Here is a 144,179-nt window from a genome sequence, read left to right on the forward strand (position 1 = left end):
GTATACTTCCACAAACGAAAACAAAATAAAAATTGTAATACGTTATTTTAGTGTCTTAAAAGTAGACTGAGGTATGAAGGGTTAACGTTACATCTTATGATAATTTGTTGTCATTTATTTCTGTATACATACTAACATATAAGGGTATACTTAGTGTGGTTACTCCATGTTTACTAGCTATAACATTAACGTTACATCACTCTTTTTCACTTCTTACTCAGTCAGCCAGAGTGCAGATATCACCATTAGATTCACAAACCTGAAACATCATCTATTTCTTCACTGCTGGTGATGACATTGTTGTCAGCTGCTGATACTGCTGCTGCTGCTGCTGCTGCTGCTGCTGCTGCTGCAGCTGCTGCTGCTGCAGCTTGTGGCGCCTGCTTCGATGAAAATAACTTTCTAATATCCATAACTTTATAGGCTATTAGCTTAAAACTCGTCAGGCACTAGGAAGGATAACTTCTTCTTCAGGGCAGGGAAGGCTACGCAGTACGCAGGCTACTGTCCCGCAGCGGCTGCCTCTCTGGTGGACTCCGGTACTGCACATTACTCCCGAGACGTTTAAAAAAAAAAAAAAATGTAATTTTTTTTTTTTTTAAGTGAAACATCCGGGGCTTTTCAGAAAACATCCGGGGCTTGAGCCCAAGTAGCCACCCCCTAGCGCCGCCACTGAGCTGCATGTTTTTATGCAGGACAAAGTGGAAAACATGCTGACTCGTGCAATTGCCAGATCTCCAAATATAAAGACGTTTTTAATCCTTCTAGTTATTATATTCCATGAAATGTCTTAATTACAATTTGTTTTAGTATTCTATATCATGCTACTTACTATAATTTTACGCAACTACTTTTCAGTCATATATGTAAAGCGTCTTTGAGCATTAGGAAAAGCGCTATACAAATCCCATGTATTATATATCTATAATTATAAAACGGACAAGTCAAATCAAGCAATCTGATTGGTTCTTAGCCGTGATATACTCAGCGTATACCACGGGTAGAATAAGTTACTTTTCACAACAAGTCATGCAGTATCCCTCCGCGCCTGATAAAAACAGTATACAGTTGGGCTGAAAAGCAAGTTTGCTTTTCAAACTGGAACAAGAAAGCAGCGGAGAAGTAACGGGGCAGAAACCCTCCTTTTTACTCAGCGGTCCAGACATAGACATCAAATGGCAAAACATATTCAGTGTGCAGTTCCTTTGGCATTAGGGCAGGGATATCTAAATACTTTACAAGGTTTGACATAATGAATTGTGCTACTTTTAAAGCAAGCAACGATGTTTTCAAATCTGTAATCAAAGAGGTCCGCAAAAACGCTATCGACCAATCAGATTGCTTGATTTGAGTTTTATAAATATATTTACATTTCTTCCGTTACGAAACAAACTTACAAAGCATAAAATGGAAACATTTAAGATTAACTTCGACCTCCGGGGGGGGGGGTCTTACTATGGAGAAGTGGATTGAGGAGTGCCTATCTCCAGAAAGCACCTAAACGACGACATACAGAGCTACGTGAAGAGCAGGTAGACCAACTGGAAAACAAGGTACCACCATTCAAAAGCTTTCTGATGCGGGTCTTGAAACAAAGCAGAGAAATTATGACCGTTAGTGGCCACAGGTGCGAAAGCTCTCTCCAGAGCTACTGGAAGCCGAATCTCGGGGACCGGAGAAAGTGGAGCAATATTCTCGCCACGCCAAGCAACAGCCGAGTACAACCTCAACCTGTACAAGTAACCACGTAAGCCATTCTACTGATGCTGGAGAGTTTTTCAGTGGGTGCACAATAAACGGCAACATACAAATGAATGTAAATAAATAGCCAAATAATGGATCAACTCTCTCTGTCTAATATGTTCGCTAGCTGTTAGTGTTGTTGCATATAGCAACCACCTCGCACTATGTTTCGTGCAGAAGGCAGAGGGACTATTTTATTTTGAACATCATTATTTACTAATAAAAACTAATTAAATTAGAGTGTGTATTTTTATTTCATATTGCCACATTTGGTAACCGTTTTATAAAAGCAATAGCTCACTTCAGGCCGTGATATATGCTCATTATATCACAGCTAAGGGGGTTGTCCACGCCCCTTAGCTGTGATATAATGAGCATATACCACGGCCTGTCGTGAGCTATTGCTTAATTATAAAGGTATTATTTGGGGGTATTTAGGTCTTACACGGTACATTGAAGACACATTTGGCTCCATGAAGTTGTAGTTTTAAGACACATTTAGGCTGCGGCCACACAAGGACGAAAACGGCTAAACGCATAGGATTAACGCAAACGCAATCGTAAACAAGCTTCCGTCCACACGCAATAGTTATCCGGATAGTGTCTGCCCACACGAGACCGCTCCGTTTAGCTCCAACCGCTGGAGAAGCTGCAGTACATATGCAGGAGCCTGTACGTGGCGCTGTAACTTCCTCCACAAAAGCAGCGAAGAAGCATGGTTATCATGGTTGATTGGTTGCCCTTCTGTTTATTCTCCGCGGTGGGGGCCGAGGGAACCGGGCAGAGTTTTTCGCCAGTCAACGTGTATTAAAGTTTAAATCTCCAGGACAAAATTATAAAAGTGCCGGTCAAAGGTCTTCTTTGTTATTTATTGAGCTTTAAAACAAATGAATAACGACTCTATATAATATAATAATAAAATACACGGAGCCTAGCTCTCTTTTTCCTCCCTCTCTTCGGACAGCGTCAGTGTCTGTCTCATGCAGCAGCTCATCCAGTAATGAGTGACCTGGCCGACAGTAAAAATAAACATATTTATAACTAGTTTAGGGAGTTTGAGAGGTAATTAAAATAGCTAAGGGTGATGATCTGACTTGAAGTGTGTGTTTTGCTGCAGCGGGAGGAGCTGCAGGTGAGCAGAGCTGCGTGTCTCCGTCCTGTCAGATTATACTTCACTCCCGTTTAGGTCCATATCGAGAGAAAGATAAATAATCTGAATTCAGGGTGCAGTCTACTTTGACGCGGGGGTGAGCAGCAGAGGTGGGGAGAGGCGGGGCTATTGCCTCATCATTATTGCTGTAGATGTTGCACAAACAACTGTAGCATGGTCAATAGCGTCCGGAGCACGATAGCAACTCTGCGATCCGCCATTGTTGTTGTTGTTGTTGGTGGCGAAACACTTCAGCAATGGCGCGGGGTAAGCGGAGGTGAGCAGAAGAGGTGGGGAGAGGCGGGGCTATTGCGCAATCGCTATCAGTGATCTGAAAATGTTCGGATAGGGCGTACACACGGAGCTGTTTGACCCCCCAGAGAGTTGCGTATGCCTTTCTATCCACCTTGGGACCCGTTATCGTTTCCTCAGTCGTTTAGTGCCGTATTCGGTCGTCCTCGTGTGGCCGAACGGTCTATATGACACTAAACAGTAACGCAAACGACCAAATTCGTCCTCATTCATTTTAAAAATGTCCACTACAGGAAAGGGAAGACCCAAAACGGCCCCTTTAAGGGTCCGCTCTCTGGTGAGCACCAGACCACAGTTTGTTACATTGTTTCATTTTTCAGAAGGTTCGGTTTGCGTTCACACGGGCAAAACTCAAACGGACTATTAACTTTAGGGTGCATTCACACCTAATAGTCCGCTCTCTGGTGCGCACCAGACGACAGTTTGTTACATTGTTTCATTTTTCAGAAGGTTCGGTTTGCATTCACACGGGCAAAACTCAAACGGACTATAAACTTTAAACACAAGTCATGTGCTCGGAAATGCTGTTCAACCATTGGTCAGACATTAAGGGGGTACAAACGCAAATCCCGGCAATTTCTAGCGGAGCCTCCGCCATGGAGCATCGGCACTTTCGGCAAGTTATTCTCATGCTGCTGTTATTCTGGAGATCAACAGACATATGATTATATAATCAGACAACGTCCGTTAAAAAACATTATTACATGGCTTTGTTGAATACTCGATTCTGATTGGTCAATTCAAAACACGTGACACGTTTTTAATCCAGAACAGACAGACCGCTGTCAAGGATTTATTGACCATTGTTAAGGACGCTCACATCTGCACAAAGAAGTCCGTTCGATTTAACTGTATACAGTTTGGCTGGAACTAACTGACAAGACAAGAGCGACAAGAAAACAGCGGAGAAGTAACGGGAAGAAACCCTCCTTTTTACGCAGCGGTCCAGGCAGGGGCGCCGTAAGGGGGTGAAAAGTTAGGACGATTCTAAGGGCCCATGACTGACAGGGGCCCCAAAATGTTCAGAACATTAAGGAAAAAAATGTAAGTAACCTTTAATCAATAATTAACATTAATAGAACGTTATATTGATAAATTACTCACTAAACTTACGATTCATTTAACTTATTTTCTTCCAAAAGTTAATTACCCAAAGCCTTTACAGCCTTTACACCCCCTTCTATTTACATGTAATGGTTTGGTCCTGCCTCCAAACGCGGTGCGGCACCGGCACTTGCAGAGAGTGAAAGCATGTGAGGAGGGATGCTAGTACTTAGCCTACGTACGTGTGTTGTACCATGTTTCAAAGACCAACAAAGTCAGGCTCTAAGAAAAGAAGAGAAAGGAGATAAAGACAATATGGGACTAAAGGGTGACAGTATGTCATCCAGTTTTTTACAAGAAAAGGTGGGTGTGGTCCATGAGTGGTGGAAATTAGTCTGTTAGCTAATGTTTTTTTGTTTACTAAGCTGACATTAAGTACTGTTAATATCTTTACAGAAAATGCACTGCTCTTCACTGCTCTTTTAGCTGACATTTAAAGGTATGGTAGGTAATTCACTTCAGAAACACTTTTTGTTATATTCCATGGAATGCTCTTAACATCCCGATAGCAATGAATATATTAAATGCTTTGACAATAAATACATACAAAAATGTCATCTGTGGAAGCCGTGGCGCTGTCAAAAGCACGACCAATCATCTGAGCCGGCCCGGCAAAAATGACTGGATGGCCTACCTGCCTGTCAGCCTTCCATCTGTGCACAAACTTATCTCGTGCCCTCATTGGTCATGTGCGCGTTCGTGTGTGTTGGAAGAGGGGCTCTGTAAGGAACTCTGAAGGAAGGAGCAGATTTTTTTCGGTTGTGTATTTTCAAATGCTAGCGCACTCAGGCTGGTTTCTCCATTCTTACCTACCTACCTTTAATAAATGCACGCACATTTTTAGCGCCTATTCATACTAAATCAGTTGTCCCTCCCCCTGGTGCCAAGACCAACAGATCCATCTCTAAACTCAGCAGCCCTGTCCCCCCATAAGGCTGAACCTGAACCAGCTTTTCTCCCAACTGAAGGAGGTGAGCAGCATTGTGTTGAATGACATGCCACTTAACATATCTGAAGGGAGACTGGAATACTATATATATATATATATATATAACAAAAAGCTAACATCTAATTTAAATTATACATTTCAAACACAGTATTTTCCCACATAGCTAATGATCTATATAAAACAAAAAACTGCTTTTAGTCTATTTAGGATGATGGACAGTTTGAAGCATTGAGTGATCAGTCTGTAAACAAAATGTTAATCAGACATTTTGGTTATGATATTAATACTAATGTTATTATATTAAAGCAGGGGTGGGAAACCTCCGGCCCCCGGGCCGTATACGGACCGCTAGACCATTTGGTACGGCCCTCGAGGTAATTTATAAACAAAGTGGCCTGTGCCTGGTGGTGGGGCCCAATGTGATATATTTTCCTGGGGCCCAAAATCCCTGGCGGCGCCCCTGGGTCCAGGTCAGACGGCGACACATATTCAGTTGCCAGTTACTTTGGCATTAGGGCAGGGATATCTAGATACTTCCCAAGGTTTGACATAATGAATTGTGCTACTTTTAAAGCAAGCAACGATTTTTTTCAAATCTGTAATCAAAAAGCTCCTCAAAAACGCTATCGAAGCAGTTCCTGCCGTTGCTACGTTAGTTCAGACAGTAACAACAGACTATTTTTCTTAGCGGATGCATGTCAATTTAAATACATACAACTATTTCAAATCAATAAAATCATTTTCTAAATCCACAAAAGCATTTCAATTAATAGGGGGGAGTCATGTCGTTACTTTGTTGAGAATGTGACCATGTAATAGCAAAAAAGTGTTTTATCTTTGTGCTGACTCCTTTCAAGCACAGTTCAGGCAGATCCACACCAGATTCTCCTTCTCAGGGTGTTTCTGTTTCAAAGGATGAGTCCTGCAGCTGAAGTGACGGGCTCGGGACCTCTTGTCCCACAGAGAAGCTCCTCTTCATCTTACTGCTTGTTGCGTATCACAGGAATGAAATGACCATCCAGCCAAACTACACATATTTGAAGCTTTGGCTTTGCAGCCAGGTGTTTTTATTTACTTCAAGGAGTATATGTATGGCTGTGTATGTCTGTTTGCTAAAGAGACATTATCAAAGGACTTTGAAGTTCCAAACAATTCAAAACATCGAGGTCAAGCTGGGTCAAGATCATACATCTGTTTACCTCAAAGACACATGAAACAGCACAAATGAAAAACAAAACTTCATGAGAGCACACTTACTCCTGTCTCATTCTCACACACAATCACTCACACAAGGTATAAGGAGGTTTAATATGTAAGAGTGTGTATGAGTTTGGGAATGAGGGAGTGAGAGAAAAAGAGAGAGAGAAAGAAAGATATGAGGCGAAAACTGCGACTTGCTGTTAACCAAATCTACTGTATATTGTTGTCTCTGTGCACCACACACTGTACACACACACACACACACACACACACACACACACACACACACACACACACACTTCTCAGCTGATACCACTCTTCCACATCCATATCAACACACCTACATCATATTAGTTGCATACATGGCTGTCAGGGCCCCATTATACAACAGATACAAATTATCTTTGAAATGAGGCCCAAAAACCAAGAAATGACAAGTATGTAATTCAATGGTAAAATGTCACAGGTCATATAAAGTAAAAAGGACAAATTGAACTATTTTCCTCCAATATAAAACCCTGACGATACAAAATGCATGATTTTATACCGGTATGGCCGAGAGATCAAAAGATGTGGTTATAATGGGAGTGGATGGGACATTTGTGTCCGCGAGTGGCTAATGTGAGTTTTTTTGTTTAATCTGATTCTGTGCAAAAACTAATTATCCACCAAAATCAAGGTTGTTGCTAATCTTTGACATATCCAAGACTGTGATAATAAAAAGCCCACCCCTCCAACATGTAAAATAACTGCCTTTTTGTGCATGTTTTTCATAGAAAATGCAAATTCATGTTTTCAAACTGGCAGTTCAAGGGTTAAAATCCTGAACATAATTTAACATTTGGTATTTTTGATCAGGACTGAAGTTGATTGAAAGATTTAACCCCAAAAAGTTTTAAAAAATATTAATCTGTTGTCATTTTAGAGCAGTTTTTGGAAGTGGACATTTTCGTCCCGAATGACTAATTTGTGACTTTTGTTCAATCTGATTTTGTGCAAAAACTAATAATGCAAAAAAATAAATGTTGATGCTAATTTTTGACATATCCAAGACTGTTATAAAAAAAAAAGAGCCAGTCCCCAGATATGTATTTTTTGGAAAATAACTAATTTTCATCATGAAAAAAACCCAGCGGTTTGATGTATTCAAAATGGCATTTAAAGGGTTAAAATCCGGAAAATGATTACATTTTTGATATTTTCCATTAGGGCGGAAGTTGCTTTAAAGATTGAACCCAATTAACTTGTGAAAAAAACCTTTTAATATAATGTTTTTATCAAAGTCTTTTGCAGTGGACATTTGTTTCAAATGACTAATTTGCATAGTCCAATCGAATGATACCGGAGGGTTAAGTAAATATAAATATACCTTTTCCATCAAAAGGTCATTAGTCATGCAGGTATTTGGTATGAAGCAAAGAATGTATGTAATTGACATAAAACACTTTAAGCACACAGTTGGATCAAATCATGTTTATTAATGTGTTCAGGAAATCCCCACAGAAACAGTTTACAGGGGAACGTACAGATTTACAATCAGTCTCGACAGAAGTGCCAGCTTAACCCCCGTGGTGCGACACTGAGAACGCCTGCTGAATCTCACGGCCAGATAACTGCACACCCATTGCCCTTTAACAGGTCTACCACCAAGTCCTTCAGCTCACTGGCGAGCCTCTCGTTGAGTATGTTGGTTTTTTTCAGTCATGAAAATGCAGCGCTTTAATATGTAGTAGCCTGTCAAAAGCTCAGTAATTAAACTAGGTTTCCTCTCTTTACGTCTGAACCATTCACAGTTAAAGAGCCTTCATATTTGGTGCCAATCCTTCATCCCAACCAGAAAAATTACGCAGCTGGATGCCTTCAGATTTTACAACTGCCAACCGTTGGTGAGAAAAAAAAATAAACCTCTTCAGGCCCTCAAGGATACACTACTTTCATATACAGGATTTGTCATACTGCTCAAATGCATTTGGTTCAGCAGTCAAAGAACAAATAGAAATGCTAAAACTAGACAGAAAAAACCCACATGTAACATCTCTTAAAGGAATAACATGTGAAGCGTGTGAATGTCTCAGTCAACCGGCTGAATTTTGTGAAATGCCCAACGCCTTGATTTTTACCTACATGAAGTAGAAACACTGTCAGAATGATCAATTGTACTGAAAGTCATCTTCAAAGTCCAATTAAATCCAGGAATTAACTGCTAGCTACCCGATACATTTGACTATAATTGCATACATTTGATATCTTTATTTCAAGGTACACTTTAATTTGTTAAAATCGTTGGCTTGCTTTGTGCTTCACGGTCTCGCTCGGTGGGGGGGGGGGGGTGGGGGGGAGAAAGGTAGTGTTCATTGGAGAACCATTGCTAAGAATAATCTGTAATATTCCAATATAATAATAATAATAATAATAAAACAAAAACGGCATGATTTTCAAATGACACCAGAATGATCGAGGATGGGCGTTTCTTCTTCTATTTTTAGACTTGCTTCGACCTGATACAGGTTAAGATGCAATTTACTGAATCTCTTACTGGTGGGTTTGAGGTTTCAAAATCAGAGGTTAAAATGAACATTTAGCATTCAGTCTACATCAGGTGAACATTTCTAGTTAACATAGATATATATACTACAGGGGAGGGGGGAGGAGAGCTTGCACCCTTGCTCTTTCTTTGCCGTATGAAAACCATGCTTCCTCTGGAGAGTAAGGGTGGGGAGAAGGGGGCCGTGCAAGACTTGGAGTGGGGGTAGGCTGAGTGGGGCAGAGGCTGAGTTTGGTGGATGGAGATAGGGGGCTTGAAAACCAGACTGCTGATTCCACAGGAGGTGTGTAAAAGGCACGCCAGGGTTACTCCCAATCCCAGCCAACATACACAGAGACGCCTTCACACCCACGAACACACACACGCGCACTCACTCGCTGAACACACAAGGTACACACGCACGCCCACACACAAGCAGCACAGGCTAGAGCCCCAAGAGTACTGACGAGGGCGGAAAACGGGGAGGGAGGGAATGAAGGAAGTTCTTGAAAGAAAGAGCTGAGGTTTGAAGAGTGGGTTAAATGGGAGCGAAGGGGGGCCTGGATCCGGTGCTGCCGCTGTGTTGAAACAGAAAAAATAAACAACAAACAAAAAAATCAAAACTGGTGGAATGGATCATTTCTGGTTCTTCAGCTGGTTGGAGAGCCAGTCCAGGCCCTCGTACAGGCCGTCCCCGCTGGTGGCGCAGGTGGCCTGGATGTACCAGCTGCGCTGACGCAGGGCGTGCAGTCCCAACTTGTCTGTGATCTCTGCGGCGTTCATAGCGTTGGGGAGATCCTGGAGGAGGAGAAACGGACTGTCATTATGCAGGGTACAAAAGCAGATACCTCAACATGTAACGGGGAAGAAAAGGGGCTTTTAGGTAAGGTTAAATATTTTAAGAATTAGCACGAGCCTCCAGTTTTAGACAATTTGAGACTCTCAATCGCAGGTTAATGGTGAAATATAGAAGATACACAGAAACGTGACCTCACCTGTTTATTTGCGAAAACGAGCAGCACAGCGTCTCTGAGCTCGTCCTCAGCGAGCATTCTGGACAACTCCTCCCTCGCCTCGTTCACTCTCTCCCTGTCATTGCTGTCCACCACAAAGATAAGCCCTGCAAACAAGAACCAAAATCAACTGTTAAGACCAGTAAAAACATGTATCCATATAAAAAGGTTGTAATGCTCTTATTTATCTTCTGGTTCTAAGGCTTCTTCTTCTTACAGGTCAAAATAATGTGACTTTTGTTCACTTGATTCATTCGGTACAAATTGTTCCAGCTGCTCAACAAGCCTTAAAAATAGCTAACATTGAAAATGTTGTGCATTTCCAAACAGTGTGGTTCGAAAACGATGCATCAATGTAGGCATCAAGTTGCCTACATTGTAGAAAGAAAAGAAATCAACTTGAAATGTATCACTTAGTAACTGCAAGTCTGTTGAGTGTGACCATTTTATCAAGCAGAAAACATGAATCATGGTATCTGACAACTTCACTTACGCCTACAAATATTGTGAATGCAGCATTTAAAAAAAAAAGGGTTTTAAATGTAAGGAGACTCCCAGTTATAGTATAAAATCAAACCATGAAATGCGTTTTTGACCATTTCTTAAAAAAAAGGAAATTCATAGTTGGAGATTAATTAAAATAGTTGAATAAAAATCAATACATTTTTGCAGCTCTAAAGCCATTGAGGATCTAGTAAGTTTCGTTTACACACATCTCCTGATCTGTGTGCCAACATGTTTGCAAAATGTTTCATCATCTTGTAGATTGCTCAAGGCAAATAAGTTATTAATATAGATCAGTCGTCACTTCGACAACACTAACCATCTGAACACAGCAACACTTTATTACATTTGAGAATATGTTAAAGATATCAGTAAACAAAATAACCAATACTCCCTGAATGTAAGCAGTCTAGGAGCCAAGGAGTTTTTCCCTTCGGTTTTTGAAACGGAACAAACTGACACTTATTGTTTGATGGTTTTTAACGGCTTCCCTCAGCCATTTAGAGTCCGATCTTTTTTGGTAAAAGCATTAAGACATTTGTTTCCCACTTGTGCCCTCTTTCTTGGCTGGTGTCAACAAAGTGTCTTCTTGTGAAAACACATCAAGGATTATTATGGGCGTTATTATGGAGATGAATTAGCAGTCCCACCAAATGTGGCACTCAGATTATTTGAATATGTTTAAGAAGGTCCGAAGTGGTAATGTATTTCCTTGGACATGTTATTTAGGTCAGAGAAATACCAACGATCCTTTTCTTAGCACTTTAATCATATTGTGTTGGCTGAGATTTATTTTGGCATTTCCATGCTGGAAAATCCTTAAAGTAAAGGCTGGGATATTTTCCAGTCAGCAGGTCAAATAGCCTTCATATTTATTCTGGAAGATCAATTCAGCATCTTTATGTTCTCGAGAAAACACTAAAATACTCAGGAAGTAAGGCATGTCGTTTTTTGGATTATACTTGGGACTGTTTTTGATTAATGATGCTGTATTTAACTGTCATTACCACCGGGATTCACACGTTCAATTTCACACTCCGATGGTCAGTATGCGGATGGTGCCGTTTGTTGCAGCTGGATTTTGGTTTGGTGCATTCAAGGAAAATGGGGAAAAGCTAAAGCATCCCTAGCTGAAATCATAAAATATTTCTGAAAGAAAACCACAAATCTATAACAAACTACCAGTCCAGTTGAGAATATACATGCATGTTGCATCATTAGTAGGAGACAACAACAGTGTCTCCACAGTGTCTTTGCATATTCTGATTAATTAAATTCCAGGAAATAGTAGAGGAGTCACACGATAAGCCCTTTGTGATTGGACAATAGCGTATGAATCACTGGTTGAATAATTGTTAAGATCATCTTTTTTATGCACCAATGAGGCCACCTATAGGCAGTTATGTTCCCTGACAGTACTGCATGCTAATATAAAGTCCCCCTCACCTTGAGTGTTCTGGAAGTAGTGGCGCCACAGCGGCCTGATTTTGTCCTGACCGCCCACATCCCACACTGTGAAGCTGATGTTCTTGTATTCTACAGTTTCAACATTAAAACCTGGACAGAAAAGGAGAAACATGGATGAGTCACATGTAAATGATCGAAACATTTGTGTACATTTCAGCTTTCAATGCTAATAGTCGTCATGTCTGATATTAAAAAGCAAAACAATTAGTTCAGGTTTGGAAAGCTGGCATCAAATGTCTTTCAAGTCTTTTTACAATACAGTTTGTGATTATTCTAATGTTTACTATTCCATTTGGGAATCTTTCTAGTAAAACAGATTGTGTTAAGAATTTTTTTTTGTTAAATGTAAAAAAACTGGGCAAAGAGTGAAAGTGAAAAGGTATCAGTCCACAACTTGTATTGACACAAGTATGAATAATATAAAAAGGAAATACACAGAACTATACACCACAACATTTGAAAATAAACTCACAAAAAAATACATTTTAAATGTGAGCAACATTGATTAATACGATTGAAAATATCCATACCAATGGTGGGAATGGTGGTGACTATCTCTCCAAGCTTCAGCTTATAAAGGATGGTTGTTTTTCCAGCAGCATCAAGCCCAACCATAAGAATCCTCATTTCTTTTTTGCCAAACAGGCCTTTGAATAAGCTTGTAAATACATTCCCCATGGTGACGAAGCTGTCAAAGTAGAGAAGGAAACAGGGTTAGGAGAGAAACACTTCCAGTGTTTTAGTTTCAGTGTAGTATATGCCAAAAGGAAAGGAGGAACCAAAAGTGTACCAAGAAGATAATTGAGACTGTATACTGGTGGTAAACTGGTGGTATTGTTTGACAGTTTACAATTTAAAAAAAATGAGATTTCAAAAGTGATTAAAATCCAGCTAATTCATAATTCCCAAATAAGCCATTCTGCATAATGAATGTTTGGTACATAATGTTTATTTTTCAAATCGGTGCTTTTGAGCTTTTACTTTTGAATCCACTTCTGAGTATTTTTACACTTTTGTTTAGTCACTTTTTCTAGTAAAATATCCAGTTCCAGCACTGCAGAACGATGGCAGCAGTATATTTGGCCAAGTAAAAATGTCAATTGTCGCCGACCCTGAAGGTGGCAAAATAAATATAACACGGTGGGAACTAAAGTGAAATGTTTGCTTAAGCTAATGGTTAAACGTTAATGTATGGTTGACGTTAGCAGCCAGCTCAAGCCGTCAACATCAAACAATATTTGACGTGTCTGCATTATGTTCACGACGTCGTGTGATTTATACAGCAATCTTGATCATAATACGATTAAAAAAAACATCGCAAAAACAGCTAGATTGTTATCCCGGATAAATTGAATGACTAGCTGATCACCAGATAAGAGAGGCCTGTTCCAGCTGGTCACCTCTATCCCTCCCTATGTGCACTCGCAGCAGGGATAATGTTACTGTATGTGAAAGCCGTCACAAGACGCTAGCTGGCTAACAACACCTCGACCTAAAGGCCTACGATCCAACTACGTTCGTGTCAATGCGGATGAAATGTGCGAGTTATGGTGTGGGGTCTCTTTTAATATCTTAGATATGTTAACAAGCGGAGTTGGATGGCATAATCTGGTTTCTAAAACTCGAACAAGTTGACCGTTATCATTACTAAGGGCGGATGCTTCAGCTTGTTAGCTTGCTAGCTTGTGTTAGCTTGGTGCTAGCGGGAGCGACACAATTTTTCGGACGGGAACGGTCGAAAGAGCTCCACCGTTTAAATAATTCGGTGACGGATTGTAAACATATTTAACTTCGACATGCTTTGAAAAATCGGCCGGTGAAATTTAGGTCAAGTATTGTTGTTAAACTGACAGTGACAGCTCTCTGATCCGACGGTTAACGTTACAGGAACTGCCTTTAGCAAGAAGGCTAACGTTAGCTACAGTTAGCTAAATGCCGCGTCACAGTAAAGAGAGAAAACCATGACGTCGTGTTTAACGCGGGAGAAAAATAGTCTTCCGTACAGAGAAACGTTTAGTTCACACAATGTATAATTTTAAAGCACAAAATCAGCGCGTAAGTGTGGGTTATTACCTTCAGAAAGACAGCTTCTCGATCTTTCCGTTATCTTCACTGTCACTTCAAAATGGCGTCTTGCGCAACCAGAGAGACACCGGCGTACAGGCACTTCCCAGTATAAAACCTGCTCCAATCACAGTGCAAGTGGTGTAACTAATAACCCGCCCTCTGTTGTCCTTTTGGCCAATCACAGCGTCGACAGATTCCTGTGTGCACATTGCACAAAATGTCGAGGAAGTGAACCGCACACAAGTTTATTCAAGTTTCAGACAAAGTGAATAACAAGGATAAGGATTTACTTTATTGTCCCACATTGTAGGACATTTGGCATGGGTTTAACTCATGCTACATCCATAAAAAAACATTCTACAAGGGGATTCATGCAGCTACAGGAAACAAGAAACAAATTCAGGAATATAAAACATGTACTGATGCTTTATAGGTTAAATCCTCTAAAATGTGCTGCTAATTGACAATTGTCACCATTAATAATTAACAATGAGCTACTGTATGTTGGTTTCCATCTAGAATACATCCTTATTACCTTTTCCAAGGATGTTTTCATGAATCTTGCGTAAATGGAGTAGCAGGAAGAACTAATTAAACAACATTTACAATTTAATACTCTCAGAGTGCCCTTTGTTTTTCTGATCGTCAGCAGGATTAGGCAAACACTACTGTCCTGATTTTTGTGAAACTTGGTGGAAGGGTGTAGCATCGTCCAATAAGTAACCCAGTACATTCTTGTTTTGGTCCAAATCAAAGGGAGCATAGGCTACAAGCATTATTATTACCTGCCATTGACGCTGGTATTCTTTTCACCTTTTGAGTCTGTGTGTATGTCCTGGGATCGTTTTTTGACACACTAACAGCATTGCAAGCATGCAAGAGACAGACACGAAGCTTTAGTGATATGTAAGTTGAAATCATAATGCAGGTCAAGTTTTAAGATAAGAGTTAACCAAGAAAGGATGGCAAAGGGGCTGTTTGCCCCCACTTTACCAACCCTGGTCTCAATTGCCTTCACAAACTAAATACACCAATAATCTTCCATTTAGTCTGCATTGGCTGGGCTAGTTTTGTGTTCAATAGCACAGAGAGGTAACCAAGCTGTATTGACAGATCTAGTTAGAGCTGTCAAAGAGTGCAGGCTTGATAAACCTTTCATCAACTCCGTTAACTTGTTGTATTTTCACAAGAGACCCTCAACGTGCATGTTTATCAACCAAACTGAATGACTGACTTGACTGTGTGTGGGTTTTCTTGCATGTGCTCAAAAATCCAGTTTGTCAAAATGGTATTCTGGATTATTTCTCATAGACTATCATGGCTTGGACCTGGGCCGTGGTTCAATAATACAATAGACAATGGTGTGTTTCCAACTGTGTGGCAAGAGACTGTGTTTGCCTCTTTCCTGGAATATCTGAAGTGCTTTGACAAAAAATCCATACAAAAATGTCATCTGTGGAAGCCGTAGTACTGTAAAAAGCACGACCAATCATTTTAGCCGGCCCGGCTAAAATAACTGGATGGCCTACCTGCCTGTCAGCCTTCCATCTGTGCACAAACTTATCTCATGCCCTCATTGGTCATGTGCGCGTTCGTGTGTGTTGGAGGAGGGGCTCTGTAAGGAAGTGGCAGATTTTCTCCAAAATTACCTACCCCACCTTTAAGTAACTTTCCGAATTACAATTACAATTTGTTATCCCCTCTCTCTCCATTGAAAACCATGTATCTCCTATCTGTATGTGTTGTTTATATTTTTATGGTAACCTGAAAGATGAAATGTTTCTTTATGTCTTGTGTTATGTTCGGTTAGCTGGAAAATGCATGGGTAAAAAGCTTAAAACAGGGCTGTTCGTCTGAGCTTGGGAAAGTTTACTCAGGACAGCGACAAACATATAATGATTTTATGCAATATAATGCATTTTTTTACATTTGACTCGCCACAACCCTCATAACACAAATATTAAAAAACACACTCACATTAATACAGCAGTAATATTAATAAAAAAAATTGAATATAAGTGTGAAACACTGACAGGGAACATTTTACTGCACATCAATACTTTTTTTACTTCAAGTACACTTTCTTCATAAACTTATGTTTATTGAGGAAAAGTAATGTTTGAATATGAAGATTTTTACTCGAACTGGAGTATTTACACTGTTGGGAGTTAGTACATTCACATTAATTACATCATCCCAGAGAACAGGATCCTTCAGGTTCTCTTACTCAGGTTTCTTCCCTTCTTTCCTGTTGTTTTTTCCCCTTATCCAAATCTAGTTTTCAAGGACAGAAGGTGTGGTAAACTGTACAGACTGAAGGACTGTTTGTGGTTTAAACTAGAAAAAAAAAAAATAGACCTGACTTTACTTAAATGTGACATTTATTTTGTACATGTTTAATGCACTTTCCTCTTCCTTTGTTCAAGCAGCAGTTTCAAGGCAGAACCAGTCTTCTATTAACCTTTGTGTTGACATGTGTAATTTCTGAGCTACTGGACACCTGCTGAAAGTCAACAAAGATCCCTTTCTATTCTAACCAGGTGGCCTCAAGCCCCGGAGCACGATTAGTTTATTCAGGCCAGAAGGAACAGCCATTCTTATCCTCACATGAAGTATCCTGCTGGAAAGATAAATGTTATTTGTTAGGCCAAAAAGAAGGAAATAAGAGTAACACTTTTCAGTAAGGCCTGTCAAAAGGTGGTAGGCCATGTTTAAATATGTACTATAGGAGGAGCTGCTTCAGTGACCCTGTTAGCTCTACATTCCTCAAACATCGTACCTTATTTGACAGGAAATCAACCAGAATTGTAACAAATATTGGCGAAATCCCCCACCACAACACATTTTGTGGCAGACACCAACAATTACAATTCTTAATTTGGAAAATGATTTTTGAATCATAGGTATTTTATCTACCATGTAAATAATAATGCATTTCCAAAATTACAATTCTTAATTTGGTTGAAATACCAATCTACATGTATGTATAGACAGTTTGAGAGACCAAAATATAGAAGAAACTAAATATATGTAGTTTAACAAAATAAGGAAATCGGCTATAAAATATCCACCAAAATGTTTTAATTGTAAAAAAAACACCGTTTCCTAAAAAGGTAACAAAATTCCCATACATGACCTCGGTGACATCACTTGCTGGAGCATTGTTATAAATCCTATTTTGTGTAGTTTGTATTGAGAGGAAAAGTCTTGAGGCCAAGTCATGTGATCTGATCACGTGTGAAACTCTGTTTTACATGTGATGCAGTCACATCAACTTTCTTTGTGCAAGTTGTTTTAATAGTGTTGTACATATCCCTTCAAACCTCCTTCAGACTATCGCTCCTGATATTCTACCATTTCTCACCCATTTCATCAACACTTCTCTAACTTGGTCACTTTCCAAACAGTCTCAAGGAGGCAAGAGTAAACCCTCTCTTAAAGAAACCCACTCTCAACCCGTCTGATGTTATAAACTACAGGCCTGTCTCTCTCCTCTCGTTCCTGTCTAAAACACTTGAACGCGCTGTCTTTAAACAACTCGCCTGTTATCTCCATCAGAACAACCTTCTGGATCCGCACCAGTCTGGTTTCAAGGCAGGTCACTCAACAGAAACTGCCCTCCTTGCTGTCACTGAGGAACTGCACACTGCCAAAGCAGCATCCCTCTCCTCTGTCATCATCCTTCTGGACCTGTCTGCTGCATTCGACACGGTGAACCATCAGATCCTCCTTCGCACTCTCCAAGAACTTGGCGTTTCAGGCTTTGCACTTTCCCTCATCACCTCATACCTCAAAGACCGCACCTACAGGGTTACTTGGAGAGGGTCGGAGTCCGACCCTTGTCAATTAACTACAGGGGTCCCTCAGGGCTCTGTTCTTGGTCCCCTCCTCTTCTCCTTGTACACAAACTCGCTCGGATCAGTCATTAGCCCGCATGGTTTTTTATACCACTGCTACGCTGACGACACCCAATTAATTCTGTCCTTTCCCCGCTCAGAGACCCAGGTCGTCGCACGCATCTCTGCTTGTCTAGCTGACATCTCTCAGTGGATGTCTGCTCATCACCTCAAGCTCAACCTTGACAAGACTGAACTGCTTTTCCTTCCGGGAAAAGATTGTCCCACTCTTGACCTAACAATCAACATCGGCACCTCTGTTGTTTCCCCGACTCAGACTGCAAGGAATCTGGGTGTGATCCTAGATAACAAACTGTCCTTCACTGCAAACATCGCTGCTACAACCCGCTGCTGCAGATATACGCTTTACAACATCAGGAGGATACGTCCCCAGCTGACCCAGAAAGCGACGCAGGTTCTGGTCCAGACTCTTGTCATCTCACGCCTAGACTACTGCAACTCCCTCCTGGCTGGTCTACCTGCATGTGCCATCCGAACTCTGCAGTTCTTCCAGAATGCAGCTGCTCGTCTGGTCTTCAACCTTCCTAAATTCTCCCACACCACGCCGCTCCTCCGCTCCCTTCACTGGCTTCCGGTAACTGCTAGAATCCACTTCAAGACAATGGTACTTGCGTACCATGCTGCGAATGGATCTGGCCCTTCCTACATCCAGGACATGGTTAAACCGTACACCCCAGCACGTGCACTCCGCTCTGCATCAGCCAAACAGCTCGCTGCACCCTCACTGCGAAGGGGACCCAAGTTCCCATCAGCAAAAACACGTGGGTTTGCTATCCTGGCTCCAAAATGGTGGAATGAGCTCCCCATTGACATCAGGACAGCAGAAAGCTTACACACCTTCCGGCGCAGACTGAAAACTCATCTCTTTCGACTCCACTTCGAGCGATAGAACTATTAACAAAGCACTTATATACTAATAAAGGACTGGCTTACCTAAAGCCAGTTGAGTAGCACTTGGAATGTTTTTGCTATATGAAACCTGATGTACTTATATGATTCTGTTTTCTTCAAGTTTGTATTTTGTTGGTCGAACGCACTTATTGTAAGTCGCTTTGGATAAAGGCGTCAGCTAAATGCAATGTAATGTAATGTAATGTTCTATAGGCTACAGCTCCGGTCTAAGTCTATGGTCGCAAGAGAGCATTCCAGCAGCGAGTGTGTGTTGAGTGTATCCCTTCTTCTACTGAAGCTGCATTGACCACATTATGAATGAAAGGAAACATAACTTTAAAACAAGCAGAAGACAGAACTTCTTTGCCTTTGATGTCATCTTTTATTAATATATAAAGTGTCAGTAACCTTGAAGGATTAATGTATTGAGAGCTTATATTGTAATATGAAGGTAATCATTGTTTTAAGCATCTTTACTCCTAAACGACAGTTAAGAAGCACCAACAAACATGACATACTCTAGTTTCCAGATCAGAGATGACGCTAAGAAGCATACTTAAATATTGATCTCTTTTGCCAGCAAATAAAAGTAAGGCAATTTAAGAATATAAAAAAAGAACATCTTTAAAAATAGAAAGGCATCTTTAAAGTCACATCTTATTGATGAAATTCATATAATTCCTACAAAAAATACGCACAGGCTATTTCATCCAGGAAATTCAGTCATAACAGTAGCACAACTTCTTTAGTACATATGTTTACATCCTGACGTCTTTAGAACAATCTATTCATAAAGTAGTGTAAATGACAACAAGGAAATAACTAAAATCTCATTCTCGAAGTTCCAGCTTCCCGTATCTGACCCTCCACCTCCAGCGCTGACACCTGTCAGGAGCAGGAACGCAGCGCAGCCACAGACAGGACTCTCTGATCTCCTGTTCAAAGGACACCGTCTTCCTGTCCAGGGTCTCCAGTGTGAAGGCTTTCCCTGAGATCTGGTAATGATAGATGAGATCACTCATGTGGATTTCAGTAGGGTGGGTATCAAACTTCAACTGTCAACTTGCCCATCATTTAATGGTTTCAGCCAACATTTAACATCTGAAGACTTTTGCTTTTTTGAAGTTTGTTCAATTATAATGTTAATATAACTACAATTTTGAGGTTCTTATGCTCTGAGTACCCTATATTTCAATGGTTAATATTGTCCTTTTTTACTCCAATTTCTATGACTGCTGTAGTTACTTATTCAGATTTTCTGTTTAGTCATTTTAGTTTATAATGAAGTCCCCAATAACATTACACAAATGTCACAGGAAACCTGGCCAGTTTCCATGGAATCCATCCAAAGAGGAAATATTATGCTCAGTTTCACGTTCATATTTGTATTTTGTTCCTCTGCTGTGACGTGTTTACAAGCTTTAATGTTTATTTTGCCTGTGCTGCAGCACATCTTTTCACCCTCTGTCTCAAACCAGAGCACAGTCTTCTCTGATTGGTTAGCTGGCTGGCTCTGTGGTGATTGTTCACTCGGAAAACCGTGATTTTATCCTTTGCAGACCATTTACATGCACAAAAACCTATATAACACACTACAGGAAATGGAAGACCCCACAAAGTATAATAGGGCCCCTTTAAAACACTATATCTTACCTGATCGCTTATTCCTATAGCAACATGTCCCACTTTGACCTGCCGACGCTCACGGATCCGCAGACACTCGCCCTGGACGTTCTCAATCCAGATGTCAACACCTGGAGCGTCAGAGAAGAGAATATCAATGAAAAAAAAATGAAAAAATCAACCAGCATTAAAGTTATTACAAACCATCTTACCCTCGAAGCAGCAGGAGGAGGGCTGATTGTCTGAGGCCAACCACTCCAAATGTCCGTCTGTCTGACTGTTGCAGGAGGAAAAGACTCCAGAGCTCAGATCATCAGACGAATGGTCAGAGTCCTTAATACAAAGGGAACTTTTTTTTACAACAGCAATCATACATGAACATACACATCTGTGTGCTTTCAACCAAAGACACACACCTTCTCTGAGGCATCCATCGGTGATGTGTCCGAGCAGCTGAAACAGGAAGGTGGGTCATCTCGAGGTTCAGGGGATGGGGTCTGGATTGTTGTGCCGATAGCTACATCTAGTCATAGATAACATATCAGCAGTTTCTGTTAACAGCTTGACTTCCTTCGAACTAAAGGACAACAGCAGTGTTTTGTTCTCAGATTCAAGTGCTTTAACAAGAAATCAGGATATTAAATATTGCCTTAATTAACTCTCAGAATGTCTGGCTCAGTAACTCAAGGTGTGTGTTTGCAAGAAGCATTTTCAGAAAATAATTTGGATGGACACCTTCTGTGTAACTCCTTACAAAATAAACTCAATTTAAATGAGCTTTTACACCTGATGTAACTTAAATAATGGCTTGATAGTTTGGACTGGAGTAACAAATACAACAACAAAATACTCATTCAGCATTAATATGGCATTTGACTAATGTATTGCAAAAGTACTTCGCATTGGACTAATCTGCAGGCTTAAAAAAAGGAAAGAAAACTTTTAAAAAGGGCTAAACCAGAGATATCATTCTTTTGTACAAGCATAATTTTTCCTTGTGTAAACCTTGTGCCTGCATTACACACAATGCAATTTCATCACGCTAGGAGCAGCTAATGTAGCCTGGAGCAGGTATGAGCAGCAGGCAATACAGACCTGAGCATGCTAATAGCACACCTCCAGATTTTTTACATTTGCAAACTTGTCAGACCCCACAAACGACTCATGTGACATCCCTTGAGATAATTTTCTAATGTTTCACACAGCTCTCTCTGGTGCAACTGAGTCTTTTTCAACATTTGATTTATTGCAACAGCTTTTCTGATGATTCAAGTTGGTAGACTTCCTCTTTAAGACAGCCTGGGAAAAAAAACTCTGTGTTCCTTTAAATATGCAACAGAGAGGAAAATCTCTGTAATCACTGTGAGATGCAGAATTCTAACAAAAATGCAGAGTGTATTACTACCCCTCTTAGGCTGTCCTCATGACACAGAGTTTTTCTGACTCACCGTCTCGGAGGTATTCCAGCTCTGGCTCTGATCCCCATGAATTGTCATTTGTCTGTTGGCCTTTTTGCAGCAAAGGGAAAATGCCCCGAAGAGCACGGCGATACTCTGACTTGGAAGATTCCCACTCTTCTTCGTCCTCGTCCTCATCCTTCTCCTCCTCTTCATCTCCTTCCTCTTCCCAATCCCCCTCATAGTCCCTGTCACTTCTCAGCCACTTCTCCTGAACATATTCCTCCTCTGCCATGTATATATCGACCTCTGAGTCAGAAAAGCTGTCCCAGTCTCCTACATCTGTGGTGTAATCATCTTCAAGTGATTTTGGCCGGGATTCCCACTGCCTAATTAAGGAATATGTCTCCGCTTCAGAGTCTTGATCTGAGACACCATCTCTCCAGTCATTGCTGTCCTCATCCACTGCTGTAGTCCTCCAGGGGCTCACCCAGTACATGGTACCTGATGCTTTAGTTGGGTTGACATCAGGTGACAAAGAACAGGGGGTGTCTTCATTCTGGCTCTTGCTATGATGAAGCTTCTCACAGGCAATTTTGACAGACCAGGGACTCAAACCCCCAACTGTTGAACACATTCAGAGTGATCAGTGACACAGATCCTTTCACAACAATAATAAGGTACTGAAGATGATCAAATTTGAGGGTTGACACATTGTTTTCCTATTTAATAAATACAATTATCTGTGTTTTTCTGACAATCCCATCAACAACACTATGTCTGAGGTGCCTCAAGGCTCCATCCTGGGTCCTATTTAATTTCCCTATACTTGCTCCCTCCTGAGGATATTATTCCCTGCCATGGGTTCTCCTTTCATTTTAATGCTGACGACGCGCGGCTATACTTGTTTAACAAATCATTCAGACTTGTATATGTTTATATGCAGTATATTTCTGACCGTGTTTAAAAGATTCTAAATTTAGCAATATTTTAATCACCATGTTACTATGCTTGTGCAGTCCGTCTTTTCACTTTGTTTATGTTAAAACATCTTCCATGCATTTATTTTGTATGTGCTTTTATTAATGCCCTTTTTACCTTTACTTATATAATTTACCACTAAGGTTTAAAGCATAGAGTGGTGCAGGGATGACGTATTTTTGTAGGCCGACCCGGAAATAAACTGCGCATGGGTTCCCTCGACAAAAAAGCAATGGGATTTCTCCATAGGATTTTGGAAAATAGCTCAAAATAAGGTCTGTGGAAAATGAACCTGTTTGATAAATGCACGTTTTGTTCAGCCGAATAATCTCCACATGTCTACCCTACTTTTATAATTTTCGAATCATAAATCTAATCTAAAGTTATGCTATAAATGAACTAGAGCCGAGTACAGCAGGGTCGCACGACTTCAACGTGGAATTTTCGATATTCAAAAATACAGATTCAAAATTGTACAAGTTGAAGCGTTTGTTTTAACAGTTTGCAAGAGCGCAGGCAGGCCCGCCCCTCCCTACACGCAGATCACGCAGACTGCGTGGGGCCTCGTGGAGGGGACCTCATCTTGCCGAGGGTGCCTCATCTTGTGGAGGGAGCCTCATCCAAAGCGCGTGCTCCACTAGCCCCAACTTTATGCGCTTATGCAGCGCAATTACTGTAAGCGCACCACAGTTTCGCCGCTGCGAGGCTTCAGCGCGTGCTCCACTAGCCCCTCGTCGACGACGCTCGCGACAGAGGGCCTCATCACATAACTTTGCGTGGGGCCACAAGTTGGCCAGGGGCGGCCCTGAGCGCAGGTACTTGCTTTCAAGCAGAACAGGGGCAAACAAACTCAGCGGGAGTGTTTACGTGTTCGGCGTTATGACGTACAACGTCCTCGACAACTTATGTAGTCCTATTCAGCCACTTGTTAACAACTATCGTTTTCCAGACACGTAAACTCTTCAGAAATCACCAGTGGAGTCACTGCTGATGTATTTAATGTCGTAGAACAAAACGTGATCCGTCTCTTAAATTTGTGTCAACCACAGACCTTATTTCGAGCTATTTTCCAAAATCCTATGGAGAAATCCCATTGATTCTGAGACGACGGTACCCCCGTATTGGTAAAATGCTAACTGTATTTTTGTTTTTTTTATTGTTGCCATGTTTGGTTTACACTAAACTGTTTCGTAAACGGTTTTCTGATCTAGTTTTATGTTTTTGATTCCTTTGTATTGCTTGATATTGTTTTGATAATGTAGAGCACTTAATCTTTAATTAAAAAATCTGTTCTATAGACAATGTTTCATTATATAAAATATAACAATGATTCTGGAATATGTATCACATTGACCTGCTCTAAGGGCCTTGGTGGTTTTCCTCCGGAGTTCTTTGGCAGATGTTCGTCTGTCGGATTCTTTCTGGAGTCCAGCCCTGAACACTTTGGCCGTGAAGTTGTTGCAGTTGGACGGCACCTCCCATAGAGGCGGTGGCTCATTGACAATCTGACAAAAACACAACAGGAAATCTTCATGCATGTCTTTTAGCTTGAGAATGTAAACCTCACCCTTTCTAATTAATACAAAATGAGACTCTCACCTGCAGACACAGAGGATGGGAGTAGTAACGTATCCAAGGGTGGCATCCATTGAGCATGTGCAGCAGCATACAACAACTGCTCCATACGTCGGCCTTGGCACACAGTTGATCCCCTCGTGCCACCTCTGGGGCCATGTGGGTCTCTGTGCCGGGGAAGGCCGCTCCTACATCCACAAACAACAAATTCATTTTTATCTCTCCATATTTTTAACTCTGAATGACCTCGTCTTCAGGATTGTGCTGCTGTTGTTGACACATTTTGGCCTACTTCTTTCTGAGGCTGTAGGCAGACAGCTTTATTTAATGTTATGTTTTTCTTTCTGTGTTTATAATTTATATGGAAGCCCTGAGAGGCAAGTGAGAAAAAAAAACAATTTTGGTGATCGAAGTCTGATCTACAGTAAATTGATCTAAACAGAAAAAAAGGGTATTGACTGAATAACCTTTTAAGGTTCATTTTTCTTTTTAAATTACTTTCTTAATTTCCTTTATTGTTTTTTACATTATTCAGAAAAAATTGTAAGCATTTGTAAGCACTGGCAGCGAAACAGATTATTGTTCAATACACTCAGCTATGTTGGTGCTACAGCCAGCCTAACTCGGTCTAGTATGAACACAAGCTTATGGGGTAGATTAACAACCTAAAGGGAAATGTTGCTGGATAACTAACATTAACATGGGCCTGTTTGATAACTTTGTGACTTTATACTTGCAGACTTTAAATTATGAAATAATTATTAATCTTTAACTTTCTGTTATTTTCGTGGACTTGCTAAAGAACATAACACAACACACCAGTCAGACTGACCTTTAGGTGTAAATACAGGAAGCAAACATAATGTTGTTCATGGATTAACAGCCATTTGAATAACAGCCGCTTATTTCTTTCAGTCAAAAAGTGAATTTTTATCAATTGTAATTGTTAAAGTAAACTTCATCCCTAATCTATCCAAGTGTAATTTGTTCAACCAAATGCAATAACGTGGTCATGATAAGGTGCATGATATGGTTTTTATAATGTACAATTTGCCACAATGTATGCTGACTTTTTAGACCTTACTCACCCCTGAATGTGTTGGTGCTCCATCCATTGTCATCCAAAGTCTCTGAGAGACCAAAGTCACAGAGGAATGTGTCCCTGCAGTCTGCAGACAGCAGCACATTGTCAACTGAAATAAAATCAACACACAGGATTTAGTGTGACAGCTTGCTTTCATTTGGTGCTCATAAATAAACAGATGAATGAGAAATCAGGAGTGATGGGTTCACGGGGGTCAAAGCTGTGATGAGCAGGTTGGGAACATATGTTTTCGGTTACTATTACTAATTGCCTTGTTATCAGTGACCTAAGTGTCACATCATTAAAGTGCTTAAATCTGATCACTTTATGTTTTTTAATACATCGAGTCTTGGTGAAAGGCTGGATCGACCTAAAGGCTGAGTGTACTTCCAATTTAAGGCCTTTTATTCAGGCTAATTGTATTTGAATTATATGAAATCCTTTGGTTTAACTTTAAAATGTTTGCAACTAAGTACACAATATAACTAACATGTCAAATAATATACTTGATTTATATATTTACATCCTACCTATAATAATAAGTTTAATTCTTTAGCTCTGAATATAAAACGTCCTATTTTCCATTTGTATTTGAGTAAATAATTGTTTTGACAGCCACAACAACAAAGAAAAATGTAACATATCTTGCAGGGAGCAGAGAAGAACAACTTTAGTTGTTAGTTTCATGCAAGTTACAACATTAACATTTTTGAAAGTAGCATTCTACTGCATGCAAACAATATTCTCTGTCAGTGAAGTAAAGTTAAGTGCAGTAAGTTCAATTATGCAGCATTACTTTACACAATGACATCGAAAGGCAAAACAGTCATGTTAGTAACTCAAGTCAGTGTGACGGCTGTGACTGAATGCTGTCTGTGAGTGCTTTATAGTCCGGCCCATAGCTAAAGAAAGCCAGTGTGAGGGAGGCGGCTCGGTGAATGTGGTAATGTGATCGTCCGGTTAGTGACGACCACTGAGGACCAACAATGGAAGTACACGTCACGTCAAATGTACTACAGTTTACAACAATGTGTCTGCATGTGCATTTTTTTTTTATTAACAACACTGAACAAAAATATAAATGCAACACTTTTGTTTTTGCTCCCATTTTTCATGAGATGAACTCAAAGATCTAAAACATTATCTATATACACAAAATAACCATTTCTCTCAAATATTGTTCGCAAATCTGAAAAAATCTGTGATATATATAAGAGATAATCCATCCCACCTCACAGGTGTGGCATATCAAGATGCTGATTAGACAGCATGATTATTGCACAGGTGTGCCTTAGGCTGGCCACAATAAAAGGCCACTCTGAAACGTGCAGTTTTGCTTTATTGGGGGGGTCTGGGAGGGTCCGAAAACCAGTCAGTATCTGGTGTGACCACCATTTGCCTCACGCAGTGCAACACATCTCCTTCGCATAGAGTTGATCAGGTTGTTGATTGTGGCCTGTGGAATGTTGGTCCACTCCTCTTCAATGGCTGTGCGAAGTTGCTGGATATTGGCAGGAACTGGAACACGCTGTCATATACGCCGATCCAGAGCATCCCACACATGCTCAATGGGTGACATGTCCGGTGAGTATGCTGGCCATGCAAGAACTGGGATGTTTTCAGCCTCCAGGAATTGTGTACAGATCCTTGCAACATGGGGCCGTGCATTATCATGCTGCAACATGAGGTGATGGTCGTGGATGAATGGCACAACAATGGGCCTCAGGATCTCGTCACGGTATCTCTGTGCATTCACAATGCCATCAATAAAATGCACCTGTGTTCGTCGTCCATAACATACGCCTGCCCATACCATAACCCCACCACCACCATGGGCCACTCGATTCACAACATTGACATCAGAAAACCGCTCACCCACACGACGCCACACACGCTGTCTGCCATCTGCCCTGAACAGTGAAAACCGGGATTCATCCGTGAAGAGAACACCTCTCCAACGTGCCAGACGCCATCGAATGTGAGCATTTGCCCACTCAAGTCAGTTACGACGACGAACCGGAGTCAGGTCGAGACCCCGATGAGGACGACGAGCATGCAGATGAGCTTCCCTGAGACGGTTTCTGACAATTTGTGCAGAGATTCTTTGGTTATGCAAACCGATTGTTGCAGCAGATGTCCGAGTGGCTGGTCTCAGACGATCTTGGAGATGAACATGCTGGATGTGGAGGTGTGGTTACACGTGGTCTGCGGTTGTGAGGCCGGTTGGATGTACTGCCAAATTCTCTGAAACGCCTTTGGAGACGGCTTATGGTAGAGAAATGAACATTCAATTCACGGGCAACAGCTCCGGTGGACATTCCTGCTGTCAGCATGCCAATTGCACGCTCCCTCAAAACTTGCGACATCTGTGGCATTGTGCTGCGTGATGAAACTGAACATTTCAGAGTGGCCTTTTATTGTGGCCAGCCTAAGGCACACCTGTGCAATAATCATGCTGTCTAATCAGCATCTTGATATGCCACACCTGTGAGGTGGGATGGATTATCTCGGCAAAGGAGAAGTGCTCACTATCACAGATTTTTTCTGATTTGTGAACAATATTTGAGAGAAATGGTTATTTTGTGTATATAGAAAATGTTTTAGATCTTTGAGTTCATCTCATGAAAAATGGGAGCAAAAACAAAAGTGTTGCATTTATATTTTTGTTCAGTGTAATTAATCATGTATAATTCATACTATCTACATTGGGTTCCACCCCAATCATGGTCTGGAGCTAGCGTAAAGTCATATTTTAAATAATAAAGCACATTATATTGCTACTCCAATTGAAGATCTTATATGTTGAGAACTGTTGTTGGTTGCAGTGAACGCAAAGGGGCCTCATTCTGAGTGAGCCCCCTCCTCTTCAATCCTCTCAGTGAGGATTACTGAGGGCTTAGGTGTCAGTTGAGGATTAGGTACCAACACTGGGGATGCCACCTGACTGTAGAACCAGCAGCTACAGGCTTACTGGGCTCCCCCCATCCCTGTAAGAACTGCTGATAATGCCACATCTACTATCATGGCTATTTCAAGCTAACGCTAAATGCAAAAGGAACCATCAAAATAATGTAAAAAGTGATGGAAGATCAGATCCTTTAAAAGTAAATGTAAAGGTAAAAGCAAAAGTACACAAAACAAAAGTTGAGTATCAATTCATCAATTCTTTTTATTTTGTTGTATTTAAATTGTCATATACTCTAATGTTTGTATTATATAATCAACCAGTGTTTCTGAAATGGGGATAATAGAACCCCAAGGTGTATTAGTTTTTAATATCGTAGTTTGTAAAGTCACATAGAAATAAATGTAATGGTATAACATCATACTAAACACATTTTTACCACTAAGGGTCAGCTAAATAATATGTACACAACACTGACATATTTTTACCAAACAAAATGTTTATGTGAGCAAACAGTTGCTCGCACAGTAGACATGGAACACCGGTGTCATTCATTTGGAGTCATGTTTCTGGTAACCAAATATGTGTCTCTTTAGCTGCTTATGTTCCTCTTGTTCACCAGCGAGTTTCTAATTGAGTCCGTCTGCTTTGTTAATGAGTTTTTCTTTTCAAATAAAAGCTGCTTTAAACCAATCACTAGTAATCGTTGGCCTTAAATCACAAACAAAATGGTAATATTCCCCTAACAGTTGAGAAGATTTGAAGAGTCTTGAATTGTTTTCTGTGTGTTCGTCACTATGAGTGTCGCCTTTCACATTAAACATTTAATCCATTGCTCATATTAGAATATTGATGAGTGCAGCTTAAAGCAGAGGAATTAAGTTACCTTCCACCACTGTCAACTTATAGCACGAGCATGAACAGTCGTGCAAGAAGTGTTCAGTATATAAAAGTAAAGTTTAATAAAGTACTAAAAAGTAGCAAAATCAAATGAAAGTATTACAAAAATAGTATTCTTTATATCAGTTAGTGTTATATCATTATATCAATGGACAGTTGTTCCATTGTTCTTCCACGACGTTGTTCAAATATATACTGTATTCATTCAATACATTTAAATGTGCACATTGCTTTATTGCTCGAAGAACAGGAGATTAATTTAATTTTCTTATATTCTTTTGGTAGTACTATATCTTTTGTTTGTAAAATATGAATCTAAGGACTGTCTAAAGAAGACTATTAAATGCAATGGAGTAGTTTAAAGTAGCATATCATGAAAATACTCAAGTAAAAAGACCTAATACTTGCAATTAAGTACAGTGCTTGACAGTGACGTTTTCTCCCGGAGGCCAAGGGAAGCCAGGCTTCCCCTGTTTTTTCGGATTGTAGTTAGTTTTAATTTAAATAAATAAATAAAAACACTTTGTTTTGTTTCGATAATTCTCCTTTGCTGTGTGTTGCTGCCGGCCTGTCTCTCCCCCATTCTCATTGAGTATTTTACAAAGAGTGAAACAAACAGCGCCCCTCTAGATGTTATGGTGAAACAGTAGATTGCACTCACTGTTGCGAGAGGAGGCCAGCCGAATCTGGCTTCCCTTGGTGAAAAAAAATTGAGGGATTGACCAATCAGATGAGGCTCACGTGATGCCCCTGCCAACCTGTGATTGGTCAGGGCCATGCCAAGGGAAGCCAGAGGCGGCTGGCTTCCCTTGCCTCACAATCCAATCAAATCGCATCAATTTAGTGTTGCAGTGACTCGTCCTAAAATCCGGAAGTAAGCTGCTCTCGGTTTCCCTCGACAAAAAAGCAATGGGATTTCTCCATAGGATTTAGGAAAATAGCTCGAAATAAGGTCAGTGGAAAACGAACCTGTTAGATAAATGCAAGTTTTGTTCAGTCGGATAATATCTACATGTCCACCCTACTTTTATAATTTTCTAATCATAAATCTAATCGATAGAAGATAGATAGCGTCACTGCATCACTCTCACCGCCGTTAGAAAGTAGCAAGCAACTGAAGCAAGTGCAATTATGGAGGGTGGAGATTTGGAGTATTTCATCAAAAATAATTGTACTAAACTTCCGCTACAGCAGCAACAACAAATACAATCTGATGACAGGCCAATGCCCAAACTGGAGCTGTGTACAGCGAGGAAAAAAGGAGCGAATCGGACGTAAAACGTTAAAGGTCTCCTGATTTAGTTTGTGAATGAATGCTTATTAGAGTTTCGGCTGGAGAGTGCGTGCGGACCTGTCGGTTAGATAACAGGCGTGTGTAAGTCCTGCATCTGATACAAATGTGTGTAAAATGATACCAGGTGCTGTAATCACTCATATGGTTACGTTATTACATTGACCACTACACCCCCGACCCAAAAGAAAGGACGTATTATTGGCTTCCTCAAAAATTTTTCCCACGCCACGCTACTGGTGCTTGAGTAATTGTGGTGCATTTCCATACACATACATTGCCTGGAGTTACATGTCCGATTACTGTAAACACTGTGGCTCCAACAAGACTATCATGTTGTCTGACACCCAGTGGCGGTTCTACGGGGTGGCACAGGGTTTACAGTTGGCAGCTTTGTTTTGAAAGAAAAGTTGTGGCTCATCGGACATTTCTGAGAGAAAATCTCTAATGTCCGAGTGCAAGTGAATGCAGCACAAGACACGAGCCTTGTAACCCCTCCCCCGGCGCGAGCGTGGAAATATGATTGGCGGTGATTTCATTTCAACAGGGGGACAGCGCAAAATCCAAGTAGACTGAAGGAATGAGGTATTTGCGGTCTACAATGGCAGAGAAGAGCCTGTCAAGTTTGGCTGTACTCAGCATTGAATCAAAACGCACCATAGCTTTAAATCTTAATAGAGTGGCGAAGTCCCTCCCCTTCCGGGGGAGCTCCATGGGACCTTATTTCGGAAAAATTATGTATTGAAGTCAATGGAGAGAGAAAGATGGTGGGGTACAGTGCAGGGGTACAGTGCTATTTTTTATAAGTGGGGGGTGGACCGAACATCCTTTAGGGGGGCCCGGGAAGATTTTTTTTTAAATATTGAAGTTGAAAGCATCAATCTGGTGCACTTTGAGAGCAACATTAACCCTACCTTAATAACACCTTAAAGCGGACAAAAGGCACTGGAGAACACTCATTAACACCCTTTAATGAAGCAAACTAATGCCTTAACTCACTCAAATAGTCGTTTACTTATTAAGGTGAAATGAATGTGCGTAGAGTTTTAAAGGATGCGGGTAGTCTCACCTTGATTCTGGCGCATTGCTTGTCGTTTTATAGATCTATTCTCATCCACCATCTTTGTTTGTGACGTAAAGAGTGTAAGATTCACGTTTCTGAATCAGACACTCTGAGTGGATGCAGTCACAGCCAATCGGAGTCTGATTCAGAGGGTTGCCTGTCAGTTCTGTTGTTATGTGTACTGAAACGAGAGCCGGTATAATTCCACTCGCGAAAACAAAATAAAAATTGGAATACGTTATTTTAGTGTCTTAAAAGTAGACTGAGGTATGAAGGGTTAACGTTACATCTTAGGATAATTTGTTGTCATTTATTTCTGTATACATACTAACATATAAGGGTATACTTAGTGTGGTTACTCCATGTTTACTAGCTATAACATTAACGTTACATCACTCTTTTTCACTTCTTACTCAGTCAGCCAGAGTGCAGATATCACCATTAGATTAACAAACCTGAAACATCATCCATTTCTTGACTGCTGGTGATGACATTGTTGTCAGCTGCTGATACTGCTGCTGCTGCAGCTGCTGCTGCTGCAGCTTGTGGCACCTGCTTCGATGACAATAACTTTCTAATATCCATAACTGTATAGGCTAGGGCTGTGCGATTATGGCAAAAATCATAATCACGATTATTTGGGTCAATAATTGATATCACGATTATTTTGACGATTATTCATTGACCATTTATTGAACTTTAAAACAAATAATATTTTACCAATAAACAAGATCAACACATATGTTGGAGCGCACTTCCAAAACCATACTAAACATATATTAATATGATAAATAAAAATAAATTAGACCAAAATAAATTAAATCAAATATGATGCAGTGCACTGTCACAACCTACTGAAAACTCCTTAACATATAGCCAACATTTTGGTAAAACATATTCAACATATTCCACTCAGTTAAACGTTGAAGGCTGGCCAACCGTCATGGTCCAGAAGTAACAGGAAATAAATGTTGAACTACAATTTAAGACCAAATAAAAATGTTTAGGCCACCATGGCAAATGCTGGTAGGGCTGCTCATGTCATCTCTTAAAGATTTTTTGCAAGAAACACCAGCCTGTTTACATGGTCTGGTTTCAGAGATGCGCGCAGGCAGGTGACAATATTGCCACCTGTACTGAAGACCCTCAGCCACGCTCCGACACATGGGGTGACGCCGGCCAATCACAAAGCTTTGATGCGTTCAAGTGCATTATTCTGGCACAGGAAGATTATGTTACAGGACATTAACGATAAAACAGAATATTGTTGTTCTATTTTTAGACACATCTCGCGATCGACTGGTTGAGCACCCCTCGGCTAGACCATAGGTCTGTTGTGGTAGCAAAGTAGTCAGCTGAAGCCACATCTCTCTCAACTTCCCCACATTTGTCATATAGTGCAGGCAGCGCAGACCTGCTGAAATAATACCGAGACGGCATCGCGTAACGCTTGTCCAACGTGTTGACAAGTTGCTTGAAGCCCTGGTTGCTAACAGTGCTAACTGGGCACATATCTTTAGCGATGTGAAATGTAATGGCAAAGTACTTGCAAATAGTGGAAATAGTTTTACCCTTCTTTTTAACGAGTTGCTGCTCTTGTTCTGACATCTTCGCTCGCGCTGAACACTCACAACACATGTCACTCCTACGTGGCCGAGTGGGCTTTTAGGGAGGGGCGAATGCGCACCCAGCAAAATAATCGTATTTTGTCAATTATGCTGTTTTCATAATCGTCGCAAGCCATAATTGTAATCGCGATTAAAATACGATTAATTGCACAGCCCTAGTATAGGCTATTAGCTTAAAACTCGTCAGGCACTAGGAAGGATCACTTCTTCTTCAGGGCAGGCTACGCAGTACGCAGGCTTATGTCCCACAGTGGCTGCCTCTCTGGTGGACTCCGGTACTGCACATTACTCCCGAGACGTTTTAAAAATATATATATTTTTTTTTTTACATTTTTTTTTTTTAAGTGAAACATCCGGGGCTTTTCAGAAAACATCCGGGGCTTGAGCCCAAGTAGCCACCCCTTAGCGCCGCCACTGCATGCAAAGCTGCCTGCCTGCCTTCCTTTGATTCTCTCTGAACTGCCTGATCTTTTTAATGTTTAATGTTAACCATTTGTGCAGATAGCATGAAGTAGAACAGATCGCCGGTGCTAATGTAGCGTATAGAATGATCACACCGGTGTGGCAGTACTCTTCAAAGGGTTCACGAAATTTGACTACTACTACTCTTACTATTTAATATTTTGGGTTACTTGATGTTACTTCATGTCAAGGCTAATAAAAATGACAAGGCTAAGACTGTAATGCTAACTAACGTGCTTGCTACTAGCCAGGTAGCTAACTTGATCCAGCCAGCCACTCCTGGTTCTTTCATCAGACGGGAAGCGAAAGAACGAGCAAGACCCATTGCTGGTATGATTACAGCCTGGTACTAAGCACACAGGCATCTTGTTAAAGTTATCTTATCTTAGCTATCGCTTATATTTAGCGGAGGAAAACAATTGTGACATCAGTTCTGACATCACTTACGCGACTGGGATTTGTAATCTTTCTAGTTGCGTATTTTTCATAGTCTTATATTTCAACAGTTATACGACAAACTGTGACTTTTTTGACATGGAAATGATTTGTTTAAGATTGACAAACATCATATGTGTAATTCGTGGCACAATTTAAACGGGATCGAAAGATACGTTTTCTCTCTCCATCAGAGGTTGCGCTAGACTTTTTCGCTGCCCGTCATTTTGACGGACAGGATCGTAAAACTTCCGTCAAAATCCAGAATTACCCGTCTGCCTTTACACCACGCTGACGAGGCAGTTCACATGCGCCGTGTTATGCATGGCTGCTGCACCTCGCGGGAGCGTGCACAGCGTAAAGCCAAAACAGACATTTCAATGATTTGTACGGCACAGTTAGGTTTGGAAACGGTATGATTTCCTTTTTGGAGGGCATGCATAACACCGGAGCCTCGCTGCGTGGAAACTTTGGCGCTGTTCCGAGATTGTTCTAATCTGTCAAAATGACGGACTACTTTCAGATTTGTCCGTCATTGTTAAAAAAAATCCGTCATAGATGGAAAATATTCGGTTAACGCGACCTCTGCTCTCCATTGACTTCTTCAATACATAATTTTTTCGAAATAAGGTCCCATGGACCGGAAGTAGATGGGCGTGACTTCGCCACTCTATAAGTTTGTGAGGCGTTTTGCTGATCAAGATGGTAATCGCCACATTCAGCTGTAATAGGCATGCCACCTTGATGCTCTGCTCACGGATGAGTCGATGAGAATAATAAACTGTTAAGATGATGACCTTACGTCTGTATAATATTTTTCTTCTTTGTGAAAAAAAAACAGTTTCAAGTCCTGAGAAAGTCAAATAAGACGGTGTGTACAACTTCACTGCCCAGCCAAAAAAAAGTAACCACTTTGATTTAACTAGGCCAGTAGGTAAGGACTTTCCACTGGATAATAACTGTAGCGATGTATATGTTTTAGCTGAATACACGTTTTTTAACCCTAATTGATGCAGTTAGTCACTTCTTTAACGTTTGTTCTCTCTGATGTAAAGTCAAGGTTGTAACTGTTTGCAATGAAGTTGTGGGGCGCTGAACTGTTCCTTTGATTCTTTTGATTTATGATAGTAATTACTTGTCTTTCAAATTTGAAGGAGGGTGAGCAAGCATCTTGAGGAACATTCATCATTAACTCCTCCAAAAAATATAGTTTATTTAATAATAACACTGAATATGTGAATAATAACAGTGATTGACAGCTGATAGGTATAATATGATTGTTAATATTATCATATTCAGACAAACATTGATGAGACAGTTAATTAATGTACTTATTGCAGCAGTCTGCATAGATTTGGTACCCCTGCTGGTCTAAGAGTGAGACAAACTAATTCAGTTATTGTTCAGTTAAAATTCATTAAATTATGTCTGCCACCTTATATATTTATATTTAAGGCTTTACTGATGTGCCACAATAATGTCACCTAATGTTATTGAGTTAAAATATCAATATTGTGGCTTTCCAAGTTAACATTGATTGCTATGACTGCGATTAAATCAGCATATACTTCTGCTAGGGGATGCCACCCCTGAAATTCTCCTGCCACACTCTTGCCACCCCAAGAATATTTCTCTAGATCCGCCCCTGCTGACACCTAAACATACCTTTGACGTCCAGGTGGAGGACCTTCCTGTGGTGCAGGTGCTCTAGTGCTCCTAGTGTCTGGTGAAGGTAGTGCAGGGACAAATCCTCAGGCAGGGAGTTCATCTCTTTGAGAAGCTGGGCCAAACATGCTGAAGAAACACATCATTTACTTACAGATAAACAGCAAAGTAATTATGTCATTTATTATAAGAGGACATATCATGCTAATTTTCAGCTTTATATTTGTATTTAGTGCCTTTACTGTGACATGTTTCCATGCTTTAATGTTCAAAAAGCTCTTTATTTTTCTCATACTGTCTGTGCTGCAGCACCTATTTTCACCCTCCGTCTGAAACCAGAGCCCAGTCTGCTTTGATTGGTTAGCTGGCTGGCTCTGTTGTGTTTGGTCAACCGTTTAGAGATTTGTCAAAAATGTCACATCACAATGTGTGCTAGCCAATAGAAGCGTGGGTGTTTCATAGTGATGTCATTATTTTACAGAAGTAAGAGTCTAATTGAGGCATTTCAGGCAGGGAGGGAGTGTGTGGGAGAGAAACTCCCTCTGGGGGGAACACCAGACCATTTACATGCACAAAACCTATAGAACACTACAGGAAAGGGAACCTCGAAAATAGCATAATAGGACCTCTTGAAGATATATATATTTTTTTACCTGGCTTCAAGTCCATGAAGAGGACGATGTTGGGCCCCTCCCTCACAGCCCCAAAGAGCTCCACCACACGAGGAGAGTTGAGAGCGCTCCACGTGCTCACCTCCTCCCCGCTGAAGTGACTCAGTGGAATCTGAGATCAGTGGATTACAATGTGCTGAATTACATTTCAAAAACCTTAAAATCCCTCAGTGCTGAGGAGAAGGACATTGTGGATGATGCATATATGAGTCACACACTTTCTTGGCTTACCCTCTTGGCAGCACATTGGAATCCGGTCCTTTTGTCCCGCACACAGAACACGTCTCCATACGAGCCGTTCTGGATGTGGTTGAGGACACAGTACTCCTCTCCCTCCCTGTACTGACAGCTGTCGGGCAGAAGTTGCTGAGGGATACACAAGTTCAAAAGGACAATAGGGCTGAGAAGTTAAAACCATCAGAAAGCCAGATGCAGTTGGGCCACACCCTAAACTGTGATGTCACTGCAGGTGTTTCCTGTCTCGATTAACGGACAAATACTTGCTCTAAAGTGCGTTTACAAAAGTACAATACAGAAAGCTTCAACCACAATTTGATCATTGCTACATCAAATACTCACTTTGTGTCACCTTGAATTCTTAAAGAAAAGTTTGTTTTTCTGGCATTTATCCAGTGAATGATGAATCAAAAATGGATTAAATAATACATTCATTGTAGTAATGCTGGCAATGTTAAAAGACAGTAGAACTTTATGAAAACATCCCTTTACAAACTCTCACACAATTCCTGCAGCATAATCTACAAAAAAAGGCTAATTTATCCAGTCTTACTCACTACTTTACAAACATGCATTTTCGCTAAAATCTTGCTTATCAAAAATAAACTTTTGCTTGTAAAGTCTTTCCACAGACAAGTAGCAAACTTGGGCAAGCGTGAGACTTTTTTATGAACAATTGTTTTAAATAGTATGGTATATCGAAAAATAAGTTAGCAGTTAGCCGACAACAAGCTAATTGCTACTTGTATTATACTGCAATTGTTATATAAGAGTTTGTTAAAGGGTCTTTTGATATAGTTTTCTGCCGCGATATACTTTAAATCATCCAAACTAATATCTGAATGAGATTCTTTGTTTACCATGGAGGCCAGCAAGAAAAGATTCATTCCTGCCTGTCTGTCTTCTGTTGATTTCTCTGACATCCAACGTTCTGTCTTTTAACCTCTTTCTCTCCCTTGATCCTTCTTAATAGCAACCCTCAATTTTGCTTAGCAGCGGTGTTTTATTGAGTATTAACAACCTCTGAAACGTCCAAATTGACCAATCAGAGCGAGTATTAAACTAAGCAGTGTACTAATTAAAGGTAACACATGGTGAGAAGTTGAGAAATGATTGGCAAAGTATTCCTTTGAATTATTAGATGTCTTACATGATGAAATATGAGTCCTTCATTGATAGGTGTGCTGGTCTTCCAGTCGTTCACAATCTGTTTTATCAAGTCTCTGAATAAAGGTGAAACAAAGAGCTTTGGCAGCAGTGTCACTCTGCCTCTGAGGTCGTCCAAAACGGTGTCACTCAAGTCATCAAAACCAAAGGCACACTGAGGTGTATTCACAGTGGAGCCTGAAACTCCCAGCAGGCGTTGCACTCCCTCTGTAGAGTCAGAGTCCCAATCAGCATGAGCAGAGTTAAAACCGGACACTTGCATCAGGTCAAAGGTCAAATTTGACATTTTGGCTTCTACTCCGAAACTGTCTATGCCATCCTCAGCAGGGCAGGATGAGTCTGACTCGAGAGTGTAAACTGATTCAGAATCTGCTTCCCCTTCAGTGCTGGAGGTGTCGTCTGTATCTGCTGATCTGTAGCACTCCTCTGATAGTGACACACACTCTGATCCATGGACACACACATCTGCACAGCCCTCAGAGTCTCCATGGCTGCAGTCAGTAAACTGCGGAGGCGGCGGTATGATCTCAGCGGATGATGACATCATCTCTCTGCTTGCCAATTTCAGCCAATCGATCTCCTGCACCCAGAGGCCCCGGATGATGGGCGGCTCTTCCCCGTCCTCCTGGCTCTGTCTCCTGGCTTTCCTCCGCGGTTTCCTCTGGAGGTGGTGCTGCGGGAGTTTGCCATCAAAGTCCTCGTCCTCCGAGTCCGTCAGCAGGGCAGTGTCTTTGCTGAGAAGTCTGCAATATAGAGAAAAACTGAGGTTTACAAACTGAAGCTGTGCAGGTTTCACTACGTGCTGAAATGAAGTCATTTTTAGACAACTTAGAGTTTGCATATACATTTTTTAAATGTCATTAGAGCTAATTCTCCCTATTATTTCAATGGCATAACACACAATTTATTTTGTTCCCAATTACTGGTCTGAATATAGTATGCAAAAGTAACAAAACATGTGATTTCCAGGGTTCATACAGATTCAGGTACAGATGTAGATTAGATTTAAGACTTTTTAAAAGCAAGAAAAAAGTGTGCAGTTATTCCAGTTCTTGAAACTGCATGATGTAAATGCGAGAGGCATTTGGATTAAAAACAAATTATGTTACTAATTATTTATCATTTTGCAAGTTTAAGAAAGAAAAAGGCAAACATTCCCATGTCCTAGCAATTGTAAGACTTTTAAAATATATATATTAATATAACATTTGAGGCCCTTATTTAGGTCAAAAATGCAATGCGTCTGAAGTCTTTTGATTTGCATATATGGAACCCTGACAAAATAAGAAAGGAAAGCCTGCTGCTTAAAATATTGAGTACTCGTTTTGTATTGTTTTAAAGTGACATTATATCTTTAAACCACCTCGATTTTCTATGTGTTTCCAGCCACAAGTTTCAGAGTCATGATGGAGTGTTTAGGATTTTTCCAACTCCTTTTCACACATGGTTTTGCTCTCGCAGCTGATTTGTTAATTTTGAGACATACTGATGGTAATGGGGACTGTATGTTGTGAGGTACCTGTGCTTTTTGAGCAGCTGAGCTCTGGTGTAAGGGCACTGTGTGTTGGAAGGGCTGAACTCCTGGAAGTCTTCTCCTGGGTCAGAGAAATGTTAATGTTATAAAAGCTGCCGGTTGAAATACATTCTGATAATTATTACAAAGAGGAAGAATGGATTTTAAAGCAAATAAAGTAGAGACGTGAGAAGACTGGTACTATGATGCATCGTTGTTGTCCCCCCCCCCCCCCCCCCCCATCAATCCCATGCAGCATTCATAGGTGCATATTGCAGGTCTTACTCTCTGCCTGTGCCACTATGGAGACACAGAGGTCCTCCTCTGCCCCCCCCGGCCCCTCCTCAGTGACCACGTGTTTGGCAGTGCCGTGCTGCATCACCCGGCTCAGATGGGGTGTCATGGCCTGGACCAGCGAGTCCTTCTCCTCCTCACAGCCCTGGCTGCTCTCCTCTTTGCCGAGAAAGGAGATTTCAGATCCTCCGCTCACGATGATGAACGACGTGTTGGAGTTCAACATCCGCGGAATGGCCATTTCTCTGTCGCTGTGCATCTACGCTGTGAGAACTGGAGAGAGGATGAACAAACACATCAGTATACATACAGACCCGGCGCCAGAACAAATCTAAAGGGAGGGCATATGATTTTCATGGGAGGGCACACAAAACCGTCATGTGCTGCGGGCCTGCGGCACAATATATATCAAACAGCAAGGCCAACGGCATTGCGTAAAGACGCACACTTATCGCAAATACATACACAAATAAAGGGCAACATAGAAACCACTTTTGAAACATTGTGTGCGTGGCAGCACACACACTGGTAAATCACGAGCAAGGCACACTGGTTAAGGATGGCAGCTTCCTCATCGTTGCACTCGGAGAGAAATAGTAGAGACGGAGACGATGAACTGTTTATCCCGCTTGGGCGTGGTTTATTTTCCTATGCACTGCAGGTGCATCCTTTCGCTCAGCCGAGCTAACTATTTTGACCAACTCTGCATCTTTGTACTGCAGCGTATACTCAAACAGCGATAGGAAGAGCCCACTGCCTGACTCGGACATGCTGTGGAGTGAATCGTGGTCACCTCTGAGAGAGAGTTGGTTGACAGCTAAAACAGCTATAATATCAACGACAGCTGACACGTAATAACGGCTCCGTGCCAGCTGATCTGCACCAAAGTACTCATTTCCTTATTTGTTTCCTCGCGTATCTGTCTCTCTCTCTCTCTCTCTCCACAAACTCTCACATGAAATGTGTTCTTTTGATGCGGCATGCCTTAGCAGTCCTTTATCAGTCTGTAATGCGTGTTTCCAGTCGCAAAAACCTTTGACAGTAAAAGCCGCATCAGATGAAGACATATTTACTTTAAACTGTCTACAGGGGAAACAAAAGGCTGCGTCTGCTTTTAACGAATATTCAAGCCATGGTCTGTTGTTGTACCATGCAGCGGCAAAAGTGCGCTTCTTTCCTGAAAACAATTTCCCTGGATAACGATCCAGTTTCACCTGGTTGGGTTTATTAACCCCAAGATCATCTGGGGCTGTTGGTCTTTGAGCGGTTGCTGGCCCAATAGTACCTATAGGTTACTTACGTAACCCCAGGCCTCAGAGTAACATGAAGTGAGATGTCTCACTATGGGATGCGCCTCATCTCGGAGCAAACAGAAGCATCAATCTCATTACGCCAATCCTGATTGGCTGGTGATCTTGACGTCAACGTCAGGGGAAATCACCCCCTATAAGTAGCTTGCGCCACGGCGCATGCGTCATTCAAAATAAGCACCTCTTCTCACTTCACCATAGCAAGGAGGGCCGTCTGGTGAGACATCTCACTTCATGTTACTCTGAGCCCAGGGGTTACGTAAGTAACCTATAGTTCTCATTCATAACACTCCGTTCGATGTCTCACTATGGGAAATTGTAGCTCCCGTATTGCCAGACGAGCTCATCTCGAAAATCACCAAACCGACCAGAACTTTAACAGGTAGGGCTCCGACTCAACCAGGTGCCCAGCACTGCTTGAGTCAAAACTGGGAGTAGAACGTCCAGACTGTTAAAAGGCGGACAAAAGTGAGCGGCGAGGACCAGCTCGCCGCTTGCACCAATGTCTTGGATGGGAGACATCCTGGACGGAGCCCAGGATGCAGCCAGACCCTGAGTCAAGAGAGCTCGCGAACCCGAAGGTGCCTGCGAGCTCTGTCTCGTACGGGCCCCACAGCAATTGCTTCCACAAATAGTGGGAGAGCCGTTGCTTAGTAACAGGCTTGGGGATAGCCAGGGATCAGGGATAGCCCAGGACACAGGGGGCTTGGTCATTATAACAAAGCACCCCCGATTATGGTACCACTCACGGGCCAGGCCCATAGAGCCAATCGCTCTGGGTGTGGGTGAAAGATCGCCCCCCCCCCCGCTTGGGACAGTATGTCCCTGCGTAGTGGGAGCTGCCATGGCTGCCCGCACAGCAGCTGATATATCTCCGCTAGCCAGTACATAGCTGGCCAGTGTGGAGCTATCAGAATAAGTGTGTGGCGTTGCTCTCTCACTCTGGCCAGAGTTGGAGGTATCAGAGCCAGGGGTGGAAACGCGTACAGAAGGCCCGGGGGCCATTCGTGCGCGAGTGCATCCACGCCTAACGGTGCATTCAGATCACGCATCGAAAAGAACAGCTGGCACTGAGCGTTGTTTTTCGAAGCGAACAGATCCACTGTGGCTCTGCCGTAACGCACCCACAGCTGGCTCACAATCCTTGGATGTAGAGTCCAGTCTGCATAAAGTGGTGCACCTCTGGACAACAGATCTGGCCCGAGGTTCATCACTCCCGGTACGTGCGTCGCTCTCAGAGAGAGGAGACGTCTACCGCTCCATAGGATAAGTTTGCGCGCCAGTGTGTGTAACTGGAGAGAACGCAAACCCCCTTGGCGGTTAATATACGATATTGTGGTCGTATTGTCTGTCCTCACAAGGACGTGATGTCCCCTGAGGAAAGGCAGAAAGCGTCTTAGGGTGAGAAACACCGCTAAAAGCTCCAGGTAATTTATGTGTGCCCGCTGGAGGTCTCTGCTCCAGAGACCCCTCACCGGGCGACCTTCATAAATACCTCCCCAACAGACATGCGTCCGTGGTGACCACTTTCCGTGAAAGGACAGCACCCATGGGCACACCCCGTACTAGAAAAGTTGGGTGCAGCCAGTGGCGCAGTGCCATTACGCATTTCACAGTAACCATCAACTAAACTACTTGATTTTAGTTTTAGGGCGGCCACCCAGCGCTGAAACTCCCTCATGTGTAAGCGTCCCAGTCGTACGACCAGGATGGCTGACGCCATGAGCCCCAGCAATCGCAAACATGTTCTGAAGAGAACATGTTTGCGCAGCTGGAAAAGAGCAAGACAAGCTCTGAAAGCTTTCACTCTTTCCGCTGACAAGCGAGCTGAAAAGGGCACCGAGTTCAGGCGTAAACCCAGGAAGAGTATAGTCTGCGCGGGGCACAACATGCTCTTCTCTGTGTTTATTATGAAACCCAGGTTGAGCAGGTGCAGAACGAGGACATTTGTCTGCGTAACAGTCTCCTGCTCCGACTGTGCGAGAAGCAGCCAGTCGTCCAGGTAGGTCGCCAGGCGAATGCCCTGTTGTCTCAACGGGGCATTCGCGGCTTCCGTACATCGTACAAACACCCTTGGACTGAGAGACAGACCAAAGGGGAGTACTCTGTATTCATAACAGATCCCCTGAAATGCGAATCTCAGATATTTCCTGTGTGGGTAATATACTGGGATGTGAAAATACGCATCTTTCAGGTCGACTGATGTAAATCAGTCATTTTGTCGCACGAGCCGCAGCAGAGATGTGTGAGTGAGCATTCTGAACTTATATCTTTTTAGATATTTGTTCAGAGCCCTCAAATCAAGTATTGGCCGAATTCCGTTCCCTCCCCGTTTGGGAACGAGGACGTACTTGGAATAAAAGCCGCCCTGACTCTGCTCGGCGGGTACAATAGATATAGCCATTTTTTCTAGGAGTGAGAGAATCTCTCTCTCCAGAATGAGGGCTGACTCTCCTCGGGCCTGCGAGCGCAGAATGCCCGAGATGCGTCGTGGCGCAAGCTACTTATAGGGGGTGAATTCCCTGACGCTGACGTCAAGATCACCAGCCAATCAGGATTGGCGTAATGAGATTGATGCTTCCGTTTGCTCCGCGATGAGGCGCATCCCATAGTGAGACATCGAACGGAGTGTTATGAATGAGAACTGTTGATGTGCTGCAATGTAGCGTCTGTAGTGGAGGCACCGGCACGGAGGAGGATGCTGGTGGGTGTGGTACAGGGTGTGGCAACGCAGGTGGTGATGGTAGGGGCACAAGGAGCTGTGCCTCGGAGGACAGCGTTGGTGGCGGCCGCCTTGATGAGTCAAGGCTTGGGCTCGCTAACTCAGCCCCGGGGTTTGCCGAGGTCAAGCTTGTGAAATTAAGGCGTGCTGCTGCAACGGCAGGTGCAGGGTCGCCAGCAGCTGCATCGGCTGCAGTTCTTTCATCGCTATTTCGTTTTAATAAATCCTTAGACCTTTTAAGCCAATTTCTGATGTCCATTTTGTCATTCAATCAGAAATGGGAGTCTACAGAATGCACAATAAACTAAACAAATCCAGAATAGGCGGCAGAGTGTGATGCTGTTATTGGTCTAAATGTGGACGAATCACAAATCACAACAGACACATGAATTTATTTGACGTAGCCTGCGATTTTTTTTGTTACTATCTGACATCACATACATCATAGCATAAAAGTTCACAGTTTATTTATAATTAAAAAAAAAAAAAATATTTCTTTTAAATGTTATAAATAATAAAAAAAGTGTTTATTGGGGAGGGCAGGAATGTCAAATGGGAGGGCCTGGCCCTCCCTGGCCCTCCCACGGCACCGGGCATGCATACATAATGCATTTGGAAATCACCTACAATCTGGGAACGTTAACATTTTGAATGATGACTATAGTCAAAGACAAATATCTTGCAGGACAAAAGCAAAGTGAGGGGTATGATTTTTTTCATTAATACTTTTTCCATCCCTTTCAATTAATTAAATAAAAAGCATGGAGTTAGCAAGCATTTTTCACTGTGCTACTTAAGTTTAAACTACTCTTTTAGCTGTATATATACAACAAAAAATACCTAAATAGAGCTAAATGCTAACAATAACCTGCTAACATACTCACTGACAATGCTAACATGCTGATGTTTACCATATTCAGAGTCCTGATTTCGCATGTTAGCATGCTAACATTTGCTAATTGGCACTAAACAAAGAGTAGGCCTACATCTAAGGCTGATGGAAATGTAGTGTTGTAGGTATTTGCTCATAATAGGAAGCCAAGAACAGTCATGCTGTTTTTTACGTTATCTTGAGATCCCATTTTTATTTACCTACTGATAACAAGGTTCTTTTTCTGGCGTAAACGGAAACAGAAAGACAACAGAAGGCTCGAACGTAGACCTGATATCAGCCTCCTGCGTCAGGAAGGATTAATAACGTACACTGTGCTCCACATAATGAATCCATTAACTTGTGATGCTGACAACTACAATAGCAAAAATTTCCATTATAATTCTCTTTCTAGGCTTTTCTAAGGCAATAGTCCTTAAAGAGCAGTGTTGTAGGTAGTGTTTGCATTTGTGCACTATACCTTGCACCGTGTGATTTGTTCATGTAATGCTGTGTGGCATGCACATTTCAGAGGACCCATCTCTCTACCTCTGATTTCTGCACAGAACTTTGTGCCAATTCATTCAGTAGATGTATTAGTTGGGATATTTCACTGGCTATTTAAAGTCAATAGGGTTCATCCTCAGGAGACCATGAATACCTCGCCAAATATTGAACTCGTGAACAAGGGTTGGACCTACCAAGAGTGGCGAAAAAACATACAATACCAGCTAGAAGCATCCACCTCCAATCATAGCAATATCAAGTACTTTTTTGTACACGTGTTTGTCATGGTCACTATGTAAAACTTAAGAACCAGCCTCACACCCTGAATACAGAATGTTTCCGCCCTGGTTGTCAGTAGATTGTACATGTTAATTGATAACATCAGATGCTTTTCCACACTAATGGAATGGCAGCAACAGCACATTTGTAATTGGCACTCATTTGAATGCGGTGGCATTTGCAGTGGCAAGGCGTGAATGAACAGACACCAGAAGTGATCCTGGCAAGGTGCGTATAAATAGCACGCAGAGATTTGGCACGCAGGAGGGCGGCCGCATGCCTTCCACTGCCGGGACAGCTGTCCAAGTCTCTCTTCCTCAAACACTCGCCATGTTGACAGCGAATACTGGAGGGGATCACAACACACACACACACACTGTACACACAGAGACAGTCCTGATGTCCTCAGACACAGAGCCTTGAGGGGGATGGAGATATTGTAGCCTTTACTCAACGTGTGTCTGTTTTGACCTACAGTTAAAACTACTCTAACATTTCACAAGTTCTAATTCCTATCATATGCACAATGATTGCACAGAAGCAGTTGTTAGCGATAATAGTCTGTAGTCTCTAATTCCCACCAAATATGCCAATTAAATATGTATGAATAAGAAAGAGATTATATAGTGTGAAAAAACTAAATGAAAACCTGAGCAGGTTGTTTAAAGAGCTACAAATAATAGAGGACAGGAATGATAAAAAGATCACGAGTTGTGGAAATTAGTAAAGGAACTATCATGAAATACACTAAGATGAGATAAAGATCAAATAATATAAAATAAAAATAAGCTTAAGGTGAGCATTTCTTTTTATCTGCAGAAGGTTCATTTGTAGTAGTTATGACAAGTGTATACAAATAAGAATTACCCCAACATTTGGATAAATAAATTGCATAGTAAAGTTACCTAAAACAGTGTTTTAAACTTATCGGTATTAAGTTAAACACAAGAGACTCATTCAATCTTCCATCACATGCTAAATCATTGATCCCATAACAATGGCAAACCCTTCCCATTGGTCACTGATAGCCACACTTCCTGTCTGCTACACAGCTTGCCTCCCTTTGCGACCTGAGAGTGAGAACTCCTCCGATAAAACAAAAGTCAGACTTGTTTAAAGTTTCCTTCCAGGTGCACATTACCTCAGTAAGTGTCGATCTGTGGCTCCACTTCCTGTCTCAGGTTCAGGTGAGATCCTGTCCAGAGAGAAGAAGAAGAAGAAGAAGACGAGTGTTTGCTGACTGTCTGACTCTCTGTTCGTCCTGTTTGGTAATGTCCAAGTGTAACCTACCGGCTCTTTGCCCCCGCAGCCTCTGCTGATTGGTCCACCATGTGTGTGAGTTACAAGCTCTTACACCTCGGACACCCCTGCCCACAGCCAACCCCCCCAACACAACCACCAACCCTTCAACACACCCACCACATAACAGCCTCTACAGACTACAGATTGATTCTGCATTTCTATTATGATGTATCTCTATAATGATAATAATAATAATAATAATAATAATGATAATAATAATAACTCTGTCCCCCCTTTAACAAAGATGACAATAAAATGAAAGCAATTCACGGTCCATGGTATAGCCCCAAAACTGGCAAACCAATGCAAACTTTATAGAACATAGAGAAAACTTAAAATTAGTGTTTCCAAAAGCTCAATGTTAAAGTAACCTTAAAATAGAAAACTCAGAAACAGCTGTGAAACCTGATATATATTTAGACTGTTTTTTCCCATCGACCTTCCACTCACCCCAATTATTTCCTCTCCTAAGTCTCTTAGATCCCATACCAATTAGCCTGATTAAATAAGTTGTACCCTTAGTTAACACTTATTTATTAGATAAGATCAACCTGTCTTTATTATCAGTCAACCAGGATCCTTTAAAGTAGCTATAAAAACTCTTGTATAGCTATAAAAACTCTTGTTAAAAAGTCTTGATCCAAAGGTTAACGACAACTATAGACCGATATGAAACCTTCCCTTTTTCTCTAAGATACTTAAAAAAGCAATTGCAAATTTTTTTTGTGATTTCTTAATAATGATAGTTAATTTGAATATTTAAGTGCATCATAGTACAAAGACGTTATAATTGCATCAGATAAAAGGACTGTTAGATCTTAGTGCTGTTAGTTGTGGAGTCCCGCAGGGTTCTGTACTTGGACCTATTCATTCAGGTGATACTTCTTCTAGGCAATATTATTAGGAAACACTCAATTAACGTAGTTATGCAGGTGATACCCTGTTATATAAATTGATCAAATCAGATAAAACGTGTCAAGCATATCTCACGCTTACTTTTGTAAAATATGTTTTGTTAATCGACCAAACAACATAACATTTTAAATGCATGATATCTATACTCAAAATGTGGTAATTAGGTCATCCTTTCTTTCACCCCAAAAAAACTACTCAACATTATTACAACTATATGAAAAAGGTACATAAAGTTGTTCAATGTCAGCAGGCGTATTAAAATACAGTATATTACGATTAGCCTAACATTTTGCTTAAGCCTTTCTAAAATAACACTCAATATACTTGAAGTTGTAAAAAGGACACATTTAGTATGCACTTTATATTTCAACCAAACTGTGATACATGTTTTCTGCCTGGTGAAAAACATTAAAAGGACTCCCCCTCACTGTTTTTCACTCTAAGTTGAAACTATGAAACATAGACAGACATATCATGTACCTGTCATGTCACCTGTTGAGCTCCGTAGCAAAGTGCTTCTACTTCATTTTAAAATTCCACACCCACCCAAAAAACAAAACCTGGGAGTGCACACAGTTGGTATCCTCACAAAAATGTGAAGTTTATTAACAAAAATAACAATGTAATGTTTGCTACATCTGCTATTAGCAAAAGTTAATATAGCATCCTCGAGTGCAGGGGTGTCAAACTCAAGGCCCGGGGGCCAAATCCGGCCCGCGACTTCATTTCATGTGGCCCGCAAGAGCTCTGAAAGAATGTAATATGTTTATTATACGATTACATGCCGGTTTACAGATGCACGATGTCCATAAACTACATGTCCCATAATGCATCTTAAATTTGACCTTTTGTCACTTTTTTTTCAGAATTTGGCTCTTCTTTGAAAATAATTTTGTGACATTCTCACTGAAGAGAGCACTTATTTGCCCTAGACTTCTGCTTTCAGACATAGTTATTTATGAAGTTTTTACCCTATCCGATAATAATCCAATGCAGAGGCAATAAAGTAATTACATTATTTTATATATATTAAATATTTATATATGTATGTTTATATAGTCTTAAAGTTACAACCGGCCCTTTGAGTGCAACCATAATGCTGATGTGGCCCGCGATGAAATTGAGTTTGACACCCCTGCTCTCGTGGCTGACACATTTGCTGTCCCACATTGAGATGGCAAGAATCTATACATTCCTGTGGGAATTCACAAAATACCAGAGGAGGGAGTGTGTGTGTGTGTGTGTGTGTTTTTGGGTGGAGGGTCCCTCTCCCCGGCAACATCTGAATGGGATCAGGGACTGACCAATAGTGAGGCTGAGAAGAAAGTTTGCTCACACGTCAAAGGATTTTTGTCACTTTGGGCCTCTCTGCTGTTGGTAGGTCAAGTCTGCTATACATAGAACTGAAAAGCTTCACAAAGGTTATATTGGGCGAAGAGAAAGGGATTATTCAATAAACAGTAGTTGGATTAATAAATGCTGAAGTAGTTTTTTGAATGAACTGAAGCCCAAATTACTCCTGTTGACTCACTGTTTAGTGGAAAGGTTTGACATTTTGGAAGTATGAGTTAGATTAGAAGATCAATGCCACTCGTGTTTATTTGTTAAATATAACGCTGTAAAGCCAACAGTTGGTTAGCTTAGCTTAAATTTAACTTAACAAGGGGAAGGAAATAGCCCTCCTTAAAACGTGCAACTTCCAGTAAAATTCATGTATTTATTCTTTATATTGCTTTTTATACAATATGACATGTCTGGTAGGGGGATTTTGTTACCATTGGGGGAGCCACTTCACTCAATCCCCCCTCCTCTGTGATGGTATATCAGAAGGTGGAGGAAGAGGGACACATTCATAAATCAACCACAATTTCAAATGTAGAATGATTAAAGGGACAAATTAACCTTTTTTCATAAAATGTTAAAACTCAAACATTATTATCACGCTCTTTACAGTGAACTTTTTCACGGTATGTTTATGTTATTGAATGTTTTTCATATATTTATTGTGATTGTTTTCTAAATATGGTAATCGTTTGACATGCACCTATAGATAAGTGCTTCTCCGTGAAAATCCAACCTGGCACTGAACATTATTCTGATCATTTGTTTTAGAATTAGTGTACTTAGGTACTTTTTTTTGCAACTTGCAAAAAAGTACCTTCCTTTCAACACTGTGCATAGTAATACTAAACAATTACAACTAGCAGGTTACTCATTCATTCACACATATTTAACATTATCAATAATGTAAAAAGTTTAAGTTTTTTTTAACTAAACAACATTCTGTACACATCAAATAAACCAAAGAGAACTTCCTGTAATAAAAAATCCTAACATTAATCATTAGCATTTAATTGATGAGAACATTTTTTAAAGAGGGCTGCATGGAAAAGTCTGCCCTGCAGGACTTCCTTCCCTTTTTAAAAAAGTATTTTATATTATTTAAGTTCCTTTAAAGTGAACCCAGCCACTCCTCCACTATACCTCGACTCTACAAAGACATCAGTGTGTGTTGGAGTGCTTTAATAAGTAACCGTCCTGTAGATCTTTAACAATGGGGCCTCACAGTATCTGACCTCATTTAGAGCTCCAGCAGAATGTGTTGCTCATTGTTTTCCACTCACACAGGAGATCCGCCATGTTTGTTTCTGACCACCAGAGGGCACACAATAAAGTAAAGCCGGCCTGCCAAGCTCACAGCAAAGTGGGACACCAACCCCCATCCCACACACACAGCTGTGTCTCCACCCATCCATCTTGTTTTTTACTCTGGTCGTCATAACAACTTTCTGATGACTAGGGAAGACGGGGAGGGGGTGGGTGGGGGGTAAGAGGATATGGACAGGCAAGGGCAGAGGAAGAGTGTGGGTGATAATACTTCAAGGATGACCTCGCTGAATTTAATTATCAACCACACTTATATTTGGAAGAACTTCATTTCCCCTTCCTGGGAGTTAAATCTTCTTTGAAAGGCTTACAAAAAAAAGAAGGGAACAACTGTACCAAGACAAGTATCTGGAAGAAGTGACATGATATTCAATCTGGGAATCTTTATTTATTTATTTATTCTCGCTCGAATATTTATTCATATTCATATTTATTCATTCAATTACAATAATCTGATTACCTAGAAAGCCCTTCAAATATCCTCTGTGAAATCCTCCACCCAATTACAGAATTCCATAGCAACATTATTTACAATCTTTCAGCAATTGGAAGCTCTCTCCAAAAGCAAGAAAACACTCGATAACATTGATCTACAGCTGCTGCAGTGCATCTGTGTGTTGCCCCACTGATAAGCAGAGTAACGGTCAACAATTGACCACATGAAGCAGGAAACGCTGCTTCTTCACGGAGTGGGCCCGTACAGAGGCAGATTACTATTCTTAGAAACACCTTCAGCCTAATGTGACGAGATCTTATCAAATGTTGCCCGCACTCAGGCTAGCTTTCTCTTTTTATAGGACAAATTATATAGGAATGAAATCAATAAAGCAGGTTTCAAAAGTCAACAAATCCCAAGAAAAGACCAAACATGAATGTGTAATGTTTTTTTTTGTTTTGTGTATCAAAGCCTGAAATATCTTCTTCCTCTTCCTCAAAAACACGTACATGAGCTACACTGTGGCTCTGGGTGACATGTTCCTTTATTACCATGAACACACCCACTGTAATTTACTTGCCAATGTGAGCAAATCGACACAGCTGACTTCAGTGTCATTGTAATTGATTATCTGGGCCCTAGTTCCTGTCTCTTCTTCCTCACTTCCTGTTTATCCTGCTGCCCCCAATATTCTCTAGAGCACCAAATGTGGATTAATCCGCCACAGAAAACAGTCCCGAACAAATACACTATTTCCTTTAAAACAATATATTTTTAACTTAAGTTTGCGTAATATATTTTATATTAAAAACACCATCACAAGCTAAAATTATCAGGGGAAAAACCATAATGCTTAATCCCTAGGTACCAGGTCTTAAACATTTGCAACCCGAGTGAAAGTAACAGGTTTGATTTGTAAGAAAAGGTTTAAACTTTATTTACATTTCCCCAATGTAACCAGTCCATCACCACCATAACCTCTATCCATCTGTATTTTATTTCATTAGCCCAATGAAACAAACTAAATAAAGAAAGTGGCATGTTTTCACTAGCTAGACATTTTCTAAACAAAATCAAGGCTTGTTTATGTGTGGAATCACAGCTGGATCAGAATTAAAAAAGGTACGTTTCAAAGAGTCAAATAAAAACAGCCTGTCCAACTTTATCTTCCTGGCATATGAAGCAATGGAAAATAAGAAACGATATTTTTCTGAGCCATTTTTGAAATCTTCCGAATCCCTTTCAGTAGAAATCAATTGTCAAATGTTGTTGTTTTTGATCTTTGCATGGGATTTGCTGACAATAAGATAAATACAGAATAACAGCAACATTATCCTTGAAAGACAGTAAATCCTCACGTTGCTTGTTGTTATAGTCACATTAAAATGTTGAATTCCAGAAAGTGAGTGTTTTCTGCCTGGTGAAAAACGTTAAAAGGACTCCCCCTCACTGTTTTTCACTCCAAGTTGAAACTATGAAACATAGACAGACATATCATGTACCTGTCATGTCACCTGTTGAGCTCCGTAGCAAAGTGCTTCTACTTCATTTTAAAATTCCACACCCACCCAAAAAACAAAACCTGGGAGTGCACACAGTTGGTATTAAATACACCTAATTGAATAAGAAAACAGGAAGTGTTGCCCATGACAGCATGAGCAGTAGATGGATGTTACGAAGAAGATCAGTGCACCTTTGTGTAGCATTAAAGTCCATGTGGGACAAAGTTTTTCTTTCTGTTCCCGATCAAAAAGTCCCAGGTCAGCTGGGTGTGGGGGACGCAGCCTCCATCCTTCAGGTCACACAAGAAGCCCGCAGGACAGCAGTGCTTGGAGTCAGCGCAGCACTCCGCCTGTCAGGGGAACAAAACCAGCAGTTAAAACCAGTTTGATTCTTGTTGCATATATATAGTGGCATATGCATCTTTATAAGCTTGTTGCAGAACTTTACTAGAATGGAAACCCCCTGATCCTCCTGGATTAAAGACCTGATATTTCTTCTTAAAAACCAGCTGATTTTCAGGTTCATTTTTGTATTTAGTGTCTCTACATGTCTCCATGCTTTAATGTTCAAAAAGCTCTGTATTGTTCTCATACTGCCTGTGCTGCAGCACCTCTTTTCACCCTCTGTCTGAAACCAGAGCCCAGTTTGCTCTGGTTAGCTGGCCAGCTCTGTTGTGATTGGTCAACCACTTAGAGATGTCCCGCCTCTTAGCCTATCACGTACAATGTGTGGGAGAGAAACTCCCTCTGGAGAAAACCTATCCAACACACTATAGTAAAGGGCATAATAGGGCCTCTTTGGTTTATTGCAAGCTTAAGAGATGCACTTCTGCCATAACTTAAATAACTTTGAAGGCTTAACCCTGAATAGCTTTAATTAACTCCATTTAATAATGTATATTTATAGTCAATAGATAGATTGTTATAATATAAAAATTATAACATTATTATATTTTTTATTATTATAAAAAAAGTTGCTGCTAGTTTCCCCCCATGCATGTGGAGAACACTTTGTTCCCCAACAGTAATATGTAGATTGGAACAAACTAAAACAAACACATGGGACACAGCATGTTTAACGAGGCAGAAAACGGGGAAGCTGCAGAGGTTCTCTAGATAATGGGACCCAATGTTCACTGGTCACATTATCCATACTCCAGAGGCTCGAACCAGACGTGGTCCCACTATAAAAGCATGCTCACTCAATACATTTTTCATACGAAGGAAAAGTGCAGTGCACATGTGAGTGCAGTGTGAGCGTACCCTGGCTGAGGGGCAGCAGGCCCACGCTGAGTTGGACACTTTACAGCACGTGTCCTGCTTTGGGCAGTGGAACTCCCCCGTGCTGTCACATGGTACGTTTGCGTCGTCCTCTGGGTGTCTGGGCTCGGACTGTACCACTTTGCTCTGAGGGAGGGTGAGGATGAGCACGTCGTGGTTCTTCTTCTCACATGTTCCAGTCTGCATGTTGCAGGAGTAGCCCTGAGGACAGCAGTGCTCCTGGTCCGCACAGCAAACCGCCTGCAGGACACAGAAGAAGAAGATAGAAATTTAATATTATCGCTATGTTCACAATGCTAGGATTTAGAAAGGCCTGTCACATTTCCAAACTAATTTCTCAAACATAATAAACAAGTGTTTATAGGCCATATAGGCGGAGCTCCTCGTTTCTGACATCAGAGATATTTCAAATCTGGATCAGTCTGGATCAGATCCGTTTTTAGAGATGTGGGTACGGAGGAAAATAGAGAGGGTTGTGTTTTCTGACACTTGGTGAGTTCCCTGACACCGGGGACACATATCCATGTATAAAAGACGTACAAAAGTGCATTTTGCATGATAGGTCCCCTTTAACTTTGATGCATTTGTTTGTGCATTTTTAAACCCAATTGAGCTTCACACAGTGAATGAACTATATGCACTAACATCTAATTAACAGCCAATCATAGCTGTGTGTTTGAGTTATATTGGTTTGACTTTTTTAAACTTTATTTTGACCAACACTGAAATAGGACTCACAATTACTGTATGATATGTTTTGTTGTTATTTATCTGCCTTTTATTAATGATGTTGTGGTCCTTTATTATATTTAGTTTATGGTTGTTGTTTCACTGTCACAGATTCAGGCAGAGACTCAGACTTCAGCATACACCTTATATTTGTTTTATTCTTCACATAAAGATCTAGTAATGTTTAATCACCCTCATGGTATGGTGTATTTGTTTAACTGTAATTAAATGACCTGCAAATGATTAACAGAATGACACACCTTGACGAGCGGGCAGCAGCCCCACTCTCCGGTCTGCAGCTGGCAGCAGGTGGTCCCTGAGGCGCAGCTGGTCTTGTCGTCACATTTAACGTCTGTAACTGCGCTCAGCTCGGTCTGGGAGCTCAGTTTGGTGAACCAGGGAATAGCAACACTGGGCCCCTTGGAGCAGGAGGAGCGGTGCGGCTCACAGGTGTGACCGCCGGGGCAGCAGTGGTTTCCATCCTTACAGCACACCGCCTGAACAACAGAAAACGTTACTGAATACTCAATAGATAAAAGAACACCACCTGATAAGCATTCAATCTGAGGCTGCTTTAAAAGTCTCCTATTATACTATTTTTAGTAGGCTCCATCTTGGGGCCTCTTCTCTTTAACGTCTACATGCTACCACTGGCTCAGATAATGAAGAACAACAAAATAAGTTACCATAGCTATGCAGATGACACACACATTTACAATTTCATCAGGAGACTATTCTCCAGTTAAAACACTGAGTAAGTGCATTGAACAAATCAATGACTGGATGTGTCAGAACTTTCTCCAATTAAACAAAGATAAAACTGAGGTAATGGTTTTTGGAGCCAAGGCAGAACGTATAAAAGTTAGCGCTGAGCTTCAGTCTGCAATGTTCAAACCAACAGATAAAGCCAGAAATCTAGGTGTAGTCATGGACTCTGACCTGAGTTTCAACAGTCACATTAAAACAGTTACTAAATCAGCCTACTATCACCTAAAGAACATATCTAGGATTAAAAGACTAATGTCACAGCAGGATTTGGAAAAACTTGTCCATGCTTTTATCTTCAGTAGACTGGACTACTGCAATGGTGTCTTCACAGGTCTCACTAAAACATCTATTAGGAAGCTGCAGCTGATTCAGAACGCCGCTGCTCGAGTCCTCACTGACACTAAGAAAGTGGATCACATCACTCCTGCTCTGAAGTCTCTACACTGGCTTCCTGTGTGTCAAAGAATAGATTTCAAAATACTGCTGTTGGTTTATAAAGCACTGAATGGTTTAGGCCCAGAATACATTTCTGACCTACTGCTAAATTATGAACCATCCAGATCTCTCAGGTCTTCAGGGACTGGTCAGCTTTCTGTCCCCAGAGTCAGAACTAAACATGGAGACTCTAAAAAATGCCTTGCCATATATTATAGGTCTCAGATTTATACAAATATGTAAAAAAACATGTCTATGAGGTGTTTTGCTCAAAATACCATACAGATCACCAATTCTAGCCATCCCTCATACCCCTCTATTTCAGCCATGTTAGAAAAGGGCAGATTCTGGGTCCTTAGCTTTAAAAAAAAAAAAAAAGAGGGGCGCGAGCTTATGCAGGAGAATTCTACCCAGATACTCAGCTAAATGCTGCCGTGATCAAACGCCATCATGTGCAAAACCACATCAAGGATTATTTCTGAAACAGTATGGCGCTCAAAGGCTTCCTCTCTCGCGGGTTTACCGCAAGGTGATTTCCTTTTTATAACCTGCTTCTTACACATACGCTCTCCAGTACAGGTTAGCTCCGAGTGTTAGCAATGCTTGCTAATGTAAACAAAGACCATATTACTTCCAAAACGTTGCGCATTGTTGATAGTAAGCAATATCGGCAGCAAATCTGGATCAGCTCCGTTGTACCCCCGTGTTTAGACATTTGGGTACGGAGGAAAAGAGAGAGGGTTTTGTTCTCTGACACTTTGTGAGCTCCCTTACACACATTTATGTATAAAAGACATACAAAAGTGGATTTTGCATAATAGGAGACCTTTAATGTTGACGTACCTGCGGCAGAGGGCAGCAGCCCCACTTGTGAGTCCGGTCCATGAAGCAGCAGGTGGTGTCTTTGGGGCAGCTGGTCTGACCATCACACATGTTCCTGGCGGACGGAGATGAACCGGAAACGGCCCGGCTGGGCTCCCTCTGCAGGGCGGGGGTCTTCTGCAGCCAGGGCAGGTTGAGGGCGCCGGGCTTATCACACATCTGCTCCACCACGTTACATTTGTAGCCTTTAGGGCAGCAGTGCTCATGATCGTTACAGCACACGGCCTTGGAAGAAGAAGAAAGTATCCCTTACATCCTTGTAAGCATCACATCTCAGTTCAACAGATGGAAGGGATTTTATGCAACGTGACTTTGAAAAAATGACAGAAGTAAAAGAACTCAGCTGTTTTGATAGTCCAGTAATCAATGTCTCTGATTTCATTATGTGATAAAGTTCCAAAAGAGCAGCTGTTTTAAGAATCAATACATTCTCATTTACCAGCTATGATATAATGTTTTCCAAAATGTTACGTAACACAATATTCCTGGTGGTTTTCATTATATTTAAAAAGCTTCTTTATGTCACTTTTTCCACTCATATCAGCCAATCAGAGGCATGAATGCAGCATGATTTCCAGCTTAGATGAACAGAATGGGAAAAAAAACTGAATGAATACCTAGGTAAGTAGAAGTACCTCAAAAACGTACCCAAGTACAGTACTTAAGTAAAAGTATTTAGTAGCCTTCCACCACTTCTTTTTCATTTGTTGGTATTGTGTTGTTGTGTTGGCTCTTGTGGGAGCTTGAGACTTCATCATTAAGTATTTAAATTATTAAGCTGTGTATTTTAGGTCTAGAAGCCAGTAACAATCCCTTTCCATATTATACCGAAGAACAAACAAACCCTCAGAGTAAGTACTGACCTGCCACCCCCCACTAAGCGCTGACAGTGTGAAGAAGGAGACACTGACCTGAGGTAAGGGGCAGCAGGCCCACTGCCCGGGGTAGTTCTTACAGCAGGTGGTGCCTCCTGGACACATGGTCTGCTTGTCACATTTCTCCGCCTCCACCTCAGAGGTCAGAGCCGGGACCCTCTCCACCCAGCAGAGGGGGGGTGCGGCCCCCGCAGGGTCGTCGCAGGTTTCAGCCTCCAGGTTGCAGACTGTGCCGTGAGGGCAGCAGTGGAGGTGGTCCTCACAGCACGTGGCCTGGCAGGAACACAGGATACACACCCAGTGAGTGAGTGTGAGGGCATACTGTTTTTAGATCATCATAAAGCCTTGTGAAATACCTTAACGTTTGAAAACCTGTGATTGTTGTTAATGTTTTATAGTGAAATATATGGCACTAAAGGTTTGGAGAGCACATCATCTTTAGTTAAGCAAGATAATGATTTTTTATTCTTTTTATTTACAGATCAAAAAATATGTTATGCTTTGATCTATTTTCACTATATTTAGTTTTAGTCTAAAAAGTTTAAGATTGACATTTGTGATTCTACTGGGAGTTGGAATCCAAAAACTGGTACCATTTATGGTAGAACATGTTGTCAAGTAGTAGGAGCCGTGTTAGTAGGGGAAGAATACGGGTAAAAAACATAAGAAAAAAAGGAATATAGATGATAACATTTCATACATAAAACATATATATTCACTCAGTTGCCAGTCACACCTGACTTAAACGTATCTATCATACAAGAATCCTGCAAAAAAAAAATTCACAACATCACACACTAAAGCTTCCAAAACTTCTTAAAAGAGTTAAGATAACCTTGATGGAGGAGGATGTATTACAGGTGAAGCGAATAAACTAGCATCTGAATGTTAATACATGTAATAAAAACTATGAATATGTTGCATGTTGTAATTATGTTGCAGTAAGGAAGGAAGCATTTTCTTTCTGTGCTTGCCTTACGAGTTTACAACCTTGTCAAAAAAATCTCCAGATACTCTGACAAAAAGCAGTGTCATCATAACCAGAGTCCATTTGTACCTCCGTCAGCGGGCAGCAGGCCCAGCCTTCAGCCTCCGTCTTGCAGCAGGTGGATTTTCCAGGACATGATGTTGACTCGTCACATTTCCTGTTGTCGCTCACTAAGGGGAAGACGGGCAGTTTGCTGAGCCAGGGCATCAGGGTGCCGCCCGACGGGTCGTCACATGTGGAGGCTGCCAGGTTACAGACGGCGCCGTGGGGACAGCAGTGCAGGTGGTCCTCACAGCACGTGGCCTGCAGGGAGGAGAAACAAACAGAACACAATAGCATTTAAAGATAAAGTCAAACAACTGATACGTTATACGATATGTTTGATATAATTCACGAACCCAGAATATAAATAAAACTGTCAAATTAACTCAGAAGCAAACTTAAATGCAACCCACAGCAAAATGTACATCAACAATTTATATAAAATAAAGAATAATTAAAGTAGCCTAAATATTAACCCCAAAAAACTCAGGTATTAGGTCTACCTATAATATATGGATCTTTCTTTTTTTAATGCATCGTAAAATTGTAATCCTGCTAGTATTCTTTAATTTAAATCAATGTTTTTTTTTTAATGTAATTGTAAAAAATGTAATACGAATACAGTTACCTTATAAATTATGCTTTTAAAGGTCCCATGTCATGGCCATTTCTACTAATCATAATTCCATTGTTGAGGTCTACTAGAATAGATTTAAATTGTGCAATTTTCCAAACTCACATTGGTTTCTCACAGCATCTCTGTATAGTATGTGTATTCACTATGTCCTACACGACTTGTTGGAGCTCCTGCTCCCCCCTCCCTATGAGCCCAGTGGCCGTCTGCGAGACAGCGAGACACAGCGAAACCCAGCCCAAAACCAGCCCGAACACACACACACACACCCTGGCTGGGAGTTTGTGTGTGTGCTCACACACCGACTCACAGCCTCGCCGCGTCCCGCCGTCTCAGGGAGGAGAAATCGGAGAAAAGGATGCAGCTGCAGCTGAGAAAAGATTGAGTGTGTGTGAGGAAGTCCACGGACTTAACCTAACGGCTCCGCGGACGTAACGTAACGGCTCCACGGATAGGTCCATTTGGACCAATGGGTGCATTTGGGTCGTCGTTACGTCACTTAGTACCAGGAAGAAAAAGAGAAATCTCCAACGAGGTGTTTTGGGGCAGCATAGACAGGTCTTTTCTGTGTTCAAGTTTTGGGTGTACTTTGAGGCAGGGTCGGCTCTAGAACAAATCGAATGGGGGGGCCAACATTTACAATAAAAATATTTTTTTATTTTATTTTTAATAATCAAGGTAAATATTATATAATTGGTATCAGTAAAATGTATAATCTACAATAAAATCTCGTTTAAAATTGTGTTACGACGATGTCTAAAGTTACTGATAAGTCACATGTTTCCTGCCTGGCCTTGCCCATGTGTCTTTACCTTTATATATACAGTCTATGGTCATTACCCTCTCTCGTCTGGGCGGTAAGAAAGGAGCCCTCAACCAGTGCAGCAGCAGCCACTAGCAGCTGACTGTTGCTATCTGTAAACTATGATGCCGAAACATAATTTCAGCCAATCAGCGTCGTCAAATCTGATGATCACCGGGCGCCAGTGTCAGCGCCCGGTCCAGTCTGTGAGTAGTTTGGACACTAGTGACTCGTATCCGGTGGGGTGACGCAATACGGCAGTAGTTGATGAGGATGGCTTCATGTGCAGGTGGAGTCTCCTGACCTCGGTCCCCGCCCAATTCCGTTCAAGAGCTAATCTCCAATCATTTCGAAAGGAGAAGTTTGGGAGATAAACTGTTGCTTAAAGACCTTGGACCAGACCAACCCGATTTGTATATATCGCAGCAAGCTCGTGAAAAAGACAAAACGTATCAACGAGGCTTCTCACGTAGCTGGTACACCAGAAAGGCATGGCTAGCTGGATGCAAACAGGTAAATTCTGTCTTTTGTTTCCCATGCTTGCTCTTCAAACAGCCGGGGACAGATACGATCTGTTCAGAAACTAGACAAAAGTTAAACAAGTACAAACCACAGACTGCCTGTGTCATGGAGAATACAGTCGCTGGTTTATTTATGTCTGTATAGGCCGTTGTTGTGAGTGTGGACGGTCGGAGCATATATAACGTTAGCTTAGCCAAGCTCCATTTAGGTTTTTCGCCTGCCGTCTGTCTGCAGAATTGTCAAAGCGTTAATTCATGGTTTTTACTAACCGGTATCAGTATGTTGTTACTTCGGCATCATTTTGAAACGTGTATTACAATTAAATCACGGTAAAATATGTTCATCTTGTTGTAGTTGAAGCCCCCTTGCCAACGATTCTCTCTCTAGTTTAGCATACTCAGCCCGACTCAGCCTGGTTGTTCCTGGCCCTAGAACCACGATTTTATGGGGCCAGAACAACTGTGAATTAGGACCCGCTAGCCGGTACTAGGCCAAGTGGAAACGCAACCAAAAACGTGCCCCGCACGGCTCAGCACGCTTAAAGCGAGCTCCGCGCTGCACTGGAAACGCGCCGTTACATCACCAGAAGTCCTAATTTAAGGGGTCATTTCTCCCAAAAAAAATGTTTTTACTCACTATATCAACAGACCCACCAAAAATATTTTCCACCAGCCGCCACTGATCATTTACCACGGGGGGGCACAAACTGCCGTCAACAACCAACACACAAACACCAACGCAACTTCAATTTAAAAAAACATGCTGTAAAGTCTGTTGTCTTTCACACACATCGCAGGGTGTAGTGCTATTGTATAGCGCACCTATGACTTCTGCATACATGCACGGTTGTGGCACGACCACCAAAACAGAAACATATGGACATAGGCCACCATATAAAAAGTGTGCAAATGTATTTAGTATCCTATCCATGTGGACATGTTTTAGGTTGGGCATGCTCCCCCGGGAAGATTATTTTTAAAATGTTGAAGTTAAATGCATCAATCTGGTGCACTTTGAGAGCAAAATTAAGAGATCTATGGATAGCCTATCTCTCAGCATCCATATGAAACAGAACTGTAAACAGATTTACTTTTTCTTTATGGATATTTTACTAATCACTCCCCTTTTAAACTGTATTCTTGTGTTACTGTCCTATAGTATTTCATACCCATTTTTCATTTATTCTCTTATTCTTTAATAACTATAATGATCATATAAAAAGGTGTTCCTCGCAAATACTTGTTTACATAAATGGTGACCAAACCGTTTGAGACCCACTGAGATAACTTACACTAAAGTGAACTATCTAAACACGGAGAGAGTCCTTACCTCACTGAGCTGAGGTTATACGATCCTCTCAGTCTGACAGGAGAGGACTCTCCTCCACCTTGGTGTAGAAACAGCTCTTTATATCCGTTAGCATAGCTAGCTAACCAGATGCCAACAACAACATTACGCGTTATGTTGAGAGCGTCATAGTATGTTGAATACTTAAAACGAAAGTTAGTTATAATCAAATATAATCAATTATATTCTTGTATAACCCACAATGAAAATGCTTCATATTTTAGGTTTTTCTATATTTACAGCATAAACAAAACAAAGTGGTTTGTTAAGATTGAGTGTAAGGCCTAAAATGATTTATGCCTTACTCTCTGATAAGAGAGTAGGCAGGTTCTTTCCTCTCCTCTCACAGCAGGGAGGGGGGCTCCGGACTTAAGGAGAAACACATTGAGGCCTCAAAAGGGTGGTTATGTCATAGCCATAGAATATGTCTAGTCATGTTTTGTTTACACAAACTTGGGAAGGTGTGTCTTATGCCAGAGCCAATAGAATATGTTGGTTGGGTATAGAGGAGGTGTTTTTGGGTTTTCTATCTGGTTTTTTGAGCATAAAAAGACTGGCTTTTTGGGATTTCGGGGGGAGACAGGGGGAAACCCCTGGTATACTCTCTCTCGGTAAGCTCTGGCCCTCAGAGCTGGGTTAGATGGCTCTCGGTAAGTGATACCCGGAAGACGTTGTTAGAACGTACAGGAATAAAATAAATAACACTATTTAGCTCTACCTGGAAGACGTTGTTAGGACGTACAGGAACTTATAACTAATGTTTAGATCTACCTGGAAGACGTTGTTATTACGTACAGGAACTTATAACTAATGTTTAGATCTACCTGGAAGACGTTGTTATTACGTACAGGAACTTATAACTAATGTTTAGATCTACCCGGAAGGCGTACGCACGGGAATAAAATGAATATGAATTAAGGTTTTAGATAAAAAATATAACCCCAGCATGATATGTTTTGTATGATTATAATGTGTTAAAAGGTAAAGACTCTGTATTAGTTTGGACCTATTTTTCTTCAAATAAACTGATCTCACCTTTTGGATTGGGACAACTAAAAAGAAAATCTGTGCTCTCCTCTCCTGCTTCAAAGGTAAGACTGCACCCTGCCACACACACTTAGGTAGGAACACACCCCATTTACTGATATCAAAATCCTTCGGGATCGCTTAAACAGATTAAAAAGAGTTGTCTGAATAGAAACAGCAGTTAATTGAACCTGGTTCTTCGGGGAGTTAATAGAGGTGAGACCTTGCTGACGTTGGTGGATCTGAGCCAAGCAGTAAACTTACATTACATACTCAGTAACTTCGGTCAGGTCAGTTAGTAGGTCAGAGTAATTTACCGGAATAAATTATCAGGACCTCACTTACTCTAAACAGTTACCACTCACACACTCACAAAATGCGCTCGTGCCACACACACATACACAGAGCCGAGCTTGAATGAAACAGAGACCCAGAAGTAGGCTACTTGTACTGTACTGTATATCATATTATTTTCGATGGCTTTACTGTATAATCAGTGTAACAGATGAACAGATTGCCACTGGGCTTTCATCTAAACACACAGCCACGTAATGATAACAAAACAAAAGTCGGGGGTCATTGGTCAAGCAACACACCAATCAGAGAGCAGCAGTGAGCACACCTCAGGCTGTTTTATATTTGTATTTATTTCTGATGTATTTCACACAAAAAACCTTTAGTGGAAACGTTTTCACTTCTGATTTAAAAAAAAAACGGCAAAGTAGCAAGGCTTGCCCACCCTGTGTTGGGGGGGCACAGTGACTCATTTGGGGGGGCATGGCCCGCGAATGACACCCACATGACGCCGAGCCTGCTTTGAGGGTTTGTGACTCTGCAGACCGTTTACATGCAGAAAAACCTTCATAAAACACACAAGGGGACGGGTGATAACCGGAAAAGCATGACATGGGACCTTTAAGTGCTATCCTCATAAGTCGTTGTGTTTTGAATCCTGTGTAAAAATCAAATAATTGGCATCTTTGAAGGAAAACTGTCAACTTCTTCCTCTTCTAGTTGAACTATACTTCTGGACAATAATGTGCTAAAACTCCCCACAAAGTCTGAATATAAGCGGAATGACTTGATATTTCTACACGAGAATGTTGCAACAATACCATTTTACTGAGCCGAGATTAGGGGAAAAGGCTTTCTTTTTTTTTACCGGATCTCTGGAATTGAGTTGTGTCGTAATTCAGTGCAGCTGGACAGAAAGCCGAACACAGTCGGTGTGTGTGACACACACACACACATACATACATCAGTATGTGGGTACCTTAGGTAACGGACAACAGGCCCATCCTCCCTCTGACGATTTGCAGCAGGTGGACCCCTCAGCGCAGGCCACAGAGCCGTTGCAGGGAACATCACCGACTGGAACACAAACATCCTTATCAGTGCACACGCAGGAAAAGATTATCTAAAAAGAGGAGCATTGCATTCCGATGACACCATCGTTGGACTCATGCTGGAACGATGTTTTTAAAGAACGAATCAAATCTATGCAGCAAAATAGACAGAGATATCATCTTTTAATTCGACGCATTCTTCTTAGTTTTCGACACCTGCTTCCTACATTGCATGTTTTAATTAATTGCAGTCTTGCAGATAAATGTCTGCAGTTAGATGAACAAAACAATGTGTCTCTTGATAACATGTGTATGGATACCTGGAGGGTTTTCTTGTGGATACTTAAATGGATAAAATAAATACTCCACACATTTTTCTTAGAGAACTTAGGGATTTTAGCCTTTGTAGACTATTTACATGTACACAAATCTATACAACACACTACAGGAAAGGAAATACTTAAGATCAAGAAGGTCTCGGTGTGTGGAAAGCAAGTTCTGCTTTAAGAAGGATTTCCTCTCTTTATGAAAATCGTCCAGACCAGACGGATGATCAATACGTGTTTGCTAATCTCAAACTAGCGATTAAAAAATATCCAACTCATTTCCAGTCGTAACTGCTCACCGTCATTAGGTACAGCAGCAATCTTCTTCAGCATGGGAATGCTCGTCTCACCAGACTGGCAGACCCCATGCTCCAGGTCACATATTGTGTTGCTAGGGCAACAGTGGAGATGATCGCTGCAGCAACTCGCCTGCACGTGATTTAGGCATCAGACACAGAGCCAGGGAGAAAATCACAGTATGTTTAACTAGAAAAATACTTTTTCTTGTTTAGCTAAGGAGAGCTGTGATGAGATGTGATGAGATGGCAATCTCTGGAATTAAACAGTAAAACATTCATTTCTGCTGCTGCAAACAAAGATGATGTCGGCTGAGCAGTGTGTAGGTGCTTTTACATGTGTTGTAAATGCTACTAATCTTATCTACTTGTGCATCATACATACTTTTTTGTTATTCAAGTATCATGTATTGAAAATGTATGATGTCTTATCCTGCCTTTTTTTAAACAATTGTCACTTCATCAGCAACACTTCATCTTATTACATAAATAAGCTGCAGTGGCATTCTCCAAAGCCCTTACTAAACTGTGTGTATGTATACAACAATGACAAATGTTTATGTATACAGTAATTACCAAGAGCTGAAACATACAGTAAGCACACCCAATACAAATAAAAATAAATCTTTACAAAAGTATATTTACAGCTGTAACTGAAACATTTTCTTGTTTAACAGTCTAATATTTGGTCACTCAAATATCAAAAATAGTGTAAAATACCATGGGAAAATGTATACTAAAATGAAACAGCAAACCTCACATTTGAGAAGCTGAATATTTGGCATGACTTAATCAAACAACTGAACTTTTGGCGATTCCTTTCTATCGAGCAACTAATCAATTTATCAACAAATCGTCATATTTATCTTCGACAGACTAATAAGTACCTGTGGGTAGGGGCAGCAGCCGTAGTCTCCGGAGGGAAGCTGGCAACACGTATAACTTTCTGGGCAGCTGCTTTTTCCACCAGGACATGTCACTGTATCGGCCACAGGAGCTACACAAACATAAAGAAAGAAACAGCATATATCAGCATACATAAAGACCCTATCCAGCCTATCCAGACAATGTGTTAGAGCGCTAGCCAATAGAAGCATACGTGTTACATAGTGATGTATAGAAGCAATGTTACAGAAGTAAAACACAAGGAGTCCAATGTAGGTGTTTCAGGTATGTGGCAGAGAAACTCTCTCTGAAGGGAAGTCTTGGATTTTTACCTTTGCAGACCATTTACATGCACAAAAACCTAAATAGCACACTACAGGAAAGGGAAAACCCCAACAGCATAATAGGGCCCCTTTGAAAATGTAAGTATTGGTTGTCACTCAGTAATGAACTTATGCTGATTCAGTCAACAATTCAAGCCCAAAAAAACATAATAGGAACCCCTTTAAAAATCAATTTTTTACATTGGATTTTCAGTAGAACCCACGCCCCTCTACATGAGGGACTGCCCACCTGGATTATTCTTCCTCCTCCTGGCGGGCAGTTTCTCCAGCATGGGGAAGGACTCCAGTGAGGAAGACTGACACTTTGAGTGAGCAATATCACACTTTGTGTTCTCAGGGCAACAGTGACGTTTATCCTCACAACACACCGCCTGCAGAAGAGGAGAAAATACATTCCGAAAGCCATGAACACTAACTGAATTCAAAACGGAATAACCGCTATAATAAAGCAAATATATATTTTCGGGTCATTTTACTGGATTTTGTATGTTTATTTTTTACCATGAACAAAATAAGATAAAAATATAAAATAAAACGTTTTGAAGATTTGGGACATTTTGTAGTTCTGCAAATATCTTCAAACATTTCTTTATTATGTTTGTACTGGAAATAATGTAACTAACTGTATATGCCTACTAATGGGTTCAAAACTATAACATAACTTAGAAATGTAGTCTTGGATAATATAGCATTTTCTTATGCAGCTAGAAGAGCAGCAGGCAGAATCTAACACTGACCATCAGACCATGTGATATGTTACTTGGTGCAGGGTTTGTGCTGAGCTAGCAGTTTGAGGCGACAGTGTTTGTGAGCTGGTGTATTTCACCTTAGCTAACGGACAGCAGGCCCAGGAGTCGTCGGGAAGCTGGCAGCACGTGGTGTCATCGGGACATTCAGACACCTCGTCCGGACAAGTGATGGCTTTCATCCCCTCCTCGATCTGCGACATCACACATTACAGCCCATGCATAGCAATGAATGAAAAAAACAAAACAGCACATCAATGGCAGGACTGCAAATGTATATACTAGCATTCCTTCTCTTATTAACAAATGGAGTGCAAATGAAACTGATCTTATTGTGTGTAAAAAGTGTCATTTAACCTACATTTTTCAAAAAGATATATATGAAAGTCTTAAGGAGGAAGTCTAGAAAACAATCAAAGGCTAACAGAATGTTATGCTCCATTGATTGTAGTGCAAAGGTTGATCAACAACTCAAACTTGCTACAAAATAACGTTTTGTTCAAATACCATTGTTACAGCTACCCGAGGGACGAGTATGGCCTGTTTGGCAGGAAGTCGTCTCACCCAGGGCAGAGAAACTGTCTTATTAACACACTTGGAATGAACCAGATCACAAACAGTCGCCTCAAAGCAGCAGTGGAGGTGGTCTGAACAACACTCAGCCTGCAGGCCGAATCAAAACAGAGATGGGGAAACATGATTAAGGTTTAATGAAACACACAGCAGCAGAGAATGACGTGTAGGACCAAGAGTTCACCTTGTACACACCTTCAAAAGCTTAATATAGACTCTGAAAAACCAACCCGAGTCTAGTCTAAAGAGTCTATAGAGGCTTCTCAATTCTTACATTTCCCCTCCTCGACTCCCCTCCTCGTGAGTTAGTCCCGCCCACAGGAGATGCGAGCGGAGGAGCCGAGGAGGGGAAGCAGCAGGCGGTTAGAGAAATGAGAACTCCTCTCCTCTGAGCGGTCATTTTAAAGAGACGTCCATTAATGATGACAGAAGGCACAGCAGCCCTCTGTCTGATGGACAGATGTGTTCATGATGACTTATATATTTACTTTGATTCATTCACAGTGCGGTATAATGAGACAATAACAGGCTACAGATGCGGACATATATACACATATATTTATATAAATATATACAATTTCAGAATCAAACAAGTATGAGAGCACTCTCATAATAACGTAACACAATCAGAGACTGGATATATCCCCCCCCCCCCTCTCTCTGGTCGCTGAAATGGGGAATTGAAATTACGGGCCAAAAGTTGTATTTACAAATATTAAACGTAAGCAGAGGACACCAAACCAATTGAGACCTGTCTGTCCGCCGCATCTACGCACTGTACAACACACACCTACGCACTGTACCACACACACACGCCACAGGCGCCACCGTTCCTGGAAATGCATCCGTGGAGGATGCATCAGTGTCTCCTCGGTTAGAGCTCCTCCAGAGAGCCTCCTCGACGCTCGATCCTCGAAGTGCATTTAGAGAAATGAGATGTCCTTCAACATGGCGCGCTGAAATCCATTTCCGGGTCACTACCGGAGGACCGAGGAGTCGAGATTTAAGAATTGAGAAGCCTCTTAGGTCACAGTATACAGTGGGGCAAAAAAGTATTTAGTCAGCCACCAATTGTGCAAGTTCTCCCACTTAAAAAGATGAGGCCTGTAATTTTCATCCTAGGTATACCTCAACTATGAGAGACAAAATGAGAAAAAAAAAAATCACATTGTCTGATTTTTAAAGAATTTATTTGCAAATTATGGTGGAAAATAAGTATTTGGTCAATAACAAAAGTTAATCTCAATACTTTGTTATATAACCTTTGTTGGCAATGACAGAGGTCAAACGTTTTCTGTAAGTCTTCACAAGGTTTTCACACACTGTTGCTGGTATTTTGGCCCATTCCTCCATGCAGATCTCCTCTAGAGCAGTGATGTTTTGGGGCTGTCGCTGGGCAACACAGACTTTCAACTCCCTCCAAAGATTTTCTATAGGGTTGAGATCTGGAGACTGGCTAGGCCACTCCAGGACCTTGAAATGCTTCTTACGAAGCCACTCCTTCGTTGCCCGGGTGGTGTGTTTGGGATCATTGTCATGCTGAAAGACCCAGCCACGTTTCATCTTCAATGCCCTTGCTGATGGAAGGAGGTTGTCACTCAAAATCTCACGATATATGGCCCCATTCATTCTTTCCTTTACACGGATCAGTCGTCATGGTCCCTTTGCAGAAAAACAGCCCCAAAGCATGATGTTTCCACCCCCATGTTTCACAGTAGGTATGGTGTTCTTTGGATGCAACTCAGCATTCTTTCTCCTCCAAACACGTCTAGTTGAGTTTTTACCAAAAAGTTCTATTTTGGTTTCATCTGACCATATGACATTCTCCCAATCCTCTTCTGGATCATCTAAATGCTCTCTAGCAAACTTCAGACGGGCCTGGACATGTACTGGCTTAAGCAGGGGGACACGTCTGGCACTGCAGGATTTGAGTCCCTGGCGGCGTTGTGTGTTACTGATGGTAGTCTTTGTTACTTTGGTCCCAGCTCTCTGCAGGTCAATAGGCACATTCACACTGCGGTACTTTTCCCACAAAGGTTCATGCGAACTCTTTAGTTCGCATGAACTAAGTACAGATCGCGTTCACACCAGAAAAAGTCCCTGGGGGTGGATTAGGCAAATGAAGCCGCTGACGTCACTTCTTCTTCTGCTTTGGGCTTACTGGCAGGCCGCAAACCACTTCACGGCGTATACTGCCGCCCAAAGTCCCCGGCCGGAAGTCCCCGGAGTTGGGGACTGGCTTCAGTAGAAGCTGCTGGGAGTCCCAGCAGCTTCTACTGAAGCCTTCCGAGTAAATCGCCAGAACGCCGACACCTCCTCATCTCCACCGCTCCCATGTTTTATTTTTTGTTGCCATAAGTTAGTCTCTCTGCGTTTCTGCGCTGGGCTAATGCTAATAATGCTAATGCGAGGATAATAAAATGGCGGCTTCACAAAACTTTTTGGGAATTTTACGGGACGTGGTTTGCAATCCGCCCAGCCAATCAGAAATATATATATATATATATATATATATATATCATTAGTTTCGGCCACACAAATATCACAATATTGTACCTGTTCAAATGGCAAAAAACGTACTTACATGTTTTGACTGTATCAGCAATAAGTCCATTACTGAGTGACCACCAATACTTACATTTGAAAAAGGAGCCCCATGATGCTATTGAGTTCTCGTTCCTGTAGTGTGTTATATAGTTTTTGTGCATGTAAATGGTCTGCAAAGGCTACAATCCCAGCATTCCTTCCAGAGGGAGTTTCTCTCCAACACACTCCCCCCTCCCTCCCCCTCCCCCCTCCATTGAACTCCTTTGTTTACTTCTGTGCCATAATGACATAAAAATGCAGGACTCGCGCTTATATTGGCTAGCGTTTCAAAACATTGCACGTGATAGGCTAAGGGGCGGGACATCTCTAAGAGGTTGGCTTTAATAGCTCAACCTGTGTGACTGAAAAGTAACTCACGTGTGGTAGTGCACAGCACCCGTATCCGCCCACAGCGTTCATGCAGCAGGTGTCGTTGTCCTCACACATGCCTCCATCCGGACAGACCAGGGCTGAGCTCAGGCCCAGCAGAGCCAGGACCAGGATCCTGAGCTGCAGCATCTAAACACAAACAGGAGAGGAAAGGGCCGTTATACATGCCACTATAGATCATGAACTATTGTCCACAACGTCTATTTCATCTTCAGTTTCTGTGTTTTTTTACATTGTTTTGTGAGAAACTTAAACTTTGTGAAGAAGGATAAGAAAGATAGAATTATGTGTTAGAGCTCAGCAGGAATTCTTACTCATTAAAAAAACTTCCCTAATCTAATGAACATGTCTTTTTAATTTGTATGTAAAGCACTCATATCTTAATGAAATGTGTTCTTCCCTTTTGTCGATTTTAGAGATGCAATTAATGATTATTTTCTTCATTGAGGTGAAAAATACATTGTTTTATTTTAAAAGCTGGAAATCAGAGAAGGTTTAGCATTTTGAAAAATTAGCATTTTTGCTGTAAAAATGTATGAAACAATGAATTTATTATCCAAACAGCTGCTGGTTCATTTTTTCTTGATTGAATAATCAATAAATTGACCAATCGCTGCAGCTGTTGTATGTTTATCGAGTCAGCACATTGTGCTTAAAACGAGTCAATGAGTCACCATTTCTGATAAGCAGAATCTTGTGCAATTCGAGAAGACTAAATGATTATTTTGCATTATAGAAATGTAAGCTGCTTAAGATTCATGAAAACAGATCATTATTTTTAACTGGATTGTTAAATCTCATCAGCAAAAACTGCACACATGTTGAGTTATCTGTTTAAATACAGCTGTAGAAATGTAGCAGCATCTGATTGAAACACACCTTAAAAAGAACGAAAGTGAAACACCTTTACTGTGTCATGAGCTTAATCAGGTATGTGAACCAGTTGGGCAATGACTTAAGGTTTTTTAAGGATGAAATAACCTGCTGTTTATATGCTTGGTTATTGATTTTGACTCTTTTACTTTTGCACAAAAGCAAAAGAATCAACAATAAAACAGTAACAAAATATAAACATTTAAAGGTAAGCATGTGTAGATTCAGGGCAATGTAGATAATATGCAATAATAAATATTGATTAATAATTGATAACATCACTTTATTCATTAATTGAAGTGATTTTGCACCTTTATATTACTGCTAGCTTGGATATTTATGTTAAGAATCAATTAAAGGTGGGGTATGTACTTTTGGAGAAACCAGCTCGAGTGCGCTAGAATGTGAAACTACGAAGCCGAAAAAAATCTGCCTCTTCCTTCAGGCTGCGGCCACACGAGGACGAATTCGGTCGTTTGCGTTACTGTTTAGTGTCAGACTCCCTTACAGAGCCCCTTCTCCAACACACATGAACGCGCACATGACCAATGAGGGCACGAGATAAATGTGTGCACAGATGGAAGGCTGACAGGCAAAGGCCATCCAGTTATTTTAGTCGTGCTTTTTACAGTACCACGGCTTCCACAGATGACATTTTTGTATGTATTTATTGTCAAAGCATGTAATGTATTCATTGCTATCGGGATGTTAAGAGCATTCCATGGAATATAACAAGTGTTTATATACTAAATAAATTACATACCACACCTTTAAGTCTCATCTTTACCGTTGAAAATAATACACCAAATGATTTTTGTCAATTATATTTTGCATTGCTAATTTGACTCTTTACAGTTACTAAAGCTATAAGATAAATGTAAATGTAGTAGAGTACACGTTATAAGGTGGAGAGTGGAAAATGCTCAAGTAAATAATAATGTATTTAGTTACTGTCCACCACTTTATCTAATATATAATTATTATAAATATAGTAGTGAGAGTACTTTACCATTATTAGCAGAGGACTGAAAGACAGGCAGAATGAGTTCAGTATTTAAAAAACAGCACTATGCAGCATACTCCTCTTACAACCTGTAAAACAACCAAAAAACACAATTATTCACCATCATTCTGCGTTAAGATACTCAACAGTATATATACAAAATAGAGCTTAACATATAACTACTTGACACCAGAAATATCTCGCTATCGGTAACAGTTTAACGAGCTAACATCAGATAAGTAGCTAGAAAAATAGATGTACAGCCTATGATAAAAACAAGTTAGCTTAGCATGCTAGGTGGCTAACATGATTAAAGCTAGCCGGTGAATGACTTGGAGCGGTTAACAGACAGCGGTAGAGTTTTTGCCTTACCTGGTAGGTTCAGAGCAAAGAGTCACCTCGTTAATATATGTCGTATGCATAGGCTGCACAAACATTCAGAGTACAAAGGACAGACGAGCTGTGTTTGATTCACAATTCATTAATCACATGACACTCACACGTGACTGTGCAGTTTTGTGTTAAAGGGATATTACACTGCACTTTACACCACCTTTAAATCCCCTGGAATACGTGATTTTATTTATTTGCACATATACAAGTATAAAAAACAGTTGTAATTTAAGAAGAAGTTTGAACATCATACAGTAGAGGTTAAAAAAAACCAGAGTCTAAGAATACTCTTTTACAAGTAAAAGTCCTGCATTCAAAATGTTACTCAAGTAAAAGTAAAAAAGTATTAGCATCAAAATATACTTAAAGTACCAAACGTAAAAGTACTAATTTGGCAGATCCATTTCAGAATAATATAATATGTTTTGATTATAATGATTGATCATGAAAGTGTTATCAAAGCTGGTAAAGGTGCAGCTAGTTTGAATGACTTTGTATACTGCAGGGTAGCTTGTGAATTTACTCCAGGTGGAACTAAAGTCTGATTTAAGACTTGATTATATTTCACATCAGTCATCCAAATCTGCAAAGTAACTATACGTATTAAATACATTTAATGGAATAAAAGTACACAATTTACCTCTTAATTGTAGTGGAGTGGAAGTACAAAGCAGCATAAAATGGTATCTCAAAATTGTACTTAAGTACATTAATTGAGTAAATGTACTTAGATACTTCCCACCTCTGCTAATCAGAATCAGAATACCTTTATTAGTCCCACAGAGGGGAAATTTACATCGTTACAGCAGGAAAGAGCCACAGACAGCTTAATGTTACATATGTTAAACAAAGTACTAAGTTATGATATAATAAAAAATATAATAAAAAAAAAGTAAAAAAAAATACTTTTCAAAATACAAATCCTGTAACAGTTCTTAGGATTTAGCAGCCAGGTATATATTACACAGTTATTAATGGCATATGTATATAATAATGTATATATTTCACAAGTAGCACATAGTTTGATGGTATTCAACAGCAGCAAGTTACAGTTTACAAAATACAAAATACAAATACACACCTTGTAACGGTTCTAAGGATTTAGCAGCCAGGTATAAATTACACAGTTATTAACGGCATATATATTGCACATATAGCACATAAAGCAGTTATACATAAAATGCAAGACATATATAATCAACACAATATGTTTTGTTTGTAAATTGAGCTTTGGTCTGTTGTTTAATAATCTATGATATGTAGCTCTTTTCCAAAGAGATGGACCTCTGCATGTCAATGAATAGCCTGATCTTAAAGGGGAAATACCGGATATGGGAAGAAATGTTTATCATATATATATATTTTATCATAATTCTATTTTATTCATCTATTTATTTATTTATTAATCCTGGTCATCTACTTGACGATCCGAAGCTGTGTGCACTACTTGCTGGTCGTAACTGTCAGACCTTTTATTTTGTGTTTTAATATGTCTGTTTTTAAAGCACTCGCTGGAGCAGCAACCATGAATCTCGTTGTATATATGTACAATGACAATAAAAGCTTTTGAATTTGAATTTGAAAAAGTGCTTTTTTATAAAGCACTGTTAAATGCCTTGTTGAGATTTACTTTAGCCATACTCCTATTCAATATTCTAATTAATATCTCTTAGCCTTTGACCTATTGCTGATTAAAATGTTTGTTTAGTATTTACTTTGTCCTTATTTGTCTATCCTTACATATATTTGTTGTTTCGCGCTTTCCTTATGCTTCAATGTTTCAACACGAAACTTAAGTATTTCTAAAATAAAATCACACACGCTGACTGACCGTGGGAACACATTTATTTTTAATTTTGTCTCATGTACAGAAATAACCAATTTACAGTTTACAAACAACTGACCAGGTTTATGAAGCATGTGATTCACTGCACAAGATGGAGGCCTACAGTCCAATCCTCCTCACCCTCATGTGTATGTGTAATATCAAAAACCCAACTAAATGATTCAATACAGGTTTAATGTGGATTCAGCCTAAAACACAAGGTCACAAAAAACCACTGAAATCATAATATGTCATAAAAAAAGAAAGGGAAGCAACAAGTGCACAACTCATAATAAAAAATCCACAGCTGGTCCCAAAAGAGCATTTACAGCAGTGGACACGACAATTCAGTAGGAATCATTTCATGGCTTCATGGTTATTCTTCAGACTTTGAATTACATCACATGTTCAGTTTGGCTACTGACACAGGCTTATGAACAGCAAGCAAATGTGGGGAAAGGACCAACAAGTCAGCGTGACCTTTATACAGCCTTTACTTCATAATCAAACTCTAAAACAAAACAAAACAAAAAACATCTTCAAGTTTTCTAAACTGGTGAGCTTTTATGTGCTAGATTATATAATTAAGTTCACAGTTGTTGATGATTCGTAGGCAGTGGTGATGCTAGAATTAGCGGGCGCGTGTTGTCAGTATGTTGTAAACATTTACGACCGGAAGTGAATTTTTGTTAGAACTGGATCGAGGGAAAAGTCAGTGTTTCTTCATATAACAGAGTTCATTTTTGGCAACATGATTCAATGCATCAGTGCATCATATTTCTGTGCCAAACATCCTGGATGGATATCCGAAAAAAGATTGAATTAAAAACACTCTATTCTACATGTTACATGCACATCGTATACACATAAAATCTCATATAGTTCATCATACCATTTACAAGTTCGGTGAAAAAGAAGATAGTTACAAGAAATTAAGATAGTAAAAGGACGTAGTAGCCGCAAGAAAAGTTGTTATTTTTGGCCGGCGTGTTCCCCAGAGTGACGCGTGTTGTTGTTACCACAATGCAGTGTGCTTATTAGTGCCAGGTGACGACTGCTAACTGCATTTTGAAACGGGACCTGCATGCCTATCACTCGATCCTATGTGAAAGAAGGCACTTACAGGAGAGAAGTGGTACAGGCCCTGTCCGAAAACTACCCCTGTAGATCTTAGTAGAATATTAAATAGGTAAGACTTCAAGTAAAGTGGTGTTTATGCTGTTTAGAACACACACTTCTTGTCAAATAGGGGTCTACGCAGGAGCCCGAGGAACACTGGCTTTTGGTGCCTTCTGTTTATTTCATACATTCATATGCATGCAACCTTTCTGAGCCAAATGCTCTTTAAAATGTCTGGGAATCTATTTACACAGCAGAAATCGCTAAGAAGTCTCTGTTGATCTAAGAGAAGAAAGTCAGAAAGTCCAAATGTTGGCAATAAATCAACGAGAGAGGGTGACATGAAGACTCAAACATGATGCTCAACATTTCAAATCATTATTATCTGAAGAAGTCATTTGTAGATATGAACACAACACAGGAGGAAGAGGAAATCTTCCCTGAAGGAGCAAAATGCAAGTCGCACTTTGGTCTTTAGAGATAATATTATCCACACGGAGGGGCTTAAGAAAAATGTCAGTACAACTCATTGATTCCCTACATATTCAAAAATGAAGACGATGTTTCTTTTAAAGAAAAGTTATTGTAGTTACAGTTTAGGGCAGGGGGAAGTTAGGGAAACACCGCACACATCCTCCACCTCCAATATGAGCCTTTGTGTAGTAAAGATAATCTAATTCACCCATCAATACCATAAAAAGGTCATCCACTTCCTAATACTTTCAGTCAATCGTTTATCCAATAATTAGTAAGTACTTCTTTCTTATATTTTACTCTACAAAATGGCTATTTCCACAATCAATATATGCAATGGCTCAGACGACGGTTCAGTAATGTGATAGGTGACATATGTCACAATAAACTGGATACGTTTCAGTATACGATTGATTATCTCAATGGAAACCAGTGAGATGAACTGATAGTGAGACTACGAGAGCAATCGGAAAGTGCAAAAGCACTCACCAGAAATACAAACAACAACCTTTAAATCAGGGGTGGGGAACCTTTTTCCTCTAAAGGGCCATTTCAATTTTTTCAACATCCTCCGAGGGCCGTACAAATTATTGACCTCCGCTTAAAAATACTAAAATCAGAGCCCATTCATTTCGCCTTTCTTTCATGCTGTGCAAAGAAAAAGCATCCTCTTAATCCAGATATCATGACTCGCGCATGCATGCACGTGCACGGTTGTGGCATGACCACCCAAACAGAAAGATATGGACACAAGATGTGCGCACATTTATTTAGTTTCTTATCCATGTGGACATGATTTAAGTGGAGGGGGGACCTAACCTCCTCTAGGGGGGTCCGGGGGCACGCTCCCCCAGGAAGATTCTTTTTTGTTTAAATGTTGAAGTTAAAAGCATCAATCTGGTGCACTTTGAGAGCAACATTAGGAGATCTATGGATACATCTCAACACCCATATGAAACAGAACTGTAAGCAGATTTATTTTTCTTTATGGATATTTTACAAATCACTCTCCTTTCAAACTGTATTCTTGTTTATTAATAACAACTTTTTTTACTGTCATATAGTATTTTATACCTGTTTACTTTATTCTCTTATTTTTTATAACTATAATGATCATATAAAGATGTGCCTCACTGGTTGTAGAAGCTTCTTATATTCGTTAGCATAGCTAGCTAACCAGATGCTAATAACAACAAAGTTATTGACTGTATGATCAGTATGACAAATGAACAGATCGCCACTGGGCTTACAACTAAAGACACAGCCACGCAAAAACTGTGGCATGTGGACGGCTCCTTATGGGTACTGCAATTTCTGAAGTGGCAGAGCGACGTTCTGGTGCTCTCCGTCAGCAATCAGTATGTGTCAGACGCATAGGTCAGAGGTTATGGCTAGAAAGGATCCGTCTTGTGTAAAACTCTCGCGAGAGTTTGCAAGTCACGTGGCTGAATGTTTACGTTTGGCAGGCAGCCTTTCAGTTACGATCGTTAACATCAGTGGGCCACAGCAAATGATGGTTAGAAGCTAAACTATCTATTAATTATGTCAATGACATGGAGTGTGATTGTTGAAATAGGGTGTTAGCGGTCTTGCTGTTCAAAGAAGAATGACAACACTGTAGATCACCAACACTATGGTTTATTTTTTATTCACAGGCAAGTCAACGTTGTCGCAGTAAAAGTCCCAAGATAGCTCCTGGTGCAATACAATGTTCCCTTTCAGTGTTTTACTATTATGTCTGATGTTTCTCTATTAATATTGCTGCTGCATTAATGTGTATGTTGCATGTTACTGCTGTAGATGTGTTTCCGAGCCGCTCCGATTACAACGAGAACGTGACGTCATATTTACACAAGACGGATCCTTTCTAGCCATAACCTAGGTCAGACGAGACATATACCACGTGATGACACGTTAGGCTCGTGTTGTGTTCAAGGACCCTGACCTTGGCCAGGAAAAACAGGCACTCGCTTGTTTAATTATTTTGCGGTCTAGATTTCTTAAAAATCGAAAATTTATAAATTACCTCGAGGGCCGTACCAAATGGTCTCGCGGGACGTATACGGCCCGGGGGCCGGAGGTTCCCCACCCCTGCTTTAAATGGACCTGTGAAGCATGGTTGTGCTTATTGTGATGTCTCTCTGTGAAAACATCTCGTTCCAAGTTTGTTGTGGAAAGATTCCCCCTTAAGAAAAGATTGTTAAAAGTGTCAGAAAACTCAAACAGCTCACTTCCTGGGGTGGAACACCATGAGAGGCCTGTCTTCAATCTTCTGCCAGGGGCTCTTCTTGTTCTCTTCTTTGTCGTCGGGGTCGTCCTCTGGGCTTGTCATGGAGTCGCGGCGGTTCTCACTGTTGCTGCTGCGGCTGCTGTTCACGCGACTGCGCCCTCTCCTGGGGATTGTGGACCCTCTGGAGGACGGACCTTCATCGAGAAGAGGGGTGAGGGAGTTCTCCTCGGGTGACACCGGGCGTCCCTCGCTGCTGCTGGGCTCGCTGTGATCGGGATACGCCAGCTTGGAGTAACACTTCCCTCCACTGCTGCTGACACCGTGGCCCTTCCTTCCTCCCGTCCCCCAGCGCTCGTCTTTTCCCTTCCGGTTCATTGCTAACATCCGTTCTTGAGACTCCAAAGGTGGTTCGAGGTTGCTTTCTCGCCCGCTGCTGGGGCCACCCAAGAATCCACCAACACCGCCGCCGCCACCGAGGTCATTCCCAGCATCGATGTAGGAGTGGCGCACATGAGCGTTATTGCGTCCATCCAGGGAGATGAACCACGCCCTTGGGTGCTGCTTGACACCGAGCTCCAGAAGCTTCTTCTCAGTCAGAGCCTGCAGCTCTCCATTCATCTGAGCCATGGTGGAGTCATTGAAGAGCACCGGGATAGTGACAGGTCCACCGGAGGAGTCGGACGCCCAGCTCGGGTCTTCAGAGTCGTCACCTTGGGATCCACCTTGCTGCTGTTTCTGGGAGTGGTGGTGATGGTGCTGCTGGCCGCCTCCCATCTGGGCACCATCTTTGTCTTGGTCCTTCTGGTCTTTGCCATCTTTGGAGAACTCAGAGGGCAGGCGCATGTAGTGTGCAGGGATAACCAGGGTTGGCACCATGCTCCGGTACATGTTCTCCTTCATCTGGTCGATGGAGCTGCAGAAGATGATCTGGCCCGGTTGGGTGTTGAGGGACGTGGGTCTGGCAAGGCTGTCTGCAGCTGCTGCCGAGTATTCCGGGGGTTTGTCACTCTGGTTTGGCACATACCCTTGGAAGCGAGGCGGGGACGGGGGATCAGAAGCGTAGCCTCGGTTGTCGTTGGCGCTGTGGTGTCGGTGATATTCAGACTCCTTGATCTCCATGGGGCTGTAGCTCCGGTTATAGTCTTCATGCAGCAAAGGGTTGTCCAGGTTGTTGGTCTCTGTGGCACGAGTAACCTTCATTTGGAAGCTTTCACCTCGTTGGGGACCGAGAGCATTTTTTCCCTTTGCGTGTCGAAGCATGTGAGCTGGAACATGCTTGGTTAAGTCATCCCTTGTATTCTGGTAGTCTCGAGATGGGGACATCTCAGATTTGTCATTTGAGGGGCCAGACTCAGCATGGCTTCCGCAGATCAGATTTAGGCGTGAAGTAGATGTTCCTTGGTCTCTTTTTGCACCGTTTAGATTTGCGGCGTGGGGTTTCCCTTGCTGCCGACGAGGTTTTAAACACTTCCGCCTATAAGGTAAACAGACACTGAAGGTCAGAAATGAACGGAACACCTTTTATCTTATGTGGATTACAAGAAGAGTCTGATCTAATATTTAATCAGGGTTCACTATTATCAATTATCGCCACCAAAATTCTGTGATTTTTGCTATTAATAGAAACCTAAATCTGAGACCTGCGCCTACGCTCCCCACACCTGCAGTAGTAGAGCAGCACACAGAGCAGGATGAGCACCAGCAGGGCCAGCGAGCCCAGGATGGAGAGCAGGAACAGGGTGTGGTAGGTGGTGATGTCCCTCAAGCCTGGATGAGACAGACCCAATCCTGCAACACAATTGAAGGTAGAATGAATCCAAGAATCACTCATTGTGTTTCATCAATACTGCTGCCATTTAATATTAAAAAAGATGACGTATTTTCCTAAAAACCTTGATTAAAATCACTAGTTCAAGGAAAGATATAAAGGAGAATTTATTAAAACTCACTGCATTTACACTAGTCTACCTTATTATTCAATGATTTAACATTGCTTTAAATGTTGCTGCCCCAAGGAATTGTGGGATTCTGCAACACAATTGAAGGTAGAATGAATCCAAGAATCACTCATTGTGTTTCATCAATACTGCTGCCATTTAATATTAAAAAAGATGACGTATTTTCCTAAAAACCTTGATTAAAATCACTAGTTCAAGGAAAGATATAAAGGAGAATTTATTAAAACTCACTGCATTTACACTAGTCTACCTTATTATTCAATGATTTAACATTGCTTTAAATGTTGCTGCCCCAAGGAATTGTGGGATTGAAATTAGGTGTCTTCTCCTCTGCCAAAGCCCCTCTTACCTGTGGGGTTCCCCAAGGCTCGATTCTGGGCCCCATCCTTTTTCTATTGTACATACTGGTACTAGGTTCAATTCTCACAAAACATAATATCCCCTTCCATTGTTACGCTGATGATATACAGATCTATCTGCCTCTCAATCAAAATGCCAACTCTCTACAGCAGTTGAAGGACTGCTCAACAGAGATTAAATCCTGGCTGAGCCAAAACTTCCTCACCCTTAATGAGAGTAAGACCGAGGTCATCTTTTTTGGACCCCAACCAACAGTCTCCCCGGTTGATATTCTGGGCTCCCTCAATAAAAATATCCTACCCTCTGTTATGAACCTTGGAGTGACCTTCAACAGCGCTTTTAAAATTTGATAAGCAGGTTAGCACTGTAGTCAAGACCTGCTTTTTCAAAATACGACTATTGGCTAAAACCAAGTCGTTTTTGTCTTTTAAAGACCTAGAAAGGGTTATTAACGCCTTTGTTACCTCGAGATTGGATTACTGCAATGCTCTGTATGTGGGTATGGATCAGGCCTCAATTAGATGCCTCCAGCTAGTTCAGAATGCAGCTGCACGTCTTCTCACTGGCCATAAAAAGCGCAACCATATCACCCCAATTCTGGCTTCATTGCACTGGCTTCTAGTTCGGTTCAGAATAGATTTTAAACTCCTTTTATTTGTTTTTAAAGCCCTAAATGGGCTGGCTCCTGCCTATATAGCCGAACTCCTCCATCGCTACACCCCAGGCAGAGCCTTAAGGTCGGCTGATCAGCTAGAGGGTGTCGTTTTTCTCATACTGATATTCTGAACAATCTGTGCTGTTGTATTTGCTGTAAAGTGTCTCTACTGTAGGCTATTTTTTATTATATGTACAGCACTTTGGCTCGACCAAAAATCGTTTATAAATGTGCTATATAAATAAAACTTGATTTGATTTGAAATAGCTCCTTTTTTTAAATAAGGTATGATCTAGTGAACCCTATGCTAAAGAAATAAGAAATAAAGCATTGAACCCTCATTTCTTCAGCATATAGTCAAAAAACATTACATGCATGTTTTTTCTCCAAACCATTTTCCTGTGACCTCATTGGAGTGCGTCAAAGTAAAATAAATTACAATGCAGACAACAAGATGTATGTGAGGGCTTTGTTACTAAGAGGTGTAATTTATCCTAAATGTACAATTAAACAGAGATAGCGGATGGTATTGATGGCCAAATGGTGCATTGATATCTCCCAGTATAAGGTATACTGGACCACACTTCACCAAAGATAATGCTGTCCTACAATTTAAATGAACGCACCATTTTGCAAGCCTTAAGTAATTTCCTCATCCCCTTTTATCTATTTAATTATAGATCATTTCAAAACATCGATCTTAGGAAGTGTGATTCTGTAAATTCTGTAAAAAACCTACTACTATTGGACGTACTGTAACAAGGGTAGAGAAGATGGACACTATTGAGAAAAGGACACCCTTTATCAAAGGAGATAAGAAAATAAGCATTGAAGTATCATCCTTCGCATTTATCCAACTCAATTGTAGCTGAAAATGTGATACTTCCTGGTCATTTTACTCAGATAGTAACCTTTTTAAGCAAAAACAGACTATTTATTCCAGCACGGCCACAATAAACTACTGTGTGTTTATGGTAATGAAGCAACAGTGTGACTCATTGATGTGATTTTAATCGTTTTTTGGACAAAAATGTAGCTCTATGGTTTAAACACACACATTACTAGAAGACACAGTACATGTAGAATATCACCAGCCTCATCATTTTAAGTGGGAGGTTTTTATTGTTATGGGATTGAACTTCTTCCAGGGACAAAATGTTCTATATGTAATGCTTCTCTCAAACTGTATATGAGGAGAATAACACCCCATACAATTTCCCTGTATTGATTTGAATATGTTGTTATATACATTACAGTTCCTTTTTCCTATCATCCCAAGAGACATACAGCAACATCTGCTGGCAAAGCAGCTACACTAAAGATGAAAGCAGCACAAACAGTAGAGTGGAGGCAGTAGATGGGTTACAGTACCTGAAGATGAAGGGAAGGCGGCTAACCAGTATCCCATCTGAGGAACCACCACGTTCCACACAAACTGTTGGCCGTCCTTTTTGATGTAACCCGTCCCGCTCCGAACCCACAATCCTGCAGGAATGTAAATAATCATCACTGTTATTATCATTCACAAGAAAAAATGTTAAACGAAAAACAGGACAATACAATTTGTGTGCCTCCATTACCTGTCTTAGGCTGATACAGCCAAGCAGGCACGCTGGTGGCCATCCTGTTGCGGGTGTCGGACGGCAGCGGCACCGAGACGTGGATCGGATCTGAGACCTGGATCTCACGGCCATCTTTGTCAAAGAGGTGAATGCTGACCAAGGCCAAAGCCGTCAAGTCTGTCCATCCAGTTTCTGCACCTGAAGAGACACATTTAACAATATCAGCTTTAATTCTTCTTTTATCTGCAAACTGTTGTGTAAGAAAAACATGATGGTACAGGTCTTTTGAGGCCCAAAAATCTGAAAAATACTAAAAAATACAAGTTCCCCATAAAACATGTTTCATGTGAAGGGAAGGCAATTTAAGGACACCAGGCTGATTATTCTCCTACCTGAGCTGTTGGTCTCTTGGCCCAGCAGAAAGGGGAAGCCCCCGATCTCATACTGAGTCCTGGCCGTGGTCAGCGTAGCAGACAGAGCGGTGTAGTTGGAGTCTGACGGCAGCTGGAGGGACTTCCTCTGGAGCTGCACCAGAGGCTGGTTACGACCTCCTGCAGAGAAACACATCAGTGAGTAAACTCTGCAACCAGCTCATCTCTTAATAAGGTGTAAATATACAGTTTTTTAGGGATTGACAGTTACGATGAGATACAATACGATATGGTACAATGTAGAGCGATACAATACGATATGATGCGGTGTAATACGACACAATGCGATATGATACGGTACAATACGTGGAATATGGTACATTGTATTACGGTAACATTTGATACAAACGATAAGTTGCGATACAATCTGATACAATCTGATACGATCTGATACGATACAATAATACTTTGTTTTCAGGTAAAGTCGGAAATGTTTCTTATATCACAGCAGCTCCATTTGTAACATCAACAAGGACACATATTAAGACAAGATACAAGGATACTTTTAAGATAACATTACAATTACTGAAGACAATTAGTTTAAGACCCTTTATCTTCAATGTACGTTGACCTGGGATTAAACTCTAGGTTTATCATGCAAAATCATAGATGTAAAAAACACACAAAGAATTTGTCGTCACGCCCTGAAAGACCTAAAGTGTTGTATAAAATAAGTTATTTGTTTTGTCGTTATTACAGACACATTCAATGAGAAGATGGTCTATCATTACACCTCAGTATTTCTATAAAAGTAGCTGCTTGTTTTTTTTAATGAATAGGTGGATGTGACTGCGCTTATTTGTAAGAACTGTTAGAAAAAAGCATTCTACTACAGCTGTTGCTATGGTGATAGCAGCAAAAATGGCACAGGGTCATGATAATGATAATGTGAAGCAGTAAAATCTATGGAGGCCAGAGTAGACACATTGGAGAGAAGAGGGGTGTGAATCTGTATTCACTCTCTGCAGGAGACAGACTAATTTAAGATGTGTTGACAGGGTAACGGTTGACGTGTGAAACTCACTTTCTCTAGACCCCAAAATAGGACAACTGTTACCCAAAAAGGTCTAAATGTTATAAAATGGTCTGTTTTGATGTGAATCCTTGGAGAAGGCCAACAATGATTTATAAATTCAAGGTATGACAGGATGAGCGCTCATTAACAACTTCATTTATCATTTATTTACCTGGGGACCCAGACAGCACCTGCAGGACGTCATCGTACAGGATGAGTGTTCCTGGCCTCTGGACCAGGAGGTACAGGCTGACTGATGCATACACTAAAAAAGGGAAAGAAAAAGATGAACACAGCAGATTTCTAGGTGCAACAACAACGTTTCTGCAAAGTACATCATGACACATTTTGGGATTTTTTTTTCAGGGTCGACTTAAATGACTGATACACAAAATGGAACTTGAACAGTTGTAACTTAATTAAGGATTAAGTAATATATGAGCTAATCAGTAATATATTACTTGTGTTACTCTTTAAGGTATCAGGATATCAGAAAGATATGGTTTAGATATTAAGTGTTTTTTTATTTACATTTTTGAATGATTTTCCTTTAAAAAAGGGAGACAAACATTTTATTGACAAGTAAAGAACTACAAATCATTCTTCATTAAACAACCCTCACACGATAATATAAATTAATTTATAAATAGATAACATTAAAATGGAAAGGGGAAAACAATAGTTAAAATTAATTATTAAAAGGAATATACAAAAATATATCTCATTGTTTTTGGTAGTACTTTCCAGTAATATATGAAGATAATTCCTGATATAATTAATATAATCCATATGACCTGGACCCTCTTAAGATACAATTATTAGTTCATAATTTAATGCTAAATAAACATTATATGTTGAAAAACTAGCAACAGTGTTTGCTTCAGGTCTAATAGTTCTCACTGAAACTCCACAAGTAAGTGATTAACCACAGCCTCCTTTAGCAATACAATCTCACTTTTGATTAGAGGTGTTATTATAAATGTAAGAAAAGCATGCACATTTAAAAGAAAAACACAACAGGTTCTTCTAAGACCTTTTTTGAGCAAACTATTTCCATATAAGACTCTTAAAGCCGTGCAGATCGGTGGAATGAGAGAAAATAGCTGCACAGACAGTCATTGAGATAATTGCTGTGAGGCAGATTTCACAGATAGTCATCAAGTGCTCTTCATGCTTGATAAAGTTAACTGGGTTTCTTCCTCGGAGACTTACGGGGGATGCGGCTGGAGTGCCAGGGCACGGAGTTGGTGACGTAGTCTTGTTTGGAGGCTGTGATGATGACCCATGAGCCTGTACGGTACAGGAAGTTGACTCTCAGGACGCCATCGCTGCCCGCCCGGCTCGACGCCAAGACGGTCTGGTTTCCGTGCACTTCCACCTGAGCGCCCGCCAACGGTGACAGGTCGCTGTTGTCGAAAACCTGGACTTTTATTTGCACCTCTGGAAGAACATCGAGACAGATTCAAAGGATTAGTGATAGACAAGAAATGTTATGATAAATTAATTAGGAAACCTTGCAATAAAACGTAACTGCATGTTGTTAAATATGCAAGATGGAATCAGTGAACATTGCTATTTTGCCTTATGAATCACTTCATTATTATCTGATATTAAACACGTTTCAGTACGTGAAATAACACGCTAAATATCTCTTCAGAGGGAAATTGTTTTTTCACAATTACGGCTGCATGATTTCAAAAACAAAGAAAAAAGAATTGCAAATATTTTCAGAGATATTGCAATATTTATGATTCATGAAATTGGAGGGATTGATAATGTTTGCATTATTACTCTTAGTATAATTGAAAGATGAATAATATGATCATTGTGACGTTATTTTTGAGGCATTAACAATTTGTAGGCCATCAATGTTTCACCATAATACTTAAAGTTATACTTAAGCAATAGCTCACGACAGGCCGTGGTATATGCTCAATATATCACAGCTAAGGGGCGTGGTTCGGGCCGACGCGAAGCGGAGGGTCGACAATTTGTATGTTGCCGTTTATTGTGCAGCCACTGAAAAACTGTCCAGCATCAGTAGAATGGCTTACGTGGTTACTTGGATAGGTTGAGGTTGTTCTAGGGCCTAGGCTGTTGCTTGGCGAGAATATTGCTCCACTTTCTCCGGTCCCCGAGATTGGGCTTCCAGTAGCTCTGGAGAGAGCTTTCGCACCTGTGGCGCGTTTCCACTGCAGCGGGTAGCTCCCTTTAAGCGTGCCGAGCCGTGCGGGGCCCGTTTTTGGTTGCGTTTCCACTTGGCCTAGTTTTGGCCCGGGGCTACTTTTTCACCTTTTTTCTGGCCCGACTAAATCGTGGTTCTAGGGCCAGGAACAACCAGGCTGAGTCGGGCTGAGTATGCTAAACTAGAGAGAGAATCGCTGGCAAGGGGGCTACAACTACAACAAGATGAACATATTTGACCGTGATTTAATTGTAATACACGTTTTTAAAATGATGCCGGTTAGTAAAAACCATGAATTAATGCTTTGACAAGTCTGCAGACAGACGGCAGGCGAAAAACCCTTTTAAAATGTGTGTTTTCTAAATGGAGCTTGGCTAAGCTAACGTTATATATGCTCCGACCGTCCACACTCACAACAACGGCCTATACAGACATAAATAAACCAGCGACTGTATTCACCATGACACAGGCAGTCTGTGGTTTGTACTTGTTTAACTTTTGTCTAGTTTCTGAACAGATATGAAGAGCTGTGAGCTCTGACTGCTAAGAGCTAACGGCTGTGTTGTTTTTCTGGGGCGCTCATTGAAGATGACGTCACGGCTCCGCCTACACTGCGTTACTATAGTAACTACCCCAGTTCCTAAACTGTAATGGAAGCGCAGCATTAAAGTGAGCCGGGCCTAATAAGGCCTAAACAAACCGAGCGAGGCCTGCAGTGGAAACGCGCCATAACGGTCATAATTTCTCTGCTTTGTTTCAAGACCCGCATCAGAAAGCTTTTGAATGGTGCTACTTTTCCAGTTGGTCTACCTGCTCTTCACGTAGCTCTGCATGTCGTTGTTTAGGTGCTTTTTTTTCTGGAGATAGGCACTCCTCAATCCACTCCTCCATAGTAAGACCCCCCCCCCCCCCCCCCCCCCCGGAGGTCGAAGTTAATGTAAGTTTGTATCGTACCGGAAGAAATGTAAATGTATTTATAAAACTGACAAGTCAAATCAAGCAATCTGATTGGTCGATAGTGTTTTTGCGGACCTCTTTGATTACAGATTTGAAAACATCGTTGCTTGCTTTAAAAGTAGCACAATTCATTATGTCAAACCTTGTAAAGTATTTAGATATCCCTGCCCTAATGCCAAAGGAACTGCACACTGAATATGTTTTGCCGTTTGATGTCTATGTCTGGACCGCTGCGTAAAAAGGAGGGTTTCTGCCCCGTTACTTCTCTGCTGCTTTCTTGTTCCAGTATGAGATTGCTTGATTTGACTTGTCCGTTTTATAATTACACATATTTTGCTCTTTGACGTATATTGCTCCTATGCACTACTACTAATTCAAACAAAAGTGTGCAGACAAATAATCAGTGTACTCATATTCCACTGCAGTATTAAAGCAGTTATTACACCTGGGTTTGGCTCAATGATTTAAGTCACCTTGGCCGTCTTACAAGGACAACATCATTATGCAGCAGTGCAATGATGTGAACCGCCTAAAATGACCTTCAAACTGTAGGGAATTTGGCATGAAACGACCAGCAGCTGAACAGACACGGTGACATCCCCCCCCCCCCACCCAAACTAAGACTTGTGTGTCCCTCGAATCCCCCTTTTTGGCAATATTTAGTTGAGAAAATAAAAATATTGAAAGATAGAATAAGGAGCAGCCCCAGTTTGTAATGTACCCATGAAAGTACAGACAACTATCACTGAATTACTTTAATGCTGTGTTAAACTTAAAAAACTACATTTTTGTCAGGCAAGTTCTACAGTAAGAGAGAGTAATTCATCCATTTTGTGATTTCTAAGTGTCTAGTCAAAATTGACATAGGAGATGATGATATCTGAAAGTCTTACTGAATTAAAAAATATATATTTCACATATTTGCATTTAGATTTAACTGAGTTATGACTATTTTGAGTACCAATTTTGATACGATAATCGGGCGCTAAGGATTAAAAACTACAAAAACTAACTTCCTGTGGTTTTCCGAGGACTTTCACTCCACTCAGTAGCTAAACCTCATAAACCTCTGGTGCAAACTCATCATTCCCAGCAGGGATGGATTATGATTTGGATATGTGTAGTCATTACAGACGCAGCCATCACATATCCATCATGTGACGGCTCCTCCCGTGTTTTTCAGCCCCAGTACATTTTGTTTTTCATCTCGCCTCTTGGACAGCGTGGATGTGGGTCATGCTGGAGGAGGTTTCCATGGATACATGCTGTGCTAAGATCTGTTGTTTTCTAACCCCCCCCAGGCCTCTAGTGACAAACCCCTCCATGCAAAACTTCCTCAGTCTCACTACTGGCTGCATTCACATCATAAACAGCATGTATGTATGTATATATATATATATATACATACGTGTGTGTGTGTGTGTGTGTGTGTGTGTGTGTGTGTGTGTGTGTGTGTGTGTGTGTGTGTGTGTGTGTGTGTGTGTCTTTATCCATTGTGCATGAGTTAAGGCTCAACTATTACCATAATTGGTTCAATAAAAAGTCCCTTGTGTGTGTGTCCAGAGGATTTCCTCAATCTGGGCTTGAAGCAGCTCCATTGACACAAACACTGAGAGTCACAGTGTCACTTCAAGAGTCTGGGAATTTTCACCCACTCAGACGCTTGAATACAAAATCAACAGAGATTTAGTGGAGTGTTAACACTTGTAATGTAGGGGTGAATCATTATAACTTATATAAATATGTTTTCAAAGGCAGGTGTAAGAAACTAATATTGTGAAGAAATTAAGGGCTAAACAAACACATTTTGAAAAATGTTACAGGTGTTGTCTTTAAATGTCCTGTTTTGTCAGTCCAAAACCCCCAAATATTCACTATTCAGAGAAAAGCAGTACATGTCCATATTTAGGAGGCTTTAAAAAGCATTTTTCTGAAATGTTTGCATGATCAAATTACTTTAAACTTTAAGACTAATTGCTTTCAAAATAGTAGATTTTGTTTCTTTTGTTGATCATTAATTGTTGCAGACCTTTAATGTATACATTTAGCTTTAAGGTTTTATCCTTTTCTTTAAAATATAATCAACGGATACTGCATATTTTCTACACAGGCATCTCCAGACTTTACAAAAGCACAGGAGTGCAGCTAATGAAGAAAAGTGCTGATTATTTTGTTAATTAATTGATGTACTGTTATAGAAAGACCACTGGAAGCAGTTAATCTTAAATAAATAATGAATTTTCGGAATAGTTGCGGATTTATTTTCTGTCTGGTAATTAACAGCTGCTGCCGAGTAGAACTGTACATTTCTTCAGACGATAATTGCTTCACAACATCTTGTGAATTGTTGTAGCCGCTCAGGAGAGATGTGCTGAGCTGTTCCAAACACCTCTGAGGTATCAATTCATTCACAATGTAATCAGTGGCACAGCGGCTGGGGAGCCAAATCTATTCCAATGTATTCAAAAATAGGCCCCAACAGACAAACAAAGGACTGGAAGATCCCAATTCATAGGTTCTAATATGGCTCTGTTTAGTTAACAAATACCTTCGCTGTAATGTGTTATAGGCCATTGTAGCTAGCATATTGAGCTAATTTTAGAAGTTAATATACATGTTGTAGTTTAATCTTCAACAAAGCAAGACCTTTTAAAAAGTGACCAAGTTTTTTTTGTAAAACCGATAAGATTTGGTGTGTGAGCTGAATAAAGCGGCCTATGAAGTGCAAATACTCCATTACAAGTAAAAGTACAGTAGCCTACATTGAAGGTATTCAAAGTAAAAGTATTGCACTAACTATAAAATACAGACCCTTTCTGTCTGTTTTAAAATGGCTTTTATTGCAATATGTATTACTTACTAGTGTTGTGTGTAAATAGAATATTAATCCTTCTTTGTATTCTGTTGGTTAGTCACATAAATATGCATAATATTGTACTGCTTGATAATATGTTTCGTGCATACAATGTCACTCTACTAGCCTATAGATAAATAAAATGGAGTGAAACGTGTATTATTTCCCTACGAAATGTAGTAGAGTAAAAGTATAAAGTAGAGTAAATGTACTTAGTTACAATCCAGCATGTATGTGTCCATCCCATAGACTGTATAGGTCCATCCATGCGGTTCAAAATAGCTTGAAGCATAAATAATGCCATGCAATTATAATGTCCTTCAAAATAAAACACCAAAATACAAACACTGGTGCATCGACATTCATGTTTAGTCATGCAAAATTGCAAATGCATTTTGGGCTTTTATGAATTCATAATGGTGTCCTGTGTTTTAGTGACACACACAGATAAACACCCTGTCAATGCTGTGCAAAGCAGAAAATAACACACAGGCCTGGGTTCCAGCAGGTGAGGCCTGACATTACAGCAGACTATATTTAAGGCCTTTTTCCACACATCTGAACAGTATTAGAGCACACACTCTCATGTGGCCCTCTGTGTAATATTACCTCATATTTTAATAAACCCATACCATCAAACTAACATGATGCAACCTCAAAAGCAACCCCTGCGACCATCCCCTTTCAGGGTGCACGATAAGGGGGTGCATAAAAAAACGCCGCTTTGTCGACAACAGCCATACAAAAGCAACCACTCCCATCTCCTCATTGTGCTGCATCCCCTGTAAAGCGAGCTTACCAAATGCTCCCTGATCTGGAAGAGATTTGGCCGCGCAGATCGAGACGAAGAGGAGCACACGAGAGATGAATCTGGCCGGCATCCTGGCTCCTACATCTCTAGTCCCAGCTTGGCGGCCATGTATCCATACTCCTTCTCCAGGAAGCAGCAGCGGGTCACTCCTCACACATTTAGCTTCGGATGCTCGCTGTGATGCTGCCGTCCGCCTGTGTGGGCTTCGCCTTGTTTTTATCGTCTGAGGGCATGAAGAGGGAAAGGGGCCAAGGTTTCCCTCTACTGGGAAAAAGAGGAACAGCAGCTTCTGAGCCACGGCTTCCACAGATGAAATATTTACTTATTGTCAAAGCATTTAATTTATTCATTGCTATCGGGATGTTAAGAGCATTCCATGGAATATAACAACAAGTATTTCTGAAGTGAATTACCTACCCTACCTTTAAGTGAACAATGGAGGTACTTGCACTTTACTTACTAAGAGAAATGACGACACTTAAGTTTCCAAATGCACCTAATTTACTGCATTTATAAAAAGAAAAAGAAATCATATATACAACCAAAAATAAACAAATTATTGTCCTAGTCTGCTATAAAACACCACAAGGGCTAAACGTACCAAGTATTGCTGTTATCAATACAATGAATATATTGTAAATTATTTTAAAAAAATTATAAATATGAGCTGAATGACTAATTAAGGTCGTCTGATACATACAACAAATGATTTCCATGTCCTGTTTATAATGCATCACCTATATCCAGTGGTGCAATGTAACTAAAAGGTATACTCAAGTATTGTACTTAAGTAAAAAATGGAGGTACTTTATTTTTAAAGTATGCTACTTTATACCCTTACTTCACTACGTAAGGCAAATGTTGTACTTTTTACTCCACTATATTTATTTTATAGCTTTAGTTACTAGTGACTCTGAGTCTGCAGTTTTAGGTTATTAATACAAAATCAACACACATTACATTATAATATTCTAGGTTAAGCTAGAATATTACCCCACAAATAAACCCCACCGTCAACCATTGCAACCCTGAAGCATTATGCTAATGCTTTTGTACTTTTACGTAAGTACAATTTTGAATGCACACATTTTACTTAGCTGTATATTTGTATACTTTAGTATTGCTAGTTTTACTTACTGTAGCATAATCTGAGTAGGCTACTTCTTCCACCTCTGCATTTAAGTTAATCCATCCTAGAATAGTAGCAGAAGGCAGCCATTATTCAGTGCCCTGGCAGCATTGTGGGGGTCAGTTACCTTGCTCAAGGGCACATCGGCAGTCACGAGGAGGTGCACTGGCACGTCTCAAAGTACCAGTCCACGCTGTTATTTGGTCCGCTCTGGGACTTGAACCGGCCCTCCGGTTCTACAGAGAAGTCCCTATAGACTAAGCCACTGTCACCCCGTGCATGTGAAACTCATATATAACACTAAAGACAGACTTCAATATGTTTATGGAAAATATTGAAAGTACTCAAGATGCTTTTTGGAAACTAGTAGCTTTATATACTGCTGCTGGATATCATTACCTATAATTTGTCGTGTCATTATTTATTAGTTGTTTGTTTTAGCTAATTATCTGAATCTATGAAGTTACCAAAACTGTCAAATAAAAGTACTGGAACAATAAGAACATTGGCTTGCAAAATATTATCATAGAAACACAGAGAAACGTAGGAATAATTCACCTCTGATGGGCTGGAAGTAGTGTATTGTACTGGGTCAACAATGAATTTGTAGTGATATTATGAGAATGGGCCTCAGCATGTGTTGGGGTACCAGCAAAGAAAACTTTTCTAGCATTTGAGGCTGCCTTTATGGCATCCTATCATGTTTTCTCAATTTAAAATAAACTCTCTCGAGGGCACTGCATCTCTTTCTCTATACTGCAAAGGACCACTCTTGGGCACATTATCACATATTCTCCACAGAAAAGCATGCTAAGAGTCCACTTTATTACATGTTGTCTACCATTACAACCAAGAGAGCTGCATTGTCTTCTTAACATGGGAACACCAAGGGGTACAGTATGGATGTATTGCCCTCTTACTGTATTTCTAGTTAACCATTTTTTATTTGACTACCGTGAGGTCAAATAACAGTTATTAAATGAAAGACCATGTAAATAAACAATTAACTGAATTCATTTACATATTCTTTGTGCCCGACACAGTCCACAATCCCAAATGTTTAAGTTGCAGAGTCAGCATAGAGACAATGTGTTATTTCCAGTGAGGGGTAACGTAAAGTCTCTTTAATGCTTTGAACATAATTCAAAGTTATTTTATATACTGTTGTGCAGTTTCATAATAAATAAATTAGATGCTGATTATTTGTTTTAAATCAATTTAGAGAAAATACAAAGTAGCATAAGATGTGAATACTAAAGTTCAAGTACTTCCAAATTCTTCTCAACTACTTAAATAAACCTACTAAGTTACGTTCCAGCAATAATATGCAAGGGGCGATTCTGCCTGCACAATTATCTACTCTTAATATTTCTGGTAAAATAGCATTTATACTTCTGGAGTATTCTAATAAAGGTATTGCCACTTTAATCATTAGCATATTTTGAACAGGATCTTAAATATAAAGGCTTTCAAAAACTGTATTCTGTGTTTGTTTATGGAAAAAGTTCCCCGTTGTTGTTTTGCTAGCGTGAGGAAGTGAAGCGGCTCAGCAGTCAGAGATCATTTGGGCTCAAACTTCGCTCTGTGTCTGTTTCTCATCAGAAACTGAGAGAAGAGTAGGGCTGACTACAGGATTCCTTCTGCCTACTTCCACCGCTCGACAGCTGGTACTCATATTTGTAATTTCAAGTATTAAATTAAAAAGTCATATTGCACAAGTATTTCAATCTTTGCAATATGAAGAGGTGTTTGCAGATGTGAGACAGCTTTACTGACGGTCAACAACAAGTTTTTTCTCAACTTCAAAATGTGTGGTTGAACTCCAACACAAAGCAACTGGAGGGTGTAAATATAATCACACCTTAAACACACCTTTTTATCTTAAGGCCAGATTTAAAAGCATAGTTATTGTTTTTGTACATTATGACCTATGACGTATTGGCATACAAACCTTTGCAACACATCAACATTGTTTTATGAATCTAGACAAGACTAAGAATCTACTGAAGGATCGATATACCAGTATTGGTGATAAATAAAATGAATAATAATTACACATGATCCGGCAGAGGACTGTAAGGACTTGGCCTGGGAACCGTCGGGTTGCCGGTTCCAGTCCCCGAATAGACCTAATTATGGAGTGTGGACTTGGAGAGATCCCCTCCTTCCCACTGCTCTTACTAGGATGGGTTAAGTGCAGAGGTCCAATTGAACTTTGTGTGACAAATAAAGAGGGTTTCATCCTCCGATTCTAATGATATTGTGGTAAGAATCCATAATAAAACATCTCGTATAAATACTTTTTTCATCCCAGCCCTTGCAGTCAAAATGTCGATGTATCCTTGGGCATGATACTTAACCCAGAGTTGCTCCCAATGGCAAGGCCAATGGTGAATGAATGTGTGTGGGTGTTAGCTTCCTTGAGGATGTGGTACATTGCTCTTTATAAATGGGGTGCAAATGGGTGAATGATGACTTGTAAATGTTAAGCACCTTGAGGGGTCGTAAGACGGGATGAAGTGCTATATAAATACAGTCCAATTGCCATTTTATACATTTATGGTAATTTACTTTCCACCACTTGTGTTAAGAGTTAAAAAACGCACAATAAACAAAGTTGAAATATTGCAATAATACTGTTTTTGTTGATCATTTTGGCCACAATTAAAACTACACATATGAACGTAATACGGCGTTTGTAAAAAGCAGGGAATTTACTGGGGACTAACATTTGTACCAACTTTTATGAAAATCTATTAAGTTGACATTTGTTCATCTGGAATGAACTCTTAGTACTGACATTTCTAGAGCCATGCTGCCTGCAGGTAATTCAATGTATTCAAAAGAATACAGAAGGGTTTTGAGAGTTTCTAACACTAATACTAACATAGATTTACATTTAACGATAGTTGAAGGGTTTTTTAGCGTGACATGCACTCAGATTGGTCCGCAGTGTTGTACCAGCAAGGGGAGACAGAGATTTTAGAACCCCCCCCCCCTTGGACAATCAAGCATTGTTCTCGTGGAAGGTCTCCTCACATGATTGTTGTTGCTTCATTTTGTAAAAGAAAAAGTACCCGTGATGTTCCAGAAAACACCTCATCATCAGTTGAGCAATGGGCAGCAGAAACATTCCATGAATTCAAAACAGAAACATCTCATGGAAAACATGAGCAGAGGTGATATGTCATGTAAGGAAAGTATTAACTCTGGCATCTCAACTACTGTAATTATAAGGATGATGTACAATTCATCAGAAGCAGATGTTTGTTGGCTTTCAGAAATAAAAACAATGTTTATCTAAAGAGACATTGAAAAGTTATTTACATACTCAGTCTGAACTCAGTCCAATTAGGTTTCTTTTCAAATTGGAACCACACAAATTCATATATATATACCATATTTGAACATTAAGTGTAATCTAAATGAAACATTAAAGAGAAACTGAAAACTGCTTTTCAGTTTAAACAGGCATCCTTTCGCAAATAATAAAAAAGTATTATAACGTGTAGTAACTGATTGTGTTTAACTTGTGCGATCAATAAGTTTGAAGTACACATTCGATTTTTCACAACTCTTTGGAGGTCAAGTTGATTTTTTGAAGGGTTGAAATAATGGAGAGGTCTTGGTCTCAAAACCACTTTTTTAAAGGTTTTGGTCTCGTCACAGGTTCCGTCTCAGACACTTTAATCAAAGAATGGGCAAGACCACAACTGCTGGGTTATCTCTAAATTACAAAACCTTAGGCGCATTCACACCGCAGTACTTTTCCCACAAAGGTTCATAAACTAAATACAGATCGCGTTCACACCGGAATAAGTCCCTGGGGGAGGATTAGGCAAATGAAGCCGCTGACGTCACTTCTTCTTCTTCTGCTTTGGGTTTACTGGCAGGCCGCAAACCACTTCACGGCGTATACTGCCGCCCAAAGTCCCCGGCCGGAAGTCCCCGGAGTTGGGGACTGGCCTTCCGAGTAAATCGCCAGAACGCCGACACCTCCTCATCTCCCATGTTTTATTTTGTGTTGCCATAAGTTAGTCTCTCTGCGTTTCTGCGCTGGGCTAATGCTAATGCTAATAATGCTAATGCGAGGATAATAAAATGGCGGCTTCATAAAACTTTTTGGGAGTTTTACGGGGCGTGGTTTGCAATCCGCCCAGCCAATCAGACATAGGAACCTTTTTCTCCCACGAAAGTCCCTGCTCTCTAGCAGGGACGGAAAAGGGGTGAAAAGGTTCTCATGAACTAATTTTAGTTCCGGCTCTTTTTGGTGTGAACGCAACATTTCGGAACTATATCGGAACTAAAGTGGGAAAAGTACTGCGGTGTGAACGCGCCTAATGGTAAACATCTCTGCAATGCGTCTTGGTCATTCTATCAAGACTTTTTCCATGGCACAAATATATATAATATGGCAATAAATGAGGTAATTTAACCGAAATCCTGATTTGTATTTCATGTGTAATTTTATGGGAATGTAAATCTTACTGATATTTAGAACAATGTTGGACAAGTGTGTCAGTGTAGGAGTGGCACTGGTCTGGGTATTGACTCAACGTAAATCCTTTAAAGAATTGGTGTTGTCCTGTTCTCTTTACACTTGGTGTTGGTCGTGACATGGACTCGGTTTAGGTGTTCTTGACTACAAGACTTTTACATTTATAAAATGGGATCAGGATCAAAAGAGATATAAAAAGGAACAGTATATAAAATGTAATAACTCTAAAGGAGAGTTATTATTACTCAGTAAAATTCAGGGTCAAACTCACAGTGAGGTACTCTATTGTTCATAAAATGTGTATTATAATGATATTTCTTTGCTTCCATAAATTCCAAGTAGCACGTATCATTGCTAGAAGGAGCATCTGCAGCCGAAATAAAATTAAAAAAGTCTAATGATCAGAGTTCATCAGTAACCAGCGGACATTGGGGTTTGTTTCAGGAATGATCTTTCCATCATACTGGATTATGTTGCATAATAACAAGCATCCCATTCAGACTTAGAGGTTTTTATTATTGTTTGCAAGGTCAGGCGCTCTGTCGAGTTCAGAGAACATAACTGTCTCCTTTCAGCCAGATGTTTTAACGACCTCAGAACGGGAATCATGAGACCGAGTGGGTGGAGTCAACTGTGGGAGGATCATGAGCCGACCGGCCTAATAAAGGTGGTGGCGTTGCCATTTATGTTAAGAATAAGTTCAGTGTAACCACATTAGTTTCCAAATCGATCAGTAAGCAATTTGAATTTTTAGCCATAAATATAGAAGTGGCAAAGGGTCAACAGGTTATGGTAGTGAGTTGTTACAGACCCCCCTCAGCTGTCAAAGACTCCTTGTCTTCACTAACAAATCTTTGATCTCAACTAGACTACAAGGAAATAGTGCTACTTGGAGATTTTAACTGGGACTGGTTAACTGCAGGGTCAGAGGATTTTAAAAACCTTTGTATCTCTTTAAATGTTACTCAGATTGTGGACAGTCCTACTCACCCTAACATTAAGTCCCCTAATAAATCCTCCCTAATTGATCTCATTTTAACTAATGTTCCCCATACATATTCATCTGTGGGAGTATTTGCAAATGATCTGAGTGATCACTGTGTTGTAGCCACAACTAGGGACACTAAGGTCCAAAAGGTTAAACCTCGCATTATCATTAAGAGAGACAAAAAACATTTTGTTGAGCAGGGTTTTGTGCATGATCTGTTTGATTTTGATTGGGGTAAAATCGATCTGTGTGCTGATGTAGAAACCGCATGGTCTTATTTTTATTTTGGTATTATGGAGATCATTGATAGACATGCACCCCTGCGTACATTTAGAGTAAAGGGACGAGACAATCCTTGGTTTTCTGCTGAGCTGTCTAGTCTCCTTCATGAGAGAAACAAGGCCTGGGCAAAGGCTAGGCAATCAGGCTCAGAGGTAGAATGGCTGCATTTTAGGCAGCTAAGAAATAGCTTCACTTCAAATGTCAAAAGTGCTAAATCAAAGTACTATCTGTCAGTAACCACAAAGAATCTGAATAATCCTGGAAAATGTTGGAAAGCCATTAAATCGTTATCCACCGGCGATATCCGTAATGAGCTAACTGAATCTAGGAGAGGGCATTTAGGCCTCTCTACTTCCTTCTTTTGATTAGTTTAGTTTTTCACCCCCTTTCCCTTGAACTAATTTATACGGGAGAGTGCATTTACATAGTTACATTGTGCCTCTCGGCGTATACTTTGACTTTCTGTCTCTTTGGAGAGTGCTAGTACGTTGGATACGTTGGGCTTTTTCACTGTTGTCCCTCTTCACCAGTATCCCATGTCCCCTCTTCATAATGTGGGTCTTCATTAGGGATGTCCCGATCACCTTTTTTTGCTCCCGATCCGATTCCGATCATTTGATTTTGAAAATCTGCCGATACCGATTTTTCCCGATCCGATCTTTATGAAATGCATTAAGAGAAAAAAAGGAACAGATAACTGCTGGTCATCCAACGCGATGAATTCAGCCATATTGGCTGTTATTGTTTGGCCTTTTCACTGTTCTGGGGCAGTTTCTCTTTCCTTTTAGAAGTCTCTGAAATTGTCGGTTGTTTCAGTGCCGTTACGTGAGTGGCCGCTGTGTACTCGTCGTGTTGTTGTTTGTGTTTGTTTCTCAGGTAGCGTATTAGATTGGTCGTGTTGAACGTAGCTCTGTTCTATCCACCACGCGCAACCTCTGCCTTGCAAACATTGCATCTGGCTGTTACACTGCCTTCGCTTTCAATTTTATAATACTTTCAAACTCCTGACATTTTCTCTGTCCCGACTCCCGAGTCACCAGCTGAACGTAGCCTCTCGTTAGCTTACTGCTACTATTAGACACTGCGCCCACTCTGTTGCCAGATTTGAGAGAAATAAGCAACCAGGTCTGAAAACAAGCCCAAAGAAAGCAACACATACATGATGTTGTGTCATTTTAAACCAAAACTAAGGCCTCAGGATGACTTTAAGACGTGAACATGGTCATTTTTGTTTTGTACATAAATATTAATAAAAAAAAAATTTGATAAAAAAAAATCCCGATCCCCGATTTCTTTCTCCCGATTCCGATCTTTTGAAAATCACGTGATCGGCTCCGATCCCCGATCACGTGATCGGATCATCTCTAGTCTTCATAATTTCCACCCTATTCTAAGGGGAAGCCTGATGGTGCCTTTTCATTTCAATTTCTGGCTTTGTGTTTCTTCACCTCTTACTCGTTTAATATTTAGGAGAGCGCATTTACGTAGTCACGTTATGCCTCTCTTCCTCTGTTTCTGGCTATTCTTTTCATACCCTTGTTTCTCTGAGAAGAGAAGAAATACTATTCTAAAAAGGAGCTGACACATGGTGTCTCTTCACTTGTACACTTGAGGGGTCAGAGTTCATATGGTGAGGGATTCCATGAGCGATATGCGCCGGCCTGTGCCTTTACCTTGGACTTCTAATAGAACTGCTCGGGTCAACTTCTCAATAGATTGAGTGGGGAAGTTCATGAGATCTTTCTAGAGGGTTATCAAGAATAACTTTTATCCAATGACCTTTTCCCTCTCTGTCTGTGTCTGTGTATTCTCTTGTTCCGATTAACCCAGCCAAATCTTTTTTCTTGTTTTGTATCTATATCTACGCCGGGATCCGGAGTCGAGGCTGATCCTCTTGCTGTAGTCCTGTGTCTTGGATCCTCTATCCCGAGTTCTGGATTAAGTCGTGGACGTTTCGGGTCGTGGCTGAACCTGTCTCTGCGGTCCTGCCTTGGGTCTCGCCATGCTGCTTCCCTGATGGCTTCCTCAGGATTGTAGCTGACATCCTCGTGGATTCATCTTCTTATTACAGACACATGCATTTCCTAACATTCGGTCTATATGCTGTAAAATGTATTATCTCTTCGATTTACACACAGCATCTATTGCACGTCTGTCCGTCCTAGGAGAGGGATCCCTCCTCTGTTGCTCTCCCTGAGGTTTCTCCCATTTTTTTCCCCCCTTAAACTGTGGGTTTTCTCTGGAAGTTTTTCCTTGTACGATGTGAGGGTCTAAGGACAGAGGGTGTCGTTTTTCTCATACTGATATTCTGAACAATCTGTGTTGTTGTATTTGCTGTAAAGTGTCTCTACTAGCTAATTTTATTATATGTACAGCACTTTGGCTCGACCAAAAATCGTTTATAAATATGCTATATAAATAAAACTTGATTTGATGTGACTCTGAAAAACGTGTGTTGGAAAACCCTTTTAGTTTTACCCCTTTTACTGTTGATGTTGTTCGTGAAGCTTTAACCACGTTAGATCCTAAGAAACCGGCTGGTCCGGACAACGTAGAACCTTTCTTTTTAAAGATAGCTGCAGATTTTATTGCTCCACCTCTCACTACTCTTTTTAACCTCTCCCTCAGCACTAACACAATTCCAAAATTGTGGAAGTCAGCGTATCTCCTGCCTTTGCTAAAAGGAGGGGAGGCCACCTTATTAAATAACTATAGGCCAATCTCTAAGTTGTCAGTTCTGGCTAAGGTTGTTGAACGCTTAGTGAGTGAACAGGTAAAGGTGTTTTTATGTACAAATGACATCCTGTCTAAACATCAGTCAGGCTTCAGAAAGCAACACAGCACCATCACTGCCACAATGAAAGTGGTAAATGATGTGGCGAGTATTTTAGAAGGGGCATAACGCGAAACCCGCAGGTCCCCACCAACCCGTTCACGTATCTAACAGATATTCCCCACTCAGCGAGACACCCGCTGAGAAGCCAACTCTGGTTATTGGTAGCTCTATTATGAGACACGTGAATTTAGAGACCGAAGCCTCCACAGTCACATGCATTCCGGGGGCCAGAGCGGGCGACATTGAGGCGCATCTTAAACTGCTGGCTAAAGATAAACGTAAATACAGTAGGATTGTTATTCACGTCGGTGGTAATGATGTTCGTTTACGCCAATCAGAATGCACAAAACTTAATGTGGAGTCGGTGTGTAGTTATGCTAAAACAATGTCGGACACCGTAATCTTCTCTGGTCCCCTCCCCAATCTGATCAATGATGACATGTATAGCCGCATGTCATCATTTCAGCGCTGGTTGTCTTGGTGGTGCCCAGCAAACAATGTGGGCTTTGTAAATAATTGGACAGCCTTCTGGGGAAAACCTGGTCTGATTAAGAGAGACGGCATTCACCCTACTTTGAAAGGTGCAGATCTCATTTCGGCAAACATTTCAGGGCTTTGTGGACGTAATCCATGACAAACTGGAGTTGAGACCAGGAGGCAGAGTCGCAGTCTTACACGCTTCTCTGCGCTCTCTCCTAGGCAGTCACCCATAGGAATCCCGAACCCAATAAAATACCCAATATTAGCGGTGTGTGTGTCTGCCCAAGGACAATTTAAGGTAAAACCTAATAGAGGTGTCATACATAATAACCTAATAAAAGTAAATGTAACAACTACTACAGTGCAACAAAACAGGAAGATTAAATGTGGTCTCTTAAACATAAGATCTCTAGCATCTAAAGCAATATTGGTAAATGATTTAATATCAGATTATAATATTGATATATGCTGTCTCACTGAAACTTGGTTGAGACATGAAGAATATGTCAGCATAAATGAGGCCACTCCACCCAGCCATGTCAACACTCATATTGCTCGAGGCACGGGCCGAGGAGGTGGAGTTGCAGCAATCTTTGACTCAAGTTTACTTATCAATACTAAACCAAAATGTAATTATACCTCTTTTGAAAGCCTCGTTTTTAGTCTTACGCATCCGACCTGGAAAACTTTTCAGCCAATCTTATTTGTTACAGTGTATCGTGCACCAGGTCCTTATTCAGAATTCTTATCAGAATTCTCTGAGTTTTTATCAACTTTGGTTCTTAAAACAGACAAAGTAATTATCGTAGGTGACTTTAATATTCATGTTGACGATGATAAAAATAGCCTTACTGTTGCATTTAACTCTATATTAGATTCTGTTGGTTTCTGTCAGAGTGTAAATAAACCAACCCACTGTTATAATCACACTCTCGACCTTGTTCTGACTTATGGTATTGAAATTGAGCAACTATTAGTCGAACCGCATAATCCTGCTTTATCCGACCATTTCTTAGTAACTTTTGAAGTACTGTTACTAGACTACAAAGCATTAGTCAAAAGCTCTTGCAGCAGAAACCTATCTGTTAGTGCTATAGCCACATTTAAGGAAGAGATTCAACCAATACTTAACTCGATAGCATGTCTGCATGTAGGGGAGGAAACTTATACAAAATGTACACCACCCCAAATTGATCATGTTGTTGATAGTGCTATAGATGCGCTGCGAATAAAATTAGACTCTGTTGCTCCTTTGAAAAAGAAGAAAATAAAACAACATAGATTAGCTCCATGGCATAATGCCGAAACCCGCAAAATAAAGCAAAAGTCTAGACAACTTGAAAGGATATGGCGTTCCACTAAACTTGAAGAATCTCGTTTAATTTGGCATATTACTCTCAATGAATATAAGAAAGCACTGCGTAAAGCGAGAGCAGCCTACTACTCTTCATTAATAGATGAGAATAAGAATAATGCAAGATTTCTTTTCAGCACTGTAGCCAGGCTGACAGAGAGCCACAGCTCCATTGAGCCTTCTATTCCCTTAGCACTCAGTAGTAATGATTTTATGTGCTTTTTTAACGATAAAATTGTTACTCTTAGAAACAAAATTAATGACCTCTTGCCTTCGACCAGTATAGTGTTATCAACAGCTCCCGGAATCGTAAGTTCTAATATTACACTAGATAGTAAACTAGAATGCTTTTCAGCCATTAACCTTGAACAATTACATTCAATGATTCTCTCTTCTAAACCATCAACGTGCATGTTAGACCCAATTCCAACTAAGCTGTTGAAGGAAGTTTTTCCATTAATTAGCACTTCTTTATTAAATATTATGAATATGTCTTTATTATCAGGCTATGTTCCACAATCATTCAAAGTAGCAGTGATAAAACCGCTTCTTAAAAAGCACAACCTCGATCCAGAGGTTTTAGCCAACTATAGACCTATTTCTAATCTTCCGTTCCTCTCAAAAATTCTTGAGAAAGCGGTCGCAAAACAGTTGTGTGATTACTTAAAAAACAATGATTTATTTGAAGATTTTCAGTCTGGCTTTAGAACACATCATAGCACAGAGACAGCTCTGGTTAAAGTCACAAATGATATTCTAATAGCCTCAGACAAGGGACTTGTCTCTATTCTTGTTTTGCTCGATCTTAGTGCTGCATTTGATACTATCGACCATGATATCCTATTGCAAAGACTAGAGCACTTAGTTGGCATACAGGGAACTGCTTTAGGCTGGTTTAGGTCCTATCTATCTGAACGCTCTCAGTTTGTACGTGTTAACGATGAATCTTCCACGCAAACCAAAGTTAGCCATGGAGTGCCACAGGGCTCAGTGCTCGGACCTATTTTGTTCACATTATATATGCTTCCGTTAGGCAATATTATAAGGAATCATTCTGTAAACTTTCATTGTTATGCGGATGATACTCAACTATATTTATCAATCAAGCCTGATGAAATTAATCATCTAAATAAAATTCAAGACTGCCTTAAGGACTTAAAAACGTGGATGACCTTAAACTTTTTGATGTTAAACACGACCAAAACTGAAGTTATTGTACTTGGCCCGAAGAATCTACGAAACAAATTATCTAAAGACATACTAACTATGGATGGCATTAATTTGGCCTCCAGTGAGACTGTAAGGAATCTTGGTGTTATATTTGATCAGGATTTATCCTTTAACGCCCACATAAAATCAATTTCAAGGACCGCCTACTTCCATCTACGTAACATTGCAAAAATCAGGCATATCTTGCCTCAAAACGATGCAGAGAAACTAGTCCATGCATTTGTTACTTCTAGGCTGGATTATTGTAACTCTTTATTATCAGGGAGTACTAAGAAGTCAATCAAGTCGCTTCAGCTGATTCGAAATGCTGCGGCTCGTGTACTAACCAGAGTTAGGAAAAGGGACCACATTACTCCTGTTCTGGCTGCCTTACACTGGCTCCCTATAGAACACAGGATAGAATTTAAAATTCTTCTTCTCGCCTACAAAGCCCTTAATGGGCAGGCGCCATCTTACCTTAAAGAACTCATTATACCCTACTGTCCTACTAGGGCATTGCGTTCCAAGAATGCAGGGTTGTTGGTTGTTCCTAGAATCTTTAAAAGTACAATGGGAGCCAGAGCCTTTTCTTATCAAGCTCCACATTTGTGGAATCAGCTTCCAGTTTGTGTTCGGGCGGCAGACACCCTATCCGTTTTTAAGAGTGCGCTTAAGACCTTCCTTTTTGATAAAGCTTATAGTTAGGGCTGATTAGATTCAGCCCCTAGTTTTGCTGATATAGGCTTAGTTTGTCGGGGGGACATCTTACTTCTTCCTTCTCTCTGTCTATACCCGTGTACACTCATGTTCCGATTAACCCAGCTTCCCCAAATGTCTTTCTTTTTGGTGTCTATATACGCTGGGATCCGGAGTCATGGATGATCCTGCGGTCCTGTGTCCTGGATCGCGAGCGCTGGATCTTGAGTCGTGGCTGTGGTCCTGGATCATAGGTCCTGGATGGATATCCTCGTGGATTCATCTTCCTATTATACACACATGCATTTCCAAACATTTGGACTACCTATGTTGCAAATGTATTATCTTTTCAATTTACACACGGCATCTATTGCACGTCTGTCCGTCCTGGGAGAGGGATCCCTCCTCTGTTGCTCTCCCTGAGGTTTCTCCCATTTTTCCCTTTAAACTGGGTTTTCTTTGGAAGTTTTTCCTTGTACGATGTGAGGGTCTAAGGACAGAGGGTGTCGTATTGTCATACTGATATTCTGTACACACTGTGAAGACCACTGAGACAAATGTAACATTTGTGATATTGGGCTATATAAATAAACATTGATTGATTGATTGATTGATTTTAGATAATAAGCAGAGTTGTGCAGCTCTATTTATTGACCTTTCAAAAGCGTTTGACACCGTCGATCATCACATCTTAAAGCAGAGGCTAGCCAGTATAGGCATGTCCAGCCATGCAGTAGGGTGGTTTGTGAACTACCTCTGAAAGGTCCCAATGTGTTCATTTTGATGGGCTGTCTTCTGAGTGGTTAAACATTGCAAATGGTGTTCCCCAAGGTTCTGTTTTAGGTCCACTTTTATTCTCCATCTACATCAACAGTTTAGGTGAAAATGTGGATGAAGCTACTTTACATTTTTATGCGGATGATACCGTGATGTACTGTGCAGGTCCCACCATTAAGGAGGCTGGTGTTAAATTACAGGCTGTTTTTAACATTATTCAGACTCAGCTCTCTGAACTAAAGCTTCTTTTAAATGTTGAGAAAACCAAGTTAATACTCTTTTCTAAAGCTAAAAAGACACCAGAGCCTGTTTTAGATATTGTAACTACGCAAGGAATAAAAATAAAAAGTGGTTACCTGTTACAAATACCTTGGTATCTGGCTTGATGATTGTCTCACTTTTAAACTTCATGTCAATAACCTGCTTAAAAAGCTGAGGGTTAGGCTAGGTTTTTTCTACAGGAACAAGTCCTGTTTCTCGCTTGAGGCCAGGAAAAGGCTAGTCACTGTGACCTTTTTACCTGTGCTGGACTATGGGGATCTGGTCTATATGAATGCACCTGCCAATTGCCTGGTCAAGTTAGATGCTGCGATCACAGCGCACTGAGATTTGTGACAAACTGTAAAGCATTAACCCATCACTGTACCCTGTATGCAAGGGCTGGTTTGCTTTCACTAACTGTACGGAGGCTCAGTCACTGGTACATGTTTATATACAAAGCCATGTTAGGGAAACTTCCATCTTATATCTGCTCCCTGATCTCACGGAAAATTGTAAGTGGCTACTGCCTGAGATCGAATGCTGTGGTTTTATTAAATGTGCCAACTGCTAGGACTGTCTTAGGGAAGACAGCATTTAGATGCGCAGCTCCTCTGTCTTGGAATAGTCTGCAAATTAAATGGAAACTGAACAATCTGGTGCCACTAAATGTTTTTAAAGCTCGGTTGGATGCTAGTCAATCGGAAGCTATTGGTACCTGTTTATGTGGATAATTATGTAAATGATGCTGTATGATGTCATTTTGTTGTTCTATTTATGTTTTTATGTTTCATGTGGAACTACTTGAGCAGGTCTCCCTTGAAAAAGAGATCAATGATCTCAATGGGATTTATCTGTATAAATAAAGGTTTGAAATGAAATGAAATGATGAGAAACCTAAAACTAAATCATCTGTGGAATGAGACATACCAAATACAAGAATACTTTTTGAAAACAGAAAAAGATGGGTTAACTACTCAAGTTGTAAAGATTTCGAATTCACTGTACATGAACTGTCTCATCAAATATCCTGGTATAAAATTATTATTTTTGATTACGATACTCAAAGAAAAAAGAACATAATTATATTAATAAACAGCATCATAGAGTTGAAAAATAGCACAAACTTTTGGTTGCAGCAACATACTCTGATGTATTTAAAAAATATATATTTCTTATAGACTTCAAACACTTTTTAACAAAAGAACTCAAACAATGTGAGCAACAAAATGCTGTATATCAGTGTTGGACTACATTTGTGCGAGATTAAATATACATTTTATTTGTTGTCATATGTTGTGTGTTGCTCTGGGATTAAGTAAACTAGGAAGAGTTTGACATTTAAACTGAAGCATGTTAGTTAACATGTAAGTAGCACTATAGCATATTTAATTAATTACTACATGAAAATTCACACGAGCTACAATAATGTATTTTGATCATAAATAATTAACATATACTGCAGGTTTGCAACTGTAAAGCCTTGCTGCTCCTGTCTGTACTAAGCTCATACTTTTTTTAAGGTGCCCTATTCTGCTCATTTTCAGGTTCTTATTAGTATTGTGTGCCTCTACTGTGGAGAGTGTTACATATTGATGTCATTATGTTACGGAAGTAAACAAAGCAAGACCATTTGAAGACTATTTACATGCACAGATACCTATATAACACATGCACAGAAATGTATATAACACACGACAGTAGAGGGAACCCCCCCCAAAAGCATAAAAGGGCCTCTTTAAATAAGTATAAATAAGCAAATGTACACAACAGAATGACCTTCACTTTTCATACTTATTTGTCAGTAAACTGCTACAACTTACATATCACTAGAAATTGAAAAGAATCTCCAGCTTGAAATAAATCTGTGATATGATGCGATTAGGAAGAAAATTATGAGAGAACCACCACACTATTTTATGCTTGTGAAAGTCAGCTACCTTGTCACATGTGACCTGCAGTAAGTAGCTTATTAAAATTCAAATAAGATCAAACATGACTTCCTGTGTTGAATTCATTATTTACCTGATTAATTATGAGGTTGCCCTTCACGGAGGAAAGAATTGTGAGTTGAATTGATTGCGATCTTTACATGAGGAAAGGTTTCGAACCCTTGGAGGCACTTAAAACCCCAGCAATGAGTAATTGAATTAAAGATGCAAAAGTGAAATACTATTCTCCATGTGTAAATATAGAAATATTATGAAGTAATACCTGCATTAGAGAAGGACTTGCAGTTAATTATGAAGTATTTCTTGGCCACCTAAAACAGTTACAGATATGTTTAAACATGTGAAGCTGCAGGGACTTGCTTTTGCTAAACACAGCATTTCCACCGATTTCCATATTAAGTCTTTGCTCGGGTTAGTTTACATTTCCCAGATCACAACTCCAGATACAACCTTTGTGGTTTTCCTCAAACACACTTACTAAACACTTTTTGGGCTTGTCCTTGTCACGATATTCATGTTATGTCATGTTTATATGTCTAGGTTTGGGTGTTTTGCTGTTCTCCCTGTCATGTTTTCCTCCTTGTGTATTGTCTGGTCCTTTCCCCTGTGTTTTTCCTCCTGTCGTTAGTTTCCCTGGTGTGTCTAGTTGTCTGATTGTGTTCAGCTGTTGTGCTTGTGATTACCCCTCCCTGTATTTAGTCTCTTCCTGTGTTCAGTGTTGGTTCGTCTTTTGTTTGTGACCGAGTTCACCGTAGAGTGTTTTGTTTGTCCATGTGATATGTTAGATAAGAGCCCTTGAAATAAAGGTATTATCAGTGTTATCTGCGTTTGGGTCCTACCTGCTTCACTCCTCGTATCAGTCCTAAACTTTTGGGAGATTTTTGGTGCTATGTTTTTGACATTCTAACTTAAGTTATAGGGGGCCTAGAAAGAACCATGCCCTCTTCTGGCAATTCGTCCATTTGAACGACACTAAAGTTAAGGAATGTATTACCGTAACCACGTTTTTAGCGCATCGTATAATACTTTCCCCTTGAAATCTCCATCGTAATCTTCTCAAAGGATGTTTTCATGAATCTTTAAATGTGCTAAGGATGTAATGATCCTTCCACTAAGACACTATTTTCAAAAATGTTGCAACCTTTCTGTAGTACTTCCTGAATAGAACTCACCTTAGTGGTCGGTTGCAATATTCACCTACTAAAAACGTAAATTACTGGATTGTTAAAAAAATACCGAAGTAACCAAATGGCCACAACAACTAACAACCAGTTGTTGTGTTTTGCTTTTTTGATTCCCTTTTTCCTCATTCTAATTTAACAGACTGTCCCTAGTCTACTAGCAGGTAGTTATTAAATCATTTGGCTCATGGTGCAACACCTACAAGTCATATTGGAAAATTGGTTTAATATATTTATTTTTCCCACATTTTTTTAAATGAACAGTCTTCTACTTTTTAAAACATTCTCCGGTGTCAAGACAACAATTAATGAGCTCGTTAAGGGAGTTTAATTTCTGAGACTGATGCACACAAACAAGTACCTTCATACCAGATGGTGTTGGCGTGAGAGAGCACTTACTCTCCTGTACCTGCAGTTTTAGGTCATTAGAGAAGCCTACAGCTGCTGCCATGAAGTGACTGCATGGGGAGTTCTCCACCAGCAGGGGGCAGAGGTGGGCTTGACAGTCATTTCCTGCTGACAGTGACCTTTGTCACAGTGGACCTGTCATTGAGGCAGCACACATGTTGAAACATGTCATGATTTAAATGCCTCAGGAGATGAAATCTCACGTCAAGATTAAGGGATTTGGTCTTGACGTGAGCCGAGGTTATCAGTGTGACTGGGTTTCTGTAAGCTATGCACGGAGACTTGATGTTTACCAGGCTTTCAATTTCCAACCCCCCCCTACTGTTTGTGTGGGATACATATGTTGAAATGCACCTGCTGTTACCCACTGACCTGCTGCGGGCTAATTGATAGTTATAGTGCTGTTAGCCTGGAAGCTAATTATCAATTTAAACACAGATCAAACAGTTCACAGTCTTCATGTGGTGCACAGTTTGAAATTCATGTTCGGTATTTATCAAACAGAAAAATTAAGATTCTGCACCAAGGGAAACATAAAAACCCTTCAGTTTTACTCACAGACTTAATGATCAAAACGGTTTCTTATTTTCTTTGATGTATGAATTTAAGACATTCAGTAGTAGGATGTAATTAACACAAACTGTACAAGTTCTTCTGTATTTCCATCTTATTAGGTGGCGCGGGCACATCAGTTTATTGATCTTGCTGATTAATTAAAAGCATATCTCCCTATCTATACGTAACATAAATGCTTCATGAATTCCATTGACCTGAAACCAACATAGTTAAAGACATATATTTGCAATTGAGAAATTAAAACACAATTTTCCGGGGCATTGCCTATTTGTTGACCAGGTTTGTGCTCAGCTGAGCAAATGTGTTTGATAATATTGACAATAATACAGTGATCTCTCCTGGGATAGCATGCTGCCTTACATAAATGATCTATTCATCACAACTGCTCCTTTAATGTTGAAAAAACAAATGAAATACTGTCTACTTAGATCAGGGGTGTCAAACTCAATTTCATCACGGGCCACATTAACATTATGGTTGCACTCAAAGGGCCGGTTGTAACTATATAAATATACATATATAAATATATAATGTATGATATTACATAATTGCCTCTGAATTGGATTATTGTCGGATAGGATAATAACTTACGTCTGAAAAGCAGAATTCCAGGGCAAATAATTGCAAGTCTCTTCAGTGCGCATGTCACAAAACAAAATGCATTGTGGGACATGTAGTTTAAGGGCAATCTGCTTCTCTAAAGTGGCATGTAACCGTATAATAAACATATTATATTCTTTGCAAGCTCTTGCAGGGCCACATAAAATGAAGTCGCGGGCCAGATTTGGCCCCCGGGCCTTGTGTTTGACACCCCTGACTTAGATGATCCTGCTGAAAGTGTTCTTGTTAAGTATTTTTTGTTTCAAGTTAAGGCTCCAAATATATTTCGCATCACATACATATCATCAGATTGTTAGGCATAAAGAGATCTTTGACTCTTGTCCTTTGACCATTATTTATTCAGCAGTTTAAACTTTCTGCAATGACTTTGCAATGTCCCATACACCCTGGTTCATCTTACTGGTAGCATGATGGTGTTTGGTAACCTGACTATACACACAAAGAGTAGGACAGTAAACACGGCTCCATAATTCATAGGAAGTTACATGAGTTATTTTCATTCCTTCCTCAGGAAAATACACAGAGCATCAGAGGTCGGACTGTTTTACCTCCAGGCGGTTAGACTTCTGAACAGCATACCCTTTAAATCACTCACAGATTTATTATTGTAGGATGTTTTATTAGTTTTGTTTTTGAGTCAGGGCAGATACATTTCATTGCATTTGAGCTTTCTGAATGTATATGATAGTTAACTAGAACTTGACCTTAATGCAATAATATCCTATCCTATATAATAATATACATTATTCTGAAATCCTGCATAATAACAAGAGTACTTTTTAAAGCATGATATTTTGTAACAGAGTTCTTAAACTATTGTGTTATTATACTTTAACTTATCTGAATACTTCAACCACCATTGAAGACATCTAACTGTTGTATGTGTTAGGGAGAGAGAAGAAATATTCTCTAAGTGTCAAATAATAATTCTTCCTTACTCCTAAGATATTTAACTTTATTGCCTGTTGACGTTTTACGACCGAACCCTAAGTCTGTTATCTGTCTAAGGAATGGGAAGTCTCAGCTATTGTTGACATTACCTGTTTTATGACCGGTCAACTCTCGGTCACAGAGCCATAGAGTCCGATAAGTGATTCAGTGCCTCCAGGTGTTCACGTATACCTTCCCCCAATATGTGGGTTGACTCTTAGTGAAGCTCGTTAAAAGGTCTACCAAGATGAGAGGGTGAGCAGAATTGACATGACAACCCACCCGTGCAGTCAGAACCTTTTGCTGCTGTGACTTGTGATATGAATTCTCCGGCCGATGCTTGTAATAAACTACCAGTGTTTGACATCAAAGCTCCAACTCTCCTCGTGTCCCTCTGAGTCCTGACTCTCCATTGCTGCAGAAGTTTCTCTTACAGTATGTATTCAGCTTATATGCAACTTCATTGTCTCTAATTGTACATTTGGTTCTAGATTCTCTAAATCTCTAAGGGGTTTCAATTTCTGTCGATTTTTTCTCCCCTACAAAATGATTACAATTACCTTTGCCTTAATGTCTAACTTTCAAAATTGAATATCCAAAGTGTTTCTAAGTATTTCTTATGAGTGTGAAATCCTGAATTTCAAGTGACATCAACATAAAGGGAATTAACTTCAATCAAAAGTTAGTTTGAAGAGCCAAACTGCACTACTCTCAATGCTGCATCTTGCTTTAGACAAATGCTACATTGTAGAATATGTTTCCGTTCTATAAACAGGGGGGCACGTGCTTTAAAAGCAAATTTAACAAAGAGCAGAAAACAGAAAAAAGTATGAAATAATTCTACAGCAAGTGCTAAATAATAACTGAAGTCATTATAGTCAGGGTTGAAGCAACCAATAAATGGAAGTCCACCAGTCTGACATGACTCATGCTGGGCTAATGTAATTAGCGACGGGGAAGGTCAGGATGTGGCAGTCACACTCAGCCAGAGCTTCTGTTGGTGTGCTGATGTTGAGAGTGGTGGTGGTAGCAGTCTTTATTTCATAGAGATTTGTTCCAACATAATGAGGATGCAAAAGCATACTTGACTGAGAACAGCTATATCAAACTGCCTCTTGAGCATAAATAATCCCATGTAAATTGAACACAGTTAAACATGCAATATGTTCCATGACACATATTTCAAAGAAATAGGGGGCAGTATTTCACCTCTGCTAGCTCGATAGAATCTCAATTTACAGTCATCAGTTGTTAAAAGATTCTTCGACAATATGTTAACTTGTGTTTTTAGTTTTTGTTGTAGCATATTTATTTTAAAGGGGACATATCATGCAAAATGCACTTTTTGATGTCTTTTACATAAATATGTGTCCCCGGTGTGTCGGAGAACTCACGCAGCGTCAGAAAATAAAACCCTTTCTCTTTTCCTCTTTTCCTCCTTCGTGGACCCACAGAGAGTTGCTATCAGAAACAATGCCTGACGTGTTTTGGACGTAATCTCGTCTTTGTTTACATTAGCAAGCCTCGCTAACACTCAGAGCTAACCTGTACTGTAGAGCACATGTGTTTAAAAAGCAGGAAATAAAAAAAGGAACTCACCTTGTGATAAACCTGCAAGAGAAAAAGCATTTGAGCTCCATACTGTTTCAGAAATAATCCTTGATGTGGTTTAGAACCATACTTGCCAACCCTCCCGATTTTCGCGGGAGACTCCCGATTTCATTGCCCTCTCCCGGTTTCCTCCCGGGGTCATATTTCTCCCGATTTCTGACAAAATCAGATTTACTGTTTGACTGTTTCCACTCTGACTTTAATACAGGTACACCATTGTTTGGTTTCCATGGTAGCGCGTCTCTTTAGTAGCGCGCGCAACTGAAAGTCTGAGAGGGTGAGGAAGATAGTCACATAAAACAGAACAAGAATCGACAACTCCACCCTCTGCTCACTCCTTTCCTGCAAAATACAGGTCCAGCCCACACATATGCTCCATCAAGGATGGTGCTTCAGGCCGCAAGGCAGTGCACTTACAACTACAATAGGCATGTTAATGTTAATCTAATACAGCTCCGGCGACCCCCCCCCCCGCGGTGGTTTTGAAATGCTCCCGATTTCTGAGGTCTCAAGGTTGGCAAGTATGTTTAGAACATGATGGCGAATTTAACTTTATCACCGGTAGAATTCTGATCAGGCATTTGCTCCGTCTCCTCTTCTTTTTTTTCAAGCTAAGGACCCACAATTTGCGTTTCTCTAAACAGGGCTGGAATAGAGAGATATGAGGGAAGTCTAAAATGCATGATCTGTTTGTATTTTGAGAAAAACACATCATAGACATGTTTATATATCTGTGATCCATAATATATGCCTAAAAAAAAGCATGATAGGTGCACTTTAAGAATAAAGACATTCAAATGTATTAATTATTTTGTGTTTTGTATTCTATATCTACATTACTCTTTATTTTAGCATTGATATATTTACAGTTTTTTTATATAATGTGTTTCTGTTGCAATATATCTTAATGCTTTAATGTTTTACTTTTATTTGTTGTAAAGCACTTTGAATTGCCTTGTGTTGAAGTGTGATATATAAATACAATTGCCTCAACTGCCTTGCTTTTTTTTTTTTTTATGTAATGCGGTCAGTCATTCAGTCAGTTTGACCAAACAGCAGGAACTCTAAGAGCCGGTCAAAATAACATTGCTAATTTCTAATCTTTACGTGGAGTTCAGCCATCTGTGTGTTTACTGTGGAACGTACTGAGAAAGTCTTACAATCCAGCAGGGAGTCGGGCAGTCATCTTCCCCAGGGATCAGACCAGTGGCGTAACTATCGACGGTGCAGCCGGTGCAGCCGGTGCAGCCGGTGCAGCCGGTGCAGCCGGTGCAGCCGGTGCAGCCGGTGCAACACATCGGGGCCCAGAGCCGTATACATCTTTTTCTTCGGGGGGGCCCCAATGGCATTGACCGGTTCACACAGTCTTCGAAGTAACCAAGCAACCTAAATTAATTTGTAATTTGTCTGTCCAATGACCTTGCTCCCTTTCATGTCATGTGATACCTTTGCGTGACGAGCAAACAGTTTAATCAACCTCAAAAGTTATCGGTACTGTAGCTAGCAGCAGCAAGTTTGGCAGCATTATAAAAATTTGAATAGCTTGCATTTATAATGTACAGCAAACCAAAGCACAAGAGCGGCGCTCAAAAGAGAAAGGACAAGAGAGAACAAGGAGATGTAACAGCTAAACTGACAAAATTAGACCGTTTTTTTTGTCATACATCGTGCTCAAAATCTCGATTAATTCTGTAAAGTGATTGTGTGATTAGTTCGCTGTGCCGTTGTCAGGCTGTGGTGGTTTGAGGCCAGTGCAGGCTGTTGTTGATAACCTACATGTGGTGCTTATGAGTGGTTGTGTGTGGCCGTGCGTGTGTGAGCACATCAGCGTGCGCTTATGTTTGGGACAATGGGGGGGGGCAAGACAATATTTGCATCAGACCCCTACCCTCAGGGAGTTTCAGTACTAGATAGAGCTGACAGCTGCAGAGGCTGGTGCCTGCCTCTTGCCACACACACACACACACACACACACACACACACACACACACACACACACACACACACACACACACACACACACACACACACACACACACACACACACACACACACACACACACACACACACACACACACACACACACACACACACACACACACACACACACACACACACACACACACACACACACACACACACACACACACACACACACACACAAGAAGGGGGAAGGGAAATATAGGATGCATATAGGACATGCAGGACCAGAAGGTAAACTGCCACCTCTGCAGCTACCAGTCCATGCAACAAATATTTATATATTTCTTTCCCCCTTGTTTTGGTTATGTGTCCATGGACTTCTTCCAGTGACCATCTGCTGACTGTTGGGTTGCCAAGCCCCAATGGACTGAGCTACTGCCTGCAGGAGGCTAGTTAGTTAGCATGCTAATTTAAGTTCGTATCTCTGCAACACTAAACTTGTTTTTGACATAACGTGACTACTGTTACCTTATAACATTCTGTTGGTAATGTTAGTTCATATTTTGAATGTTTAAAATTCCAATGTGTGCACCTTTAATTCATTGGATTCTCTTTTGAGCTCCACTGTGTGATGCCCCTGTGGGTTCATCTAGATAGGGTGTGGGCGGCTGTGCTGTCTTGATTACCTTAATTGCAGTAACCCTACAGGCACCTGGTTTTGGTTGAGTATGTTATGAGTTTTCTCAGTTGCTTCATTTTGTGCTCTTCAACACTCTCACACTCATACATGTCCATGCAATCATCACCCTGCATTTACACTATTGATACCACTAACATCCACACCTCATGCTTCATTTGTTTTGCACTTAATGCACTGATTTAGAACATATGATTTACTTATGTGGTTACTTAGCTGGATGCCTTAAGGTTGTTAATATTTTTTTGTAAATGTATTCTTTTTAAATTAATCAAGCTTTAAAGAAACCTGAGGCCAAGAAACCTTTTGTAAAAACAGTCATTGAAAAAAAGAGACAAAAATGTATAATGAATGTTAATAAACAAAAAGGCAAGGTTAGATTCTTAATTACGTCAATTTGAAGTTGAATCCATTTAAAGAATGTGCAAAGCACTTGAAACAATTCCACCGTGTGTGCGTATGGCAGTATTAGTTATGACCTGTTATGATTTTTACAGAAGACCCAGGCACAGAAACAGGCACAGTGTGATACTGAAGCGATAGCAAAAGGGATTTATGGAAAAAGTGGGAAATGGAATGCATGAGAAAGATTGCTGACCGAGGCGGGGAGCGTTGAGCAATGGCTGGAGAAGATGTTGAGGGGGGGGGGGATACCGAGGTTATCTCAGGAGGCTCATGATAAAGAAAGGCAGGCAGACACATTGGCAGGTGGTGGTAGATGATGGTGATACACAAGGAGAATAAACTCACCCACTAGGAGCAGCCACTGATGGAACAATATGGAGGAGAGTGGATGTCCACCCAGCGTGATGAACTGCAGTGTGAGGAGCCTGATGGTGGCAGGTGTGAGTAATCAGTGGTGACCAGGAGAGGAGGGAGCAAGGAGGGCCACGGACACATGACGGGGGGGAGACGCAGGGAAACACACGGTAAAGTCATGGATAAACTGTGACAAGAAAAATATATTTATCTCCAAAAGAGGAGACTGATTTATTTATGCTATTTTGAGCAATTATCTGATTTCCATCTGCAGTCCTTGGGTCAGACACTACACACATTTCATTTAAAGACACCATTACATAGTCTTCAACCAATCTACACATTAACATAGAGATAACAGCCTCATCATCCAGTACATTTATACAATTACATTTCATTAAAGAAACATAAAATAACTGGAATAATGGATAAATCAGTATTGATAAGATCTTCTTTTTCTGCAACATGGGGAAAAAGAGTGAAAGGTTTTGTACGCTCAGCTGGAAGCATTTTCCGATGCTTGATGGCCGTAAATGAAAAAGCAGATTGTGCAAAGGCAGTCCGCCTCAGTGGGAGGTTTTACGGCTGGAAGGAGAAAAAACATCCTTTCATTCTATACTAGAAGCCCAGCTGGATTCGTTAGTGTTGGACATCAAGTATTTGTAAAGTTCAGCAAGAGTATCAGTACCGTTTTAATGGGAGCAAAGCTAATGTCAATGGTGAAGGTAGACAATACCATGCCAATACAAAAAACAATGTAATTGACATTTTGGTAAACTGCTCCTTTCAAATACGTAGAATTATTATCATAAGAAACTACAAATTATGATAAAACATTTTATACTGGATGTTGCTGTTATTTATCTGAATGATTAGAGAGGTAGCAACCTGTTTGTCCAAATGTGTCCAAGCTCAAAATAATACCACTATGAGACTATGAATATAAGAAGCAACAATACCGTAAAGATATTAATAAAATATAATAATAAAACATAATAATAAAAGGAAGTATTGCAAGGTGCACGCTAGCTCATGAAAAAGAAACGTGGTGAGCACAAGGGCCAGCTTTAATAACCCAGGGGCCCAGGTGAGTTTAATAAAGCCACGGTTGTCAGGAAAAGACAGTTTCCCCATTTGAAGGGTAAGAAAGTACTGACACTCACTTTCATGACTGTAGAGACACATTGATCCTGCTGCTGTGTGAGGGTGGCAGGTATTTAATCAACTCAAGGTACAGAATGTGCTAGTAGCTCTACTTATTATCTTTAATTGCTAAGCTAACTTTGTTGCTAAGCCACATTCATTTACCTATTACATACTCTAAAGGTGAGATAATAGAGGTGATAGGGTTAAACTATTATATAATTGGATTATAATTATGAAACCTCCCCAGTTGATTAACTTAATTAAGGCTAAATATTACTAAGTTTTATAAAATAATGACGCAAAATGAGGCATTACATAAAGCTTACATCATGTTATTATGATCAGTGCCTTAACATACTTGTTGTGTTTTTATGGACATATTCATTTCAAATGATAAAACTTAACACATGTGATCTTTTGCTACCTATGAAATGTTGTATAATAAAACATATTTGTGCAAAAATGTTACATTTAAAGAGCCTGACGTTTAGACTTTGACTTTTTTTATGCAGAGAAAGCTTATTTAACTGAATTGAAATGTTGAATTGACATAGGAAAAATAAATATTTTACATATTTAAATAAATAAAATAAGTGCAGCATCACTTGAATAATCTAATTTAACATATATATAGTGGTGTTTTCTTTTGCAAGAAGTACTACAGTTCCAGTTCTTGCTAATATTTAAAGCAGCAAATAGATTGTACATTTGACTCTCTACCACACATAAAAGCAGGTCCTCTTCTTATGTTTCCATCTTTGTGTCTCTTCATCTTTGTACAATATTTATTTATCTACATGAATGCTTATTTTCCAAGGGCGTTTTCCAATTAATCCAAGGGCTATAAATTAACAACCTTACTTTCATCTGAAGTAGCTCCTCTGCAAATGAAACGCTCTGGCAAAACATACACACATGCAAAGGAATAATTAGGCCATCATTCTAACCACAATCATGACAGTTTGTTGAATGAAAACATAGACACACACACACGCACGCACGCACTCACGCACGCACGCACGCACGCACGCACGCACACACACACACACACACACACACACACATACACACACCAACCCGTTCTCACTCCCATCCCGTCATATATTGACGGACGGACAGGGCCCCTCCCCGTCGCTATATTACGTACAGGGTACCCCTTGCCCGTCAGGCTTCTACGGGCAGGGCGTCCCATAGACCTTCATTGCGGACAGCGGACCCCTTGAACGTCAGGCTTCTACGGGCAGGGCGTCCCATATACCTTCATAATGCCTATTTTAAGGTTCATTTGGCCATTAAAATGCGTTTTGATGTCATTTTATGCGAGTAGTTTTTATTTCTGATTATTTGTGCAGTACATGTACATGATGTTTAGTTTGCTAGTTATGACGAAGATTACTTCATGAATGTGTACACATTCATGGTTGCTAAGGTGGTTGCTATGGACGCTGCAACAGCTCCCAGACCACGTGATCAACAACAATGGCCGACCTTCGTGTTATTCTCGGTGGAAAAGGCCTATTTTAAGGTTCATTTGGCCATTAAAATGCGTTTTGTAATATCAGTTTTTATTTCTGATTATTTGTGCAGTACATGTACATGATGTTTAGTTTGCTAGTTATGACGAAGATTACTTCATGAATGTGTACACATTCATGATTGCTAACGTTTTTTTGGTGGAAATGTGTTTTTTCACAGCAAAGTCACCCTCTGTACAAAATAAATGGGGCTCAGAGCCTCAGGATACTTAAATCTGTATTTTTTAAAAAAAAATTTCCTTCTAATTTGTTATTCTTTTCAAAATAACACACTGTTATTTACTCACCAATAACACACAATTATCCTTGCTTTTATTTATTGGTTTAATTTCATAATCTCGGGCTTTTTTGACGTCCGTCAGGAGGAACTGAATTTCAAAATAAAAATAACCGGAAACAGTAAGCATTTCGAGCGATTACCCAAGATCCTCAGCTATGGTTTAAGCTCGCTGATTGGTTGTTTTAGCCGCAATGCATGCTGGGATTTGGTGTTTATATTATATGAAATCCGGAAAACATTTTAAAAGAATAAAATAATACTTAATTCCGAGTGCTCTTGCTTTTCTCTTTGAAAGTCATCACATAATGGCATTGTAATACACGGTTCGGCTGCATTACATATTACAGATATGCCGTAGTTCTTTATTTAGAGCGCTCTGATGAGAAGACCTTTGGAAAAACTGAAGAAATGCCGCCGAAACTGAATACTTGACGTGAATCATAAATATATCAACAATTAAACAACATCTTCAATTTCTCTTCACACAATACGTCTCCTTGCAGTATCAACACTAATTCGGCTGACTTTTACATTTGATCTAATTCATAGATAGGTTATATTTACACCATAACGGTGCACAGCTGATATAAAAGGACTTGTAGTTTTTAAAGATATTACTGATTTTCTTTGAATGTAAGAATGTAAATACTGAGTCTGAAATAGTATAGCAATATGCTGTAACATTATGTGAAAGCATGAATAAAACTACACATCTTCAGATGTTGTACATACATAAGTGTCCTACACTAATAATACAAATGTATTATGGCTGTGTGTACCTTGAGTGCACCGCCTAGCCCTAGTGGTTAAAGCACGTTATTGAATTATTGTTTTTATGTGTTATATTTGATTAAAAAAATATTAAGAGTACATACTTTCATAGGGGGAAAGTAGAATGTCCGTGATAGAAATATAGAATATAAAAAATCAAGAAGATACTATAAGTGATCTCAACAATGAAACAGTTTAGTGCAGGATGTACAAAGATATTAATAGGAGGAGGTGCAAAACAGAAAAACGAATTAACTTTTATTTACACATTAAATAACAGATTAAGGTCTTCTTTTAAATAAGAAAAAAACGTTGGGGGTATCTATCTACAGATACATATTAAGCCTGACAAAGTACTTAACGTCTAATATATTGCTTTCCTGCAATGTTAACTATGTTGAAGCACTTATTTTAACTGATATTATACATATGGATTATACTCTTATGTAGATAGTATAAGAAATGTGCAGAATATGACAGTTTAATGGTGGAGGTACACACATATTGATAGATGTCTTGTAATGCACTGTTGAGGAACCTGTGACCCAAGTTTTTCATTCATTGCATAACTACACCGTAGTTGTGTATGATATGTCAATAAACCTTTGAAAATCTTGAAATCTTGAAAGGGATGTGCAAAATAGCCATAATATACAGTCTTTAATGAACTATTAGTAGAGAATAACAAGTAATGAATATACTTTATTTCTCGTTTCCATTCATGTCAAATGCAGATACATGTTTAGTCTTCTCAAGCACCAACTATCAAATATCTCTCCTGATTGTTGGCACTTGACAATCACCTTACCTGAATTTTACTCAGGTGTAACTAAAGTCTGATTTAAGGGTTGTTTATATTTCACATAATTAATCAGAATCTGCAAAGTAACTCAAATAAGTGTAGTGGAGTAAAAATACCAGGTTAACCTCTGAATTGTATTGAGTAGAATTACAAAGTATCAGAGTATTAGTATCGCTAGGGCTCTGGTGATATCCAAGCAACAGAGCTTCATTTAGCATGAAATAATTATTGCACTGTATATATATATATTTATATATATGTATTAGGGCTGTCAGTCGATTAAAATATTTAATCGCGATTAATCGCATGATTGTCCATAGTTAATCGCAAATTAATCGCACATTTTTGATCTGTTCTAAATGTACCTTAGAGGAATATTTTTCAAGTTTTTAATACTCTTATCAACATATGAGTGGACAAATATGCTTTATGCAAATGTTTATTATCATTTGAACAATGACAAATATTCTCATGAATATTAAACAACAACCTCTGAACATTACAAATATTCGCCTCAATTCAACCTGGAACCTCTCTCATACAATAATACAATACAAATGGTGTGTGTGTGTGTGTGTGTGTGTGTGTGTGTGTGTGTGTGTGTGTGTGTGTGTGTGTGTGTGTGTGTGTGTGTGTGTGTGTGTGTGTGTGTGTGTGTGTGATAGATCGTTGGAGCTACAGCTGCAATCATGTTGCGCACTATCTGAGCTGAGTGTGCTGACTTCTCCTCCAATGTCCCACTGTCTGGCTTCCTGCATAAAGTCAAGTGCTCGGCGCAGTTGTGGCGAAATGTCGCTCCTCTGTTTTCATTTAAACAGCTCCTTATATCCGTTAGCGCAGCAAGCTAGCACCAGATGCTAACAACAACAATGCACGTAAGGTCTCTCTCTCGCTCGCTCGGCCACACGTACACACACCCTCCCGGTCCTCCCGATGGCCAGTCGGTGCCTGCCGGTGAGCGTGGAAGTGTGGTCTGCCACAAGCGGGTAGCAGGAGCGGGGCTGTCAGCATCAGCTTCTAGATGGTATTTTAAACTCGATGCGCTCTGAAACTACGGGGCGGCCGCGTTATTAGCGCCTTAACTTGACAGCCCTAATATGTATATATATGTGTATATATATATATATATATATATAGTGCAATAAGCTTCTTAGTGCAATAAGAAGCTACAGGGATGTTAATCTACGTCGGTAATATTAACTTTTTTTAATACAACATTTACGGTACAAGATTTACATCATACAGCCCATGTAGTATCATATTTTACAAATGATGAATTACAGCAAACATGTGCAATATATCCATGATTACAGCTCTGTTCGGATGGCAGTAAGGCGATATGGGCCACAGGAGGCCGCAAGCGGAGAGACGCCCACAGCAACCGCCTCGACGCCAGACTCGCCCTTCGGCGGCTGCAGGGGCTCCGTCCCACGTCTCCGCACCCCCGCCACCCCAGAGACAGGGTCTCCCGGCGGCGAGTCAAAGGGGAGTGAGGCCACCCCGCTCCTGGTCTGCTCCGCGAGAGCCTCCGAGGAAGCAGAGCCGGTAATTAAACCGGCTGCCACTAATCTGTTGATTAAGTAGACAGCAGAACTATGAACTATGGGAGACGAAATTCTTGGGCCATCTTCGCTTACAGGGACTGAAGAATACTATTTTAAGGAGTCCTACGGACATAATTGAGGACGATGAAGAGGCGGACGATGAAGGGAAAAATTAAGAGGCTTATGCAGAGCTTATCCAATTTCTTGATGACAAAAGTTTGTCCCTTGTAATGAGGGAGGCGGCGGATAATGGTCGGCAGGCATTGAATATTTTAAGAGACTATTATGCTGGCACAGGTAAACCACGTATTATCAGCCTATATACTGAACTGACATCACTCCTAAAGTCAAGCAGTGAAAGTGTGACGGTGTATATAATACGTGCAGAGACCGCCATTACCGCCTTGAGAAACGCGGAGGAGAAATTAAGTGATGGGCTTCTTGTAGCAATGGTTTTGAAGGGACTGCCAGAATCATTTAAACCATTCGCCATACATATCACGCAAATTGACCAGACAATACGTTTTGCTGAATTTAAGACTAAGCTCCGCAGCTATGAGGATACTGAGCGAATGCGCACACCGCCACCAGAGGACAACGTCATGAGGGCGCGGGAGCAGTTGAGAGCGAGACGACCCTCTGTACCAAGAGCATGGGATAAAGGAACCAAGTGTGCGGACATTGTTTGTTACAGGTGCGGCCTGAGTGGACACAAGGCCGGAACGTGCCAACGTAAGCTGTGGTGCAGTCATTGTAAAAGCAACACACATCGGGATGCGGGATGCGGCCTGCAGGCGGAAGCAGCGACGGGAGGACGACGCGCGGAAAGCTTCGGATGAAACGACTGGCGAGGAGTATGCTTTCCGAGTCAACGACGTGGACAACAAGGTCCAGCCAGGGCACAGCATCACTGAGAGAGGACTGATGGTGGACACAGGGGCGACTTCACATATCGTCACAGTGTTTCCAGAAATTAAATGTAGATTCAGCCAAAATCGACGAAGGCCACTTTCGCGGGTCGTTTTCCATACATCTGCAGGCAGTCTGTAAGGGCAATCCGACAACCCACACAGCTCTAGTTTACGCTGGTAACGACCAAGAGCACACCCCTCAAGTCCAGAGATGTAATCCGAAGACATGCAGCGATTTCTTCGGTCGTTAATTCAGAAAAAAAAACTAGTGCGCTCTGCCTGGCTACGTTAGCTAGCTGTTTATATTTGCACCTCCAGGATATTTGCACCTCCAGGAAAATGGCGTATTTATATATATATATGGCACGCGTTGCATTGTGGGTAGCTCGTGACGTCACTGTGTGTGAAAGAATCAGTTGAATCACTTTGAACATTCGTTTGAGATGTTGACGGGTTGGCCGAACTTTTTACCCCACAGTCAAACAACTTAATTTGCTTCGCCATTTTTTGTAAAACAAACACACGGCGCACCGCGCACGCGAGTAAACGTGCATCGCTTTCTGACTTTGTAATCACACCAATGCACGTGCAACTCAAGTATCAGGTTCCGATTCAGGTTTCGCAAAGAGCATTGTCCACATCGAGACCGGTAACATTTAACCACACCTTGGAGCGCTTCTCTCCGCCATCCCCGCCTTGTGTTGCTGCATGTAGCAGCCGCGTGTGTGTAAACTGCCCCGCCCCCTCGCACACAGATGGGGGAGAGAGAGATCTCGTCTCGATTGGAAAGATCGAAAATACACCATAGACGCATATTTTTGACTTTTTGCATATTAGAAACGAGTTGGCGACACTAAGACTGTGATATAATGTTTTTGTAGCAATAATACATGACATATTTTTTAAATGTCTCCAGTACCGATAAAAAGACCGATAACGTTGGAGCTTAACGGCGTGTAAAACACACGTGATGACGTCACCAACGAATCAACGACTGAATCAGTTGGCAACTATTTTGGTCATTGATTTTAATCGATTAAGTCGATTAGTTGTTGCACCCCTAGTTCTATGGCACGTCTCTACTGGGAATTGTAGTTTTAAAAGACGTTTTCGTATTTCCCATAAGAAGTTGCCAGTATTAAACTGTGTACATCCCTGGAGGTTTAGGGGATAGAAAACACTCCAATTTAAAACATATAATTAATAAATGGGTGAAAATTGCTTGTGCCCATTATGGGCAGTATTAATATACCCACATGACAGCTAAGGTCAGAAGAGCTTTATTTAACAGCTGGTCTTATGTCTGTGACCCCTCCTGTTGTTAATTGATAAGCCTGAAACATGCACTTGTCAAGGTTCAGAGGCACATTTTGCAAATATGGCAGTAGCCATCGATCATCTTAAGATAAGATATACTTTATTGATCCTAAGTAGGAAACATTTGCGTTACATCAGCATGTGTAACAGTTGTAAATATGCAGTGGTGTTTATTTGTAAATCATTTAGTATAATCACACAAATTCTGTGTTTTATATTTAATAATTCTGTGTTCTTCATTTATTGAATGTTCAATACCTGACAAGGGCTCTTCAGTTTACCACATATTATACCTTTTAATTAAATCAAATGTAGCCCTGTTTTGACTAATGATTTATACGTGTATACATATATCACTTAAATTATTCAATACATCCTTTGTACTGAAGTATTCAAAAGTAAAAATTACATGTTTAATATAAATTATTTGCTGTGGCCAATTGTTTTCATTGCATTTACAGACCCGTGTAACTCTCTGATACCACCCAATGAATGCATTGACTTGCTTGTAGAACCACGCTACACAAAACAGATAGCAACACCTATAAAAACTATTTAAAAAAGGGGCTACTGTATCAACCTATATAAAGTATATGTGGTGTCTCGTCAATTGTGTTAGTCGTGTTTGTTTTATGTCTGTCACTTCATGTTTAGTCAGGTATGTAATTCCAAGTCTAGTAAGGTTTCTATGTAGAGTCACGTTTTCTTGTTACTTCATGTCTTGTCTGTCTATTTCATGTCATGTCTCGTTTTCCCATTTCTTGTTTTATTTTGTACTTACCTCTTGTCTTTCCTTTCAGGTCCTTTTAATTCCTCACTTTGGGTGATTTTCCGTCCTCGTCAGTGTCTGCCCCGCCCCTGATTGTTCCCACCTGGTCCCTATTCCCTCATGTATAAATAGTCCTTGTCTCCCTTTGTCTTGTGCCAGTTCGTCTTGTTTCAGTGTGCTTCCATGTCCAGAGACCCAGCGTTAAAACCAGAGAGAAGAGTTTTGTTTAAAATCGAGAAGTTTTGTTTTGTCCTCGCTTGAGTGATTTTTTGTTAAAACTTTGTTTTATTTTTTCATTAAAATCTGAGCCGTCGCATTTGAGTCCAGTATTTTTGTACCCTGTTTTAACAGAACGAACTGGCCAACATGGACTCAGCCGACTCAGAAAAAATTAAAGTGGATGTCGAAGAACAGAGAGCAGAGCTTGCTCACCATGCTGCACAGCTGGTCTCCATTAACAGAGGAGTTGGTAACCTCACTGATCGCCAAGCAGAATTCCAGGAGGCTGTAACGAATCAAGTTAATCACCTGGCGGTTCAAGTGCACAGAGCTCTTGCCCAGCTCGAGGCTGGATCATCTACACGGTCTCCTACTATGCCAAGCCCATCCGTTGCATCCGCTGGTGCTGCTGCAGACCACATTCCCTCTTCTGGAACGTCGCTTCGCCTTGCATCTCCAGAAAAGTTTTCCGGGGACTCTGGGGACTGTCGCCCCTTTCTGGTACAGTGTGAACTGCATTTCACCCATAACCCCTCAGCCTTTATCTCAGACCAAGCTAGAGTAGCCTTTATGCTGTCCCATTTAACCGGGCGAGCTGCTGCCTGGGCTACGGCCGAATGGTCCTCTAATTCTCCAGTGAGCCAGTCAGTGAACATGTTCTCAGAGACTCTAAGGCATGTTTTTGATCACTCTTCACCAGCCAGAGAGGCCAGCCGAGTGTTAATGCAGATTAAACAGGGACCCAAAAGAGTGGCAGATTATGCGATACAATTTCGCACTTTAGCAGCAGATAGCGGGTGGAACACCCCAGCCCTTATTGATGCCTTTATGAATGGATTAAAGGATTCTATTAAGGATCAATTAGCACCCCTGGAGCTACCAACAGATCTTAACTCTATCATTGCAATGTCTACCCGCATTGATATTAGACTTAATGAAAGGAACAGTGAAAGGTTAAGGACCAGCGTGCGCCCATCTGCCCCACAACGCCCATGGATAAACAATACACCTCTGACAACATCATCCGAGGAACCAATGCAGCTGGGCGGGGCCAGGATCACGGCAGAGGAGCGACAGCGCCGTTTCCGTGAAGGATGCTGCTTCTACTGTGGACAACATGGCCATGCTGCATCTTCCTGCCCGTTAAAAGGACAGGCTCATCGGCGCGACGGAGGGCGCTGGTGAGCCGATTTTCTGCAGCTGACTTTCCTCCACGTTCATTGACCAAGGTAAAATTACAGTTACGTGACCACACCATGACTCAGGGGGTACTAGTGGATTCAGGGGCAGACGAAAGTCTGATGGACTGGGGTCTTGTTAAAAGACTGGGTATTACTACTGTTCCTTTGACTTCTCCTGTAGATGCCAGTGCCTTAGATGGCAAGCTGTTATTCAGAGTAACCCATATAACTGAACCCGTTCAAGTAACCATAGATGACATTCACACAGAAACATTAAGATTCCACTTATTTGACTCTGCACTTCACCCTATAGTTTTGGGACTTCCATGGCTCCTCAGACACAATCCGAATATTGACTGGCGGTCGGGAAACATTATGAACTGGGGCTCTGATTGTAAAGTAACCTGCTTAGCCTCCCCTGGGAACTCCAGACAGTCTGTTAATCAGACAGACATCCCCAATAGAGTTACCACTGACATCAAGTCAGAGTATACTGACCTGTCCAGAGTGCCTGCATGTTATCTGGACTTAAAGGAGGTTTTTGACAAGACTAAGGCTACTTCGCTACCACCTCATCGACCTTATGACTGCCCTATTGACCTTTTGCCTGGAGCTCCGATCCCTAGAGGTCGGCTTTACTCCATCTCTGCACCAGAAAGAGGGGCCATGAAGACGTATATTGACTCTTCCCTTAAGTCTGGACTCATTAGACCGTCGTCATCACCTGCGGCTGCAGGCTTTTTCTTTGTGGGCAAGAAAGATGGTTCCCTCCGTCCATCCATAGACTATAGTCCACTCAATGGAATAACTGTCAAGAATAAATACCCCCTTCCACTAATGTCTACAGCGTTTGAACTGTTGCAGGATGCCCAAGTATTCACCAAACTGGACCTCAGAAACGCCTATCATCTCGTCAGAATTCGGGAGGGGGATGAGTGGAAAACAGGGTTCAACACTCCGAGTGGCCACTACGAATATCTTGTTATGCCTTTTGGTTTATGCAATGCTCCAGGTGTTTTTCAGGGTATGATCAATGATGTGTTGAGGAACTTTCTCAACAAGTTTGTCTTCGTCTACCTTGACGACATCTTAATTTTCTCACCGGATGAGGAAACTCACATTCAACATGTCCGCCAAGTACTCCAGAAACTGTTGGAGAATCAACTGTACTGCAAAGCTGAGAAATGTGAGTTTCATGTCAAGACGGTCTCCTTCCTGGGTTATATCGTCACCGCTAACCATGTTCAGATGGATCCAGTAAAGGTTAGTGCTGTGGAAGATTGGCCAACTCCCACAAACAGGAAACAGATCCAACAATTCTTAGGCTTTGCCAATTTCTACAGAAGGTTCATAAGAAACTTTAGCACCATTGCGGCGCCATTACATGCACTAACCTCTTATGTTGTTTTTAAGTGGAACACTGAGGCGGAGAAAGCCTTTCAAAGACTTAAGACGTTGTTCACAACCGCTCCAATCCTCACAGTGCCTGACCCGCAGAGACAATTCATTGTGGAGGTGGATGCCTCGAACGAAGGCGTCGGAGCGGTGCTCTCCCAAAGGTCTGCTCAGGACAACAAGCTCCATCCTTGTGCTTTCTTGTCACGGAAGTTGACAGACGCAGAGAGGAATTACGATGTGGGGAACAAGGAACTTTTGGCAGTAAAGATAGCCTTAGAAGACTGGCGTCATTGGTTAGAGGGGGCGGAACAACCATTTATAGTATGGACTGATCACAAGAACCTGGAATTCATTAGAAAATCCAAAAGACTAAACCCACGCCAGGCTAGATGGTCATTGTTTTTTAGTCGCTTTAACTTCACCTTGTCATACAGACCAGGCTCTCAAAATGTGAAACCAGATGCTTTGTCACGCATGTACGAGCCTGAACCTGCTGCCAAAAAACCTGAAAGCATCCTTCCACTTCATTGTGTGGTTGGGGCAGTTTCATGGCCAATAGAATCTGTGGTGAAGCAAGCACATGGTGAGAGCCCGGCTCCTAGTGGTTGCCCGCAAAATAGGTTGTTTGTACCTGTTTCTGTTCGCTCACAGGTAATTCACTGGGCTCACACGTCTTTGCTCACCTGTCATCCGGGGGTTAAACGCACAATCTTTATGATAAAGCAACGTTTCTGGTGGCCGGCTATGGAGAAACAGGTGGCAGAGTATGTGGCAGCCTGCACCGTTTGTGCCAGAAACAAGACCTCCAAACAAGCTCAGATGGGTCTGCTGCAGCCTCTTCCTGTTCCACATCGTCCATGGTCACACCTCTCCATGGACTTCGTCACTGGATTACCCGTTTCCGAGGGAAACACCACCGTCCTGACGGTGGTGGACAGATTCAGTAAGATGGCACATTTCATTGCATTACCCAAGCTCCCCTCTGCCAAAGAAATGGCAGAGGTCATGTTACGTGAAGTTTTCCGCATTCATGGTTTTCCCAGGGATATCGTATCGGACCGAGGCCCCCAGTTCATCTCAGGTTTTTGGAAGGAGTTCTGCCATCTCCTGGGTGCCACCGTCAGCTTGTCTTCGGGTTACCACCCGCAGTCCAATGGCCAATCAGAGCGGATCAACCAGGAGCTGGAGACCTGTTTGCGGTGTCTCGTTTCCCAGAGCCAGGCATCGTGGAGCAAGCACCTGGTGTGGGTCGAGTATGCTCACAACACACTGCCCACCGCAGCTACTAGACTTACTCCTTTCCAGTGTGTTTATGGTTATCAGCCACCCTTGTTCCCTGCCAATGAAGGTGAGGTCACGGTCCCGTCGGCACACGCCATGGTCCGTCGGTGCCGCCGGATCTGGGCAGGTGCTCGTCGTGCTCTCCTGCGCAGTGCCAGCCAGATGAAGAAGGTGGTGGATCGGCATCGCAGACCTGCTCCATCCTATAGGCCTGGACAAAGCGTTTGGCTGGCTACCAAAGACTTACCCCTTCATGTCATGTCCAGAAAGCTAGCCCCAAGGTTCGTGGGTCCTTTCCAGGTGTCTAAGGTGATTAACCCAGTGTCTGTGCGCTTACGTCTACCCAGGTCGCTCAAAGTCCATCCTACGTTTCATGTGGGGAAGGTCAAGCCTGTAAGAGAGAGTCCTCTGGTGCCCGCCTCTAAGCCCCCACCGCCTCCCCGGATGGTTGATGGTGGTCCTGTCTACACTGTTAAGAAACTGCTTGGAGTCCGTAACCGTGGTCGAGGGAAACAATTCCTCGTGGACTGGGTTGGTTACGGTCCCGAAGAAAGACAATGGGTCCCTGCAAGCTTCATTGTAGATCGGAGTTTGATCACTGACTTTTATCAGGATCATCCAGGAGGGTCTGGGACTTCCGGAGCAGTCCCTAGAGGGGGGGGGTACTGTGGTGTCTCGTCAATTGTGTTAGTCGTGTTTGTTTTATGTCTGTCACTTCATGTTTAGTCAGGTATGTAATTCCAAGTCTAGTAAGGTTTCTATTAGGGGTGTTGAAAATAATCGTTTCTACGATGCATTGCGATGCGGACGTGGACGATTCGGTCTCGATGCAGTGACGGAAGATAATCGGTTATAGAGTAGTAACGTTGCTTCCTGATTTTCCGGCCGCGGCTTTACTATAACGTTTTTCTGTCACTTTAATATCAAATCGGTCGGTGACGCAGAGATCAGGGAACATACGTGACAGCGGCACAGCAACACCGAACACGGAGCAGTCTGCTTTATCCACCAACACAAGAACACCAGTCCAGAACCCACAGCAGAAGGACCCGCTCTGAATCACTCCGTGTTGCTGCGGCTCAGAGACACAGACAGGGATTTATGTTTTTCAAAAAGAATCGCGTTACAATCATGTCAGGTTTTTGGTGTATTTAATTAAGTCTTGGATTGCAGAGTATGAATGTCCTCTAGCAATTTTCAGATGATATATACGTGTGTAAAGTTTGTGAAGGCAGGAGGAAAAAAGCTTCCGCGATCACCGTCTCCTCTCCGTTCCTCCAAGCCCCGCCCCCTCCCTGAAAATAATGAGTGACATGCTTATAGTGACCCGATAGAAACTTTATTATTCACTTAATCACTGAGATATAATGAAGCTAATTTTATCTTTCATTCATTGGATTTATGTAACAGTAAAACAGAGAATGTAAGTGTGCACCCACATGCAGTATTTTAGTTTGTATATGCTGTTGTAAATACTCCTGTTGTCTGCTGTGTTCAGACTCACGTCCTGTGTGTGATGCCTCATTCAGGACATTCAGTGTCCTTTCTTAACAGAAGGCCGTGGCTAGAAGCTGCAGCTAGACTGCAGAAGCATTAGCTTTTTGTTTTTGAGGATGGAACAACTTCACACACGGAGGCTAGACCTATACAATTCATTTATTTTGGTTTATAAATTAATGTCAAGACATTTATGTTATTGATTTCTGAAGCACTTTCTAAATAATAAAAAGAGAGTTCATATGTATTGACTGCATGTATGCATTGATGAAAAATAAGCCATGTGCAGTAATATAGAAAATTGAGGATGCAACGCATTGGTATGAATCGAGATGCACCGGGATGCACCGGGATATCGAACCGAATCGAATCGTTGACAGGATAATCGTAATCGAATCGAATCGTGAGACCAGTGAAGATGCACAGCCCTAGTTTCTATGTAGAGTCACGTTTTCTTGTTACTTCATGTCTTGTCTGTCTATTTCATGTCATGTCTCGTTTTCCCATTTCCTGTTTTATTTTGTACTTACCTCTTGTCTTTCCTTTCAGGTCCTTTTAATTCCTCACTTTGGGTGATTTTCCGTCCTCGTCAGTGTCTGCCCCGCCCCTGATTGTTCCCACCTGGTCCCTATTCCCTCATGTATAAATAGTCCTTGTCTCCCTTTGTCTTGTGCCAGTTCGTCTTGTTTCAGTGTGCTTCCATGTCCAGAGACCCAGCGTTAAAACCAGAGAGAAGAGTTTTGTTTAAAATCGAGAAGTTTTGTTTTGTCCTCGCTTGAGTGATTTTTTGTTAAAACTTTGTTTTATTTTTTTATTAAAATCTGAGCCGTCGCATTTGAGTCCAGTATTTTTGTACCCTGTTTTAACAGTATATAAATATAGTTTTTCTCCCTGCAGGAGAGGGGAGCGTGCTTTGAGATCAGCTGCTAGGCTGCAGCGGGGAGAAGAGGGGGACAAAAAGAGATCTCCGTCCTCCGTGTTTTATTCTTATAGAAGTAAGAAGAGAAGTAATGGGGCAGAAACCCTCCTTTTTACGCAGCGGTCCAGACATAGACACCAAACGGCGACACATATTCAGTTGCCAGTTACTTTTGGCATTAGTGCAGGGATATCTAGATACTTTCCAAGGTTTGACATAATGAATTGTGCTACTTTTAAAGCAAGCAACGATGTTTTCAAATCTGTAATCAAAAAGCTCCTCAAAAACACTATAGAAGCAGTTCCTGCCGTTGTTACGTTAGTTCAAACAGTAACAACGGACTACTTTTCTTAGCGGATGCATATCAATTTAAATCAATACATAAAACTATTTTTTAAATCAATAAAATCTTTTTCTAAATCCATAAAAGCATTTCAATTATTATTGGGAGTCATGTCGTTACTTTGTTGAGAATGTGGCCATGTGTAATAAGCGGGATAATGTCCACATTGCACATTGCATAATGTGCCTTCATGCCGATCTAGATCCCTAAAAAACGGCTCGTTCGCGGGCCGTTTAGTTTAATTTGTCTATCTGTGTCTCCTATTAATATCTAATAATAAAAATAATACATTTCAATAACGTGCTTTAACCACCAGGTGTCCCTTTCTATCAGCTTTGCACTGTTATGGTGTAAATAATACCAATATACCGAGTGGATCAAATATAAAAGTCAGCCGAATTAATATTCTTTCACACACAGTGACGTCACGAGCTACCCACAATACAACACGCGCCATATATATATATAAATACGCCATTTTCCTGGAGGTGCTAATATCCTGGAAGTGCAAATATAAACAGCTAGGTAACGTAGCCAGGCAGAGCGCACTAGGTTTTTTTTCTGAATTAACGACCGAAGAAATCGCTGCATGTCTTCGGATTACATCTCTGGACTTGAGGGGTGGGCTTTAGGTCGTTACCAGCGTAAACTAGAGCTGTGTGGGTTGTCGGATTGCCCTTACAGACTGCCTGCAGATGTATGGAAAAACGACAGTGGCCTTCGTCGATTTTGGCTGCATCTACGTCTAATTTCTGGAAACACCAGGTGAATACCCCACTTGTCACAATAATATTATCATGCCATTGCATATATGTGGTATTTTAGAGTTGACTAGATATTGAGGAAGGCAATAGACTATGATATTCAGTACAGGAAGCTTAGCAACACCTAGACGGTGTACGGCTGCTTGCACCTCGCGTACAACGGCGGATACCGGAAGTACGGTGTCGCGCTCGGCCCAATACCCGTATGTGTGTGTGAAAGAATAGATACTGCAAGGAGACTGCAGCTCCTCTTACTCTCGGTTAAAATTACCAAAAGCGAGCAGTGTTTCCCCTACCATTGTCTGAAATTCAAGGTGTAAACATTTTTTTTTATATATCACTTTTCACATTGAACATATGCTCTTTTATTAAATACACTTAACACTTTCATTTGAAGTTGTGAGTTGTAGTGTTTTTGACCCTAAGAAACACTGACGCATTAATCAATAACAATAATCCACAGCTCCTCTCTCTGCTCCGGAGGATTACAAAAAAAAAAAAATCCCAATAACACCTCCACTCTCAAGACAGAAAGTGCACGCACGCTAAGAGTTACAAAATAGAATCGTTACTATCAGTACAGCGCCACATTCCGAACAGGAAATGCATGCACATACAAAATAAAATCGTACTGACACTTATTACATGTATATATGTATATAATATATAAAATCGGCTCGACAACTTTTACGAGAACCATGGGGGGTTCAAAAGGGCTTGACCAAGGCCGACCCAAAGTGCATGCGAGCGGACTCATCACCTCCGTGATGAACATTTTGTGTATTATTGTCAAAGCATTTAATATGCATTGCTATCGGGATGTTAAGAGCATTCCATGGAATATAACAATAAGTGTTTCTGAAATAAATTACATACCCCACCTTTAGGACGTTAATCAACAACATCTGAAAACGTAATGTGGTCGTTAATGTTAGCTAATGGCGTCTCACCAGATGTAGTATCGCAAAGCCGCCGTCCAAGCGCCACCCTCCTGATGGAAGCCTGAGACAGCCCATGACAGGGTTCTAGCGTCCAGTGTGGGGTGGTGTCCGACTCCCGCGCCTTTAAAAGAAAGGTGACAAAAACAGCAACTGCGTGAAAATAAATCTACGTCTTTCAGTGAACACGAACAAGTGAAAAAAGTACAGCACTATCTGTTTAAAACTGCACCTCGTAGCCTACTATCGCTCAGTAAAAGTGACCAAAAGCGAGGGAAACACACATTGCCTGACTGCAGTAGCTTAGAAGTGCTTCAGTTAACTGAAAACGTAATGCGGTCGCTATTAAGATCTAGATCCCTCCGCGGGCTCCATGATCACACTGCGGGGATTCCCCCCCTAATGACCACCAAGCAGCACATTATACCGCTTATTACACGGCTAAATACTAAAAAACAAACAATTCATAATATCGATTTTAAAATGATTGAATTGACTTAAAAATGATCTTAATTCTTCCACCAAAATAAAAAGTCCGTTCCACGGCGCACCAACGAAACGAACTGTAATTCAGAGAATAAATGGCAGCATTGATCGAGCTTAGCTGTAACTGTCAAAGTCTGTTAACATTTTATTTTCCTCTAACAAGTACTTAAACAATGCGAGAGAAGCCCACACCGTGTTCCCGCCAGTTGATACTCCCTGTGGCTGTGACACCCAAAAGTACGATAATTCAACCAAACCGTGTTAGCTAAATGACACTCACCAGATTCAGAAAAGGCCCCAGCGTCACCCTCCTCTCCCTCCTTTGGAAGGGTGCAAGTCAGGTGCAAGTCCGGCGTTGAAAATGAGGTTGCGTCCGAAAATTGCGAGTTGGAAAGTGGAAACAACGTGGCCGCTGCACATTAAAAGATCCTTCTCTTTCCCATTATGCATTGTGAACACGTGATAATGTATCCCATCATGCATTGTGAACATGACTAAAACTTGATAATGTAAAGCTACTTAACTTAAAATTATTGACACATTGCTTAACTAACACATGTCAGTATTATAAGCTTACATTTGATAGTCAGCAAGTAGTATATGCTTACATTTGATAGTAATGCTATCAAACTTAAATAATGTCAGTAATTTGTCATTAATTATTTAATTAGATATGAACTCCGGGCTAACAGTGCACACACACAAAATCAGTAATTGCGCTCTATGTGTTCTCAACAGGACGTTTCTTCAGTCGCATTGTGTACTTCCTGCTGCCAGTCTTGGCTCCAGCTCACTCTCCAGGTGCATTGTGGAACATTCCTCACCACTAATGGCACCCTTAGCTGCAAACCTGTCCAACTGACATTTATGCATAACAACAACCCCGGTGTGTATGCGTGATAATTAGAGGATGTGCACCATAGAGCCTTTTCACATCTCCTTGAGTCTCTCAGTGTGCTGCCCGCTGGGGGAGTTTTATTTTTAGCTATCTGGTCTTTGATTAAAATATGACTCTGTTTCTGACCTTCACACCTGCTGCAGCTCTGCCAGGTCCACTGGAACATGACCACTTGATAAATAAAGAGCTGCCACCGGAACCACCGACAAGACATAATCAATTCTCCACAATATGGGCCTGGTCCTGCATGGTCAACACACTCTCACTCCCTAAGCGTCCAATAGCGACGTTTGGTCAGTGTCCGTGGCGTCCAATTGTGACGCTCCTAGGCTCCTTCAGCGTCATAAAGGGACGCAAATAGCTTTCAACTGATTGCAATGTATTCCCATCTGCGTCGGGATTTGACGCTCATGGAAGCACGGCATTCGTCTATGCCGGCTGCCCTTAAAGGCAATGTGAGCATCCATTCCCATTGGATAACGGAGAATTTTACACCCGGAAGTAAGTACTCCTCTTACTGTCGATTGATTTTACAGTGATATCTGCACTACTCATCGACTAAAAAACACCAGATTATCCTTGTTAATTACACAACATTGATTGGTTTAAATTGTGTACAATGCTTTTGTATTTTTCCCCTTCGATTCGGAGAAACAAATATGTTTTCTGAGTAAAGGATGGCAGAAGACACTACACTACCCAGAATCCCCAGCTATCGTTTGGCCTACACCATGTGCTCTGTTTGACAAACCCCGTTTTTTTCACCATTCATTCCGATGGCTGGCGTCTATGTCACGTGATCTTCAAATGTCTCCCTGCAGAAAAAGAAAACATGGCCGGACTTCATTTTATTCTAGGTGTAAAATGCCTATTTTAAAGTTAGTTTGGCCATTAAAATGCGTTTTGATGTCATTTGATGCGAGAAATATGAGTTGTTATTTCAGATTATGTGTGCAGTGGATGTACATGATCTTTAGTTTGCTAGTTATTACGAAGATTACTTCAGGAAATCGCGACGTTTTCATTGTTACCAAGGTGGTTGCTAGGGACGCTGCTATCGATATTATTTCTGTTATGTTGTGTAACTGTTAATGGTGTTATCTTTATTGCTACCCCCTTCCCCGTCAATGTATAGTGTTGGTCCACAGCCTAAACATATTAGTTTAACAAAATCCGCATCTAAAGATAGCCTACGTTATTTCCCCCCTGTGCAATTCCAGTCTCACATCTCAGAGCACACAGTCATTAACAAATACCGGAAACAGACCGAAATAATAATAATACCTTATTCCGAGTGTGCTTGCTTTTCTCTTTGAAAGTCATCACATAACGGCATTGTAATACACGGTTCGGCTGCATTACATATTACATATCTGCCGTAGTTCTGTATTTATAGAGCCCTGATGAGAAGACAAACATGAGGAACTGAAAACGTGACGTGGATCATAAATATATCAGCCATTAAACAACATCTTACATTTCTTTTCACACAATGCGTCTCCTTGCAGTATCAACACTAATTCGGCTCACTTTTATATTTGATCCAATTGGTAGATAGGCTGTATTTACACCATAAAGGTGCACAGTTGATATAAAGGGACACCTGGTGGTTAAAGCATGTTATTGAATTTCAATATTTTTATTATTAGATATTAATACGATCCCTATAAAGTATTCATTACTCGTTATTCTCTACTAATTGTTAATTAAAGACTGTATGTAATGACTATTTTGCACATCCCTTTCAAGATTTCAAGATTTTCTATGGTTTATTGACATATCATATAGGCCTACACAACTGTGGTGTAGTTCTGCACTGAATGAAAAACCTGGGTTGCAGGTTCCTCAATAGTGCATTACAAGACATCTATCAATATTTGTGCATACCTCCAGCAATGTTAACTATGTTGAAGCACTTATTTTAACTGATATTATACATAATGTATTATACTCTTATAGATGTATGTAGATATTTCATCTCCGGCCTTGTCAGATATTGAACAATCAATAAATAAAGAACACAGAATTGTTGAATATAAAACACAGAATTTATGTGATTATACTAAATGATTTTCAAATAAACACAACTGCATATTTAACTGTTACACATGCTGATGTAACGCAAATGTTCCAACTTGGGATCAATAAAGTATATCTTATCTTAAGCTGATCGATGGCTACTGCCATATTTGCACAATGTGCCTCTGAACCTTGACAAGTGCATGTTTCAGGCTTATCAATTAATGTAATGTAATGTTATCACAGGGGTCACACACATAAGACCAGCTGTTACATAAAGCTCTTCTGACCTTAGCTGGCGTGTGGGTATATATAGTAATACTGCCCATAATGGGCACAAGCAATTTTCACCCATTTATTAATTATATGTTTTAAATGTGAGTGTTTCCTTTCCCCTAAACCTCCAGGGATGTACACAGTTTAATACTGGCAACTTCTTATTATGGGAAATACGAAAACGTCTTTTAAAACTACAACTCCCAGTAGAGACGTGCCATAGAGAACATGTTGCGAAACAGAATAGCCAGCATGTGTAGTTCTGGGGACGGGGTGGGGGAGGGGCGACGCGGTGGACCCGTTCGAATCCAGTTTTGGACAGTCTGCCGTGGTTCCATCCCATTTCAAGTGCTGTTCGAGAATCGGCTTAACCCTAGGAGCACACTCTCCAATCACAGAGCTTGAGGACTATCACGGGGTTTGTCAAGAGCACATGGTGTAGTCCAAACGATAGCTGGGGATTCTGGGTAGTGTAGTGTCTTCTGCCATCCTTTACTCCTGGGAATGGACGCTCACATTACCTTTAAGGGCAGCCGACATAAACGAATGCCGTGCGTCCATGAGCGTCAAATCCCGACGCAGATGGGAATACATTGCAATCAGTTGAAAGCTATTTGCGTCTCTTTATGACGCTGAAGGAGCCTAGGAGCGTCACAATTGGACGCCACGGACACTGACCAAACGTCGCTATTGGACGCTTAGGGAGTGAGAGTGTGTTGGCATGGTTTCTGTCACGCTGCTGGAAAGGCACCCATCCTTTTATGCTAATATTTACATTTATATTTAAAAATGTGAAAAACAGAATACCGTATTGTTAAAATACAGTATTTATCCACATTCATGATGATATTTATATATTCAACAAAAAAAGTCTTCATATTAATTAGGGATGCTCCGATCGATCGGTCAACGATCGAGATCGGCCGATACTCACTCTCTCCCGATCGATCGGTGCTCTCTAAACATGCCGATCGTGAGAGCCGATCGCATGACGTAAAATACATGACACTTTTCTCTGTGTGGCAAAACAAGCTCGCCAAAATGGCTTCACCGGTCTGGCATTATTTTAAGGTGTCCGAAAAAGACAGTAAAATAGCGGTATGCAATGTGTGTGTGAAGCAGAAATCCTGCAGCTCCGCCCGCCGGACCGGTAAGCGGAACGAAACACACAAGAGTTAGACCTAACACACTTAGCTATTTTATCTACCTCTGGAACAAGCTAAACTAGTTATTATAAATATATTTATTCTTCACTGTCGGGTCACTCATTACTTGATCAGTGAGCTGCATGAGATACTGACAGGCTGTCAGGAGAGAGAGGGGGAGAGAGGAAAAGAGAGCGCTTCCGCTCATTTCTCCCGTGTTATTATCCAAAGTTAATGTAAACTTGAATAATGTACATCATTTGAATGTAATAATTAAGTTGATTGTTGTTTGTGGAAGCTCCAGTGAATGAGCCCCATTAACTGAGTTTAAACATCACTTTAAATGGAAGATTTAAAGTGATGTTTAAATCTTCCATTTAGGCCCCGCCCACTCGATCGGCGATCGGTATCGGCCGATACTGATTCCGGCGATCGGCCCCGAAATTGGCGATCGGAGCATCCCTAATATTAATAATAATAATAAATCATATGTGTCCGAAAGGGAGCAGGAGGAAGCAAATGCTTATTAATTCCCACCCCTTACTTGATCAATGATTGTCCTTTAAATCATTATGCAAGTTATTCTTACTTACATTTACATTTATACATACATATACAATAATTTCTCATCTTCAATCACATCTCTTTATTCTCATAGTTTTCCCAAAAAGGGTTTCTGTACATCCTTTTAAACTGAATTATGCTTGTACTTTGTTTTAACTCCTGCTCCAAACCATTCCATACAATCACCCCACAGATTGTTATACTCATACTTCTCAGAGTTGTTCTGACCTTGAGTTGTTTAAAATGTAGATCTCCTCTCAAATTATACCCACCCTCTGTCTATGAACAGTGTTTTTAATTTCCTAGGAAGTAGATTATGTCTTGCTCTGTACATGATTTGTGCCGTTTTTGAATGTAACCAGATCAGTGAACTTCAATATGTGTGACTTCAAAAATAAATCATACATTAGTGTGTTCAAGATATCCAACATTATTGATAACTCTTATAGCCCTTTTTTGTGCATAACGGCTGTAGGTTGGTTTTGTACGTGTTTCCCCAAATCTCCACACAGTAAATCAGATATGGCAATATTAGTGTGTTATAGAGTATAGAGAGGAAAAGTGCCGTCCATCTACTTCCGACCCATGGGACCTTATTTCGGAAAAATTATGTGTTGAAGTCAATGGAGAGAGAAAGATTATCTTTCGACCCCGTTTGAATTGTGCCACGAATTACACATATGATGTTTGTCAATCTTAAAAAGTAATTTCCATGTCAAAAAAGTCACAGTTTGTCGTAAAACTGTTGAAATATAAGACTATGAAAAATACGCAACTAGAAAGACTACAAATCCCAGAATGCCAACGTGACGGCCGTCTTGGTGTGTGGTGCGAGCAGGTTCACAAAAAAAAAAGTGTTACTTCACATTTTTACGACACATTTTAATTTTTTTTTACTTGCAAAATTATCTTTTAAATTGACAAACATTTATGTGTAATTCGTGGCACAATTCAAACGGGATCGAAAGATAATCTTTCTCTCTCCACCATTGACTTCAATACATACTTTTTTCGAAATAAGGTCCCATGCCGGAAAGGAAGGGACTTCGCCTCTCTATACAATGAGTTGTAGGGTTGGCTGTCATTGTTGGAAATATCTAAAACAATTATATTGGATGGATCAGGAAAACATTTTGTACAAATATTCAAGGTCCCCATAGTGCAAACCACTTATTTTCATTCAGCTCCACCATAAGGTTGACATATTTAGCTTTAGTCACTTTTCTGAATATCTGCAGTATGGATTGGCAAAACATACTGTCTGTGTTTGGCTTTTAGTGACAAATCGGGATAACCATTTGATGGTTTGCCATGGAAAAATCTGGGCACCAGATTTCATCCCCTGATGATAAATCTGAAAGGATTTGGTGTTAACCTGATTTCTCCACTGGAGTCACTAGCAGGTAGAGAACTGTATTTCAAAGGAAGTGTCTGGAATGAAACTCAAATGTTTTATTTTTTTACGATTACTTTGCTTCCCAACCAAACATCTGTAAACGTATTCCCATTATCCTCAGCTGTACTTGTGTTTAAGATAAGATAAGATGAGATAAGATTACATACGATAAGATAACATTAGATAAGCTGTATTTATCCGTAGAGGAGAGACGCATGTGTTACAGCAGCTTGACAACAGAAATAGGTGCAGTTGCATAGACAAATGTATACATATCTAATTGTTTGATGTATACATATCAAAGTAAAACAAGCATTTAATATCAAAAGTAGTGCTAACTGCTAATTTGCACAGGTAGCTATGTTCAACCCAGTCTCACGTCATTTCGTGTTATAGTCACGACATTTAATCTATTGATTCCTGTTCACCAACACGATTTTCCCCTTTTTTTCGTGTCACACAGAACGATTTTAAAAGCAATGTATTTCTATTGGTAGTATGTTTCGTGCCTGCAACACGTCTTTTTGTCCGGTCGGGTCTTGGAAGACCGGAAGCTGTGGGGTTCATAAAAACATGTTCTTACTCAATATCAAGCCACGATTATTGTTTTTATTTTAAATCGTATAATATCGGAGTTTTTTTGCCGTCTGTGAGGAAAAGAAATGGGGCTCAGAGCCTCAGAATACTGAAATCTGTATTATTTAAATATTGTTTTCCTTCTGATTTGTTATTCTTTTCGAAATAACAAACAGTTATTTACTCAACAATAACACACAATTATCGTTGTTTTTATTTATTTGTTTAATTCCATAATCTCGGGCTTTTTTGGCGTCCGTCAGGAACTGAATTTTAAAATAAAAATAACTGGAAACAGACATCATTGCAATACACAGCGGGTGTTTCTCAATCTCGAGTAAAGCTGCTCCAGAGCCACTATTTCAAGCATACTACGTCATCGAGTGCCGCCGAAGTACTGTTCCAATGTCCAGCATACTTGGAATTCTACCAAGCCCGGCATACTTAGTTTGGAGAAATGTTGAGGCTGCACATGTGTAGACTCTGCGGTCTTAAAATCCCCACAATGCTTTGCGCATGGACCAATTTCCCCAAATCTGTGGCGGAAAATGTAAGGCGGGCCTCTCATATGACGCACACCTACACACTTGATAGCCTGTTCCACTCTTTGTTTTCCGAATGCCAGGAAGTATTCTTGCCTCGCTTCTGAAGCAAGTGACTCGGAAGACATGTGCTACCAAACAAGCGTACTCGAGATTGAGAAACACACAGCCACTGAACTGATTACCCGAGATCCTCAGCTATGGTTTAAGCTCGGTGATTGGATGTTTTAGCCGCAATGTACGTTGGGATATGGTGTTAATGCGATATGAAATCCGAAAAACATTTCGGAGTTTATGATGGCCGAAGACACTACACTACCCATAATCCCCAGCTATCGTTTGGGACTACAATCCCCGTGATTAATCTTCAAGCTCTGGGATTGGATGTTGGAGTGGCAGTGCGCCAAGGTTACGCCGAGCGCCAAACAGTACTTTGAAATCGAACGAAACCACGGAAGACTATCCAAAACTGGATCCGTTTAAAAAAAAAAAAATGTAAAATTCATTTATTTATTTCGGATGTTTATTTAAAATTTTAAATAAACAAAGTCTTGGCTTTCAGAATATGAAACTTTGGTTTCCAAAATCACACGATAAATACATTTTTGAAGCTTGTAAAGGGAAGAAGACAGCTCTCCCTCGCCACTCCGCTGTTCTGCTGTTCCCCTCCCTCCGCTGAAATTAAGAATGTAAGGTGTATAGTAATCATAGATAACACGGCAGGTTCCGTTACAGTTTGTTTTCATCTGGTTTCAAAAAAACAAAGTCTTTCAGAATATTAAACTTGTTTCGGCAAATTCAGATGATAAATACAACTTTGAAGCTTGTAACGGCATAATTACAAGCGGAGAACGGAGTAACTTGACGTCACAGCAGGCATAGCAACAGCCGGTGTTTCTCGTGAGTGGTTTCCCCGGGAAACAAACACAATACACACAAACGCAAAAATACACAAACACACACACGTATACACACACACTCGTGAGCTTCCCCCAGACCAGTAATCCAAACGAAAATATCTTCCCTCCGTAGTATTTTGATCATTTGCTCCGCTAATCAATCAGATCGATGGATTCCAGAGATTTTTCTCAAAAATGATGACTCCAAAACAGTCAGTGGGCACCACTTATCAGCCAATCAGAATGAGAATATGTTTCAATTGTGACTTATTCAAATTGCGAGTGATTGAGTGACAGATGAAGGTTGTTTAGGAGAAAATGTCGGAGAAGAAAAAGTTAGAGTGACGCTCGGAAAAGGAAATTGTTAAGGGAAAAGGAGTTTCGAGACAAGCAGCTATTACAAAAAATGCCGAAGTTTACAGGTTATTTTAAACCTGTAGGCCAGGAAGGACAGATTAGTTCTGTACCGAGCGGCAGCGGTGCCGGCCGCGGGGCCTCGGAGTCAAGTAGGCCGTCTGGTTCTGATAGCGATGGAGTAGCGGGAAAGGAAAAACAGACAGGAAGGACATTATCTGTTGGAGGAGATGGAGAGGACGACGAGGACTTGCTAGTGAAGGGGAGCCAACGGCAACCGGACAAATACACGAGGGAGGCCCGATACGTCACTCATCTGGAAGAGAGGACCAGGTGCGTGTAGAGCAGAGTGGAGAAGTGCGATCACAGAGCCTGCCGAGGCTATAAATGACTTTGATTTGTTGTTTAAATAGGGGGCCCCAGGGGGCCTGATGGCAGGTTAAGGCGGGCTTGCTCACAGGTCGGAGGAAAAAGCCACGTCTCATCTCCTCTGTCTTGTGCACACGCTGTCCTGCTAGTGCCGCGCACGGCTGCCTTGCGCCGTTCTCAGCGCCTGTTTGTGCATTATAGAGAGCGCTCGATCGGGCAGCCTCTGTCTGCACAACGGCTTTCACACTGGCTGTGGGAAGCTGTGTCACAGGCATATGTCTCCTCTGGGGGGGATCCCCCGGAGAATATCAATGCGCACTCCACCAGAGGAATGTCCTCCTCCACGGCTTTGCACGGAGGAATGTCAGTGGAAGACATTTGCACTGCTGCATCTTGGTCTTCCCCCTGTTCATTTATTCAATTGTATTTGAGGGATGTCTCCCATTCCTCGCTGACACACCCTGTACGGAGTGTCTTGTCAGAGTGAGTGACGTCAGGGATCCAGCTGTGTGCCTCTCTCCTGCCTCTCGGCACGCGGAGAGCGGCCCTTTTTCTCTCTTATGAGAGGGATGTTTCCTGTTTTTCCTCCGACACATTTTGTACGGAGGCTTTGCACGGGGCAAAGTATGACTTTGTCTCTACTTTTTCACAGCGGCAGGTATGTATTGTTCCCAGCCTTTGTCCCCTCATGGAAAATATTCATGTTATGCTATATTCCAGGGACGGCGATGCGTCATTACGCATGGCGCAATAGGCATGGGTTATTATCTGAGCAGGTGTGTCTGTGCTTCTAGTACCGGGCGGATCCAGTGGGGCGCAGACTACATCATGCCTCACCCTTAACCCAATAGCGATAGCCAGAGATGGGGTCGTTACTAAAAAAAAGTAATATATTACATATTACATATTACTTTAAAAAAAAAGTAATATATTACACTACTTCGTTACTATCTACATAAAGTAATTCGTTACTTTACTCGTTACTTTACTCGTTACTTTACTCGCAGGGCCGGCCCGCCCCTCCCTACAGGCAGATCACGCAGACTGCTAAAGTTTCAAATGTTCTCTTTAGTTCAGTTTCCATTGTCGCATAAGACTGATCC

The 144,179-nt window shown here is 40.8% G+C and overlaps 4 protein-coding genes across 4 annotated transcripts; all 4 read right to left on the bottom strand.

The window, feature by feature from the left end:
- Positions 1 to 7,916: 7,916 nt before the first annotated feature.
- Positions 7,917 to 14,150, bottom strand: arf2b (ARF GTPase 2b). Its single transcript, XM_034107216.2, has 5 exons — positions 14,040 to 14,150; positions 12,497 to 12,654; positions 11,946 to 12,056; positions 9,978 to 10,102; positions 7,917 to 9,780 (listed from the first exon to the last, which is right to left on the bottom strand). The coding sequence occupies exons 2-5, from the start codon at positions 12,642 to 12,644 to the stop codon at positions 9,619 to 9,621; spliced, it is 546 nt and encodes a 181-aa protein (XP_033963107.1). The 5' UTR covers positions 12,645 to 12,654; positions 14,040 to 14,150; the 3' UTR covers positions 7,917 to 9,618.
- Positions 14,151 to 19,209: 5,059 nt separating this feature from the next.
- LOC117464499 (mitogen-activated protein kinase kinase kinase 14) lies at positions 19,210 to 46,721 on the bottom strand. The gene is made up of 15 exons (XM_034106955.1): positions 46,563 to 46,721; positions 39,724 to 40,005; positions 39,445 to 39,520; positions 37,909 to 38,668; positions 36,753 to 36,887; positions 36,504 to 36,633; positions 35,851 to 35,979; positions 25,506 to 25,610; positions 24,442 to 24,605; positions 24,197 to 24,347; positions 21,913 to 22,485; positions 20,881 to 20,987; positions 20,677 to 20,797; positions 20,495 to 20,595; positions 19,210 to 19,836 (listed from the first exon to the last, which is right to left on the bottom strand). The coding sequence occupies exons 2-15, from the start codon at positions 39,989 to 39,991 to the stop codon at positions 19,672 to 19,674; spliced, it is 2,985 nt and encodes a 994-aa protein (XP_033962846.1). The 5' UTR covers positions 39,992 to 40,005; positions 46,563 to 46,721; the 3' UTR covers positions 19,210 to 19,671.
- A 3,952-nt stretch (positions 46,722 to 50,673) lies between these two features.
- Positions 50,674 to 72,453, bottom strand: grnb (granulin b). Its single transcript, XM_034107102.1, has 15 exons — positions 72,315 to 72,453; positions 71,949 to 72,031; positions 70,055 to 70,195; positions 67,025 to 67,180; positions 66,598 to 66,711; positions 66,001 to 66,142; positions 65,430 to 65,539; positions 64,546 to 64,675; positions 63,848 to 63,945; positions 58,271 to 58,504; positions 57,250 to 57,486; positions 56,300 to 56,563; positions 54,514 to 54,750; positions 53,507 to 53,764; positions 50,674 to 52,593 (listed from the first exon to the last, which is right to left on the bottom strand). Exons 2-15 carry the CDS (start codon positions 71,949 to 71,951, stop codon positions 52,447 to 52,449), a joined length of 2,271 nt encoding a protein of 756 aa, XP_033962993.1. The 5' UTR covers positions 71,952 to 72,031; positions 72,315 to 72,453; the 3' UTR covers positions 50,674 to 52,446.
- A 1,709-nt stretch (positions 72,454 to 74,162) lies between these two features.
- Positions 74,163 to 90,978, bottom strand: LOC117464333 (protein FAM171A2). The gene is made up of 8 exons (XM_034106701.2): positions 90,760 to 90,978; positions 85,177 to 85,404; positions 84,137 to 84,229; positions 82,911 to 83,069; positions 82,537 to 82,716; positions 82,328 to 82,441; positions 79,645 to 79,771; positions 74,163 to 79,457 (listed from the first exon to the last, which is right to left on the bottom strand). Exons 1-8 carry the CDS (start codon positions 90,839 to 90,841, stop codon positions 77,981 to 77,983), a joined length of 2,460 nt encoding a protein of 819 aa, XP_033962592.1. The 5' UTR covers positions 90,842 to 90,978; the 3' UTR covers positions 74,163 to 77,980.
- Positions 90,979 to 144,179: the final 53,201 nt, after the last annotated feature.

The sequence above is a fragment of the Pseudochaenichthys georgianus genome, chromosome 19, assembly GCF_902827115.2.
Source record: "Pseudochaenichthys georgianus chromosome 19, fPseGeo1.2, whole genome shotgun sequence".
NCBI classification, from domain to species: domain Eukaryota; kingdom Metazoa; phylum Chordata; class Actinopteri; order Perciformes; family Channichthyidae; genus Pseudochaenichthys; species Pseudochaenichthys georgianus.

What these genes read in the sequence shown, in the direction of transcription:
- LOC117464333 (XM_034106701.2), bottom strand. Translation starts at nt 90,841, where the DNA reads ATGCCGGCCAGATTCATCTCTCGTGTGCTCCTCTTCGTCTCGATCTGC. An exon ending in CCAAGAGACCAACAGCTCAG is followed by an intron (nt 82,717 to 82,910) that starts GTAGGAGAATAA and finishes GTGTCTCTTCAG; the next exon opens with GTGCAGAAACTGGATGGACA. An exon ending in GCTGTATCAGCCTAAGACAG is followed by an intron (nt 82,442 to 82,536) that starts GTAATGGAGGCA and finishes ACATTCCTGCAG; the next exon opens with GATTGTGGGTTCGGAGCGGG.
- arf2b (XM_034107216.2), bottom strand. Translation starts at nt 12,644, where the DNA reads ATGGGGAATGTATTTACAAGCTTATTCAAAGGCCTGTTTGGCAAAAAA. An exon ending in CACCACCATTCCCACCATTG is followed by an intron (nt 12,057 to 12,496) that starts GTATGGATATTT and finishes TTTTCTGTCCAG; the next exon opens with GTTTTAATGTTGAAACTGTA. An exon ending in CTACTTCCAGAACACTCAAG is followed by an intron (nt 10,103 to 11,945) that starts GTGAGGGGGACT and finishes TCTTGTTTGCAG; the next exon opens with GGCTTATCTTTGTGGTGGAC.
- LOC117464499 (XM_034106955.1), bottom strand. Translation starts at nt 39,991, where the DNA reads ATGCACAGCGACAGAGAAATGGCCATTCCGCGGATGTTGAACTCCAAC. An exon ending in CCCATCCTCTGTGTCTGCAG is followed by an intron (nt 24,348 to 24,441) that starts GTGAGAGTCTCA and finishes TGTTTTTGTCAG; the next exon opens with ATTGTCAATGAGCCACCGCC. An exon ending in CACCAAGGCCCTTAGAGCAG is followed by an intron (nt 22,486 to 24,196) that starts GTCAATGTGATA and finishes TGTGTTCAACAG; the next exon opens with TTGGGGGTTTGAGTCCCTGG.
- grnb (XM_034107102.1), bottom strand. An exon ending in CCTGTTGTCCGTTACCTAAG is followed by an intron (nt 58,505 to 63,847) that starts GTACCCACATAC and finishes TCCTCCCTGCAG; the next exon opens with GCCACGTGCTGTGAGGACCA. An exon ending in GCTGCTGCCCGCTCGTCAAG is followed by an intron (nt 53,765 to 54,513) that starts GTGTGTCATTCT and finishes TGTGTCCTGCAG; the next exon opens with GCGGTTTGCTGTGCGGACCA.